General features: G+C 41.8%; 5 protein-coding genes across 5 annotated transcripts; 2 read left to right on the forward strand and 3 right to left on the reverse strand.

The window, feature by feature from the left end:
* The first annotated feature begins 10,496 nt into the window (after positions 1-10,496).
* Positions 10,497-36,649, forward strand: LOC108701719 (TBC1 domain family member 10B). Its single transcript, XM_041577306.1, has 9 exons — positions 10,497-12,526; positions 16,276-16,375; positions 17,092-17,199; positions 17,300-17,406; positions 18,077-18,191; positions 21,602-21,667; positions 22,886-23,075; positions 24,410-24,564; positions 33,651-36,649. Exons 1-9 carry the CDS (start codon positions 10,707-10,709, stop codon positions 34,299-34,301), a joined length of 3,312 nt encoding a protein of 1,103 aa, XP_041433240.1. The 5' UTR covers positions 10,497-10,706; the 3' UTR covers positions 34,302-36,649.
* Positions 36,650-42,273: 5,624 nt separating this feature from the next.
* On the reverse strand, positions 42,274-45,716 carry LOC108701720 (sesquipedalian-1). The gene is made up of 2 exons (XM_018236718.2): positions 45,504-45,716; positions 42,274-43,605 (listed from the first exon to the last, which is right to left on the reverse strand). Exon 2 carries the CDS (start codon positions 43,595-43,597, stop codon positions 43,094-43,096), a length of 504 nt encoding a protein of 167 aa, XP_018092207.1. The 5' UTR covers positions 43,598-43,605; positions 45,504-45,716; the 3' UTR covers positions 42,274-43,093.
* Positions 45,717-48,844: 3,128 nt separating this feature from the next.
* On the forward strand, positions 48,845-68,648 carry cd2bp2.L (CD2 (cytoplasmic tail) binding protein 2 L homeolog). The gene is given in 7 exon segments (NM_001087092.1): positions 48,845-48,947; positions 58,272-58,341; positions 59,942-60,080; positions 62,651-62,808; positions 64,829-65,468; positions 65,545-65,639; positions 68,108-68,648. Coding segments are annotated over 6 exon segments (1,212 nt in total). The 5' UTR covers positions 48,845-48,947; position 58,272; the 3' UTR covers positions 68,219-68,648.
* A 9,224-nt stretch (positions 68,649-77,872) lies between these two features.
* LOC108701721 lies at positions 77,873-81,871 on the reverse strand. Its single transcript, XM_018236719.2, has 4 exons — positions 81,729-81,871; positions 79,907-79,924; positions 78,946-79,107; positions 77,873-78,111 (listed from the first exon to the last, which is right to left on the reverse strand). Exons 1-4 carry the CDS (start codon positions 81,778-81,780, stop codon positions 78,005-78,007), a joined length of 339 nt encoding a protein of 112 aa, XP_018092208.1. The 5' UTR covers positions 81,781-81,871; the 3' UTR covers positions 77,873-78,004.
* Positions 81,872-90,605: 8,734 nt separating this feature from the next.
* On the reverse strand, positions 90,606-116,864 carry LOC108701722 (salivary glue protein Sgs-3-like). Its single transcript, XM_041576121.1, has 15 exons — positions 116,771-116,864; positions 113,256-113,285; positions 111,553-111,582; positions 110,209-110,238; positions 109,664-109,693; positions 108,635-108,664; positions 107,877-107,906; positions 107,407-107,430; positions 105,526-105,555; positions 103,140-103,169; positions 101,718-101,747; positions 101,345-101,368; positions 94,307-94,324; positions 93,190-93,351; positions 90,606-90,838 (listed from the first exon to the last, which is right to left on the reverse strand). The coding sequence occupies exons 1-15, from the start codon at positions 116,817-116,819 to the stop codon at positions 90,732-90,734; spliced, it is 654 nt and encodes a 217-aa protein (XP_041432055.1). The 5' UTR covers positions 116,820-116,864; the 3' UTR covers positions 90,606-90,731.
* Positions 116,865-144,179: the final 27,315 nt, after the last annotated feature.

Raw genomic sequence — 144,179 nt, forward strand, 5'->3', positions numbered from 1 at the left:
TGCTCACAATAAAGGACACACTCATACGAGCCTGTCTATGTAAGGTAAAACACGCCAGCTTATAAATAAAGTATTAATTCCTATTAACAGCAAGTAAGATTTCCTGTCTCAGTGTTATTGATTTAATACAAACCAATGTTTCATGCTGCAAACTGCTAACCAGTAAAAAGGTGCAGGAAAAAGATATTCCCGTGTGGTTTCCTGTTTGTTAAGGCGCAGCCAACTTGTTATTGCTTGTGGCATCATTCATATAGTCCTCATATAGTCTGGTCCGTACATAAACACAACATTCTGACCATATCACTCCTCTAGCCTAGTCACTGCATTGTGCTGAAGCTTACGTTATTGCTAATGGCAGCCCACAAATGATACAGCCCTGCCCAGTCTGATGGCATGTTTGCTCCAAATTTGGGACAAGTTGGCCATGTACAGTTGACTTGTATGGTTGCCGACTTGGCCACTCCAGACTGAATCTGCAGCTTATTATCCCATGTATTGACAAAGACAGCCACCCAGCAGTGGAGCTATACATTCATGGGCCCAGGCCCGGACTGGCATTCTGTGGGTTCTGGCAAATGCCAGAGGGGCTGCTGTAAGGTCCCATACACTACTCAGTGGGCTGGTGGAGGACTATTTGGGCCTCTGTGTACTTGGAATGCCAGGGCCTATTTTAACTCCTGGGCTTAAAGGGGAAGGAAACCTAGTCGGCGCAAACCCCCCACCCCCTCTCCGTTTGTTGCCCACCCTCCCTCCTCCCCCCTGGCCTACCCGTCCCGCTCGGGGAAATGCCCCTAACTTGTTACTTACCCTTCTGCGCAGGTCCAGTCCAGGGAGTTCACCGACGACATCTTCTTCCACGCGATCTTCTTCCTGCTGTGAACGGCGTTTTGGCGCATGCGCAGTAGGATCATTTCGCCGGTACGGATCTACTGCGCAAGCGCCAAAAGTCACACGCATGCGCAGTAGATCGTACAGGCGAAATGATCCTACTGCGCATGCGCCGTTCAAAGCAGGAAGAAGATCGCATGGAAGAAGATGTCGTCGGTGAACTCCCTGGACTGGACCTGCGCAGAAGTGTAAGTAACAAGTTAGGGGCATTTGCCCAGCGGGACGGGTAGGCCAGGGGGGAGGAGGGAGGGTGGGCAACAAACGGGAGGGGGGGTGGGGGGTTTGCGCCGACTAGGTTTCCTTCCCCTTTAAGGGCAAATTTTAAACTGGGTCCCCTTACCCCCATGCAATATCCACTTACCACCACTGCTGCAGTTGCACCCCAATACCTTTCTGGTAGTTACATCACAGACTGAGCAAGGGCTCTGACTGCAGGACTGTTGGTTCAGTCCTCTCCTTATAACGCTGTATACGTCCCCCTATTATATGATTATTGGCTCAGTGTCCAGATGAATAGATCATCTCAATTTGGCCCACTATCAAACTGAACAAAGATCCACTTGTTTGGTGAACTTCTAAAATGAGCGGATCTTTCTTAAAGGGGTAGTTCAGCCTTACATTAACATTTAGTATATTCTAGAGAAGTGATCCCCAACCAGTGGCTCACGAGTAACATGTTGCTCACCAACCCCTTGGATGTTGCTCCAGGTGGTCCCAGAAGCTTTGTGTGCCCCTGCCCTTAAAGGAAAAGTAAAGGCAAAAAAATAAAATCCCATTTTAACTTTCTTTCATGAAAAAGAAACCTATCTCCAATATACTTTAATTAAAACATGTGTACTGTTTTTATAGGAAACCTGACTATATGCAGTGAAATTCTCACTTCATTTACTGCTGTGGATAGGAATTGTCAGATGGTCCCTAACTGCTGAGCAGGGAAACAATCATACTTATGAACAGCAGGGGGAGCCCCCACCTTACTTACCAGCCATGCAGAATTCAAGCAGCTTTGTTTATGACGATCCCTAAGCAGCCCTGACCACACTGAGCATGTGCACAGTCTTAGTCTTGCAAAGATGTTTAACAAAGTTACAAGATGGTGACCCCTGTGGCCAACTTTAAAAGCACAAATCATTTGTTTGATTAGGCTTGCGGTGCAGTAAGTTCATGCTTATGTTTAGTATACAAAATACAACATTTCTAGCCTTATTCTATTTTAGACTTTCCTTGTCCTTTAAGGTTATCAGGTCAAGTGATAAATCAGATCCATGCCTAGTAAATGTAGTAGTAGATCGCATTAATTAGACTTATCCTTGAATTTTTCAAAAGACCTGGTAATCATATGGACTGGGTATCTTGTCGGCGCTATACAAATAAATGATGATGATGATGGGCAGATTTATTCGGTGTGCCGGATGCCCTGGTTCTGTTGCAAGGTGACAGTTACAACACGATGACGTTGCAGGAAGGGAATGTACATCTTGTGGTTGCTCCTTTGCTGTCACCACTTTCATAATAACGTACAGGAGACAAAAACTGCAATATGTAAATATATATCGAAACTAATTGGTAAGACATTTTTATTTCTCTGCAGCTATTGGTAATGTCTGTGATTTAACATCATGGGCCTTCAGTAGGATTCCCAGCCTGAGGCATGAACTGTTATACCCTGACTGCTGCAAAAGATTCTTAAATCCAATGTTATTAGGGTAGAAAAGATGAAACTATAGGAATGATGGCCACTTTTCCCCATAAATATATGGCAACCCTAGTTACTCACACACAGAAGCCTCCAGCTTTACAATAACACACGCTGAGAGCTGTGGGGGTTGTTTCAGGGATATTCTGGGCTTGACTTGCAGGGACAGATTGTGGTGCAAACTAGTGATGCACAGGTGTATCCAACAACCATGGGTCTGGCGGGTTTTGCTCACAAAGGGGGGGTTTCTGTTGAGGGTTTGGCCAGGTGGAAGGTCCAGCTTCTGGTATTGTTAGACATGCCGCCAGCCACCTTCAGACTTTTTTGGAAAAACAGGGTGGGTCCCTAGAAGCAGGTTGCAAAGAATACATTTTGTACATGCCCTGGTGCAACACTCACACCTAGGTATCCACCCCCCGAGATGATTGTATCACAATAAGGGATGCACCGAATCCACTATCTTGGATTTGGCCAAACCCCTGAATCCTTCATGAAAGATTCGGCTAAATACCAAACCGAATCTGCATATGCAAATTAGGCGTGGGAATAGGGTTGTGACCTTTTCTGGAAAAAATACAGACCTTCTTATACATTTATCTTTTTCCCCTATTAATAACATTGAGATCAGCCATCATTTTTACCGGTCAGGCCAGTATAATACCGGCCAGGTGGCAACCCTAGGTGGGAAGGGTAAAACATTTTTACTTCCTTGTTTTGTGGCAATTTGCCACCTTGCCCCTAATTTGCATATGCAAATGAATATGCAAAATAGGAGTGGATTCGGTTCGGCCAGGCAGAAGGATTTGCCGAATCCGAATCCTGCTGAAAAAGGCGAATCCCGAACCATGGTGCTACTGCTTGCATCACTAGTGCAAATCCCCCACATGTATTTACAACCAGCTGTAGACCGATACCTTCTAACAACACACATTTTGTGCAAACACCAACTATTTAGTTGTAATGATCCCAAATTGCAGTCACAAACGGGTGGGACTTTTCAGAAAATGGGCATAGCTTGAGACAGATTGAGGTTTCGGGTTGCCTCCTGGCCGGTCATTTACCGGCCTGGCAGGTAAAAACGATGCTTTATGCCAATTTTATTCCAGAAAAGGTGGCGACACTAATTGAGGTGCGTCTTGGGCAGGTAATCAATCAAATAATCAAATGCTAGGATTCTTTCAACTCCAGCTCTAAGATTCATCAATCAGGCCCCCAACTGGTGACTGCCAGGGAATGCTGGGAGTTGTAGTTGGAAGTCTGTGAGTTGGATATCTGTAGTGGACTGGAAAAGGAGCAGAATGAGGATCAACGGCCGCCACTGCAAATAGCTTTAGAGGTATCAGGCCCAGCAGATTCGCCCAGCAGACTGTTACTTGAGATGCCGAGCAGGGAGCCAGCTGTTTTAGGGGTATTTATATGCACAATGCTGAAGCACTTATGAAATGCTATACAAGGGAAAAGAGAGCCAGAGTACGATAAAATCAGGACTGAGCTTTGGGAATCCAGTGCAGCTACAGGGAGAAACTCTAGCCACAAGTTGCTTTTTGGCATAATGAAAGAAGATTAAATTCTAAGCTGCTTCTCTGCATATCTATCTATCTATCTATCTATCTATATATATATATATATATATATATATATATATATATATATATATATATATATATATATAATGAGTGAATAAAAATCTTTTTGATTGAAAATTCTGGAGTGCTGGTCCTCTTTGAAGATTATATATATATATATATATATATATATATATATATATATATATATATATATATATATACACATTCATTATTCATGTTATTAATGTTACCGCAGGAGTTTATATTCTCTGCAAGGCTGGCTCTGATTCCTAAAACAATGCAGCAGAAATCCAGATGAGATCATTTCCGATGCTCTGCATTAAAACGATGTCTGATGTCTGGATTCTTTCTGCTAATTGGTGCTGGTCACTGTGGGAATACTGGAGGTACCACAAGCTTGCAGGAGGCATTAGAACTAGGGCTCTCCAGCGTCAATAGAAGCACTTCAATGTGATTCAGAACAGGCAGCAGGGTGGATGCCCCAAGCACGGGGATACAGAAGTGCAAGGAGTGGTACCAATTTGAGCCAGTGTTCCCATTTTAGCACAACTACAGTTGAGGTTGTAAATAAGCCACTTTATTTTTCTCACCGTCTGCTGCTCTTTGCTGCCTCCCCAGCCTGCATTCCCTCTAAAGGCAGCTCTGGTCTCCTGGCCTGTGATGCACACTACACACAACATGAGCTAAATCTGCCTGAGGGTATGTACTTTCAGTATCCCGGTGGGACTATCCAACGCTGTATCTGACTCAAGGCACATTAATCTAGGGAGCCACTTGTGCTACCCAAGAGTGTAACAACACAACACCAGGCCCACCCACAAAAAACATCTTTGTAGGGGCACAGCACCCACAACTACCTGCTTGTCTCCCCCTCCCTGTGAATTTTCAGGGATTAGAGTGGCTATAGAGGAAGCAGACCCTGCAGTCCGAGCCTCCTGTCCCATAGACCCCCCCCCCATGATTGCTACTCTATAAAATGAGACATATAGGATAAGTCCCTGTCTATGCTTCAAATGAGGGATGGCCGTGTATTAATGGTCCCTGCCAGACGGTGTCACGGCCCCGCCCCCTTTAGCGGCACAACCCACCCTTTTAACCCCGCCCCCTCCACCTGCGGGTGAAGATTTTTTTAAAAGGTGGCAACCCTACTGGCTCCTCTGCACAGCCTGGGAAAGAAGGCAGCAGGGTGTGGATTAGTACGGTTTTTATAGAAATACTCAATAAATATGCCTGAAACACTATTTTTTATGCACAATCCTTCTATATTTAAAAGAGTATAATGCACAGGCACATTACTATTTTTCACACAAAATGTCTCTTTTAATGCCACTACTACTCATGTGCCCAGAGACTAATACCCTTAATGTGCCCAGAGACTCATACTCCTCATGTGCCCAGAGACTAATACTCCTCATGTGCCCAGAGACTAATACTCCTCATGTGCCCAGAGACTAATACTCCTAATGTGCCCAGAGACTAATACTACTCATGGGCCCAGAGACTCATACTCCTCATGTGCCCAGAAACTAATACTCCTCATGTGCCCAGAGACTAATACCCTTAATGTGCCCAGAGACTCATACTCCTCATGTGCCCAGAGACTAATACTCCTCATGTGCTCAAAGACTAATACTCCTCATGTGCCCAGAGACTAATACTCCTCATGTGCCCAGAGACTAATACTCCAAATGTGCCCAGAGACTAATGCTACTCATGGGCCCAGAGATTCATACTCCTCATGTGCCCAGAGACTAATACTCCTCATGTGCCCAGAGACTAATACTCCAAATGTGCCCAGAGACTAATACTACTCATGGGCCCAGAGATTCATACTCCTCATGTGCCCAGAGACTAATACTCCTCATGTGCCCAGAGACTAATACTCCCCATGTGCCCAGAGACTAATACTACTCATGGGCCCAGAGACAAATACTCCTATGTGCCCAGAGACTCATACTCCTATGTGCCCAGAGACTCATACTCCTCATGTGCCCAGAGACAAATACTCCTATGTGCCCAGAGACTCATACTCCTAATGTTCCTAGAGACTCATACTCCTAATGTGCCCAGGGACTCATACTCCTCATGTGCCCAGAGACTCATACTCCTCATGTGATCAGAGATTAATACTCATATTGTGATCAGAGACTTAGAGGCCCCATTTTAATTGGTAGATCAAGGTGCAAAGAACAATAAATGAGCAAAAAGCCCCATGTTGTGTTGCACTTTGCATGTGACACATGTTTGCGCTCCAGAATGAAGCACAGATACCTTGCAATGATCACAAATACAACACTAACTGTGTTTACCAGCACTGAGGGGTTGACATGAGGGCTTCACATGAGGGGTTGGATAGGGGTGACCTGTTATTTGGTATAAGGTGCAGAGCACAGAAAATCCCATGGGTGCAAGTGCTGAATAAATGGGCCCTAAGGGGTGCAACTGTATTTCATTTAGGACTCTTGCAGTTGCACCCATGAGATTAGTAAATGATACCAGGGTTCCAGAGATTTTGGCCTGCATAACAACTCTGACATATGGATAGATGTACAGATCAATAGTGTTGGCTCTACTGCAGTCTCAGCAGCCTCTTGCATTGCTTCCCACAACCCAGTTTAAAAAAAAGGAGATTTATGAAATGTGCCTAATAAGGGAGTGCAGGAATTTCAGCCCAGGAAGCTATTTATAGGAGAATACTGGGTGCTGTGTAAGCGGAAGAAGAAGAAGCCCTACCCCAACTCTTTAAAGCCAGCCAGGCATTACGTCCACAGGCTGGAAGGCTGATTATTGGTTATTAGCACAAATGCATGCTGCAGACTAAATGGATTTCTACAAATCCGTGCAGCTTTTACTTTATAATTAACACAGAATTGTGCCAACATTTTTAAAATTTCTTTTTAAAGTTTCCTTGTTGTGTCTGCCCTTTAGGGCATGAACCCATTATGTTTTTTCTTTACCGGTTGCCTGTGTGATGCATTCCTCTGTGTGTCGCTGCATGCAACGACGCATTCATCCGTGCCGGTCTCTATTTTGTTTGCCTTCAGCTTTTGTCTCAGTCATCTTGGCTGCAGAGTTGAAGGTATGAATGAGGCCACACAGCAGTGAAACACAACAGGAGGATCAAACTGCTCAGATGTCTATTCGGTGTAGTCAACTGCTTTCTGGTTGCTAGGGACACTGGTTCCGGCAACCAATAGAGTCAGTGACCTAGAAAAAGAAACCCACAAGGACAACAACAAAGAAATGTATGCATATATATATATTTATGTATATTGGTATGTATTAGGACCTCAAATAAGTTGTGATCTCCCAGTGCAGCCCTGTAAAAAGGCACAGCAGGCATTCACAAATAGCTCCCCCTACCTGAAGAGCTGGAGAAGTGCAGGCTAATATTAGAGATTTCTGTGACGTTGGAGCCTCCGCAAAGCAGCAAAGAAAAGTCATGTGGGTGGATCAGCCTTGTTTATAATTAGCTGTAGGCAGAAGAGACAAGATATAAAGGGAGGGCTGTCTTTATACTGTATATATACATATACACACTGCCATTGCCAGGGTCCCCATTACTTACCATGTCCTTTTGTCTGTATTTCAGCTGCTGTGACGTACCATTATATACAGCCCAGAAATACACTGCCCACTATAGTATTTCAGTCCTTGGACAGAACTTTATATCCACAGCATCATGCGTGCTCTTGTCTGGGCTCCAGCTCAAGGAAATATAAACACACATATGAAGTCATTGAAGATTTGATATGGAAAAGTAATCAATGGCAGTTAGGGTGACATGCCCTGCGCATGGTTATATTTATAAAGCTGGATAAGGTACTTCATTTGCAAATAGAATTGTGAATTTTTTCATGTCCCTAATAGCTTTTTAAATATGGCAAAAAATGCAAATTGCGAATACTCTGCGTTCGAGTTACGCGACAACTTTGGTGGCGGTGAAAGTTTGCGCAAAACAGTTTTGCAAATTTAAGTTAGTGTCAACACTATTTTCGCACACGACAACCTCGCACACTGGGCGCACTCACGCAAACACCTGTCTCCTTTGCGAGCCATTTGTGAAAATGTATCCACAATGCAAATTCGCAAAAACTGGAAAGACGGGCACAGCAGTGCAGTATTTTAGCTTTTAGGAAAAAGCATGGGCATTCCAACCATTTGTGAATAAATATGTGCTGCGCAATTTACTTTATAAATGACCCCCACAATGTTTTCATGTTTTATAGCTGCCTATTAATATACACAGGCTGATAATTACCGGTATGAGATCCATTATCCGGAAACCCATTATCCAGAATGCTCTGAATTATGGAAAGGTCTCCCATAGCACCATTATAATTAAATAATCCAAAATTTTAAAAAATGATTTCCTTTTTTCTCTGTAATAAAAAAACAGTACCTTGTACTTGATACAAAACTACAATTTAATTAATCCTTATTGAAAACATAACTAGGTTATTGGGTTTATTTAAGGTTTATATGATTTTCTAGTAGATTTAAGGTAAAAGATCTACTATCCAGATTGGATAACAGGTCTCATACAGACCTGATGTATGTGTGTAAGCAGTGCATTATTGTATTTAACTGTATCTCTTATTATAATTTTTTTTTTTTTTTTTAATTTTAATGTAGTCCACCTTTGTTAAAAATTCTCCATGTGTCTGAGGTAGGGTAGCCACCTAGCTGGTATTTTACCGGCCTGGCCGGTAAAAATGATGGCTGATCCCAATAGGGGAAAAAGATAAATATATAGGAAGGCCGGTCATTTTTTTCCAAAAAAGGCAGCAACCGTAGTCTGAGGAACAGATGTAACCATCCCCAGATCTAAACCTGGGAGTTTTTAGCCATGTCCCTATTTTGGCCAACCTCACTGGCATAGGGTTGCCACCTGGCCGGTAAAAATGATGCTTAATGCCAATGTTATTAAAGTGGACCCGTCACACAAAAATCCGTATAATGTAAGTCCTTTTTTCAAACTAAACATGAAATCCAATTTCTATATTTTATTAAAGCATTCATAGCTGTTGTAAACTCATTTAAAAATCTCAGCTGTCAATCAAATATTGTCTGCCCCTCCTCTATGCTTTAGGCAATTACTTTCACTTTCCATTCAGCACTTACTCTATGTCACTGCTCTCCCCACATTCCCCCAGTTCTATTAACCATTTAATTGTGTAGCCAGGGCATGGGGATGGACATCAGGTCCCCTATTCTGGTGCACAAACAAGATTCTGAGATGACACAAGACTTGTCTTAATAACAGTGTCCACAAAATGGCTCCTGCCTGCTTGCTATAATTATGAATTCCCAGACTGATGGAAACGAGATTCAAATAAATGATATAGTGTAATTAAAGTTCATTTTGCTTGACCAATGTGTTATAATAGGATTTCGAATAATTATTTTGGGTGACGGGTCCCCTTTAATAGGAAAAAACGGCAATAAGTATGTGCGTTAAAGCACAAAATGTGTAACAAACTGTTGGGGCCTAGTGACAAGCTGTATTCATTGCCACAGTGTTTGCCAAGTTGTGTACATGACTAGGAGGCAGAGGGAGGAATGCTGGATCCACCCTGTGTCACTCATAAAATGCTCCTGTGAGCCACACACTGGGGGTCATTTATAAACACTGGACACATTTGCAGTAACCCATAGCAACCAATCAGTGATTAGCTTATTTCACACAGCTGCAGGAAGAACGATGAAATCAAACATCTGATTGGTTGTCATGGGGTTTCCCATCAAGCTGCTGGTTACCAGATGAGAAATGGGTTCCAAATTAGGGTGACAACTAGCATTGCCACTTTTTCTGGAAAAACATACCGGCCTATATATTTATCTTTTTTCCCTATTAATAACATTGGAATCAACCGGCATTTTCAGCAGCCAGATGGCAACCCTAGTGACAACAGAAGCAGCCAATGGCAACATGTCTGTTTTAGTCAATAGGGTTGACATTTAATGCCTCAGTACAAGAATGGCCCACGTGATGCTTCTGAAGCTGTGGTAAAGTTCGCCAAGCACAGACACTTATGTCTGCTCCAGTTGGCGCACTCAGTGCAACGCAGGAGTCAGAAACCCTAGTAATGTGCCACCTGTTTTGCGGAAAATAGCTATCTGCTACATTTTGTTTTCCTGAATAAAGTTATTGAGTAAATAAAAAAAAAAAATCTTGATTCTGATTGGTGGGGGCTCCACCCTTTGTTATCAGGCCTCTATTTCCTTTTCCTCATTCCGGGTCCCGCCCTTCTTCTCACCGCACCTATCTTTTCACTGATTGGAAGGCAAAGCTGCGCCTTTGGCCAATCACAGCGCGCCTGTTATTTTTTTCTCCTTCAGCGGTTCTGTGATTCGTCTATGCTGTTCTCATGGCTCACACCTTGTTCTAATTGCATTGGCTGACTATTCTGCTTGTCTGTTCTCTGATTGGCCAGAGTTGGTTCCCTGTCAATCCGGGCCGGTGCGCGTTTCAGCCACCGGCCTGCACCATATCGTAGAGGGAGGAAAAGCTGGAAACTGGGGGCACCAACATGGAATTGCCCCCTGGACGCGGCTTCTCACCTCCGGGACCGCGGCCCGTACCCCCTCCCCGCAAGAGCTCTATGGACCGCCGGACGCTCAGCCCTGTAAGACGAGAGGCAAAGGGTAGCGCGGCAGGTGACGTCAGTGGTGAGCAGAGGGCATTGTGGGAGCGAGGGAGTGATGTCAATGGTAGCGGTGATTCAGTGACTAGGGGGGAAGTTCCTGGAACCCCTGAGAAAGCTGCCCGTGATGGAAGTGAGAAAGGCCACAGGAAGGATGGGAGTGTCACTCAGAGGGTTGTCATAGTGATGCAGAGCAGGGTCACAACATCAGCAGACAAGCAGGGCAGTGATACAACAACAACACCCCAACATGATACCAGGAGTTGTGATGTCCAGCAGCAGCTTCATGAGGGACAAGGGACCCTGCACCATGAGGCGCAAATCATTGTAACTCAAGCAAAGGACATCACAAGGGGACAGGGCCCCAGCGCCACTAATGTGCCGCCACAACAGGACCCAGAGAGACATGGAGTTCTGCCTCAGAGTCTTCAGCGGGAGAATGTGACACCAGACACTCCGCCGCAACATCAAGTCATTCAGTTCATCCTGGAAACAGAGGGCGACGGCCAGATCACTTGTCACCAGGATCAGGAACATCCGTGGATGCCGCAGAAAGACAGCGCAATAGTACGGCAGGATCGCGAGAGCCAAATTAAAGTGCAACCAAATAGGGAGGGCCGAGTGACTGTGCCACAGGGTGAGGTGTTGGAACAGGGTAGTGGGAGCCATGTTGCATCTCCACCACAACCGAGTGTTATCGGACAAGCACAGCAGCAGAAAGACAATAACCTGACTCCACAACAAGACCGTTCAAATAGTCAGAGTTGTGCGTCACAACCACAAGAGGGCCCAAGCCAAGAGACCGTGGCACAGGCAGTCAGTGCCAACCAAGCAGCGTTGCCGTTGGATAGTGCCAGTCCCGTGGCGCTGCAGCAGGATTCTGCCCTAGAAAAGAAACCGCCAGCAAATCCCGAGAATCGTGTAACCGTACAACACAAGATTGTCATTGAGAGGGAGGTGACGGTTGGGCAGGATGGCAGGGCAGCGGAAACCGACAGGGCAGCTCAGAGGCAAGAGGAATGGCAGCAGTGCGGTGAACTTCCCCCATCTCAGCCGCACAGCATGGCGTCAAGTGAAAAGGCACTACAACCAACCAATGTAATTCTTCCACAGGACACCAATATGCAGCCTGATGTCACACAGGTGCAGGATAGTGTTAGGCAAAGTATTGTTAACAAACCTCAAGAGAGCACCACTCAGAAGGAGGGAACGGTGGTTCAGGATGGGGCCGTGCACAGTGTTGGGACTTCTGTACAAAAGCCCTTGTTGGAAAAGAGCAGTCCAACAGATCAACCTTCCACATCCTCAGGACCTTCTCATTCTTCACCTGGAACAGCCCCAGTGGCTGCCCCTTCCCCTATCCGTGTTAATGACCTCTCAAGCCCTCAAAGGAGCATCTCTTCTAAACCCCCTCTCCCCACCCCAATTAGATCAAATCTGTACCCTGGCTCGCAGCTCCCGGGACATGATCAGGATTCTTCCCTCCGGAGTGAAACGGCCTCTCTGTCCAGCTACAGGATGAAGCCTCCAGCTCCAGACACCCTCAGTTACTTGGACTCTGTTAGCCTGATGTCGGGCACATTGGAGTCGCTCACCCTCATGGACGATGCCAGCTCTTTGGGCTCTGATTCCGAGATCAATGGCATGCCGTACCGCAAGACCGACAAATATGGATTCCTGGGAGGAAATCAGTTCAGCGGCAATGGGTCAGTTTTCCTGTGGTTCAATATATTGCATAGATGTTCTGTTATCAAAGTATTGTGCAGGAATAATGATAGCTATACGTGGGCTGACATTGGTGCCAATTTTGCCCTTGCTGTAGTCATGTCGACCGCTTATTAGCCCGTGTGCGGGACTAAAAAAATGGCGTCCCTTTCCAGTAATCCAACTGGAGCTGTGTCCCATATACAAGAGGATCACACCAGGTTTTGGATGTGGCTCTTTCATGGAAAGTCTTGTGTGATCCAATTGCTGGTCAAGCCATCTATTTCTCACCGTGGCTCATTTACAAACACCGGGCAAATGTGCCCCAGAGTAGGAACCCCATGGCAACCAATCAGAATCTACTGAGTGAATTGCCTTCTGCTCTTTATACTAAACATAGTTTTCTGGTTAAGGAAAACTGCAAGTATATGGAGCATCAGTTAAAGGGGTGGTTCACCTTTAATACAGTTGGGAGATTCTCCAAAAAAGGAAATAGTAGATTTATTTGGACATGAGAGACAAAGGGCCTAACTCGTTTCCTGCCTACTGGGGCACTTACTCATAGGCCCAAATAAATGTTTTTTTTTACTAAGTATCTACTATTTCCTTTTTTTGGAGAATCTCAACTGTATTATGCTGTAAATCCAATTGCACCATGACTGGGATGTGCTGTGAATTCTTCTTTTTATTTACTTAAAGGGATACTGTCATGGGAAAAAAAAAAAATTCAAAATGGATCAGTTAATAGTGCTGCTCCAGCAGAATTCTGCACTGAAATCCATTTCTCAAAAGAGCAAACAGATTTTTTTATATTCAATTTTGAAATCTGACATGGGGCTAGACATTTTGTCAATTACCCAGCTGCCCCATGTCATGTGACTTGTGCCTGCACTTCAGGAGAGAAATACTTTCTGGCAGGCTGCTGTTTTTCCTTCTCAATGTAACTGAATGTGTCTCAGTGGGACATGGGTTTTTACTATTGAGTGTTGTTCTTAGATCTACCAGTCAGCTGTTATCTTGTGTTAGGGAGCTGTTATCTGGTTACCTTCCCATTGTTCTTTTGTTTGGCTGCTGGGGGGGAAAAGGGAGGGGGGAGATATCACTCCAACTTGCAGTACAGCAGTAAAGAGTGATTGAAATTTATCAGAGCACAAGTCACATGACTTGGGGCAGCTGGGAAATTGACAAAATGTCTAGCCCCATGTCAGATTTCAAAATTGAATATAAAAAAATCTGTTTGCTCTTTTGAGAAATGGATTTCAGAGCAGAATTCTGCTGGAGCAGCACTATTAACTGATTCATTTTGAAAAAAAAATTTTTTCCCATGACAGTATCCCTTTAATTCTGTTACTATATTTTCTACCATTTCCTTAAATGGTTCACCTTTAGATTAACTTTTTGTATGCTATAGAATAGACAAGTCTAATCAACTTTTTTTTTTTTTTTTTAATTATTTGCCTTCTTCTGACTCCAGCTTTCAAATGGGGGTAGCTGACCTCATCTAAAAAACAATTGCTGTGTAAGGCTACAAATGTATTGTTATTGCTACTTTTTATTACTCAGGTTTCTATTAAGGCCTCTCCGATTCATATTCCAGTCTCTTATTTAAATCAGCGCGTGGTTGCTAGGGTATTTTGGACACTAGCAACCAGACTGCTGAAATTGCGAACTGGAGAGCTGCTGAATGAAAAGCTAAGTAACTCAATAACCACAAATAATAATAATAAAAAAAAAAGGATTCCAATTCCAATATCACTCTCTACATCATACTAAAAAATATTTTAAAGGTAAACAATCCCTTTAATGGAATTCCAATATACATCAATGAAAGTTTTCAGTGGCTTTACTTGTTTGTATATGATCTTGGTATTGAAAGCAGCATCTGCCTGTCTGTTAATGGAGAAGATAAAGCTTAGTGCACTTGGGGGTGCCGGATATTATAGCTGCACTTCCCTTTTGCAATAAGGTTACTGAAGTGTTTAACAGAACTCGGGGGTTCGGCCGAATCCAAAATAATGGATTCGGTGCATCCCTACTACAGAATGAGGTGATTTAACCCCTGCTGTCCTGTAGAATGCACAAAACAAGAGAATGCAGGTTAAAGCATCGTGCTTTGTAATGCCTTCCTTTATATATAAATGTGCAATTGCTGGACACTGGGTGTATTTTCACGTCTTGGAAATGATTTAATGCATAAGGGCAGAGAAGATATGAAATTCCCTATAAGTGAGGGCGGCTTGAACAAGTGATTCACTTGTCGGGTTAAGGCAAAACAGTAGGAATTCCCCCAGTGTGGTGTAATAAGGTTGTTTACCTGCCTGCCTGCTGTGTGTTTAATTCTTTCTAAATTAGGTCAGGGAGCACTTGGTAAGGCTAATGCCACACGTGTCTTAGACTTCTGTACCAGCCCAAGGCAACCACAGCCCTTTAGCAGTAAAGATCTGTGTCTCCAAAGATGCCCCAGTAGCTCCCCATCTTCTTTTCTGCTGTTTTACTGCACATGCTCTGTGCTGCTGTCACTTACTGAGCTTAGGGACCCACTCACAATATTACAGTACATATAGAATAGAAATGTCACAATATAAGGCTGATTAGTAATTAATACACATAATTACTACATGGCAGCACAGAAACCAGTGCAATTAGCATCAAAATCTAATAATCAGCAAACCTGTAGCATCAGCTTATATTACAGGGGAAGCTCATTTTCTGCTGGATAATTAGTGACGAGCCCTAAGCTTAGCTTCTCAACAGCCAATCAGAGCCCACTGAGCATGTGAGTGTCACAGACACTTTCCAAGATGGTGACCCGATGTGATAAGTTTGAAGTCCTGGATCATTGCTGCTATTGACAAGCTGAACTTTTAAGCTGGTGCAATAAATTTAGTATATAAAATATGGCATTTTTAGCCATATAAATTTTTAGGGTTTAGTTCTCCTTTAAAGGGTAGCGACCCCTTTAAGGAATCAGTGGGTCAAAGCTGTACTAGTGCCGTAACCCATGGAAACAAATTTCTCTTCACCCTGGTAGCCAGACTGTAGTTTGAAAAAGAAAGAAAGGTCTATATAAATACACCAGTAAACCCTCAAAGTAATGCTGCTCTGAGTCCTCTGTCAAAAGAAACACAGCATTTCTTTCCTTCTATTGTGTAGAATCAGACTTCCTGTTTTCAGCATAAACTGCTAGGGCTTGAGCATGCTCAGTTTGTTCCTCCCTCCCTCCCTCCTCCTCTCTCTGATGTAATCCAAGACCAGAGCTATGAGTGAGCAGGGAGAGACTCAGGCAGGAAGTGATGTCACACCAAGCTAATCTGGCAGCTGCTATCCTAAACAAACCGAGAGAGCTTCCAGAGCTGTTTACTCGGGTATGGTAAAGCATTCTGCAGAATAAAGAAATAGCTTGCACTATTGTGGCTAATCTGGAAAAAAAACTGATTCAGTAGCTTTCCTTCTCCTTTAAATGGAAGATGAATAGGAGATGGCCTAAAAAAAAAAAACTAGGAACTGTCAATGATCCTAACAACCAGATTATAATGGTTGTATTCTTTCTGTCACTTTCTGATCTATTGTGCAGTAAAGATTAAATATAACATTCTTTCCCACCCCGTGGGGAAGTATGTGAAATGCTCTGTCCAACTGTATGCTTCCAAATTATCCCAGTAAATATATATATATATATATATATATATATATATATATATATATCTCTTGCCGATCCATAAACTGATTTATTACCCTTGTTGTTTTGCAGGGAGAGCGCTCTATCTGTGGATATCTCCCGACAGAGGGAGCTGAAGTGGCTGGACATGTTTAGCCACTGGGACAAGTGGATGAGCCGTCGGTTCCAGAAGGTCAGAATAAAACAAGACATTTGTTTGTGGCAATCACATCCCTTTAGCAGTAAAGCTCTGTAAAGATGCCCCAGTAGCTCCCCATCTTCTTTTCTGCTGTTTCACGGCACATGCTCTGTGCTGCTGTCACTTACTGAGCTTAGGGGCTCACAGTATACAATATTCCAGTGCAGTCTTCATCAGAATGGATTAATAACAGGCCCTGTAGCATCATCATTTACTATAGTCCCCTATGTTTAGCTTCTCAACAGGAGCCCAAAGCACACTGAGCATGTGCAATGCCACTAACACCAACTGATGGCCTAGCAAGATCCAAGATGGGGGGGATGCAGGGTTTAACAAGCTACCTGGGCCAAACAAGCTACCTGGGCCAAACAAGCTACCTGGGCCAAACAAGCTACCTGGGCCAAACAGGCTACCTGGGCCAAACAGGCTACCTGGGCCAAACAGGCTACCTGGGCCAAACAGGCCCATGTGCACAACTTTGAAGACATGGACCATTGCTTTTATAGGGTTGCTGAACCTCTGGGCTGGTATATTAAGTTCTGTGGGTGATGGGCATATGTATTTAGTTATTTTTGGCAGTTCTGAATGAGCTCATGTCTAAAGGGGGGTTTATTTCCCCTTTAACAAAGATGAGAAGATGAAGGGGCTCAGACTGGTGAAGTTTGTATAAAGGAGAGCTCATTGACTTAGAAGTGTTGCTTTTTCTCCAGGTGAAGCTCCGTTGCAGGAAGGGGATTCCGTCCTCTCTTCGTGCAAAAGCATGGCAGCTTCTGTCTAACAGCGAGGAACTTTTAAGGAAGAATCCAGGAAAATTTGATGTGAGTGACTCTGAGTGAAGGTCTTGGGAGAATGTGGGATACGGGAAAGAGAAATATGGTAGAGCAAACTTTTTTAATAATACATTTGTTGTACCTACAGGAGATGGAGCGGCATCCAGGAGACCCCAAGTGGCTGGATGTGATTGAGAAGGATCTACATAGACAGTTTCCTTTTCATGAGATGTTTGCTGCTCGCGGTGGGCACGGGTGAGTCTGAAAAGAGGGAAATGAAGATTCTGGGAGTTGCTTCCCAGGCTATACTAGTGCTTTATTTTAGAGGAAGGCAAGGGCAAGAATGGAAAACTATACCCCCAAAATGAATATTTAAGCAACAGACGGTTTATATCATATTAAGTGGCATATTAAAGAATCTTACCAAACTGGAATATATTTTTAAGCAAATATTGCCCTTTTACATCTCTTGCCTTGAACCACCATTTTATGATAGTCCGTGTGCTGCCTCAGAGATCACCTGACCAGAAATACTGCAGCTCTAACTGTAACAGGAAGAAGTGACTGTTAATTGGCTCATGTGACCTAACATGTTTGTGTGCACCGTGAATCATACAATCCCAGGGGGTGGCCCTTATTTTTGAAAATGGCAATTTTCTGTTTATGATTACCATAAGGCTCATACTACTAAAAAAGTATTTTATTATGAAAATGGTTTATTTACATAAAGCAGGGTTTTACATATGAGCTGTTTTATGCAATATCTTTTTATAGAGACTTACATTGTTTAAAAGATGTGAAATTGGGTGTGGCTAAGAAAAGAGAATAATGGATGAAATGTCTTTCTCTTGAGTCATTCCAGTATAATATTTTTTTTTTCACTTCTATCCTGTAATCTCTTTCATTCCCATTCTTACGCTCCCAGACAGCAGGATCTGTACCGTATCCTAAAAGCCTACACTGTGTACCGGCCGGAGGAAGGATATTGCCAGGCGCAGGCTCCGGTGGCAGCTGTTCTTCTCATGCACATGCCAGCTGAGGTGATTGTCTCCTTTATCTCTTCCCCACCCATTCCCAACCATTCATATCTGGGACCAGTGTCAGACTGGCCCATCGGGATACCAGGAAAACTGGTGTCAGTGGGCCCTTCTGCTTCTAAACGTTTGGCCTATTTCATGGCTGTTCCTTATTTCTATGACAACAAAGAGGCTGAATGAATAAAATAATAGATTATAGTGTATAAATAAGAGTCTAGGAGAAGAGAGGTTGAGCGAGGAGAGGAATAATAGTAGAGTGGGTCCCTTGTCTCAGGTTTTTTGGTGGGCCCCTGGTATCTCAGTTCGACAATGCCTGGGCCTTCTCTTGCTCCACAAACGTTTGGAAACGGATCCGAACACACTCCAGATTATGCAGTCGAGAATGAACCCCTTTTATCATGCCACCAAAAAAAAAAAATCTATGTTTCGGGGGGGGGGGGGGCGGGGGGTAGTGGCTCCCTCCCTTCTTTAAGGGATACTGTCATGGGAAAAAATTTTTTTCAAAATGAATCAGTTAATAGTGCTGCTCCAGCAGAATTCTGCACTGAAATCCATTTCTCAAAAGAGCAAACAGATTTTTTTATATTCAATTTTGAAATCTGACATGGGGCTAGACATTTTGTCAATTTCCCAGCTGCCCCATGTCATGTGACTTGTGCTCTGATAAACTTCAATCACTCTTTACTGCTGTACTGCAAGTTGGAGTGATTATCACCCCCTCCCTTTTTCCCCCCAGCAGCCAAACAAAAGAACAATGGGAAGGTAACCAGATAACAGCTCCCTAACACAAGATAACAGCTGCCTGGTAGATCTAAGAACAACACTCTAGTAAAAACCCATGTCTCACTGAGACACATTCAGTTACATTGAAAAGGAAAAACAGCAGCCTGCCAGAAAGCATTTCTCTCCTAAAGTGCAGGCACAAGTCACATGACTGGGGCAGCTGGGAAATTGACAAAATGTCTAGCCCCATGTCCGATTTTAAAATTGAATATAAAAAAAATCTGTTTGCTCTTTTGAGAAATGGATTTCAGTGCAGAATTCTGCTGGAGCAGCACTATTAACAATAAGAATTGTATCCTGATGAAGGGAGGGTCCCGAAATGTTGATTTTTTTGGTGGCATAATAAAAGGGTTTCCCTCCCTGACTGCATAATCTGGAGTGTGTGCGGATCCGTTTCCAAATGTTTGTGTTGCTAGGGGACCCTGCCGGGCCAACGGAGGACCAGCACCACAATTGCAGTATTGGTGAATTACAGGTGTGCGGCGGAAAAATGACACTCCACCACTTCTTAGTTCATGTATTTGTGTATTTTGCCTTCCCATTGAAACTAATTGTACAACCTGTTCTGTTATTTTTGGCTAAGGTAACTGCCCACAATACTTCCTCATTCCTCTTTCATTCCTACCAATGAAACTGACATTCTCTTGTTTTTTTACCATCCCCCATCAACACTCATCTACCCTTGCTTTGTGTTTTCTCTTTCTCTGCTCCATCTTGCTACGGTTACGCACGAGCACCCCCTGATTTGTTGTTGGGTTTCAGAGTTGTCCCTTTCTTGTTCCTTCCTGGTTACACACAAACCCATTTTTATTTGTGTAGCATCAACACTGGGCAAATTTGCCCATGGGCAGTAACCCATGGCAACCAATAAAAGTCATTCATTGTTCTACTTGCAGCTGGCTTCAAAAATCTAATCACTGATTGGTTGCTATAGGTAACTGCCCATGGGCAAATTTGCCCAGTGTTGATAAATGAGCCCCGTTGTCCTTTCCTCTTGCCCTGACATTTACATGGGAACCACTTATTTTTATTGATAGTGGCATCGTTTCTCCACCCCCTGCTCATTCTTGTTTTAAAGGAGAACTAAACCCTAAAAATGAATGTGGCTAAAAATACCATATTTTATTTTCTGAACTTATTGCACGAGGCTAAAGTTTCAGCTTGTCAATAGCAGCAATGATCCAGGACTTCACTTGTCACAGGGGGTCACCATCTTGGAAAGTGTCTGTGACACTCACATGCTCAGTGGGCTCTGATTGGCTGTTGAGAAGCTAAGCTTAGGGCTCGTCACTAATTATCCAGCAGAAAATGAGCTTCCCTGGCTGTTATATAAGCTGATGCTACAGGTTTGCTGATTATTAAATTCTGATGCTAATTGCACTGGTTTCTGTGCTGCCATGTAGTAATTATCTGTATTAATTACTAATCAGCCTTATATTGTGACATTTCTATTCTATGTGTACTGTATATTGTGAGTGGGTCCCTAAGCTCAGTAAGTGACAGCAGCACAGAGCATGTGCAGTGAATCAGCAGAAAAGAAGATGGGGAGCTACTGGGGCATCTTTAAAGACACAGATCTTTACTGCTAAAGGGCTGTGGTTGCCTTGGGCTGGTACAGAAGTCTAAGACACGTGTGGCATTAGCCTTACCAAGTGCTCCCTGACCTGATTTAGAAAGAATTAAACACACAGCAGGCAGGCAGGTAAACAACCTTATTACACCACATTGGGGGAATTCCTACTGTTTTGCCTTAACCCAACAAGTGAATCACTCGTTCAAGCCGCCCTCACTTATAGGGAATTTCATATCTTCTCTGCCCTTATGCATTAAATCATTTCCAAGAAGTGAAAATACACCCAGTGTCCAGCAATTGCACATTTATATATAAAGAAAGGCATTACAAAGCACGATGCTTTAACCTGCATTCTCTTGTTTTGTGCATTCTACAGGACAGCAGGGGTTAAGTCATTCATTCTGTGGTAGGGATGCACTGAATACACTATTTTTGATTCGGCCGAACCCCCGAATCCTTCACAAAATAGTCTATTTGCATATGCTAATTGCACTGGTTTCTGTGCTGCCATGTAGTAATTATCTGTATTAATTACTAATCAGCCTTATATTGTGACATTTCTATTCTATGTGTACTGTATATTGTGAGTGGGTCCCTAAGCTCAGTAAGTGACAGCAGCACAGAGCATGTGCAGTGAATCAGCAGAAAAGAAGATGGGGAGCTACTGGGGCATCTTTGGAGACACAGATCTTTACTGCTAAAGGGCTGTGGTTGCCTTGGGCTGGTACAGAAGCACAAAACAAAATGTACAACATCTCTAGCTATTTCTTGAGTTAGGCTTTAGTTTTCCTTTAAGTGTATTACCCATGACTCCTTTTCTTTGTCTAGTGAGTCATACTTTGTCTACTGCTTCTTCAAACTCTTCACCGTATCACCTATTAACCCCTTATCTTTGTCTACTGAGTCATGGTTTCGCCACTGCACCTTTTACTCTAACCTTACGACTCATTAACCCCTTCTCTTTCTATACTGTGTCTCACTTTTCCCCTATTACTCTATACTCCTTAGTCCTTTCATTTTTTGTAAAATATCAAATTTTTTTTGGTTGTTGTTTCAGCAAGCCTTCTGGTGTTTGGTTCAGATCTGTGATAAATACCTACCAGGATATTACAGTGCTGGGTTGGTAAGTGCACTTTCTACCTTGTATCCCACAGTATGCAGCATTTCTCATATCTCGTTCTACTGTTTCTTTCTCATGTTCCACCCTGTACTGCTTTCCCACATTATCGATGATTATTAGTATTCTGCATTATTCTCTTCCATACTCTGCTCTGTATTAAAGGGGTTGTTCACCTTTGAGTTGACTTTTAGTGTGATGTAGAGTGATATTCTGAGACAATTTGCAATTAGTTTTATTATTTTTGAGTTATTTAGCTTTTTATTCAGCAGTTTGCAATTTCAGCAACCTGGTTACTAAGGTCCAAATTGCCCTAGCAACCATGCATTGATATGAATAAGAGACTGGAATATGAATAGGAGAGGCCTGAATAGAAAGATGAGTCATAACAAGTAGCAATTACAATACATTTGCAGCTTTACAGAGCATTTGTTTTTTTTAGATAGGGTCAGTGACCCCCATTTGAAAGCTGGAAACAGTCAGAAGAAAAAGAGAAAAAATTAAAAACGATACTAAATAAATAATGAAGACCAATAGAAAAATTGCTTAGAACCGGCCATTATATAACATACTAAAAGTTAACTTTAAAGGAGAAGCAAAGCTACCAAAGCAGTTTATTGCCAATAGATTAGCCACAATAGTACAAGCTATAACACTATATTTATTCTGTAGAATCCTTTACCATACCTGAGTAAACCACTTTAGATACTCTCTGTTTGTTTAGGATAGCAGCTGTCATATTAGCTTGCTGTGACATCACTTCCTGCCTGAGTCTCTCCCTGCTCACTCATAGCTCTTGACTCAGATTACAGCAGGGAGGGAGAGAGGAGCAAACTGAGCATGCTCAAGCCCTAGCCCTGGAGGTTTAAGCTGAAAACAGGAAGTCTGATACAGAAGCCCATGAGTACACAATAGACAGAATAAAAATGCAGTGTTTCTTTTGTCAGAGGACTCAGAGCAGCATTATTTCGAGGGTTTACTGGTGTATTTAAAAGACCTTTCTGAAAAAGCTTACTTACTTTTAGCCTTTCCTTCTGCTTTAAAGGTGAACCACCCCTTTAACATTCTTCTCTGCTAGTTCCCTGAGCTAGAACTGCAGGAGTCTATGAGCTGTGCACATGTCACAGTCTATGCATATTCTTCATATCCCACACTCTCTATATATCAGTCACGGCCTTCTTATTGGTTCATTACTCAGTCTCTTGTTCCTTCACTGACCTGTAGGAAGCGATCCAATTAGACGGGGAGATTTTCTTTGCCCTCCTGCGTAAGGTGTGTCCCATGGCCTACCGGCACCTGAAGAAGTTCAAGATTGACCCCATCCTTTACATGACCGAGTGGTTTATGTGCATCTTCTCCCGGACCCTGCCGTGGGCATCAGTGCTGCGTGTCTGGGATATGTTTTTCTGTGAAGGTGTGTATGTGTGGGGGGTGAAATAGTATTAGTATACATAGCAAGAAGATTTCTTTTACTGATACATTTTAATGCAGACAATATGTTAAAGGGATACTGTCATGGCAAATCTTTTTTTTTTTTTTTTTTTTTTTTCAAAACGCATCGGTTAATAGTGCTGCTCCAGCAGAATTCTCAAGAGTAATGTCAGATTTCAAAATTAAATATGAAAAAATCTGTTTAGACATATTGTCAATTTCCCAGCTGCCCCCAGTCAAGTGACCTGTGCTCTGATAAACTTCAGTCACTCTTTACTGCTGTACTGCAAGTTAGAGTGATATCACACTTCTCCCTCCCCCCAGCAGCCTAACAACAGAACAATGGGAAGGCAACCAGATAGCAGCTCCCTAATACAAGATAACAGCTCCCTGGTAGATCTAAGAACAGCACTCAATAGTAAAATCCAGGTCCCACTGAGACACATTCAGTTACATTGAGTAGGAGAAACAACAGCCTGCCAGAAAGCAGTTCCATCCTAAAGTGCTGGCTCTTTCTGAAAGCACATGACCAGGCAAAATGACCTGAGATGCACCTACACACCAATATTACAGGTAAAAAAAATACACTTGCTGGTTCAGGAATGAAATTTTATATTGTTGAGTGAATTATTTGCAGTGTAAACAGTGTCATTTAGAAATAAAAACTAGATCATAAAAATCATGACCGAATCCCATTAATGAGGAACCCATTGTAAGTGGTATATTAAGACTATATATATAGATATATATATATATATGGTATAACTAGGGTTGCCACCTTTTCATAAAATTTCCACCGGCCGGTGGTGGGGGTCGGATCAAAAGGGGCGGTCTGTGACACAAAAGGGCTGGCTGTGACATAAAATGAGTGGTTTGTGACTTAAAAGGTGCGGCTGTGACATAAAGGGTACGGGCTGTGACGTAAAGGGGACGGACTGTGACGTAAAGGGGACGGGCTGTGGCGTAAAGGGGACGGGCTGTGACGTAAAGGGGACGGGCTGTGACATAAAAGGGGTGGGGCCATGGTGCGAGATGGGCAGAAGGCGGAGAAATGGTGAGTTTTGAGCGGATTGGGAGTGGGCCAAGGGCTTTTGTTAGGGGTATTACAAATTTAATGGCAGCTACATTGCCGGTAAACTTGTAATGAATTTGTAATTTGTAAATTTTTTACCAGCTAGGCTGGTAAAATGCCGGCCGGGTGGCAACGATAGGTATAACCAGTCGTAGATGGGGGAGGGACAAGTTTAATGTGACTTGAGGGGTGGGACTATCCGAACAAATGTTCTTCCTGTATAACCTGCCTCTGTTCTGTCTCAGGGATTAAAATTGTGTTCCGCGTGGGTCTGGTTTTACTGAAACACACTCTGGGCTCCGTGGACAAGTTGCGCAGTTGCCAGGGGATGTACGAGACCATGGAAAAGCTGCGCAGTCTGCCGCCACAATACATGCAGGAGGATTTCCTGCTTCCTGAGGTAAGTGCTGGGAAATATAGCGGAGTGTTGCTGCTGATTTCACTGCCGATTCATGCCGGCTCATTGCACAAATGAAAGCAATATGAAATGGTGAATCACAAAGAGCATCTTGAGAATTATCCCTGGCATTGAGATTATACACAGGGGCTTCATTATACAGACCTGACTTACTCCTTTTTACCTGCTTTTCCTTTCATAGGGATTGTGATCAATTGCCTTCAGTTGTCAACACTAAGATTTATCAGATTTTTTTTTTTTTATGGTCAAAACTGTCAAATTCGACTAGGGAGTTAGACAAATTAGATCACAGTTTTTTTAAAAATTCGAATTCGATTTTCGAGATTTATCATACGTCGGCCCTTTAAAAGGGTGGTTCTCCTTTAAGTTAACTTTCGGTATGTTAGAGAATGGTTAATTGTAAGCAACTTTTCAATTGCTCTTCATTGTGTATTTTTTTTTTTTATAGATGCCTTCTGCTTCTGGCTCTTTCCAGCTTTCAAATGGGGTCACTGACCCCATCTAAAAACAAACACTCTGTAAGGCTAAGAATCTATGGTTATTGATACTTTGTATTACTCATCTTTCTATTCAGACCTTTCCCTATTCATATTCCAGTCTCTTATTTGAATCAATACATGGTTGCTAGGGTAATTTGGATTCTAGCAACTAGATTGTTGAAATTGCAAACTGGAGAGCTGCTGAAAAAAAAGCTCAATAACAAAAAAATACAAATAATAAAAAATGAAAGCCAATTGCAAATTATCTCAGAATATCGCGCTCTACATCATACTAAAAGTTAACTCAATGGTGAACTACCCCTTTAAGACTGGAATTCGACTATTAAAAATCCACCTAAAATCTGCCCAATTGCTGTTGGTCGATGGGAGACGTCCAGGGATCAATTTGGAGTTGTTTGCAGCCTTCCTAACATTCTAGTTATTTTCGGAGAAAAAACTTGAATTGAGTTTTTCAAATTCAAATTGAATTCGATTCGAGTTTTCTGGTCGATTTAATTCATCTGAGTTTGAAAATTTTGCTTTTTTTAAAATACATTTTGATTCGTTGAATTTATGGGAGTTTATGGGAGTTTTTAAAAACTCACATGAATTCGAGATTCCATACCATTTCCATTACCATTTTCCTTTCTTATAAATTGACATGATTTAGCCTGGATGGTATAGGCCCTATAGGAAACTCACTAAACTGAGATTGCTGGCTTTCCTTAAAGGAGAACTAAAGCTTAACTAAAGAAGTAGGTAGAAATGTTATACATGATGTTTTGTGCTTCTGTACCAGCCCAAGGCAACCACAGCCCTTTAGCAGTAAAGATCTGTGTCTCCAAAGATGCCCCAGTAGCTCCCCATCTTCTTTTCTGCTGATTCACTGCACATGCTCTGTGCTACTGTCACTTACTGAGCTTAGGGACCCACTCACAATATACAGTACACATAGAATAGAAATGTCACAATATAAGGCTGATAGTAATTAATACAGATAATTACTACATGGCAGCACAGAAACCAGTGCAATTAGCATCAGAATTTAATAATCAGCAAACCTGTAGCATCAGCTTATATTACAGCCAGGGAAGCTCATTTTCTGCTGGATAATTAGTGACGAGCCCTAAGCTTAGCTTCTCAACAGCCAATCAGAGCCCACTGAGCATGTGAGTGTCACAGACACTTTCCAAGATGGTGACCCCCTGTGACAAGTTTGAAGTCCTGGATCATTGCTGCTATTGACAAGCTGAAACTTTAGCCTCGTGCAATAAGTTCACTATATAAAATATGGCGTTTGTAGACATATTCATTGGAAGGGTTTAGTTCTCCTTTAAATACTGTACCTGTGTCCTTGTAGTGATGGAGATCTCTTCTACCTCGCTCCACCGATCCCACCCCTTTGCTAGTTTTATTTATCAGTTTGTTGTGGCAACACTTCAGCTGTAGAGAAAAAAACGTGAGGTCAAACCATTTCCATAGAGGGCGTTTCCAGATGGGTGATTTTATGTAGAACCACTTGGCTGTGCCCACGCAACTGTCTCTGTTTGTGTTATGATTGAATGTGGCCTCCGCAGTTGTGCTCTGATTTGGGAGATTTTGGGAGAGTTGCAGGTTTGACCTCTGCTTCTGCCTTTGTCTTCTGCACCCCTCTTGTTCATCAACACGATTTTCCATTAAAGGAAAGAGAGTTAAGGTTCGAATTGTACATTTTAAGTCAAAACTCACAAAGTTGAGCTGGGAATAATCTAAACTCAAATTCGAATTTGAGATTTATCATACCTGGACCCCGGGAACAACTCGAATTCGACTATTCGCCGCCTAAAACCTGGCGAGTTCATGTAGAAGTCGATGGCAGAGGTCCAGTGACCCATTTGAACATGTCAATAGCCTTCCTGACGTTCTAGGTTTTTTCAGAGAAAAAAACTCAATTGGAGTTGAGTCAAATTCGATTTGAGTATTCAGGTCGGTAATATTCGTTTGAGTCATAAGATACTATTCGAATTTCAAGGTCATTCAAGTTCATTTGAGGTAAAAAAAAACTCTTAACATTCCACCTTTGATAAATCAGCCCCTTATGATGTAAACAATGATATTCTGAGACAATTTACAATTGGTTTTCATTTTTTATTATCTGTGGTTTTTTAGTTATTTAGCTTTTTATTCAGCAGCTCTCCAGTTTATAATGTCGGCAATCTGGTTGCTAGGATCCAAATTCCCCTAGCAACCATGCACTGATTTGAATAAGAGACTGGAATATGAATAGGAAAGGCCTGAATAGAAAGATGAGGAATAAAAAGTAGCAATAACAATACATTTGTAGCCTTACAGAGCATTTGATTTTAGATGGGGTCAGTGACCCCCTTTTGAAACCTGGAAAGAGTCAGAAGAAAATGGCAAATAAATAAAAAAACAACATACAAAATAAATAATGAAGACCAACTGATAAGCTGCTCTATAACAGCAGCCCTATAACATACTTAAGGTTAACTTTAAAAGGGCGGTTCACCTTTAAATTAACTCTTGGGGTCAGATTTATCAGGGTTCGAATTGTAAATTTGAATTCGAATTTTCAAGTTGGGTTTTTTAGTTAATGTAAATTAAGGTTTAGTATGATGTAGAGAGGGATATTCTGAGACAATTTGCGATTGGTTTTTATTTTTTATTATTTGTTGTCTTTGAGTTATTTAGCTTTTTATTCAGCGGCTCTCCAGTTTGTAATTTCAGCAATCTGGTTGTTAGGGTCTGAACTGCCCTAGCAACCACACATTGATTTGAATAAGAGACTGGGGTATGAATAGAAGGTCTGGGTAGAAAGATGAGTAATAAAAAGTAGCAATAACAATACACAGCCTTACAGAGCATTTGTTTTTAGATGGGGTCAGTGACCCCCTATCTGGGAGCTGGAAAGAATCAGAAGAAGAAGGCAAAATCATTGTAAAACTATAAAAAAAAGAAAAAATGAAGACCAGTTGAAAAGTTGCTTAGAATCAACCATTCTATAACATACTAAAATGTAACTTAAAGCTCAGCCACTCCTTTAAAGGGGAGTTTTGCTGTTTATATGCAAGAGCAGGGGGTCTCTGGTTACAATATGGAAATTCCTCAGTACAATATGGGCAACAGAAATTCATAGGTATTTAACATCATGATCTTATCCAATCAGAAACACCCTATTGCTCATTGCACCCCAAGATCTAAGTGGCGCCCTTAGTGTTTTTGTATTGAGTCACAACCCACAATAGTTCTATGTTCCTATTAGTCACCGCTCTTCCCTAAATTCCAACACTTAATGGATCTAGAGGAACCAGCTCCCACGTTGAACCGCATTCAAAGCCTCACGGGGAGTGTCAGACCACTTCTTTAAGAGAAACAATGGGAGGAAACCTGTTCAGTTTTAAGACCTGTGGCTTTAAATATACAAACTGAAAGCTGAAGCAAATGCAAAGTGTTCATTGTGATACGGCAGTTGGTTTAAATGAACCAAACAATTGTCACAGATGAATAAATATCATAAGGAAAAGATGAAGCGCTCTCAACCTGTGGTATCTCTGCACAGACTATGAGCAAAATTAGGGGACTGTTCCTGCTGAATTGTGCTTAGTACAGGGGATACATATGCTGCAATAGTTTTATGGGATCTCTCTGTACAGACTATGAGCAAACCTAGGGGGCTGTTCCTGCTGAATTGTGCTTAGTACAGGGAATATCTATGCTGCCATAGTTTTATGGGATCTCTCTGTACAGACTATGAGCAAACTTAGGGACTGTTCCTGCTGAATTGTGCTTAGTACAGGGAATATCTATGCTGCCATAGTTTTATGGGATCTCTCTGTACAGACTATGAGCAAACTTAGGAGACTGTTCCTGCTGAATTGTGCTTAGTACAGGGAATATCTATGCTGCCATAGTTTTATGGGATCTCTCTGTACAGACTATGAGCAAACTTAGGGACTGTTCCTGCTGAATTGTGCTTAGTACAGGGGAATACCTATGCTGCCATAGTTTTATGGGATCTCTCTGTACAGACTATGAGCAAACTTAGGGGACTGTTCCTGCAGAATTGTGCTTAGTACAGGGGAATACCTATGCTGCCATAGTTTTATGGTATCTCTCTGTACAGACTATGAGCAAACGTAGGGACTGTTCCTGCAGAATTGTGCTTAATACAGGGAATACCTATGCTGTCATAGTTTTATGGGATCTCTCTGTACAGACTATGAGCAAACTTAGGGGCTGTTCCTGCTAATACTATATCTGATGTTACGGTTACCAGCCATTTTTTTTATCTAGCCGCACCCCCCAATGATGTCACTTTCTTGCCTCCATCTTGTATAAGGCTCATCACAGCAGGGCTACAGGAGGTATAAAGGTGACTGAATCCAGAGAATAAAGAGTCTTGTACAAATACAAAGGGGAAAATATATTTTGTGGCCCTTGAAAAGCACAAAGTATTTTTCTGCAAATATTTTTACCTTCTTACTGTAAAGAATCCGTGTGTATGGGAGCAACATTTGCTGCTTTGAGAAGCTTTAAAGGAACAGTTCAGTATAAAAATAAAACATGTTTCTAATATAGTTAGTTAGCCAAAAATATAACGTATAAAGGCTGGATTGACTGTTGTGTAATATAATAGCCAGAACACTACTTCCTGCTTTTCAGCTCTCAGTAGTCAGTGACTGTAAGGAGGGCCACATGGGACATAAATGTTGCTTTTGAATCTGAGCTGAATGCTGAGGATCAATTGCAAACTCACTGAACAGTTATGTCCCATGTGGCCCCCCTTATGACTAACTCAGAGTTAGAGAGCTGAAAAGCAGGAAGTAGTGTTCTGGTTATTATGTTACACATCCAGTCACTCCAGCTGTTATACATTACATTTTTGGCTAAATAACTATATTAGAAACATTTTTTATTTTTATACTGAACTGTTCCTTTAGCTTGAGTCATGTATGCTGCTGCAGTCGGTTTCCCAAACTGTACCTGTTACCCACTCACCCCCCTACCTACACCTGCTGCTCTGCAGGGCCCCACTATGTCCTTGCTTTACATCCCAGCCAATCACAGCTCTGCCAGCGAGTAGCACTTCCTGTAAACTGAGCTGTACATGTGTATTGCAAGGCGGCAGGACACAGACAGGGGAAGCTAATCAGTAAGGTGCTGTGCTGGGATTAGGTGCACAAACTGATTTCTTCTGCTTTGTGGTTTGAATAACCAGAAAGCTGCATTTGCAGCCATCCTCTGTGTTATTAAAGGACAAGTAAAGCCTCAGTTACCGGGTTGATGCTTACCCAGTACAGGTATGGGATCTGTTATTCAAAATGCTTGGGATCAGGGTAAGGCGTCTTTCCGTAATTTGGATCTCCATACCTTAAGTCTGCTAGAAAATCATGTAAACATTAAATAAACTCAATAGGCTGGTTTTGCCTCCAATAAGGATTAATTATATCTTAGTTGGGATCAAATACAAGGTGCAGGTATGGGACCTGTTATCCAGAATTCTTCAGACCTGGTTTTTTTTTTCCCGGATATCGGATCTTTCCTAAACTGGATCTCCATATTTTACGTCTACTAGAAAATCATGTAAACATGAAATAAACCCAATAGGCTGGTTTTGCTTCCAATAAGGATTAATTATATCTTAGTTTGGATCAAGTACAAGTTACTGTTTTATTATTATTACACAGGAAAAAAAGAAAATCATTTATAAATATTTTGGATAAAATGGAGTCTATGGGGGACGGCCTTTCCATAATTCGGAGCTGTCTGGATAACTATACCTGTACTAAGGTGCTGGAGGCTGGGGAAAGCTGCCAACGGCCCCGTCTACTTTGTATTCACCCCCTACGCTCTTTACACAGGATATCTGCAACAAACACCAGTATAACCAGTATAACCAGGCGTGACGTGTCCGTAGAACTTTACACCAGTGCTGTCCAATATCTCCCATGTACTCTGCCCATCAGCAAGGGATTATATATGTGCAGTTTATAGGGAAGCAGAGAGCCCTAAAATAACCTTGAAAGTGTTTGTCCTATAGCAAATATAATACTAGGGAGCGATTGCCTTAATCTGCCGCAGTGAAGGGCAAACGTTTGTTGTGTGTGATAACGAATGATTCACTAAATCCGTCGTTTTTATGGTAAGTCAGGCCTTGAGTCACACCTTTTACTATTGCACCAATAAAAAAACAGAAAAAATGGGCTTTGTCCTCGGGTCTCCCCAACCATAAAGGAGTAAATTCCCCTGTGATTTTTATTATTCTGGTGCAGTCAGATATTAAAGGAGTGGTTCACCTTTAAATGAACATTTAGTATATGTAGAGAGTGATACTCTGAGACCATTTGCTATTGGTTTTCATTTTTTTTTATTATTTGTGGGGTTTGAGTTATTTAGCTTTTTATTCTGTAGTTCTCCAGTTTGCAGTTTCAGCCATTTGGTTGCTAGGGTCCTAGCAACCATGCATTGACTTGACTAACAGACTCCGATATGAACAGGAGAGGATCTGAACAGAAAGATGAGGAATAAAAAGTAACAATAAATGTGTAGCCTTACAGAGCATTTGTTTTTAGATGGGGTCAGTGACCCCTATTTGAAAGCAGGAAAGAGTCAGAAGAAGAAGGCAAATAATTAAAACCATTTATACAAAACAAAAAATGAAGGCCAATTAAAAAGTTTTAGACAGCTGTCCACTAAAAGTTGTTTTTCAGCATCTGGAGGGTTTCAGACGGCCCTTTAAAAGGTTTGTTCACCTTTAAATTAACTGTTAGTATGATGGAGAGAGGGATATTCTGAGCTAATTTGCAATTTGGTTTTCGTATTTTATTCTTTATAGTTTTTGAGTTATTTAGCTTTTTATTCAGCAGCTCTCCAGTTTGCAGTTTCAGTAATCTGGTTGCTAGGGTCCAAATTCCCCTAGCAACCATGCACTGAATTGAATAAGAGACTGGAATATGAATAGGAGAGGTCGGAATAGAAAGAGGAGTAATAAAAGGTAACAATAACAATACATTTTTAGCCTTGCAGAACATTTGTTTTTCTATGGGGCAAGTGACCCCCTTTTGAAAGCTGGAAAAAGTCAGAAGAAAAAGGCCAAAAATTAAAAAACTATTAAAAAAAATAAACAATGAAGAGCACCTGAAAAGTTGTTTAGTACTGGCCATTCTATAACATACTAAAAGTTAACTGAAAGGTGAATTTAATTGACATTTTGGGGAAGGGTAGTGTTTTATGTTGTGGGCTGAGGCTGGTGTTCCTCATGTGGGTGCGTAGGTGTGACAGTTGGGTGCGTAGGTGTGACAGTTTGGGTGCATGCTGCTGGGTGTTAAAGTTTACCTTCGCTTCCCTTTCTCTCCTTATTGCTGCACTTCCACACACCGTATCCAGGGCCACTTCCCGTTATGTGGATGTTCATTATGTACGTTGTGTTATTTGTGTGTCTGCTTTCAGCTTGTGGCTCATACTGTGAACCCCGGCCACGACTGTCATTCACAATAGTCCTTGGCAATATCAGTGGCGTAACTAGATCTTACTGGGCCCCACAGCAAATTTCAGGCCCCAAAAATGTCTAGAGATTGCCCTGTTTTACCAATATTTATTGACATTAGGGATGCACCGAATCCACTATTTTGGATTTGGCTGAACCCCCGAATCCTTCGCGAAAGATTTGGCCGAAAAACCGAACTGAATCCGAATTCTAATTTGCATTTGGGAAGGGGAAAACATTTTTTACTTTCCCTCCCCACCCATATTTTGCATATGCAAATTTGGATTCGGTTCAGCAGAATCCGAATCCTGCTGAAAAAGGTAGAATCCTGGCCAAATGCCAAACCGAATCCTGGATACGGTGCATCCCTAATTGAAATTACTCATTAATACCTCCTGGGGCCTCTCTCTCTCTCTCTCTCTCTCTCTCTCTCTCTCTCTCTCTCTCTCTCTCTCTCTCTCTCTCTCTCTCTCTCGAGGAGTACTGATATCATCAGTTATAAACAGTGACTAGTGATGTCATCAGTTATAAACGGTGAGAGTAGTGATGTCATTTCTGTCACATGACTCACTAAAACTTGTGTATTATAAAAAAGTATCCCCTTTTGCAAAATATGAGGATCGTAGAAGTCACCTCGGAGTTTCATGACCTGTATAAAAACACTCAGCCTTCCGCCTCAAGCTTTTATATGGTCATAGAACTCCTCTAAGTTATAATTTACAAGAGGGGGTACTTTATTCACTATATAATACACAAAAGCCATGACTATCTTGTAAATGATATCCTTATAAACTGTGATCAGTGATGTCATCAGTTATAAATGGTGAGTAGTGATGTCATTTTTGTCACATGACTCACTGAAACTTGTGTATCATAATAAATAAAGTAACCCATGTTGCAAAATATGAGGATATTTGAAGTAACATTGGAGTTCCATGACCTGTATAAAAACACTCAACCTTCGGCCTCGTGTTTTTATATGGTTATGAAACTCCTCGGTGACTTACAATATCCTTATTATTTACAAGAGGGGGTACTTTGTTCACTATATATCTCTGTCATTAGATGTTACGGCACTTATTTTCCATCCTCTGTCTCTGTAGATCAGCGGCCTTCCTATCACGGACGTGCTGATTGAGCGAGAAGGCACCACCCAACTGCGGAAGTGGCGTGAGAATCGAGGCGAGTTACAGTACCGCCCCTCTCGCCGGTTACACGGAGCTCGTCAGATCCACGAAGAGAAAGTCAGGCTTAACCCATCCCTCAGCGGCAGCCGTCTGAGCCTCTCCAGCCTCTCCAGCTTCCGTCGCTACTCCCCACCCCCGACTGCTGCTCTGCTTCCCGAGTCCGTGGTGGTATCTGAGGGGCTTCGTCCAGCCCTGCCTTCCCCGACCTCCAACAAAACCCAACTGGTCCCTCCTAAAGAAAGCGGGAAGAAAGTCAAGGTGAAGCAAAGAGAACAAGAGAAGCAGAGAGAGAGGGAAGAGAAGGAGGAGAAGGAACGGGAGCGGAAAAGAGAGAAGGAGGAGAAGCTGAAGGAAAAGGAGAGGGAGAAGCTGCGAGAAAAAGAGGAGAAGCAGAGGGAGAAAGAGCAACGAGTTCAGAAGGAGAAGGTCGAGGGGAAGCAGAAAAAAGAGAGGAAGTTTTCTTTTCGGCGCAAAGACCCATCCACCCCGGCAACGGATGCCCCGAAAAAGACTGGGAAAGGGGCAGCGGACAGTGCAGCAGGGGCAGTTCATGACACATACTTTTGAAGGATTCTTTCCCCCCTACCCTTTGACTTGGGGGGCTTCACCCCTGTATAAGGCAGCAGAGCCTGGCGCTGGAATGCAAACCAAGTCCTTACCATAGAGTCTTACTGAGAGACATCCAGCACTACTCCCAGCTCCCGACATATCCACAGGAGGGGGCTCTCCCTTAGGGGGGCCAGGGCTGTACCAACAATAGGGGGAAGAGGTGTGTGTACTTTCACCACACATGGGAGGAGCTGAGCTAAGACTTGCCCCCCCCAATTATCTGTTAATGTATACAGCCATGCAAATAGGACATAGGGGTGTCCTGCAGGAAACCGCAGAGAAGGAGAGTTGTCCCAAATACATTCGTTTTAATGCTCCTCGTGGTTTTAAAGGGGTAAAGTGGGAAAGCTCCTCCTAGTTGAATGTCCAAGAAGGGCACATGTGTTGGACCAATCTCCTCTGCATATAACACACACACTCAGTGCATATAAACTTATATCTATAACTAATACCCCTCTATGCTCTCTGGTGCAAATTAGGAATCTGGAGATTCTCATAGGATACCACTTCCCACTGGAAGCTTTCCCTGATCCCCCCAATTCATTATATATATATATAAATATATCCTTCTCTTCCTGCACCTCACCCTCTTGCTTGTGCAACCGACTCCCCTCTTCACTCCTTTCTCTCGTGCACTTGCACCCGGCAGCCTGTCCTTGTTTACAATGCGTGTGCAGCCTGTTCCACTTGCCGTCTGTAGGCCTGGGGTAGCCACGTGCTCCGCATGTAACTGGGGTTGACCACCGACTGCTCCGCACGCATTTCAGGTTTTTGTTTGTTTTATTTGTGTATATATATTGGTCACGTGGCTTCTTGTTTTTAAATGACTCCATGTGCCGTAATCCCAAAGCTCTGCACTAACTGTACAGGCTCCAGAGCAGCTCCACTCCTCCTCTTCCCCCCCATTGCAGCACGCAGAGCATCATTTCCATAAGTTAAATGCCATTTAGCAGTGCAGAGCGTTAAGCAGAAAGTGTTCTGCCATGGTTTGTACCTGTGCCCCAGAGGAGAGGCTAAATCTGCACTTTCACTGATTTGCCAAGTAGAGCAGACTTTATTGATGCATCTGGGGAGCGCAGTGGGCGGGGCTTGGTGCCAGTTGCCTCAATGAAGTGCATTTTATCTCTATGCTTTTCCCTGATGCTCTGCTCTGATATGATTACACACTACTCTGCTGCTCAGCTCTCACTTCCCTGTACTTTGCTTCCCTACTCATTTCACTTCTAGGTGGATTTCCTGCTTAAAGCTATTCCGGTTTCTTCATATCCCCAGTCTTCTTCCGTCACACTTCTCTCAGAGGCCCCAAATGTTTATCAGGTAGGGATGCACCGAATCCACTATTTTGGATTCGGCCGAATCCTCCGTGAAAGATTCGGCCGAATACCGAACTGAATCAGAATCATAATTTGCATATGCAAGGATGGGAAGGGGAAAACATGTTTTACTTCCTTGTTTTGTGACAAAAAGTCACTCAATTTGCATATGCAAATTAGGATTTGGATTAGGTTCGGCCATGCAGAAGGATCAGCATAATCCTGCTGAAAAAGGGTGAACCCCAAACGGAATCCTGGATTCATACATCCCTATCATCAGGGCACGTGCCCTCTGCCAAAGTTCCTGGTTTATAGGAGCCAAGGGCCATTAATGAATGGAGTAGAGGTCGGGGCAGCTGTACAGTCACTCTGCTGTCTGACAGTTGCAGGATACACAGCACTGTGTATATCTGAGATACGTTAGTGGAGGCATTTCACCGCTCGCACATTCACCACCGCTCTTGTCTGTTCCTCTCACGTTGCTTCTTACACTCCAAAAACGCTACTCGCGGTGTCTCCCGGTTGTCCACCATTTTAATCCCATCGGCACAGGGGGTGTGGCCTGCATGTTACTCTGTGTCAGTCCTGGAGAACCGCCAGTCAGTTGTAGTTGATGATTTCCCTGTAAGAGTTCTAGACTGTAGCTTCGTTCAGCCGTGGGAACTGTTATGTTGCCCAAGTCCAACCCACTTGGTGCCATTGTATTAGCCCGCGGGCTTGTTCTTACCCTCCTCTGCCCGGACGCAATGCCCAACATGTATGTAAACTGCCCTGCATGTCCTACATATACATTGTACTGTGCATGTAACATACAGACTGCTCTGCAGCCTCTCCAGCACTGATGGATGGAACTGGAATATTTTGTTGTAATATTATGTATTTGTCAGAAAAAAAAACCCCTGGGGTGCAGCGTGGGATTAAGGTGGCGCTCCCTGTCCTGCTGCCACTCTTACCCTTTCTTTACGGCATCATTATAAAAAAAATTAACCCTTACCTGTGTGTCTTGATAATTTGTGTGATTTCATTATATTTTTTTAAAGAGAACGTCATCCCGGGGGCCTGAAAAGATTTGTCTGAGATGCCCACTGAATATGAAATCATTTTTGTAAAATATAAAGTGACAGAGTGGTTCCCTAACCTGTAGAACTCAGTCTACAGCCTTTAAATGGACACAGAACCCCTCAGTGACTTCTAATATCCTTATCATTTACAGTAGGGGGTACATTATCCCTTATAATACATGAGTGATACTCAGAGTTCCCTGTATAACTCAGCCTGCAGCCTTGTTTCTTTATATGGTCACAGAACAACCCCTCAGTGACTTCTAATATCCTTATCATTTACAGTAGGGGGAACATTATCCCTTATAATACATGAGTGATACTCAGAGTTCCCTGTATAACTCAGCCTGCAGCCTTGTGCCTTTATATGGTCACAGAACAACCCCTCAGTGACTTCTAATATCCTTATCATTTACAGTAGGGGTACATTATCCCTTTGAGTATCACTCATGTATTATAAGGGATAATGTACCCCTACTGTAAATGATAAGGATATTAGAAGTCACTGAGGGGTTGTTCTGTGACCATATAAAGGCATAAGGCTGCAGGCTGAGTTATACAGGGAACTCTGAGTATCACTCATGTATTATAAGGGATAATGTACCCCCTACTGTAAATGATAAGGATATTAGAAGTCACTGAGGGGTTCTGTGACCATATAAAGGCACAAGGCTGCAGGCTGAGTTATACAGGGAACTCTGAGTATCACTCATGTATTATGAGTTCCCTGTATAACTCAGCCTGCAGCCTTGTGCCTTTATATGGTCACAGAACCCCTCAGTGACTTCTAATATCCTTATCATTTACAGTAGGGGGTACATTATCCCTTATAATACATGAGTGATACTCAGAGTTCCCTGTATAACTCAGCCTGCAGCCTTATGCCTTTATATGGTCACAGAACAACCCCTCAGTGACTTCTAATATCCTTATCATTTACAGTAGGGGTACATTATCCCTTATAATACATGAGTGATACTCAGAGTTCCCTGTATAACTCAGCTTGCAGCCTTGTGCCTTTATATGGTCACAGAACCCCTCAGTGACTTCTAATATCCTTATCATTTACAGTAGGGGGTACATTATCCCTTATAATACATGAGTGATACTCAGAGTTCCCTGTATAACTCAGCCTGCAGCATTGTGCCTTTATATGGTCACAGAACAACCCCTCAGTGACTTCTAATATCCTTATCATTTACAGTAGGGGTACATTATCCCTTATAATACATGAGTGATACTCAGAGTTCCCTGTATAACTCAGCTTGCAGCCTTGTGCCTTTATATGGTCACAGAACCCCTCAGTGCCTTCTAATATCCTTATCATTTACAGTAGGGGGTACATTATCCCTTATAATACATGAGTGATACTCAGAGTTCCCTGTATAACTCAGCCTGCAGCCTTGTGCCTTTATATAGTCACAGAACAACCCCTCAGTGACTTCTAATATCCTTATCATTTACAGTAGGGGTACATTATCCCTTATAATACATGAGTGATACTCAGAGTTCCCTGTATAACTCAGCCTGCAGCCTTGTGCCTTTATATGGTCACAGAACTCCTCAGTGACTTCTAATATCCTTATCATTTACAGTAGGGGGTACATTATCCCTTATAATACATGAGTGATACTCAGAGTTCCCTGTATAACTCAGCCTGCAGCCTTGTGCCTTTATATGGTCACAGAACAACCCCTCAGTGACTTCTAATATCCTTATCATTTACAGTAGGGGGTACATTATCCCTTATAATACATGAGTGATACTCAGAGTTCCCTGTATAACTCAGCCTGCAGCCTTGTGTCTTTATATGGTCACAGAACCCCTCAGTGCCTTCTAATATCCAGCATGGGGTTACATAATGAAATTAAAGGGTAAAAAGGCAGAGATTTTTAATTCTATGTCTATACTGTATTTCTAGCCCTGTTTACGAATAATTAGCTTGCAGATTTAAGCTAACGCATGCCCCTTAACAAAAAAACACAAATCTGGTGCATGCTTGTGATTGACAGAATTATTTGTGTACATATGGACATCCAGTTCATGGGAGCATTTGCAGAAAGTTCAGACAGCCGGGGTGAGATGTGCCTTAATAAGGACATGTAATGAGCAGCAGAGAGAGTCCCAGACCAGGTTACAGTCCTACTGGTAGTTGTACATAATACTCAGTTGTGTGAGGCTCAGTGCTGGTGCAAATGTAGCTCACAGCTGTTACTGTCATCGTCCAACTACCGGCTGCTGGAATTGACACCTAACATGGGAATGTGAGAGCAAGCTGCAGTCTTTACTAATCTCAGGATGTGTGTCTGGCCACAACATTTCTAGTCTTGCACTCATTGCTGCCCCAAAATACTGTGCTGGGTCGGAGGGTAAAAGGGATCCATTATTGTAAATATAGACTGATCATTCTTCATACAGCGCCTTTCACTGACCTCACAGCAGCAGTTTATTACTGAAAGCACATTATTTTTAGCTTAAAGGAGCAGTTCACCTTCACGTTACAGAGTGGCTAAGAAATGTTTCAATTGGTCTTCATTATTTATTTGTTATAGTTTTTAAATGATTTGCCTTCTTCTTGTGATACTTTCCAGCTTCGAAAAAGGGGTCACTGACCCCATCTAAAAAAAAAACCCAAATGCTCTGTAAGGCTACAACTTATTCCAGTCTCTGATTCAAATCAATGCATGGTTGCTACGGTCATTTGGACCCCAGTAACCACATTGCTGAAATTGCAAACTGGAGAGCTGCTGAATAAAAAGTGAAATAACTCAAACTACAAATTATAAAACCTGAAAAACAATTGCAATAACTCACCTTCCTGTTCAGGGCCTCGCCTATTCACATTCCAGTCTCTTATTCAAAGTAAATGCGTGGTTGCTAGGGTCGTTTGGACCCTAGCAACCAGATGGCTGAAATCACAAACTGGAGAGCTGCTGAATAAAAAGCTAAATAAGTAAAAAAACTACGAATAATAAAAAATGAAAAACAATTGCAAATGGTCTCAGATAGGGATGGGCGAGTTTTTTCGCCATGTTTCGTCGAAATAGACTTGTAAGGCATCATGCATCAAAAAATAAAAGACGCGCGACAGAATTATTGTGACGCCCATAGATTTCAAAGGGCATCAGCGACATTTCGCCACCGGCGAATTTTTAACGAAACGGGTCAAATTCGCCCATCCCTAGTCTCAGATAATCACTCTCTACATCATACTCAAAGTAAATGTTAAGGGGAATAGCTGGCCTGTAGGTACCAAGACTATTGTTTCATACAATATTCCCAGCTGATCCCCATGTACCTTGGTTGCCAAATGAGCAGATCTAGGACTGATTTGGCCACCCGCATGCTGATCACGTTTTCCTTGGTCTGATCATTAGCCCTAGGGCCAACCATCAGATCATCCATTGGGCCTACAGAGACAAGGACCACATCTACATTCCGACTCTCTTCTTGCCCAACAGGATTTATAATGTGCATGATCAATACAATAGAAAGGAGGTTATGCTGTGTATGGCTTGTGTCTTCTTGGCCCATGTGCTGACCATTCACATACCACTGACATCAGCTTGTATATTTAAAAGTAGCCGTAAACTGGTCAAAAAGTTTGGTCACTAGAAAGGCCGTTTTCACAAAGACAAGCAGCTGGAATTTTGGCCAAAAAGTTGTCATGGCAAGAGATCTTATTGTTATTGAGAGATTGTATAAAACTGGCCGTACACATGAAGGTCTGCTCATTTGGCGAGGTCACCAAACAAGTCCATCTTTCCTTGATATTCCCATCTTGAGGTGGGCGATTGATCGAGTCACAACAATGGGAATACAGGAGGTCGGAGCAAGGAACATATCAATGACAGGTGTGCTCCTCTCTCCGCCAGGATTTGTAATCCCGTCTGATGGATATGTGGCCAATTATCGACCAGTTTTCTGTCGAGAAAGCCCGTTGGATGGCCCCATACAGAGGCCGATAAGCTGCCGGCTCGGTCTGTCAGGCAGATGTATGAAAACTATGGGATAGATGCGGGCAAACATTTGATTAATTACCCTGTTTTTATCTTAGGACAATGTCTGTAGGTGTATGGCTGCCTTAAAGGAGAAGGAAAGCTACCAAGGCAGTTTATTGCCAATAGATTAGCCACAACAGTGCAAGCTAGAACGCATTTTCATTCTTTAGAATGCTTTTCCATACATGAGTAAACAGCTCTGCACTGTCTCTGTTTGTTTAGTATAGCAGCTGCCATATTAGCTTGCTGTGACATCACTTCCTGCCTGAGTCTCTCGCTGCTTACTCATAGCTCTGAGCTTAGACTACAGCAGGGAGGGGAGGAGGGGGAGAGGAGCAAACTGAGCATGCTCAAGCCCAAGCCCTGTAGGTTTAAGCTGAAAACAAAGTCTGATACAGAAGCCCATGAGTACACAATAGAAGGAAAGAAATGCTGTGTTTCTATTGACAGAGGACTCAGAGCAGCATTACTTTTAGGGTTTACTGGTGTATTTATATAGACCTTTAGGCCTATAGGCCTCCCCCCGGTTACTGATCCACTCGCACCCAGAGCCACCCACACAGTTACTCTCAAGAGCTGTTGTTGCTTATGCGCATGAGTGCAGCATTGTTCCTGTGGGCATGCACACCAGGTCCATTCACCGGCGCAAGTCCAGTGCCAGGTCCAGACTAGGGGTAGGTAGAAGAGGTAGCTGCCCAGCGCCCCCCAATCATTGTGCCCTAAGCAGCTGCCTCATCTGCCTACCCCTAGTTCCGGCCCTGAGGTGGGGCTTTATGTAGACCAGGGAGCCACATCCAAGGACTCTGCGGAAGTACGTAGTTACGAAACGCGTCAGACCTCGGACGCAGTTTTAATCAGATGTAATAATAAATGGATGGTTTTAAACCTATGTGATGAACTGAGCGATCCTTGGACTCCGGAATGCGCTTGATGATTTGGTGATATTCCCTCCCTTAGGGACGAACTCGGGGCAGCAGCACGCGGGTCACACCACTTCATTCGGTAAGCAAACTGAATCATTCCACTTTTAAATTAAATGAACGGTGGAATGGCCCCTGTGGGCTGAATAATTTGAGATCACAATCGCTGGGTTCGGAACCAAGTGCACCTGAACCACACGGACCGAATGGTGAGTGGCTATAGAGTTTACCGATTTCATTAATTTTGGATTTGTGGAACTGAGATAAACACAAAGAAGATACCCGCTATGAGTGCTGGATATACTGTATGTGTATATAATTGGGGAGCAAAAAAGTTCCTGGGGGTTCCAAATGAGGGCATGGGGATTGGCTATTTGGTAGTCCCTATGTGGACTGGAAACCTACAGAAGGCCTCTGTTATGTTCTGGTTTTTATACAACCAAAACTTGTCTCCAAGCCAAGAATTCAAGAATAAGCATCTGCATCTGGGAGCAACATCCAAGGGATTGGGGAACAACATGTTGGTCACGAGCCACTGGTTGGGAATCACTGCTGTAGACAATATGGGAGAACACAGCAGATTTAAGGGCAAACAGAGCAATAATACCAGGACATTTGCCTTAGAAAACATTACAGAAGAGAAATAAATACATTTTATTCTGGGGGTACAGCTCCGGCAGAAACAGAAGTAGACAACATGGAAATTAAACACGATGGTGTTCCATGACGGCTCTAATGCCATCAATGCTCCCTGAAAAATGTATTTATATAAGAGAATTCCCTGATAATCCCTTGGACTGGCACTCTCAGCACACCTGTACCTGCCCTGTACGACAATGCCCTTTAACAGGGCAAAATATGGGGGGTACTGTTAAATCATATATGGGTGGGGCTTGTCATATCACTTGCCTCAATGGACATTTTCCAGTTACGAATATAAAAAAAACTCCTAATGATGGCTAATGTCCTCTGCTCATGAGCCTGGTCTAGCTGTCTCTGAGTCTGAGCACAACTGTCTTTATGGGGTTCAGATCGGGGTGGCCTGGCTAATCCGTTGCACCGGATGGCTGCTGAAAGTAGGAAGAATTAGGGACAGTGGGTATAGTAGGGCAATAGAGAAAGATAACATCAGTTGGGCATGATGGTCAAAGTATGGCAAGAGTTGTATAAGGTGGTTGCCTTAACTTTATAAAGGTGCTGCCCAACCTGATGCCATTGAGGTATAACTTTTAGCAACCACTGAAAGCTCTGATGGGCCCCCTGCAAATAAATATGGCTGGTTGTCAACATTGAGCTCCTACATTTCCTCTGTAAGATCAGCTTATACATTGTATAAATTCTATGTGCCAATGTTGGTCCTAAGGAGTCCACTAGGGAAGCCCAGCAATGGAGTCCATCCAGTGAAAAGCCTTCTGCCCATATTGGGTTTACCCAGTAAAAAGATGTTTATCACTATTACGACTCAGTGATGTTCTTTGCACGTAGAGGAAGGATCTCCTCTCCCAGCCAATGATGGAGCGCACCAAAATCTGCCTTCCATGTGTTCTCTTGAGGACATTTGGTATTTGGTCCATTGTCTCCTGCATTGAGGATTTGGTATTGACCCCGCACCTCATCCAGGAGGGCCTTTGTATATCCAACATTGGCACTAAATAATGCTTTGACCCAGAGTTCTAAGTCTTTCTGGCACTCTGCTGCCATCTTGTAGACACGGGAGAGCGAGTAGAGGGAGAAGGCATACTCCTGGCGGGAATGTCGAAGAGAGACGGAGCACCTTTCCAACACAATGATGCCCAGCGGCTGTGGGTCTCCTTGCTTCTCATAATAAAAGAGCAGGTTGCCCCAGAGCAAGAACCAACGGCGCTGATAAGATGCATGGTTACGACTCCCTTTCTTCAGAAGATACCCCTGCCGCTCTGGAGAGGAACCGGCCAACACTGAACTAACCTTCAACTTCATGGAGGAACCTGAAAGAGAAGGGTTTAGCCTGTGAGACTTTAGCATCCTTCTTCATCATTTCACCCTACTGTGGGGCAGGCCAGGACTGGCAATCTGGGTTCTGGCAAATGCCAGAGGGGCTGCTGTACGTTTCTATAGAAAGTTACCATATAGTGGGCTGGTAGGGGGCTGTTTGGGCCTCTGTGTGTTTGGAATGACAGGGCCTATTTTGACTCCTAGTCCAGATCTGCTGTGGGGCATCTGTTATGTTTGGGCAGGTGCATTCACTTTATTAACATGCTCTTCTTACAGTCCAGAAGTAATGAACTCTAGTATTGCTCTCCAACTCACAGAGAGTCAGAATCACCAGTAAAGGATGAGAAGACCCTTAAAAGAGAAGGAAAACTACCGAAGCAGTTTATTGCCAATAATTAGCCACAAGAGTGCAAGCTATAACACTATATTTATTCTGCAGAATGCTATACCATACCTGAGTAAACAGCTCTAGAAGCCCTCTCTGTTTGTTTAGGATAGGAGCTGCCATATTAGCTTGGCGTGACATCACTTCCTGCCTGAGTCTCTTCCTTCTCACTCACAGCTCTGAGCTCAGACTACAGCAGGAAGAGGAGGAGGGGGGGTGGAGCAAACTGAGCATGCTCAAGCCCAAGCCCTGGAGGTTTAAGCTGAAAACAGGAAGTCTGATACAGAAGCCCATTAGTACACAATAGAAGGAAAGAAATGCTGTGTTTCTTTTGACTGAGGACTCAGAGCAGCATTACTTTGAGGGTTTATTGGTGTATTTATATAGACCTTTCTGATAAAGCTTACTTAGTTTTAGCCTTTCCTTCTCCTTTAAAGCTGCTAATCCAGTGCTAGAGGATGCTGGGCATTGTAGTTCTGGAAGGGTACAAGGCCAGATTTTTTTAACCCACCTTTCAGACAAGGTGCAGCAAGAAAATTAGCATCATGTGCGTTGCCTTTTAAATCCATAATTGGATGTATCAAAGGAGACAGATCAAGCTTGTGGTGATGTGATGATATAATTAGCACTGCTTTAAAAAGATTCCACCTGATGGGCTGAAACGCACACACCAAATAATTACTGTCTTCTAAATCCACAATAAGTCCATGTACGGATCTTTTAAGCCCCTTAAAAGGGAAATAACCCTAAACCCGGCCTATGGTTCCAATATACATTCACTTTCAATGGTTTTACGTGTTCATGCAATTGCAACTGAAAGCAGCGTCTGTCTGTCTCTTTCCGTCCTATGGCTGTGACTCTTGAGAAACCTTATCCTTCCCTATCTGCTGCATTATGTCCCATACGGCTGGTCTGCATTATGTTATTTGTCATCGAGTCATGGGAATGGGAATGGGGGCGTTAAAAGGAAAGCGACATTTATAAAAAGGGCCGCCGTGGGTCTCTGTGTGTATGTGTGGGATGAAGGGGAAGTGAGACGTAAACTCTGCCATAGAGTCATTCTCACTTCTGTCATATCTGCCCAAAGCTGTCTTGATTTTAATTCCGCCCTGTCGAAGGACATTCTAGTCGCCACAAAAGCAGCCCAGTACAGAAGAGTGGAGGTGACAGGTTATCTGGTGGCTGCAGGGTGTCTTCTTATTGACAACAATGGGAAACCTCCCACGTAGTGACACTCACACACACCCTGCTAGTGTCTCTTTCCCCTTAACTGTCTCTGTATCCCTGATCATATCTCGCTATCACTGTGACACTCTCTCTGCCCCTGTAACTGCCTCTCAGTGGGACTGTCTCTCAGTCGCCGTATTCTCCCTCCATATGCCGTAACTCTAATTGTGCAAGTGGCTCTCTGTGCCTGTCACTACCTGCATCTGCTTCTGGGACGACTTCTCTGTAATCAGCAGATGTCTCACTCACATGAAAGCAGTCTCTGTGTGTCACACTTACTTTCTGTGGCCGGTCTCTTGGGTGCTGTTTCTCCTTGTTCTCCTACTTCCCCTCTTTAGTGTCACTGTTACTGACCTCTCCAGTGGGTGTGTCTCTTACTGACTGTGACTGGCCCTCTCGCTCGGCAGCTCACCTGTGCTGTACAGACCTGCTGGCCGGCTGAGAGAAGCAATGCATTCTGGCCTTTGTAGTTCTGTGCTGCAGGGAGTGCTGCAGGGAGTGCCTCGGGCTTCCATTTAATGTGATCACCTTCAATTATCCCAATTTGGAATACAGTAGAACCACCCCCAGAAAAAAAGGTGTAAAATCACGGAAATGTATTATGCATAATATATATATATATATATATATATATATATATATACACACAATTAAAATGTAAATTAGTGGGCCTTATTTACAGTTGGGAGGGGAAGCTGATTCCCAATCCTGGGTTAATTCACCTTTCAGTAAACTTTTGGAATAATGTAGAGAGTGATATTCTGAGACAATTTGCAATTGGTTTTCATGTTTTATTATGTGTTGTTTTTGAGTTTTTTAGCTTTTTATTCGGCAGCTCTCCAGTTTGCAGTGTCAGCAATGTGGTTGCTAGGGTCCACATTACCCTAGCAACCATGCACTGATATGAATAAGAGACTGGAATATGAGTAGGAGAGGCCTGAATAGAAAGGGGAGTAATAAAAAGTAGCAATGACAATACATTTGTAGCTTTACAGAGCATTTTCTTTTTTGATGGGGTCAGTGACCCCCAATTTGAAAGCTGGAAAGAGTCAGAAGAAAAAGGCAAATAATTCAAAAACTCGTGAGGCAACTTCGGGTGACTTCGGAAAAACGAATTGCCGTGTGTGATTAGCGCCAGCGATTTTTAATTTTAGCCATCGCAGAGTGAGGGAAGGCGATCGAAGGTAAAGCACTGGTTGTGTCATTTGTACATAAATGCCAAATATCTGTGCTGTGTACTATAATAAAGAGTAAATAAAGAGTTATCGTTCAAGAAACACTGGCGCCCAAGTGATTTAATCAACCTGAGGGTTCAAGTTCTGCAACACCGTTCTTCACCAAGTCTACAAGAGAAGAGCAAACAATGATGAAATAGTTCTGGAGAACAGCGCTTGCCTTAAACTATCAGGTTACACAAGATAACATATAAGATAAACAGACAACACAGAGACTACACACTAGTTGCTCTTTTACACTTTTGTGCTTTACACTTCCTGAATAGAGCGACTGCTTCACACTTCTCACACCCATTACTCACATATCCACTCCCAGAGTTGGAAGAAGGACGGAGGTGCCTAGAGAAAGTACTACCAGGCCCAGCTCTGCTCCAAATACATACAAGAATGTTAATTGGCTCCTGACCATAGTGAGGGTGAATGTGATAGATTGTAAGCTCCACTGGGGCAGGAACGGACGTGAATAATGACTAATCTATGTGTTGGTGCTATATAAATGAAGGATAATCATCTTTAAACAGAAGGGTTAACACAGGCACAGTTATTGCATGATAATGACATGCTGTGGCTAAACACAGGATGAGATAAGCGATGAGGCCTGCTGATACTATTGCGCTTTATTTCTGTGTTAGTGGAGTCTGTGCTAGTAAATCAGTAGTTAAGGTCCCTATAGACGCAAAGATTTTTCTTGCCGAACGACCGATTTTAGCGAAGTCCGACCAATCCTTCGAAATTATCGTGCGGTTAGTGGGTGGTACTCCTGACTTGTCTGGGAATGCATCAGACTGCTGATTCCTGTAACCTACTCACCCCCTGGGGCGTTGGTCGGTGACACTGAGAGAGTAGGATTTATCCAACCCCTCTAGTTCCTTAGATAAGCAAGGCAAAGATTTGTTTAGTGCTATGATCAAAAGGCAGAGGGATTTCAATAGTGCTTATCTTCCATGAATGTATAACAAAAGAAGCTGTAAAAGGACACGCCCAGCAGGGTTGAGCTTTTTTTTTGTTAACATAATAAAAAGATCCTGCAGCAGGATCATTATAAACTGTCAATCTGGGCAGCTAAGTGGCAAATGAGATTCAATGTTGATAAAGTCATGCACCTGGGATGTAAAAATATCCACTTCAGATGGGGTTTTTGCCTTCCTCTGGATCTACATTACTAGCAAGACATTCATGAATAATTAGGGATGCACGGATCCAGGATTCGGTTCGGGATTCGGCCAGGATTCGACTTTTTTTAGCAGGATTCGGATTAGGTCGAACTGAATCAGAATTTGCATATGTAAATTAGAGGCGGTAGGGAAATCACGTGACTTTTCGCCACAAAAGAAGAGTTTTTTTCACTTTTTTCCTTTCCTGCCCCTAATTTGCATATGCAAATTAGGATTTGGATTCGGTTTGGTATTCGGCCGAATCTTTCACTAAGGATTCCGCCGAATCCCAATTAGTGGATTCGGTGCATCCCTATGAATAATATCTGCATCACTCTGTGAATAACGAAGGGAACTTGGTGACAGGCAGCGCTCCTACTACGTGGCAACTAGGTGGCAACTAGCCTTCCACAGGAGATGTATCTGCCCTATGGAGCTCATTCTCACGTTACTATTAAAGGGGTGGTTCACCTTTAAGTTAACTTTAAGTATGTTATAGATTGAGCAATTCTATGCAACTTTTCAATTGATCTTCGTTTTTTTTTTTCTCTTCTTCTTCTGACTTTTCCTAGCTTTCAAATGGGGGTCACTGACCCCATCTGAAAAACAAATGCTCTACAATTTCAGAGGTTGAGCTGTTTTACCAGTATTTATTGAAATATTAGGGACTTATGGGGGCCCCTATACCTCTGGGCCCCCCACTCCTAGTAATGGGCAAGTAAATCTGTCCCATTTTTCTTCATGGAAAAATTTGAAAAAGGTGTATTTTCTCATTTATTTTTTTAGACTTTTTTTCACTGTGCACATTGTGCTATTCTTGGGCTAATTTTGAAGTGCCCCTTGGCTAGTTTTGGCTTGGTTTTGTAGCTGACTTTGGCTGACAACCCTGCTCTACAACTTCTGATCCCTTTACCCCCAGCACCTTCACTCCAGTGTAAATACAGGTACAAAGGCATTCAGATTCAGGCTGGATATTGCAGTTCAACAATAGCTGTAGGGGTTAAGGTTGAACATCACTGATTTAGTATTGAACATGTCTAACAATTCTTCAGTTATTAATCATGGTGGCTCAAGTTTAAAGCCTTCTCTAGAGCCTATTGAGAAATACTCTCATTCTAAAACTATTGGAAACACAATCTCACAGTAATACCCAGTACTTATTTAGGCAACCTGCAGCTGAGCAACAGCTGCACAGAGCCGAACAAATGTATTTCGCTTACTTCCGGGTTGCCGTCGTCACTTCCGGGTTGCCGTCGTCACTTCCGGCGCGCCAGCGACATTCATCCGGCTGCGACGAGACGCGTTTCACCGAGTGCTGCAAAATAAAGCGAAAGGTTGGTGTGTATTGAGCGAACTGCGCTAGAATAAAGGGGGTCTGGTGACTCGTGAGTCGCTTCCCGTGGGGCAGTTCAGCCCTGCAGTGGGCGGGGCGTGTTTGTAAGCGGATAAACGATTGAGAGCCTCGCGGTTGGGTGTTTTATAGCAAAGTTTATATCAACAAAGCTGCAGAGGTCTCACTTTCCCCTCATACACACTCACACAGAGCTGGGGCAACACCACTTTAATTCCTCTAAAAAATATCCCCCCAATTTACTGTTTTGATACTTGATTTTCCTTTTTATCTTCTCCTAAATGCCCCTCCTGCTCTGAGCTATTAGAAACCAGTTATAAGTCTCTCTCAGGGTTGCCAGGTCTAATTTTCAAAATCAGCTACAAAACCAGCCCAAAACTAGGGTTGCCACCTTTTCTGGACAAAAATACCGGCCTTCCTATTAGGGATGCACCGAATAAACTCTTTTGGATTCGGCCGACACCCGAATCCTTCACGAAAGATTCGGCCAAATCCGAATTTGCATATGTAAATTAGTGGTGGGAAGGGGAAAACATCTTCTACTTCCTTGTAATTTCCCTCCCAGACACAAATTTGCATATGCAAATTAAGATTCGGTTCGGCCGGGCAGACGGATTCGTCCGAATCCTGCTGAAAAAGGCCGAATCCCGAACCGAATCCTGGATTCGGTGCATCCCTACTTCGTATATATTTATCTTTTTTCCCTATTAATAACATTGGGATCAACCATCATTTTTACCGGCCAGACCTGTAAAATACCGGCCAGGTGGCAACCCTACCCAAAACCAGCCCAAAACTAGCCAAAAGTCACTTCAAAAGTAGCCCAAAAATATCACAATATGTGCAGAGGTAAAAAAAAGTCTAAAAAAATTCATATATGTGAAAATACGCCTTTTTCAAATATTCACTGGTTCATACCTCCCAACATTTTGGAAACAGGAAGAGGGACAAAAAGATTTGCTGCCCGTACCTTGGCGGCATTTTTTGGCCATGCCTGTTTTTGTGACAACACCCCCTAATTACCATGTCCATTTTAAAAAATTTGGCAGGTTATGAAAGTTTGAACACATTTCTGTGGTTTTTATGTGTTATTACAATTTTGCTAATGAAGGTGAATTGCCCTTTAAAGGAACAGTTCAGTGTGAAAATAAAAACTGGGTAAAAAGACAGACTGTGCAAAATAAAAAAAATTATCTAATATGGTTAGTTAGGCAAAAATGTAATGTATAAAGGCTGGAGTGACTGGATGTGTAACATAATAGCCAGAACACCACTTCCTGCTTTTCAGCTCTCTAACTCTGAGTTAGTCAGTGACTATAAGGGGGGCCACATGGGACATAACTGTTCAGTGAGTTTGCAATTGATCCTCAACATTCAGCTCAGATTCATAAGCAACAGATATGACCCATGTGGCCCCCCTCAAGTCTCTGATTGGTTACTGCCAGGTAAACAGGATAATGAATCAGTGTAAACCAAGAGAACTGAAAAGCAGGAAGTAGTGTTCTGGTTATTATGTTAGACATCCAGTCACTCCAGCCTTTATACATTACATTTTTGCCTAACTATATTAGACACATTTTTTATTTACCCAGTTTTTATTTTTACACTGAAAAATTCATTTAAGTTGTGTACGTTCTTATTTTATCTAAAAGCTTTACAAAGGATGTTAAGTATGTATTCTGGGCTCTCTGCCAAGAGACAATTTAGTTAGAAACTTTATATCTTTTTCTGGCTGTTCAGTGAAGCAGATCAAAGAGAAACTCGGGACATATCAGTACATTTCCGGGACTGCGGGTTGAGCTGTCAAAAGCGGGAGTGTCCTGCGAAAAATTAGACGATTGGGAGGTATTGCTGATTTGCAAATTTTTCCATGAAGTAAAATGAGACTATTTCCCGTCACTAGGGGCGTAACTACAGAGGGGGCCCAGGAGGTATAGGTACCCCATAAGGCCCTAATTCATATACAATTTCAATAAATATTGGTAAAACTGGTCAGACTATGAGATTGAAGATTTTTGCCCCAAAATTGGCTAAAATTGAGAAAAGTCACCATAAAACGTGAGAATGCTAAAGAGGGACAGGAGATTGGGGTACAGAATCCAAAATCTGGTATCTCCTGATTTCTACACAACTTGGTCCCATTGCATGCTGGGTATTGTAGTCTTACATTAAACTTGGCAGTCGGCAAATTGTTAAGCAAAAAGAACATTACCCGAAGATGGCGACTTGAGCGGACGTGTCCACCAAGAGCTCCGCACATCAGCTTAGCATTCTGCCGATTATAGCAGTTAACCTCTCCAACTGATACTGACACAAAGTGTGGACAGCTGTTGGCAGCCAAATGGGGAAATCTGGGACCAGATCTAAGTCGGAAAACCGGCTCGACCGCTATTTGCAGCCTTCCCAAGGCCCAGATCAGGCCCCGGAAGAGGAGCCGCCATCACCAGCATCGGACCACGAGGCGCCGGCGGCCTCTGCTCCTGAGCCGTCTAACGCCGAATTACTGGCGGCTATCAGAGGTACGCATGCTTCCACTACTGCGCAGCTGGAGACGATAAAGGTGGATTTATCTTTGCTCCGACAGGATCTCCAAACCCTGAGGGAGCGTACCACGGAGGCGGAGCGCAGGGTGTCTGACATAGAGGACACGATCCGTCCGATGCCTGACGAGATAGCCTCGTTGCGACACCAGGTGCAGGCGCTGAACAGCAGGGCGGAAGATTTGGAAAACCGCCACCGCCGAAACAACGTGAGAATTTTGGGGCTTCCTGAAAGGGCCGAGGGGGCCGCCCCAGAGGCCTTTGCGGAACGCTGGCTGAAGGATGTGTTAGGGGCAGAGGCATTCTCGGCCTTTCTGGTGATTGAGCGCGCCCACCGTATACCAACGCGACCTTTGCCGCCCGGCTCGAACCCCCGGCCCTTCATCATGCGGTTTCTTAATTACCGCGATAGAGACACTGCCTTAACCATGGCGCGGAAGAAAGGCCCGATTTCTTGGGAAGGCGGCTCCATCTCTCTATACCCCGACTACTCGCCAGCAGTGCAGAAGCTGAGGGCCTCCTATCAGGGAGTCAAGAAGCGGCTCAGGGATGTGGGCATGCCCTATTCCATGCTCTACCCCGCGAAGCTAAGGGTGGTAGATGGTGGTGTGACCCATTTTTTTCAGTCGCCACAAGATGCGGACCACTGGATCAACACGCGTGGGCGGCAGGTGGGCCCGCATAACAGCCCGCGCCGTCAGGAATAATCTGCTGACCTGGTCGTGAGTATATTGGCTAATTGGTCGCCTATACTGTGCCTTTTTTTGGTTGGAACCTTTGCTGATGTCCCTTCTTGGCCTGCTCCTATACCCTGCCCCGGTCCTTGTTTGTGCCTACGTGGCGGGCCATATTACTTCTCTGGCTTCTCATGTGGAGGTCCGTCCTGGGCCTCTTTCCTTCCTAAGCGGCGCTATTGCACCACGACTGTAGCCGGCAATGATGGGACGGAACTTGTGATCTAGTGCTGCAATTTTGCTGCAGGGGCTCCAGTTTCTGCACCCATGACTCCCTTTGCCCCCCTGCTGCCACATGGCTCTGCCACCTGGGCATTGGCATCTGCTGGCAAGATTGCTCCCACAATTTTCTACTATAATGTCTGAGCCCCGTTCTGGCTGGAGGTAGATGCTCCTCTACTTTATCTGCATCACCGCTGCATTTATCATGGGAGCAAGAACTCTCTACGGCGGAACCAGATTCCATTTCAGGGCGGGACACGGTTGCAGCTACAGCCCGGGGGTCGGTGGCCAGCGGGCAGGGTCATTATGCTACAGTAATGGCTGGTGGTCGAGACTTTTACTTTTGGGGCCTCTACCTATGACTGTCATTCTCACTTTTTCTGCCACAGGGCACGAGTTGCCTACTGTCCAAGGTTACATTTTGTTTTTCAGGGGTTATTCTGCCTATTAAGGTGCGAGTTCAGAGGTTTTTCATGTGGACTGTGAGTATACTCATCGCATAACCTTGTCACTTCTCCTGTTATATTTGTTTGGGGTTTAGGCCATCTATGTTGTCTGGATGTGCAGGGTGGGATGGGGTAACAACCATTTTGGGGTTGTGTTGGGTTTGTAACATAGTTTTGTCATTCAAGGTACATGGACAGGTAACTCAGGGGCGATCCATGGTAACACGGTATACACGGGCCAAAGGGCCTTTACTTTCTCAACGGCGCATCACTGGTCATCACACAAAATGGAGGGGGGTAACGTGAAACTGCTTTCGTGGAATGTTCGAGGCCTAAACTCTAAATTCAAACGGGCCCTGGTCTTTGATTATGTCAACAGATACAAACCAGATCTTCTCCTTTTGCAGGAGACCCATCTAGTTGGCCAAAAGCTCCTGTCCCTCAGGAAACGATGGGTTGGGCACACGTATCACTCCTCTTATTCCACCCATTCGAGGGGTGTGTCTATTCTGGTCCGTAAGAGTTTACGCTTCGAACACCTCGACTTATCTACTGACCACTACGGGCGCTATATAGTCCTCCATTGTAGGATAGATAATCAGGATATGCTAATAGTCAACTTGTATGTCCCACCCCCCTTTAATAAAGAATTGCTGGACCTGATATTTGCTAAGGCCTCCACGTACCTCCCTTGTCCGGTTTGCTTCATTGGGGATTTCAACACAGTATTAGACCCGCAACTGGATAGGTTTCCTTACACAGCTCAAAGAACTGGGCCCCTGGCACAGTGGGTAGGAGCCTTAGGGCTAGTGGATGCATGGCGGCACGCACACCCGCATGATAGACAGTACTCCTGTCATTCGGCCGGGGCTCATTCCCTGTCCCGGATTGATGTGGCTATTGCCTCCCCGGATTTCCTGCAAGGGATTCGTAACATTGATTTTCTTCCCAGGGGCCTTTCTGATCACGCCCCCCTCCTGCTAGACCTTCATTTCGCCCCCAAGCAAAGACACTCCACCTGGAGGCTTTCTCCCATGTGGCTCGATAATGTAGAAGTGGTGGAAGCTAGTAGTTTGGAGTATGGTCTTTATTGGGATATGAACGCAGGTACCAGCACCCCGAACAAAGTCTGGGAGGCGTCTAAGGCCTCCGCCAGAGGCACGCTAATTTCAGCTATCTCCAGAGTGCGCACTCTAGCCAAGCAAACTATAGTTGAGGCGGAAGGCAAGGTCCAAACGGCTGAGAAAGCTTATTGTGAGACAAATGATGAAGCTACTCACCGTTCGCTGGTTGTAGCACAGCGGGATCTAGAACTAGCACAGGTAGCTGTGACCCGAAAAAAATTACTTTATGCAGCGCAGAGAATCTTTGATCAGGGGGACAGGAATGGTAGGACTCTTGCGTACCTAGCCAAAGCAGCTCAGTTGACTACGCTGATCCCCAGAATTAAGACCCCGGCAGGTAACTATGCTACGGACCCGACTGACATAGCCAACACTTTCTCTGATTACTTTGAGAGACTATACTCCTCACAGGTGCAATACTCAGACCTTGAATTGCAACAATTCCTGCAACACATCCCCTTTCCAAGACTTACCAGGGAGGAAGCTCTTTATTTAGACGGGCCAATTACCCTTGAGGAGGTTACGGAGGCCATTGGTAGTCTCCCCTCTGGGAAAACCCCAGGCTTGGATGGTCTACCAGTCGCTTGGTACCGTCTACTCAGAGACCAACTAGCCCCTCACCTACATGCCACGCTGTTGGGAGCGCCCGCAGCTGGTTCCCTACCCCATTCCTTCTACTCAGCTCTAATAGTTCTTATATTGAAGGAGGGGAAGGACACGGACCTGTGCGACTCGTACCGTCCTATTTCTCTAATAAATACTGATGTTAAAATACTTGCAAAAATACTATCTAGGCGCCTCAATAAAGTCATATCCTCAATTGTACACCCGGATCAAACCGGTTTTATGCCAAATAAGAGTACCTCTATGAACCTACGCAGGCTATTCTCCCACCTACAAACCTCTCATGTAAATCAGGGCTCTAGGCTTGTGGCGGCACTGGATGCCACAAAAGCATTTGACTCGGTTGAGTGGCCGTATCTCTGGAAGGTGTTGGAGGGCTTTGGTATAGGGCAGAACTTTATAGGATGGCTCCAACTACTCTATCATGCTCCAGTCGCACAGGTCCGGGTCAACGATACTCTTTCCAGGACATTCTCCCTCTTTCGAGGGACTAGGCAAGGCTGCCCGCTTTCCCCCCTGTTATTCGCTTTGGCGATAGAGCCTTATGCGTTAATGATTCGGCAGTCGGAGAGGATAGTGGGCTTGCAGTGTGGGAGACTGGAAGAAAAGATTGCATTGTATGCTGACGATCTCCTCCTATTCCTAGCCGACCCACAGGACTCTCTTAGGCACGCTCTTGACTTGGCGGATCGATTTGGTACCTATAGTGGCCTAGCTATAAATAAGAGCAAATCCATCCTCTTTACTTTAGAAGCTGATCAGAGGGAGGGCGATATTCAAGGTCTGTGTTGGGTTTCCCAGTTCAGGTATTTGGGTGTTCAGGTCTCCAAATCTACTCTAGACTATGTGGCCAAGAACATTGACCCGGTGCTGACCAAATTTAAAAGTGTAGCTGCTCAATGGATAAATCTCCCATTAACAGTGTGGGGCAGGGTGAATCTTTTCAAAATGATATATTTGCCGAAATTCCTTTATTTCCTACACAATGCCCCGGTTTGGATTCCCCAACAGGTTTTTCGGCAAATTGACTCAGTTCTTTTCTCCTTTATCTGGGCACATAAACCTCCCAGGGTTAGTAAGGTAACTCTCCTGGCCCCAGTAGACAAAGGAGGCTTGGCCCTCCCCCACCTTAGACTCTACTATCTTGCGAGCCAACTGTCCTTCATCCACAACTGGTTCAACCCTGACCTTGAGAACCCATTGACCGCATTGCATGCCACCCTGGCAGGTTCGTTTGAGGCTATTCGTAACGCTCCATATAGGAGAGTCAAGGACACGCCAGAACTCCCTCCCACACTGAACTGCCCACAAAGGGCTTGGGTGCTTGCCCATAGAATGCTGGCACGGCCAACCCCTTTGCCCTCCCCCGAGCTCCTTTGTGGAGAAATTCTAATTTTTCGCACCTGCGACAACTTCCAGACTTTGTCTATTGGCCCAAGCTAGGAGTGAAGCATCTTTCTGATTTATTGACAGAGGATACCCTCCTGACCCAGACCCAACTCACCACTGCCCTGGGGTGCCGGCACATTGCTTGGCATAGGTACTTTCAACTTCGTCATGCTGTCACTGCGCAGTTTGGCTCCCTGCTTATTCCCACGGCCACGATGCCGCATGAAGACAGATTGTGGGATCCGAACCCCCAGAAACTGGTGTCTAGCCTATATCGAATATTAGTGACTTCCATGGGTAGCCCCTTTGCTAAAGCCAGGGCTAAATGGGACACGCTTATTCCCACTATGGAGGATGATGTGTGGGAGGAGGCAACTAGCGAGCTCTACAGTTTTCTGATTTCTACTAAAGATAAAATGGTGCAATTTAGGATAATACACTGTACTTACATTACGCCACTTAGGCTTAAGGCTATGGGTAGGAGCCCGGATGCTGCCTGTCCCAAATGTGGGCATCTGGATGCTGACTTCTTTCACTTAGTATGGTCTTGCCCCATGATCAACCGCTACTGGGCAAGAGTGGTTTCTCACCTCTCTGAGGTGGTCCTGCTTCCTGGGGTACTGGCACCTGAGGTATGTCTGTTAGGCGTGGTTGAGGCCCTTGCCCCCCTTGTTAAAACCAGATGCCTTCTGCGCGCCCTATTATTCTATGCTAAAAACAGATAGCTATCAAATGGATGAGCCCCCTGTCCCCGACAATCAAGCAATGGCAAAAACTGGTCAATGCTCAGCTTCCAGTCATAAAGCTCACGTACTCTGCTAGGCACTGCCCCCAAAAATTTGATAAGATTTGGGGACCGTGGCTTGAGGCACATGATGAAGTGGCCTTATGATGTAATTCGTTAGGGACGCCATCTGCTTTCTGATCTTGTTCTGCTATATTGTGTTGTCTTACCTGGAGGGAGGTGGGCTTTGGTCCTGTGTAACTGACTGGGAATGTTGTTATTTACGTGCCTGCTCGTTTATTGTTGGGATCTGCTGTTAACCGTGTAGAGTTTTCCTTGCTTTATTGCACTGTAGGGGTCCTGCGTGACCTCGCTGTATTCTGATCGCTGTCTATGTTACCTGACGGATACCTTTATGTTGTTGTTATGTTTTAAATGTGTATAAATAAACACCTTTAAAAAAAAAAAAAAGAACATTACCCAACATGCATTGGGAGACGCAGGCTTGGCACATTAGGGAAACAAAAAACTTTGGCTGGTTTCCAAAGTACAAACCAGCCATAGGCCCAAAAAGTAGCCCAAATCCGTACCTTGGCTAGTTTGTACTTTCAAAACCCGCCTGGGCTTTAAATTAGTAGCCCAATTTGGCTGGAAACCCACCAAGCTGGAAACCCTCGTCTCTCTGAGCGCTCAAAAAATGGCCCTTAAAAAGAAGTGCAAAAATATTTCTATTATCGGCGGTTTATTGTCTGTCAGCTGTCCCCTAAAAGTTGGTTTTCAGCATATGAAGGGTTTCAGGCGGCCCTTTATAGGGGTTGTTCACCTTTAAATTAACTGTTAGTATGATGTAGAGAGAGATATCCAGAGACAATTTGTAATTGGTTTTCATTTTTTATTATTTGTGGTTTTGCAGTTTCAGCAATCTGGTTGCTAGGATCCAAATTACCCTAACAACCATGTATTATTACGAATAAGAGACTGTAATATGAATAGGAGAGGCCTGAATACAAAGACGAGTAATAAAAAGTAGCAATAACAATACATTTGTAGCCTTACAGAGCATTTGTGTTTAGATGGGGTCAATGGGGGTCACTGACCCCATCTAAAAACCGAAAGCTCTGTAAAGGTTACAAATTTATTCTAATTGCTACTATTCAGGCCTCTCCTATTCATATTCCAGCCTCTTATTCATATCAGTGCATGGTTGCTAGGGTAATTCAGACCCTAGCAACCAGGTAGCTGAAATTGGAGAGGAGAGCCGCTGAATAAAAAGCCAAATAGCTTAAAATCCACAAATAATAGAAAATGAAAACCAATTGCAAATTGTCTCAGAATAATAGTCTCTATATCATAATAAAAGTTAAACGGTGAACAATCCCTTTAAATGTTGACTACCCCTTTAAGCACATAGGAATAGTTTATCTTTACTTGTTCCCCTGCTAATAAAGCCGAGTAACCATGTCACTCAGCAGTCTATTAATAGTTCATACTTCCTTTTTTTCAGGATGTCTAAGAGGAAGGTCACTTTTGTGGATGGAGTTGAAGAGGGTGATGATGAGCAGAAAAAAAGAAGGGTAAGAAGTAGACGTGGAGGCTAATATTATAAGGGCCGAGGGAGGCCCAATGAGATGAGCCTCATGTTATTATAATAACGAATCTCCTATCTATCCTGAAGTTAACTTTTAGTGTGTTATAGAATGGCTAATTCTAAGCAACTTTCCAATTGGTCTTCGTTATTTATTTTCTAATAGTTATTTGTCATCTTATTCTAACTCTTTCCAGCTTTCAAATGGGGGTCACTGACCCCATCTAAAAACAGATGCACTGTAAGGCTGCACATTTATTTTTATTGCTCATGTTTCTATTCAGGCCTCTCCTATTCATATTCCAGTCTCTTATTCAAATCAATGCATGGTTGCTAGGGGAATTTGGGCCCTAGAAACCAGATTGCTGAAATTGCAAACTGGAAAGCTGCGGTATAAAAAGCTAAATAACTCAAAAACCACAAATAATAATAAATGAAAACCAATTGCAAATTGTCTCAGCATATCCCTGTCTACATCATACTTAATGTTCATTTAAGGGGGAACAACCCCTTTAATGTATTGACCCCTCTTGCATATCCCCAAAATTCATTGCCTGAGCAGTAAGCAGAACAATGGCAGTGGTGTCTTTCAATTCCCCCATAATGCACCACATCACCTTTTTTTTCTTGTTGCCAGTGATGCTGTGGGTCTGTAGGAGTTACTACAGTTTTGCATCTCTGTTGAGGTTGCCCATTATTTACCAGCTCTTTGTTTTTCCTGGACTTAAAGGGGAAGTAAAATGTAGGGATTCTGTTAAAAGAGTGGTTCGCCTTTAAGTTACCTTTTGGTATGTTATAGAATGGACAATTCTAAGCAACTTTTCAATTGGTTTTCATTATTTTTTTCTATATTTTTTTTAATTATTTGCCTTCTTTTTCTGACTCTTTCCAGCTTTCAAGTGGGGGTCAATGATCCATCTAAAAAAACAAATGTCAGGCTACAGATTTATTGTTATTGCTACTTTTTATTGCTCATCTTTCCATTCTGGGTTTCTACTAGTCCAGTCTCTAGTTCAAATCGGTGCATGGTTGCTGGGATTACTTGGACCCTAGCAACCAGATTGCTGAAATTGCAAACTGGAGAGCCGCTGAATATAAAGCTAAATAACTCAAAAACCACAAATAATAATATAATAAAAACCAATTGCAAAGTGTTTCAGAATATCACTCTCTACATCATACTAAGGGGTATATTTATCAAAGAGTGAATATAGAGAGTCCTCTATAGTGAAATTCCTCCACTCTCTATTCATTTTCTATTTTGAAAGGCGTATTTATCAAAGTATGAACTTTGACTTTCACCCATTGATAAATCCTCTTTTAAAAATCCCATAGAAATGAATGGAGAGTGGCGGAATTTCACTCTAGAGGACTCCAACTTCACTCTTTGATAAATATACCCCTAAAAGTTTAATCAAATGGGAACCACCCCTATAAAATCCCTTAAAATAAGCAGCTCTTCCATATACAGTACATGTATTATTTTGTGACACCCTATAGCAGCTATAGTATCAACGTGTATGAAGATGTCCCTGTATAGATGGTTTACATTTGCAAATGTCTGACGTCGGTTTTACCCCTTTCTGAAGCTCCCGGATGTAGCGGCAGGCCCGGGAAGTCGATTTAAAGGGAAACATTCTCTGGACAGCGATGAGGAAGATGATGACGATGAAACCAGTGATGGACGTTCTGCAAAGTATGACATATTGGCACCAGAGGATGTTGAAGGTGAGAGACTTTACTGTGTGTCTCACGGTCCTTACAGTATATTATGAATAAAGTGTCCCCTGTTGTAAAATATAAGGATATTAAAAGTCACCGAGGAGTTTCATGACCATATAAAAGCACGAGGCCGAAGGGGTCATGGAACTCTGATGTTACTTCTTATATCCTCTTATTTTCCAACAAGGGGTATTCAATTTATTATATTACACGCGTTTTATTGAGTCATGTGACAGAAATGACATCGCTACTCACTGTTTATAACTGATAGGGATGCACTAAATCCAGGATTCGGTTCGGGATTCGGTCAATATTCAACCTTTTTCAGCAGGGTTCCGATTCCCGTCCAAACTGAATCCTAATTTGCATATGTATATTAGGGGCGGGGAGGGAAAATGCATCACTTTTTGTCACATAACAAGGAAGTAAAAAATGTTTTCCCCTTCCCACCCCTAATTTGCATATGGGTGGTTTGGTATTTGGTATTATAAGTTACCGAGGAGTTTCATGACCATATAAAAGTACGAAGGCCGAAGGCCGAGTGTTTTTATACAGGTCATGGAACTCCGAGGTAACTTCTAATATCCTCATATTTTGCAACTGGGGGTACTTTATTTATTATAATACACAAGTTTCAGTGAGTCATGTGACAGAAATGACATCACTACTCACAGTTTATAACTGATGACATCACTAGTCACCATTTATAACTGATGACATCAGAACTCTCCAATTATAAGGACATAGTTTACAGGATATTCATGGCTTTTGTGTATTATATACACTGTCCTATATTACACTGTATACCCAGTGTTCATCCTTCTGTGTAACTGCATAGTATGTACTATTCCTGGCATGTATCATTATCAGGTTTCGTTATCTGCCTCCTGTGGTAATAAAAAAAACCCTTTACCAATGCTCAAAGGAGAACAAAGATCAGGGGAATCTTTAAACGAAGAATGGGAGAAAATTATACACACCCAAAAATAGGGATGCACCGAATCCAGGGTTCGGGATTCGGCCTTTTTCAGCAGGATTCTTCTGCCCGGCCGAACCAAATCCTAATTTGCATATGCAAATTAGGGGCGGCGAGGAAATCACATGACTTTTTTGTAACAAAACAAGGAAGTAAGAAATGGTTTCCCCTTCCCATCCCTAATTTGCTTATGAAAATTAGGATTCGATTTGGTATTCGGCCGAATCTTTCGCAAAGGATCCAGGGGGTTCTGCCGAACCCAAAATAGTGGATTCAGTGCATCCCTACCCAAAAACGACATAAATGATTCCAAACACCCAATACACACCCACGAGGATGTGGGGAGATAGCAGAATGCATATGTGCTGGAAATGTCTCATGATAAACTATGGAAAGAAATATTCAAAACTATAAATGAAACTTTAGCACCGGACCCATGGTGGGCTCTTCTATTACGCAAACCAAACCAGATTACAATTAAAGAACACAAGTTTTGCGTACAATTATGCTTGACCACACAATGCCAAACCAAAACGTGGAAAGGACCCCCCCACCAACAATGCAAAAGATGGAATAAACTGTGGAGGACGATTGAGATAGAGAAACTCACAGCATTAATGAACATTAAAATTAGTACATTTGAAGAAGTATGGAATATATGGAAGGGATGTTGTATACATTGTATTGTTACATACATTGACAGCAGCACAGAGCATGTGCAGTGAATCAGCAGAAAAGAAGATGGGGAGCTACTGGGGCATCTTTGGAGACACAGATCTTTACTGCTAAAGGGCTGTGGTTGCCTTGGGCTGGTACAGAAGCACAAAATATAATGTACAAAATATCTAGCTACTTCTTTAGTTAGGCTTTAGTTCTCCTTTAAGTCAATGGCAGAGGTCCAGGACCAATTTGGAGTTGTTTGCAGCCTTCCTGACATTCAAGATTTTTTCAGAGAAAAAACTTGAATTGTGTTTTTAAAATTTGAATCGAATTAGATTCAAATTCAAATCAAGTTTTCAGTTGGATTAAATTTATCCGAGTTAAAAAAATTAGATTTTTTTCTTTAATACATTTCGATTGTTCGAATTTAGAATTTATGGGACTTTAGGGGATTTTTTAAAAACCTACATGAATTTTAAATTAGACCTCTGATAAATGTGCCTCCCCAAGTCATGTCTGGGTGTCAGCTGCAATAAATACCCTTCAAATCAGGGATGCACCGAATCCAGGATTCGTTTCGGGATTTGGCCTTTTTCAGCAGGATTCGGATTCGTCCGAGTTCTTCTGTCCGGCCGAACCAAATTCAATTCGAGTTTACTGCTCGATTACTTTCATCTGAGTTTAAAAAAAATGTTTTTTTTTAATACATTTCGATTGGTCGAATTTCAAATTTATGAACCTTAATAACAACGACCCTCCGACACCATTAAATCATCTTCCTGAGTTGTTTCAGTCACGCTGGGCTGGGGGCGGCTTTGTTGGACTTGTAGCTGCTTCTATTTCTCGTGCAGCTTCTTTTCACTGTTACCATCACATTACTCTTTTTATAGGAACGTGTCCGTATCACTTTAAGTGAGTATTTGCTTCATTCCCTCTGCAGGACAAGAGAACGCTACTCTGGACTCGGAGGGTGGCGTACCAATTACTCCTTTTAACCTGAAGGAAGAAATGGAGGAGGGGCACTTTGATTCAGAGGGCAACTATTTTTTGCGTAAGGAGGACCAGATTCGGGACCACTGGCTTGATAATATTGACTGGGTAAGTGAGTATGAAGTATTGGACAACATGAAATCACAAAATTTGAGTGCAAATATTGCAGAAACTGGCGTTTCTTGTTCCCTCCTCCTGGAGCACAGGGTTGGCAGTACCATCCAATAATTAAGCTGAACACAGTTAATCACATTAGCTACTTCCCAGCTCAGATTTAAAGGGGTTCAGCTTCAAAGGAACAGTAACATAAAAAATAATTTTAAATTAATAAAAATATAATGTACTGTTGCCTTGCACACGTAAAACTGGTGTGTTTGCTTCAGAAACACTACTATAGTTTATATAAATAAGCTGCTGTGTAGCCATGGGGGCAGCCATTCAAGCACAGGATACAGAGTAGATAACAGATAAGTACTACTATAGTTTATATAAACAAGCTGCTGTGTATCCATGGGGGCAGCCATTCAAGCACAGCATACACAGTAGATAACAGATAATTACTACTATAGTTTATATAAACAAGCTGCTGTGTAGCCATGGGGGCAGCCATTCAAGCACAGGATACACAGTAGATAACAGATACGTACTACTATAGTTTATATAAAGAAGCTGCTGTGTAGCCATGGGGGCAGCCATTCAAGCACAGGATACACAGTAGATAATAGATAAGTACTACTATAGTTTATATAAACAAGCTGCTGTGTAGCAGCAGATAAGCTCTGTAGAACATAATGGTGTTATCTGTTATCCACTATTTAATCTGTACCATATAGACTTTTTTTCAATTTCCACCATTGCTACACAGCAGCTTATTTATATAAACTATAGTAGTGTTTCTGCAGGGCAACACTACATGATATTTTCATTACTTTAAAACACTTGAATTTTTTGGTGTAACTGATCCTTTAAGTTAAACATTTTTTTTATTACTCATCTTTCTATTCAGACCTCGCCTGCTCATATTCCAGTCTCTTATTCAAATCAATGCATGTTTGCTAGGGGAATATGGATCCTAACAACCAGATTTCTGACTTTGGAGAGCTGCTGAATAAAAAGCTAAATAACTGAAAAACTACAAAAAATAAAAAATGAAAACCAATTGCAAATTGTCTCAGAATATCCCTCTCTACATCGTACTAACAAGTAATTTAAAGGTGAACTACCCCTTTAATCACATTGGCTACTTCCCAGCTCAGATTAAGGGTCAGGGCACACTGGCAGATTCGGGGAGATCAGACGCCCGGCGACAAATCTCCCCAAACTGCCTCCCCTGCCTTCCCATCGGCTAAAATGTAAATGGCCGGCGGGATGGCATTTGGAGTTATTCATTTTCCGTAATGGCCCGAAGTTGCCTCACGAGGAAACTTTGGAAAGCCGAAGCGATCTAAGTGCCATCCTGCTGGCGATTTACATTTTAGCCAGCGGGGAGGCATTTCAGGGAGATTAGTCGGGCCGAAGAAGAGGCGCCGGGCGACTAAATCTCCCCCAATCTGCCTGGGTGCCCTGACCCTTAAAGCTATCGCTTATCTTCTGACACCCCAAGTATCCCAAGTATCTGTGTGTGTGTCATCAGCACTTTCTGATTGGCCAGGAACAGAGGATAAAAAGGGGATTCTGGGGATGAGAAGAGATCACTGTATATCACGAGTGCCCATACTTTACTAGTGTGAGGTCTACTATTAGTGATGTCCCATTATGATCTACATCCATAGTATTATTGTTAGCATTCTGTTCCATAGAAAATATTACTTAAATATTGAGAATAAAAATGTATAGTGTTATATTTAATCATCTATTTCTCAAGTAACTTTATCATAATAAATATCTGAATGAAAAGCATGAAACCGGAGGATGATATAGACAAGCTGTTTGTTAACAGTCTCTTGAGATCTACTGATCACCAACTAAAAGTCTAGTGGTAGATCCCGCTATACCTTTTGGGCACCCCTGATGTATATTATAGGGGAAAAAGAAGCATTTTATTTGCAAAATTAAACCCGCAAGCACAGATCCTAAATATATACACCTTTGCCTGTAACCATCAATAACCTTTGTCCTCTTGCCCTAGGTCCGTATTAAGGAGCCCACTGCACCCGCAGTTTCCACAGATGATTACTCTGATTCCGAGGAGGGAAGGGCACCACTGAGTAAGAAGGTGCTACTAGAGGGAATCTTGCAGTTGCTCCAGCCTGGGGAGACTGTGGCTAAAGGAATCCAACGTCTTGGAGGGACACGAGGCAAAAAGACTGCTGGGGGCCAGAGAGCAAGACAGAGGCAGAACCCAGCAGTCAGAAGAAAGAATAGAGGGACTAAGTTAGAAGAAGACAGAGAGCAGGAATATAATGCAGATTCGAAAATGGACGAGGGAGAAACGGATTCAAGGCAAGAGAGCAACGATGAACAAAATAAGGAACTGGAAAGCCGGGTTGGAAGTGAACAGGGTCAGGAGTCCCTAAAGGAGAGAGCACAAGATAATGGGAAACCAGAAACTGCTCAGAGTAGGGAGGGAACAAACAAGTCAGAAGATAGGCCAGAACCCCTGGAGCTGCTCATATCTCTAGCAGATCAGATGGTGGCCCTTGGAGTGTATGAGATCTATCAGGACACGTACGAGAAGTTGGCATACAGACTCAAGACCATGGCTCCACCTGCTGAGCTGGACATGTTTGCTGATGAGGTGGAAGAGCAAACCCTGGAGAAGGCAGCAGGTAAGGATCAGGATCTTGTGTTGTACCTGAGCAGTACTCTAGCACTGGGGCATCATTCTATTGCTTTTCTTTTCAGATTCACAGTTATCGGATGAAGTTATGTGGGAGTACAAATGGGAGAACAAAGACGGAGTGGAACTGTATGGGCCCTTTTCCAGCACACAGATGCAGGTTAGTGGTTTATCTGTAGGGAAGGTAGGGCATTAAAGGGGTTGTTCACCTTCCAACACTTGTTGGTTTCAAAGAGTTCACCAGAAATAACGGCTTTTTCCATTTACTTTCTATTTTCTATGTGTGACCGTTTTTCTAATATTGAAGTTTAAAGTGTAATTTTTTACCTTCTAAAGCTGCTCCTGGAGGGAGGGTCGCCGACCCTGTAAACTGTTCTAAATTGATACATTTAGTTGATACATTTCTTATCTTTGTCCCTGCTGAGCAGAATCTCTGGGTTTCATTACAGGCAGCTGTTAGAATTGATACAATAGTTGCTTATACTCCAGAGATGCTGCTGAGAAATGGATCAACTAAATGTTGTAAAATTGTAACAGTTCAGAATCTGCACCTGAATTACTGAGCTGCCAGACTCAAACACCAGAGACAGGGACATTAGAGGGATTCTGTCATGATTTTTGTGGTGCAGTTTTTATTTCTAAATGACACTGTTTACACTGCAAATAATTCACTCTACAAAAATTTAATTCCTGGACCAGCAAGTGTATTTTTTTAGTTGTAATATTGGTGTGTAGGTGCATCGCAGGTCATTTTGCCTGGTCATGTGATTTCAGAAAGAGCCAGCACTTTAGGACGGAACTGCTTTCTGGCAGGCTGTTGTTTCTCCTACTCAATGTAACTGGATGTGTCTCAGTGGGACCTGGATTTTACTATTTACTACTACCAAGCAGCTGTTATCTTGTGTTAGGGAGCTGCTATCTGGTTACCTTCCCATTGTTCTGTTGTTAGGCTGCTGGGTGGTAGAAGCAGTGGGGTGATATCACTCCAACTTGCAGTAAAGAGTGACTGATGTTTATCAGCGCACAAGTCACATGACCGGGGGCACCTGGGAAACTGACAATATGTCTAGTCCCATGTCAGATTTCAAAATTAAATATAAGAAAATGTATTTTTTTCCCATGACAGTATCCCTTTAAAATTAGGTTTTGCAAAAATGGTAAAAAAATAAAAAATGCAAAGTAATTGAAAAAAGGCGATATTTCTGGTGAACAATCTGAAAACAATTGAAATGAAAAAGGTGTTTGGAAGGTGAACAACCCCTTTAAAGGAGCATCACAGACTTAAGGTGGCCATAGACGTAACAATTACGATCTTTCTTGGAAAAGATGCTTCCAGGAAAGATCGTTTGTTTCAATACACACGTGTAGAGCTGAATTGTCAGATACAAAGCACTGCGTATCTTGACAGCACTATATAAATAAATGATGATGATGATATACAGATAGAAACAATAGAATTCTACCTGGATCTGACGATTCAGCTCTAACAATGGCCGATGTTCAATTGCCTTCAAAGGCTCCCAATCAAAGTTTTCCGCCTGGGCCAATTGAGAAGCCGATAGTATATACAAGTCTTCTGCTGATATCAGTCGGCTCATCTCCTGCCATACGCACAGAATAGTGTACGGAAATACGTTTCATAGGATATTATCGGTACATCTATGGCCACCACGAAGGAGAATTCAACCCGTAATAAAAAAAAAAAAACCTCCCCCACAGCTTACCTGCCCCCCCGGGCAAAAGCCCTATTTTTTACTCACCCTTCCGTACAGATTCTGGCCTTGGAGTTCACGGCAGCCATCTTCTCTTTTTCGCCGCATACGCAGTTGGAGTAAATTTCCGGTCCCGAACCACTGCGCATGCGCCGAAAGTCACGAAAATTACAGAAAATTCAGAAATCTTAATTTTCTGTAATTTTCGGGACTTTCGGTGGATGCGCATGCGCAAAATCAGAATTTTTTGGTAATGCGCAAAAGGTCACGAAAATTACCGAAAATTCCGAATTTTCGTGACTTTCGACGCATTCGCAGTTGTTCGGGACCGAAAATGCCGTCAATACGCGAAGATTACTGGAGAAGAAGAAGATGGCTGCCGTGAACTTCGAGGCCAGAATCTGCACGGAGGGGGGAGTAAAAAATTAGGGGCATTTGCCTGGGGGGGCAGGCAGGCTGGGGGGAGGAGGGAGGGGGTCTACCCAGGGTAGGGGGGAGGGTTTTTTGGTTGAATTCTCCTTTAAGTCACAGACTTAATCCTCCTGTTCAGTGGCGGAACTACCGGGGGAGCAGGGGGTGCGAGCGGGCCAGGGCCCGCACCCACTCAGGGCCCCCCGGCGGTCCGTGCACCACTGAGAAATGCGGGCTAATGCGGCGGTACGGGGGGGCGGGGCCCGGCTGCGTGTCACGCACCAGGGCCCGCCCCCCTCAACAAACGCTACTGCTCCTGTTTAAACCGTATTTGATCTAATATGTCCACCCCCTAAAGTTCTCCATCTTGGAAACTGACCCTAGTGGGGTAGGTGAATGTTGAGAGTAGAGGCTGCACTGGGTGGGGAATGATGTATGATCTCTGGGTAACCATGTTGGTGCTGTATAAATGAAAAGTATAACATTCTGTGCTTCTCTGTTGCAGGAATGGGTGGATCAGGGCTATTTTGCCGGGGGAGTTTATTGCCGGCGAGTGAGCGGCTCCGAGGGTCAGTTCTACAACTCGCAGAGGATAGACTTTGAGCTGTACGTGTGAGGAGTCCCACTTCCTTCCTGTTCCACTGTCACGGACTCTGTTGGACTAGACCATTGTGTGCGCTGCAGCGGGTATGTCTCCAAGTGCTGTTTGTGAGTGGGAATAACGTTCCGGAGCTTACACTCATGCTAATCTGCTCTGTGCGTGTGAGTGATCCTTATACAGAATTACTGCAGGGTTTCAGCTGTTTGTAATAAAATATATTTTATTTCTCTGAGCTGTTTGAGACTGAGCAATGTATTTACCCACAGGAGGCAGGATTGTGAGATCGATAAGACCTTTTGATTCCTACTTAATGGGGAAATACATCTATGTTTTCTACTATCCCATTGTATTTGCCTTATAGGCATTGTAAGAACTGAATGTATCGTTATTTCTCTCCTGCTTTAAAGGAACAGTAACACCAAAAAATTAAAGTGTTTTAAAGTAACGAAAATATTGTGTAGTGTTGCCCTGCACTGGTAAAACTGCTGTGTTTGCTTCAGAAACACTACTATAGTTTATATAAACAAGCTGCTGTGTAGCCATGGGGGCAGCCATTCAAGCACAGGATACACAGTAGATAACAGATAAGTACTACTATAGTTTATATAAACAAGCTGCTGTGTAGCCATGGGGGCAGCCATTCAAGCACAGAATACACAGTAGATAACAGATAAGTACTACTATAGTTTATACAAACAAGTTGCTGTGTAGCCATGGGGGCAGCCATTCAAGCACAGGATACACAGTAGATAACAGATAAGTACTACTATAGTTTATATAGACAAGCTGCTGTGTAGCCATGGGGGCAGCCATTCAAGCACAGGACACACAGTAGATAACAGATAAGTACTACTGTAGTTTATAGTGGGCAGCCATTTTTATTTTTTAATTTCAGATTTTGTCCTGTTGAGTGCAAGAAATAACAAAACCAACAGATCTTTCCTCATTAAAACAATAGGCAAAGTAACTGTTCCTTTACATTGACCCTAGTTCTCTCACAGCCTATACAGATATCATTAAACTATGGCGGCATAGGTATTCCCCTGTACTAAGCACAATTCAGCAGGAACAGACCCCTAAGTTTGCTCATAGTCTGTACAGAGAGATCCCATAAAACTATGGCAGCATAGGTATCCCCCTGTACTAAGCACAATTCAGCAGGAACAGCCCCCTAAGTTTGCTCATAGTCTGTACAGAGAGATCCCATAAAACTATGGCAGCATAGGTATTCCCTGTACTAAGCACAATTCTGCAGGAACAGCCCCCTAAGTTTGCTCATAGTCTGTACAGAGAGATACCATAAAACTATGGTGGCATAGGTATTCCCCTGTACTAAGCACAATTCAGCAGGAACAGTCCCTAAGTTTGCTCATAGTCTGTACAGAGAGATACCATAAAACTATGGTGGCATAGGTATTCCCCTGTACTAAGCACATTCTGCAGGAACAGTCCCTAAGTTTGCTCATACTGTACAGAGAAATCTCAGAAGTCTATATCAGCATTGATTGTATTTACTAATGCTGTGTTAAGAACCCTGGCTTATTTTCTGTCCTTCAGAAGATGGGAGAGTGACATTTATATAGGGGTTGTGCTTCGTTAATCAAATAACATATCCCTTTAATCCTATGTTTTCCAAGTCTACTTCTATTTTAGTGATAAATATTTTTTTTTCTTATTGTTTTATACCAGCCGGTCTTTTTATTCCGTCCCAGCAACTCATCTCATTGGCTGTTGTGTATTCTAAACATTTCCTTGGAATTCAGCTCTGCATCTCCCTTGTGTTTCTTCCTTTATGTGGGAATATTTCTAGTTACTTGGTGAAAGGAGGAAAGGGGAACCAATGTGAATATGGTGTAGTAACAGCGCCCCCTGGGGGTCCAGTCTTCCTTGAGTTCTTACAGAGGTGCAGAACCTGTGTCTTGGCTTCTCTCTCTCTCCCGACATGATCAGTCAGGGACAGGAGTTTGTTCTGAACAACAATCTGACTGTGGGTTCATTGTAGTTACACTGATTTCTGCAGCTCTTCACAGCAGGTTGGTGATGCATTGGCCACTAGAGGGAGCATTTCTGCAATTGAACTTATACAACCTGACTTTTCCTAAATTCCTCCCCTTACGATAGGAAAGAGGGACGGCCGAGGAACACGATGCAGAAATGATCCAAGTTAATGTACCTGGCTCCATGCAGAAGGGGAAATCTGATTCTCTTGTCTAATGCATGTGAGCCCAGGTTTCATCCCAGACAGACGTAGGAGACACACAAATGACATGTTAAATCAAGGAGAGGGTCATTTATTCCTCATTTAGTGTGTGGGATGTTGTGTATAAATACCTTGCTTGTGTGCTGAGTGACACATGTAATAAATCATATATTTTATGAAGTGCTCCTGTTATGCATATTGGTATTCAATATCTGAGGAGTTTGCCCTTTCCCTTCATTCCCTGTCTGTCTCTAATGTACAAGTACTCTGGCCTGTCTCTAATGTACAAGTACTCTGGTCTGTCTCTAATGTACAAGTACACTGGTCTGTCTCTAATGTACAAGTACACTGGTCTGTCTCTAATGTACAAGTACTCTGGTCTGTCTCTAATGTACAAGTACACTGGTCTGTCTCTAATGTACAAGTACAATGGCCTGTCTCTAATGTACAAGTACACTGGCCTGTCTCTAATGTACAAGTACACTGGTCTGTCTCTAATGTACAAGTACACTGGTCTGTCTCTAATGTACAAGTACACTGGTCTGTCTCTAATGTACAAGTACACTGGTCTGTCTCTAATGTACAAGTACACTGGTCTGTCTCTAATGTACAAGTACACTGGCCTGTCTCTAATGTACAAGTACACTGGCCTGTCTCTAATGTACAAGTACTCTGGTCTATCTCTAATGTACAAGTACACTGGTCTGTCTCTAATGTACAAGTACACTGGTCTGTCTCTAATGTACAAGTACACTGGCCTGTCTCTAATGTACAAGTACACTGGTCTGTCTCTAATGTACAAGTACACTGGTCTGTCTCTCTAATGTACAAGTACACTGGCCTGTCTCTAATGTACAAGTACACTGGTCTGTCTCTAATGTACAAGTACACTGGTCTGTCTCTAATGTACAAGTACACTGGCCTGTCTCTAATGTACAAGTACACTGGCCTGTCTCTAATGTACAAGTACACTGGCCTGTCTCTCATGTACAAGTACACTGGCCTGTCTCTCATGTACAAGTACACTGGTCTGTCTCTAATGTACAAGCACACTGGCCTGTCTCTAATGTACAAGTACACTGGTCTGTCTCTAATGTACAAGTACACTGGTCTGTCTCTAATGTACAAGTAGACTGGTCTGTCTCTAATGTACAAGTACACTGGTCTGTCTCTAATGTACAAGTACACTGGTCTGTCTCTAATGTACAAGTACACTGGCCTGTCTCTAATGTACAAGTACACTGGCCTGTCTCTAATGTACAAGTACACTGGCCTGTCTCTCATGTACAAGTACACTGGCCTGTCTCTAATGTACAAGTACACTGGTCTGTCTCTAATGTACAAGCACACTGGCCTGTCTCTAATGTACAAGTACACTGGTCTGTCTCTAATGTACAAGCACACTGGCCTGTCTCTAATGTACAAGTACACTGGCCTGTCTCTAATGTACAAGTACAATGGCCTGTCTCTCATGTACAAGTACACTGGCCTGTCTCTCATGTACAAGTACACTGGCCTGTCTCTCATGTACAAGTACACTGGCCTGTCTCTCATGTACAAGTACACTGGCCTGTCTCTAATGTACAAGTACACTGGTCTGTCTCTAATGTACAAGCACACTGGCCTGTCTCTAATGTACAAGTACACTGGCCTGTCTCTCATGTACAAGTACACTGGCCTGTCTCTAATGTACAAGTACACTGGTCTGTCTCTAATGTACAAGCACACTGGCCTGTCTCTAATGTACAAGCACACTGGTCTGTCTCTAATGTACAAGTACACTGGTCTGTCTCTAATGTACAAGTACACTGGCCTGTCTCTCATGTACAAGCACACTGGCCTGTCTCTCATGTACAAGCACACTGGCCTGTCTCTCATGTACAAGCACACTGGTCTGTCTCTAATGTACAAGTACACTGGTCTGTCTCTAATGTACAAGTACACTGGCCTGTCTCTAATGTACAAGCACACTGGCCTGTCTCTAATGTACAAGCACACTGGCCTGTCTCTCATGTACAAGTACACTGGCCTGTCTCTCATGTACAAGTACACTGGCCTGTCTCTCATGTACAAGCACACTGGCCTGTCTCTCATGTACAAGTACACTGGTCTGTCTCTAATGTACAAGTACACTGGTCTGTCTCTAATGTACAAGTACACTGGCCTGTCTCTCATGTACAAGTACACTGGCCTGTCTCTCATGTACAAGCACACTGGCCTGTCTCTCATGTACAAGCACACTGGCCTGTCTCTCATGTACAAGTACACTGGCCTGTCTCTCATGTACAAGTACACTGGCCTGTCTCTCATGTACAAGCACACTGGCCTGTCTCTCATGTACAAGCACACTGGCCTGTCTCTCATGTACAAGCACACTGGCCTGTCTCTCATGTACAAGCACACTGGTCTGTCTCTCATGTACAAGTACACTGGCCTGTCTCTAATGTACAAGCACACTGGCCTGTCTCTAATGTACAAGCACACTGGTCTGTCTCTAATGTACAAGCACACTGGCCTGTCTCTCATGTACAAGCACACTGGCCTGTCTCTCATGTACAAGCACACTGGCCTGTCTCTCATGTACAAGCACACTGGCCTGTCTCTCATGTACAAGCACACTGGCCTGTCTCTCATGTACAAGTACACTGGCCTGTCTCTCATGTACAAGCACACTGGCCTGTCTCTCATGTACAAGCACACTGGCCTGTCTCTCATGTACAAGCACACTGGCCTGTCTCTCATGTACAAGTACACTGGTCTGTCTCTAATGTACAAGTACACTGGCCTGTCTCTAATGTACAAGTACACTGGCCTGTCTCTAATGTACAAGCACACTGGTCTGTCTCTCATGTACAAGCGCACTGGCCTGTCTCTCATGTACAAGCGCACTGGCCTGTCTCTCATGTACAACTGCACTGGTCTGTCTCTCATGTACAAGTGCACTGGTCTGTCTCTAATGTACAAGTTCACTGGTCTGTCTCTAATGTACAACTACACTGGTCTGTCTCTAATGTACAACTACACGGGTCTGTCTCTAATGTACAAGTACACGGGCCTGTCTCTCATGTATACGACGGCCTGTCCCTGATTTCCCCATACAGGAGGCCTCTATATTGTATCAGTGTTCATGGCCGTAACCCGTAACCCAATAAAAAATACAACAACTTAGAAACAAAAATGATTCGCTCTATTGTGGGTTAAGCCATTACTACTCAGAAACAGCCAGTGACAAACCCCGAGAGATAATCACCTACAGGCTCAAAGCATTTTCCGTGAACAAATATGAAGAGGCAAATTCAACCACCAAACTGAAAATAGTGCAAATCACTTCATCTGACCCCAAATGCACCATGTGACGCATGTCCTGGCTGGTCTGTTGTACACAGGGGTCCCCTCTACTCCAGAAGTCTTCAGGCCATTTTGTTATAGGCCGGATGGACCTGTTTCAGTCAGTTTTTAGTTTTCCTCAGAATCGCGACTCCTGCCCATCCCCCCAGTCCTTACCTGAGGGCACAAACCTATTTCTCTCGCTGCTTTGAAGTGTGGGGGAGAGAGCAGGTCTGTGTTCCCTGATGTACCAGATACACAGAGGCCTAATAAATAGTCTATGGCATCTTACTGCAGCCCCTCTGGTATTTGCCTCAGCTGCACCATTTCATCTTCTGTTTAACTGCCACCTGTGTGATTGTCTGCCTTCCCAGAGCAAGAGCGGGAAACCAAAATGCTAAACATGTGACACATTTCATTCATCTGTACTTTGGGCCTCCGACTAATCTCTTCCTACACGGGGCACCCCAGAGATCTTTCTCTACACAAGGTCTGATCCAGGTGCTCTCGGCCTCTCTCTCTCGCTTGGAAACTCTGACTGGCAGCCATTTTGAGGGATAATCCGCTATCATGGAACAGTATATCTATAGTGATAATTCTACATTGAGAAAGCCATTAGGACGACTAGCGAAACGTCTTCAAGGAAAAAGAAAATCCATTAAAGGAACAGTTCAGTGTGAAAATAAAAACTGGGTAAATAGATAGGCTGTGCAAAATAAAAAATGTTTCTAATATATTTAGTTAGCCAAAAATGTAATATATAAAGGCTGGAGTGACTGGATGTGTAATAAAACAGCCAGAATCCAACTTCCTGCTTTTCAGCTCTATAACTCTGAGTTAGTCAGTGACTTGAAGGGGGGCCACATGGTACATTTCTGTTCAGTGAGTTTGCAATTGATCCTCAGCATTCAGCTCAGATTCAAAAGCAACAGAAATGACCCATGTGGCCCCCCCTCAAGTCTCTGATTGGTTACTGCCTGGTAGCCGGGGCAACCAGTCAGTGTAAACCAAGAGAGCTGAAAAGCAGGAAGTAGTGATCTGACTGACTTGTTATACATGAAATCACTCCAGCCTTTATACATTACATTTTTGGCTAACTAACTATATTAGAAACATTTTTTATATTGCACAGCCTATCTATTTACCCAGTTTTTATTTTTACACTGAACAATTCCTTTAACTCTAGTTAAACATCAATAAAACCCAGAGAAAGGTCACTTTAAATAGCAACATTTGCTATGCAGCCGACATCGATATTCGAAGACGTTTTGCAACCGCTTTTCAAGAATAAGTAAACCTGTAAAATGAAATGAATGTGTGTTTCTATTTTCTATATTTCTGCTGGGTATTTTACTTTTGCATTTACACAAATTGTTTATGAACAAATTGTGAATTTGGTATCTCCAGTATCACTCATAAACACCCCAATCTCAAAACATTACACACAAAATCATTATTATAAAAGGAATAACATGCTTGTGTTGTTTTATTTTACTGAAAGGCCAAGCACAGTCTTGTCCCACGGACTTGTGGAATGTAGAACTCTGTAAACGTGGAATGTCATCTCCAGTATTTCCCTATGGTTTTCTATGGAGATCCGACTTACCACCTCACTCATGGCCTTTTCACATGAACATCTTCAAGAATTCCCAAGGGCTGAACCATTTTTCTAGAACTCCTTTCCACAGTGCTGTAACTAGATGTTACTGAGCCCCCAACATATATAGAGGTTTTCCTGTTTTACCAATATATGTTGAAATTGCTCATTAATTAGGACCTCATGGGGCCCCTATACCTCCTGGGCCCCACTGCAGCCACTGGGTCTGCTTCCTCTGTAGTTACGCCCCTGCTTTTTCAGCTTCCATTAAAAGTTCTCAGCCTGACATGGTGCATGTTTTCAGGCTGAACCAATTATTATTTTTATCACACCTCCCAACTGTCCCCTTTTCGCAGGGCAGTCCCTATTTTGACAGCTCAGCCCGCAGTCCAGGTTTCTTACTGAAATGTCCCAACTTTCTCTTTGATCTCCTGCTCTGATGCCAGAAAAAGATACAAAGTTTCTCAAACTCAATTAAAATAAGTTTTTTTTTGGCAGAAAGCCCAGAACTCTCAGCAGCTGCACTTGGATAATTTTGTAACAATTAAAGATAAGCAAAGATACAATTGTAACTATTTAAGATAAGCATGTTTCTTGGGAGAGCTGAGACACACAACTTAAAGGGCAGTTCACTTTCATTAGCAAAACACTTAAAACATTGCAATAAAACGCCCAGAAATGTGTTCAAACTTTCAAAAAAACATTTATAAACATTTTTTGTAAAATAGACATGATAATTAGGGGGTATGGCCATAAAATAGGTGTGGTCTAAAATTTTTCACTGCACCACAATTTTTTTGTCCCTCTTTCCATTTTTTTTAATTGTTTGGAGGTTTTTATTATGTAGGGGATCAGAGAAATCATTCCCCTGTTTTTCTGTCTGTAACATCATCCAGCCCGTTTACAGACTGGAGAGTTATCTGATTGGCTGGGTGCCCCAGTGCATACTTTGGAGAGAGGGAGTGTCTGACTTTGAAGCTATTTGTACAGGGTCTCCAACAGAGCTTAACAGGGGTTGTGTGCTGCAAGATCCGGCCAAAACCAGTTTGTGTGAGACTGTCCAGTGTAGAGAAGCCACTTCAACTCTGGAAGTACAGAGAGAGACCATCCTGTTCCCTGCCAAGCTGCTAGAGACTCAGAAGGAGAAAGATGCCTCTGGTGAGATTGATCCTGCTGCAGAGCTGCCTTTAATCTCCAGTGTGACTGCCTCTAAGAGCACCCCGGTGAATGAGACACCCAAGGGAGGATGCTGGCAAGGATTAAAGCATGGGGCCCCAATTTGAGGACAGGTCTTGTGCATTTACCTGCTACATGGGAGCGGCTGCTAAGTTCTATAGCAATAATACCGTGTCACTGTGATTGCTCCCATATTAGAAAAATAAAAAATTTGCAGGTTACTTGGTGCAAACTAGTAGACTGAATTGGTCATGATAGGGTAATAGGGTGGCTGATTTTAGGGTATAATCGCTATACATTCACCATAAATCTGTTGTGGAGGTCTGCTCACAAATTAGTGGCACCAGTCTTTCTGAGCAATATCTGTTAGGCAGGTTTTGGTTCAGTCTGCTCCTGAAGGCAATGCAATATATTGCAATAAGGAATACGCTGTCAGCTCAGTAGAGAGGAATTCAGTATCAGGCAAGGTTGGCTCAGATTTGGTAACTCACAGTAGCCGGTATCAGATGTAGGTTTCATTATACAAACTGCAGAAGAACCATTTCTGCAAAACTGCCGATTGGTTGCTATAGTTTAGACACACTTGTATTTAGTAGTTTATCTGTATCCACCTCTCTAATTAGCTGTCCTAAGCATGCTTTTGATTGGTTTGTTTTTATTCAAATACCACTATATGTACAGAAGATCTTTAGCCCATGACTATGTGCCCACAAGGCACGAAATGTGTAAGGCTGATTTTTTGTTAAATAAATGACTTTTTAACTGCATCAAGTATTGGAGTGACGTCTGGTTTGTGCCAGTCCACTATTAAATACATGTGTGCCAATTGCATCCCCAAGCTGAAGGTCTGGGGCTTGAGCACCTGGACCCCCCTATTAATATTGCTAAGTTAACCTTGTTATCTACTATAATCAACACTGGATGCCCTTTTTGAAATTCATCTATAGCAGGGGTCCCCAACCTTTTTAACCTGTGAGCCATTCAAATATAAAATGAGTTGCAGAGCAACATAAGCATGAAAAACATTCCTGGGGTGCCAAATAAGAGCTGTGATTGGCTAAAGGTAGCCCCTATGTGGACTGGCAGCCTACAGGAGACTCCGTTTTGCAGCACATCTGGTTTTTATACAACTAAAACTTGTCTCTAAGCCTGGAATTCAAAAATAATCACCTGCTTTGAGGCCACTCTAAGCAACTGCCAATGGGTTGGTGAGTAACATGTTACTTATGAGCCACTGGTTGGGAATCACTGGTCTATTGGTTAATAAATCTGGGGCAAATCTGCTTATTGATAAATAACCCAAGCCTATGCTATTGGGTAAATGCACCGCCCTCAGTTTGTTTCTAATGTACAGGCACAATCACATAAGTTTGGTTTTAGTTGGCGCTTTTATTGCAAAGTGTAACTGAGGGGAAATCATTGTTACGGTGCCCTCTGCCATCTTCTCCATGTCCTGCATTCATGGGCCAATCAGATCAAACCAAATATGGCTGCTCCCCCTTTAAGCGTTGCACAGGTTCTTGTTGCAGCAACTTGTGATCTTGCCAAGGCGGGTGTCACTCTGTCTTTTCTTGCAATCGGCGGCAGTTGTGCATCTCCGCTCCCACACTAAGAGGAGAGAGCAGAGCATTGGTTTATACCCATAACTGTGTATCCAGAAACCCGTTATCCAGAAAGCTCTGAATTACAGAAAGGCCGTCTCACATAAGCTCCATTTTATCTATATAACTGAAATTTTTAATAACGATTACCTTTTTCTCTAGTAGTAATAAATCAGTAGCTTGTACTTGATCCCAACTAAGATATAATTAATCCTTATTGGAGGCAAAACCAGCCGATTGGTTTTAATTGATTTTTTTGTACCCTTAAGGTAGTAGAAATAGAAGTAGAAATAGCTAGAAATGTACATTATGTTTGGTGCTTCTGTACCAGCCCAAGGCAACCACAGCCATTTAGCAGTAAAGATCTGTGTCTCCAAAGATGCCCCAGTAGCTCCCCATCTTCTTTTCTGCTGATTCACTGCACATGCTCTGTGCTGCTGTCACTTACTGAGCTTAGGGACCCACTCACAATATACAGTACCCATAGAATAGAAATGTCACAATATAAGGCTGATTAGTAATTAATACAGATAATTACTACATGGCACCACAGAAACCAGTGCAATTAGCATCAGAATTTAATAATCAGCAAACCTGTAGCATCAGCTTATATTACAGCCAGGGAAGCTCATTTTCTGCTGGATAATTAGTGACGAGCCCTAAGCTTAGCTTCTCAACAGCCAATCAGAGCCCACTGAGCATGTGAGTGTCACAGACACTTTCCAAGATGGTGACCCCCTGTGACAAGTTTGAAGTCCTGGATCATTGCTGCTATTGACAAGCCTCGTGCAATAGGTTCAGTATATAAAATATGGCATTTTTTTTTATTGGGGTCACTTACCAAGAACGTTCATGGTTGGGTCAAACTCATTTTCACGATCTGGGGAGCCATCATAGCCTACAATTTTTCTGGAAATCTTTATACATGTGTCCTCGGCAGATTCACAGGGAGCACTGAGCTTTTTCTTACAGGTTCTGATATTGCAGTCATAGCACTCTAAACCTGTGTGGAGGAGACAGCATTTCACTCAGCTGACAGTAGCAATGAGGTGACAGTAAGGCAAGAACAGTAGAATACGTTATTGACAGTAGGACACGAAGGCACCGGTAAGACGTGATGGTGACAGTAGGGCAAGATGGTGATACAAGATGTTGAAAGTAGGATAAGATGGAGACAGTTATACAGATAGCTAGAATCTCAGCTGCCATAAAGCAGGACAGGACTGCTGCTTACAATGGGGATCAGATAGGATCTGTGCAGCCACTGGGACAGAATGCTCTGTTATACAGATAGCTAGAATCTCAGCTGCCATAAAGCAGGACAGGACTGCTGCTTACAATGGGGATCAGATAGGATCTGTGCAGCCACTGGGACAGAATGCTCTGTTATACAGATATCTAGAATCTCAGCTGCCATAAAGCAGGACAGGACTGCTGCTTACAATGGGAATTGGATAGGATCTGTGCAGCCACTGGGACAGAATGCTCTGTTATACAGATAGCTAGAATCTCAGCTGCCATAAAGCAGGACAGGACTGTTGCTTCTAATGGGGATCAGATAAGATCTGTGCAGCCACTGGGACAGAATGCTCTGTTATACAGATATCTAGAATCTCAGCTGCCATAAAGCAGGACAGGACTGCTGCTTACAATGGGGATCAGATAGGATCTGTACAGCCACTGGGACAGAATGTTCTGTTATACAGATAGCTAGAATCTCAGCTGCCATAAAGCAAAGCACGGAAGAGCCCTAGAGGGTTTGCTTGTTATTTCCTCCCCATAACAGTATACTTGGCACTTACCTTGTGTCGGCTTGGTCCCTACAGAGAAAAAAAAAAAGAGTGAATGAAAAGAAAGATAAAAAAAAAGTGTCTCAGCCATTATTTGTCTACAGTTTCATGGAAATGTTACTATTGTAGGGTTAACCTTGGTTCCACAAACTACAGCTCCCGGGATAGCCTTTGATTAAGAATGTCATAGAATGCTAGAGTTTGTAGTCTAGCAACATAGAGGGACCCAAGGTTTACACACCAGGCTTTAGGAATCTGCAATCTCTATTCTGAATGGCTAAGCCCCCCCTTTAACTTGCATCCATTTTCATAACACCTTGGTGTAGTGTTAGAGCTCCTTGCCACTGCTGAACTCTAACACCCCATAACACTGAAAACAATTCAGCTCAAAGCAGTCAAAGACATTCTGATAAATTTACACATCAATCTTTGATAAAACAAATCCTAAATAGTATTAAAGAACAAGGAAAGGCTTAAAAGGGTTGTTCACTTTTGAGTATGATGTAAAATGTATAGTACAGTATAATGTAGAGAGTTATATTCTGAGACAATTTGCAATTGGTTTTCATTTTTTATTATTTGTGGTTTTTGAGTTATTTAGTTTTTTATTCAGCAGCTCTCCAGTTTGTAATTTCAGCAATCTGGTTGCTAGGGTCCAAAGTACCCTAGCAACCATGCACTGATTTGAATAAGAGACTGGAATGTGAATAGGAGAGGTGCTGAATAGAAAGAGGAGTAATAAAAAGTAGCAATAACAATAAAGTTGTAGCTTTACAGAGCATTTGTTTTTTTAGATGGGGTCAGTGAAATTTAAAGCTGGATAGATCCAGAAGAAGAAGGCAAATAATTAAAAAAAACTACAAAAAATTTAAAAGTTGGCCATTCTATGACATACTAAAAGTTAATCAAAAGGTGAACCTTCCCTTTAATTTGTGGGGGTGTGCCCATTGGTCAGGAGCCTCCCCACTGTTTACTGTCACTGAATTTGTACCCCAGGCTGTTGCTTCTTTTTGTTCCCTCTGGGAGCAACATCCAAGGGGTCGGTGAGTGACATGTTGCTCAAGAGCCACTGGTTGGGGATCATTGTTCTTAACAGTGCTGCTTCCCAGAGGTCTTTTGGGTTGCCTGGGACCTCACCCATGCACAGTGTAGTAATGTTTAACATTTTAATAGATTGTACAGAGGTGGATAAAGATGGTGGCCTTTCTCTATTAGGAGTATACAGAGGTGGATAAAGATGGTGGCCTTTCTCTGTTAGGAGTATACAGAGGTGGATAAAGATGGTGGCCTTTCTCTGTTAGGAGTATACAGAGGTGGATAAAGATGGTGGCCTTTCTCTGTTAGGAGTATACAGAGGTGGATAAAGATGGTGGCCTTTCTCTGTTAGGAGTATACAGAGGTGGATAAAGATGGTGGCCTTTCTCTGTTAGAGTATACAGAGGTGGATAAAGATGGTAGCCTTTCTCTGTTAGGAGTATACAGAGGTGGATAAAGATGGTGGCCTTTCTCTGTTAGGAGTATACAGAGGTGGATAAAGATGGTAGCCTTTCTCTGTTAGGAGTATACAGAGGTGGATAAAGATGGTGGCCTTTCTCTGTTAGGAGTATACAGAGGTGGATAAAGATGGTGGCCTTTCTCTGTTAGGAGTATAACTTGGGCTGGTGCATTTTTCAATCAAGATGAGCACTGACCCAGAGATCAAGGTCAGTGATAAACAGGCACCTTCCCCAGGGATTTACAATCTTGGGATTCCATCCTTGTCAATACCCCCTTACTATGTCCCCCTAGTTTCTGCTTCTAGTTATGTAATTCCATGCTCAGCCCCATCACTTACCCTCAAGCAGGACTGCCATGAACACAACAAGGAGAGCAAGTAACAGCTTCATCTTCAGCCTTCTCAGATTCTGCACCAACTACTCCTTCTGTCCCCTTTATATCTCAGCAGCACCTTCCCACCCTCATTTAAATGCCGCAAACTCTGCCTCACCCATAACACAAAAACAAGAAATACAGCAATGGCCGGGTCATTATCTCTGCCCCCAGGGACAGGCAGTAACACACACAAAAGGCAGGATTGCCAATTCCACTGTAACACAACGCCCCAAATAATCACAATACACTTGCTGCACAGACTGGGATAGGCAGAAGTACTGTACATGCCTAGGGCACAATGGTGTGGGAAATGTAAATACAGCTGTGCTTGAAAGTTTGTGAACCCTTTAGGACTGTCTATATTTTCATATGAATGTGACCTAACATCATCTGATGTTCAAACAAGTCCAAGAAAACCTAATTAAACAAAAATGATTATATTTGGTCATGTATTTATTTGGAGAAAAGAGGTCCAATGACAATAAGTAAGTGAATCCTTCGGATTATCATATTATTTGAAGGTGAAATCAGAGTCTTGTATAATGGGATGAGAGTGAGTGTGAGTGATAGACCCTGTAAAGCCTGGTCACACATACAATACATACGTGGATGCAGTGCCATAACTTCAGTGTGCCAGGCCCCCCTGCAAAGAAATCTTTGGAGGGCTCGGCGCACTGCACTTCCCAAGCTGCACTCCCCTTTTTTCCAGAGAAAACAACCCCCCAACATTGATGGTGTCCCCTCATAATTTAAGTCTTCCATCTCTCTAACAAGTTTAGTTGCACTTAGTCTCTGCACTCTCTCCAGCTCATTTATATCCCTCTTAAGGACTGGAGTCCAAAACTGCACTGCATACTCCAGATGAGGCCTCACCAGGGACCTATAAAGAGGCAGAATTATGTTTTCATCCCTTGAGTTATTTCCAAGACAGAATGTGCATCATGGCTTGAACAAAGGAGGTGTCTGAGGACCTCAGAAAAAGAGTTGTTGATGCCCATAAAGCTGGAGAAGGTTACAAGACTCTCTCTAAATAGTTTGGACTCCACCAATCTACAGTGAGATAGATTGTGTATGAATGGAGGAAATTCAAGTCTGTTGTTACCCGACCTAGAAGGGGTCGACCATCAAAGACAACTACAACTGCAAGGCTTCTAATAGTCCAATAGGTTACAAAGGAACTCAGGGAAACTTCTAAGCAACTCAAGACCTGTCTCATATTGGCCAATGTTGATGTTGAGTCCACCATCAGGAGAGAACTGAAGAGCAATGGTGTGTATGGCAGGGTAGCAAGTAGAAATCCACTGCTCCCCCCCACCCAAAAAAAATATTGTCTCTATAACACGCCTTTTTACCTTCTGTTCTCTTGATTCCCGGTCTGATTTTTGGGTTCTCAACATCTCTCTATTGTACAAGCACTCTGGCCTGTCTCTAATGTACAAGTACACTGGCCTGTCTCTAATGTACAATTACACTGGCCTGTCTCTAATGTACAAGTACACTGGTCTGTCTCTAATGTACAAGTACACTGGCCTGTCTCTAATGTACAAGTACACTGGCCTGTCTCTAATGTACAAGTACACTGGCCTGTCTCTAATATACAAGTACACTGACCTGTTTCTAATGTACAAGTACACTGGCCTGTCTCTAATGTACAAGTACACTGGTCTGTCTCTAATGTACATGTACACTGGCCTGTCTCTAATGTACAAGTACACTGGCCTGTCTCTAATGTACAAGTACACTGGTCTGTCTCTAATGTACAAGTACACTGGCCTGTCTCTAATGTACAAGTACACTGGCCTGTCTCTAATGTACAAGTACACTGGCCTGTCTCTAATGTACAAGTACACTGGCCTGTCTCTAATGTACAAGTACACTGGCCTGTCTCTAATGTACAAGTACACTGGCCTGTCTCTAATGTACAAGTACACTGGTCTGTCTCTAATGTACAAGTACACTGGCCTGTCTCTAATGTACAAGTACACTGGCCTGTCTCTAATGTACAAGTACACTGGTCTGTCTCTAATGTACAAGTACAATGGCCTGTCTCTAATGTACAAGTACACTGGTCTGTCTCTAATGTACAAGTACACTGGCCTGTCTCTTATGTACAAGTACACTGGCCTGTCTCTAATGAACAAGTACAATGGCCTGTCTCTAATGTACAAGTACACTGGCCTGTCTCTAATGTACAAGTACAATGGCCTGTCTCTAATGTACAAGTACACTGGTATGTCTCTAATGTACAAGTACACTGGCCTGTCTCTAATGTACAAGTGCACTGGTCTGTCTCTAATGTACAAGTACACTGGTCTGTCTCTAATGTACAAGTACACTGGCCTGTCTCTAATGTACAAGTACACTGGCCTGTCTCTAATGTAAAAGTACACTGGTCTGTCTCTAATGTACAAGTACACTGGTCTGTCTCTAATGTACAAGTACACTGGTCTGTCTCTAATGTACAAGTACACTGGCCTGTCTCTAATGTACAAGTACACTGGTCTGTCTCTAATGTACAAGTACACTGGTCTGTCTCTAATGTACAAGTACACTGGTCTGTCTCTAATGTACAAGTACACTGGTCTGTCTCTAATGTACAAGTACACTGGCCTGTCTCTAATGTACAAGTACACTGGTCTGTCTCTAATGTACAAGTACACTGGTCTGTCTCTAATGTACAAGTACACTGGTCTGTCTCTAATGTACAAGTACACTGGCCTGTCTCTAATGTACAAGTACACTGGTCTGTCTCTAATGTACAAGTACACTGGTCTGTCTCTAATGTACAAGTACAATGGCCTGTCTCTAATGTACAACTACACTGGTCTGTCTCTAATGTACAAGTACACTGGTCTGTCTCTAATGTACAAGTACAATGGCCTGTCTCTAATGTACAACTACACTGGTCTGTCTCTAATGTACAAGTACACTGGTCTGTCTCTAATGTACAAGTACACTGGCCTGTCTCTAATGTACAAGTGCACTGGTCTGTCTCTAATGTACAAGTACACTGGTCTGTCTCTAATGTACAAGTACACTGGTCTGTCTCTAATGTACAAGTACACTGGCCTGTCTCTAATGTACAAGTACACTGGTCTGTCTCTAATGCACAAGTACACTGGTCTGTCTCTAATGTACAAGTACACTGGTCTGTCTATAATGTACAAGTACACTGGTCTGTCTCTAATGTACAAGTACACTGGCCTGTCTCTAATGTACAAGTACACTGGCCTGTCTCTAATGTACAAGTACACTGGCCTGTCTCTAATGTACAAGTACACTGGCCTGTCTCTAATGTACAAGTACACTGGCCTGTCCCAAGGCAACCATAGAGCTTTAGATGTAACTGTAGGCAGCTCCTCACTAACATTTTCTATAGCCAGCTTGGGTTTCAACTTGCCACCTCCCACCTTAATCCACTCACCCTTCTGCTCCAGAAGCAACTGCACTCAGCATCCCTGGGACTGTAATTTCTGCCCCCTGTACAGGGTTGGACTGGCCTGTCAGGGTATCAGGAAATCTCCCGTGTTATAGGGAAATTCCCATTGACACCATAAAGCCATATAACACCTGTACCATTTATGAGGTTAAATGGGGCTCAGCTACACTGGGTCAGGGACTGATGTGTAATCTCTGTAAAGCACTGAAGAATATGCCAATTCTATATAAATATTAACTAATACTGTATTAATCTGATGTCTCCCTTATTAGAGAAATCAACAAATTTCCAGGGTATTTAATGCCACTTAATGGGCTTAATTGACCATAACACATGGGCTTAAAGGAGAAGGAAAGATAACAAAGCAGTTTATTGCCAATAGATTAGCCACAATAGTGCAAGTTGCAACACTATATTTATTCTGCAGAATGCTTTACCATACCTGAGTAATCAGCTTTTTTGTTAAGGATAGCAGCTGCCATATTAGCTTGGTTGACATCACTTCCTGCCTGAGTCTCTCCCTGCCCTCTCATAGCTCTGTCTCAAATTATAGCAGGGAGGGGGGAAAAGGGAGGGGCGAATCAAACTGAGCATGCTCAAGCCCTAGCCCTGGAGATTTCAGCTGAAAACAGGAAGTCAGATACAGAAGCCCATGAGTACATAATAGAAGGAAAGAAATGTGGTGTTTATTTTGACAAAGAACAGCATTATTTTCAAGTTTAATGGTGTATTTATATAGACCTTTCTGATAAAGCTTACTTAATTTTAGCCTTTCCTTCTCCTTTAATTGTAAGGGTGACTGGTTTTAGGGTGTAAAATAGGTTACAGGAGTTACAATCACTATAAATTGTACCATATATCTGTTGTGGGGGTCTGCTCACAAAGAAGCGGCACCAGTCTTGTGCCTAGTGTTGCCACCCAGCTGGTAAATTTGTAATACCCTTAAAAAAATCCCTTGGCCCTCCACTGGAAACTTACCTTTTCTCCATCTTCTTCCCATCGTGCAATGTGGCTCCACCCCTTTTTGCATCATGGCCCATCCCCTTTATGTCATGGCCTGCCCCTTTTGTTCCAGCCCCCACCAGTGGCCGGTAAAAATATTCTGAAAAGCTTCCAACCCTACTTGTGCCTTTGAGAACCCACCAAGCATCATTGCCTTTGTGAGCAATATCTATTCGGCAGGTGTTGGTTCAGTCTTCTCCTGAATGATCATCAGAAGACCACGGTATGAGGCAGCCCATATAGCTCAGCCGTGGGCAAATTGGCAAATTTCTGACATCATCACCGGACAAACAGACCTGTGAGTCATTCAAATATAAAATGAGTTGGGGAGCAACACAAGCATGAAAAACATTCCTGGGTGGTGCCAAATAAGGGCTGTGATTGACTATTGGTAGCCCTTATGTGGACTGGTAGCCTACAGGAGACTCTGTTTGGCAGCACTTCTGGTTTTTATGCAACCAAAACTTGTTTCCAAGCCTGGAATTAAAAAATAATCACCTGCTTTGAGGCCACTTTAAGCAACTGCCAAGGGGTTGGTGAGTAACATGTTACTTATGAGACACTGGTTGGAGATCACTGGTCTATAGGTTAATAAATCTGGGGCAAATCTGCTCATTGTTACATAACCCCAATCAAGCCCGGACTGGCCATCTGTGAGTCCGGGAAATTGCCCGAAGAGCCTCTCTTCTTATAGGGTAAATGGGCTGCACGGGTCCTCTCTGTTCTGTAAACGGCTGCTGGAGGTGATTGGATCATCTTTGCTGGCCCAATCCGTTATCGAGTATGGTCCTCCCTCCCAACCTTATACTCACTATCTAACCAATTAAAAAGAAGCAAGGCATGCTGAAGGGGTATGGGAATTAGGCAGCGAGGGAAGCAGTGGGAAGCTGGCTGCACGTATGGAGGCAGAGTTTGTCTCAGGCTGGACCAGGCAGATGAAGTCAGGAATTGAAGCTTTTATGTAGCAGTTTTCAGTTCAGCTGAGCTGCTTCCAGCGTAGGGCTCTAGTAACAGAGTTCCCCTGGCTGAGGCAGCTGAGAAAGGGGGTACAGAGCAATCAATGTGCAGCTTGACAAGGTGAAAAATGTCCCTGCATTTTCTCTTAGCAAAAGATTTAGCCTTGGGCAAAATTCTTTACAATTTTATGGTACTGGTGATTATTTCTACATTAATTGCTGTGTTTTTAAAAGCCTGGATTGCACATTCGCAGCCCTTTAGCCTGTGGTGTTGAACTTTAAGATTTCAGCAAAATTGTAAGGCCTGTAGGGCCACAGTCCTTATTCAAATAGTGGAGCTATATTGTGCTTCTATTTACTACACTGTATATAATGTTGACTATTGGCTATGTGGCCCTGTATGAAGGAAGATGGTGAAGGAATTATAGTTTAAAAAATGCAGTAGACAGTCACCATTCCTTTCTATTTTAGATCATTCCAAGCTCTTTCCGTTTTTGGAGAACTTTGAACTGTGCCCTTTTACTTTATGGTGAACCTTGTCAGCCATTGTGAGAACTAGCACAGATAGAATAAACTAAATTCCTGCAATAAATAATATAGACCTTGCACTCCCTTTGTTAAATGTCAGCTGAGTTAGTTTTATTGCAAGTGTCTAAGGACTATGGGACAAGTAGCATTTTTAATACTCAGGGTGCTGTCAAGAAGCCCTACAGCGGTGAACCCACCATTAATTGCTTGGAAATAACTTCTCAGTGAAAAACAGTTGCTTCACCTGCAGTGACAAACATTTTGATCTCCACATTTTTGCCAAGAGCCAGTGGAGTAACTAGAGCCCTAGTACAAAAATTTACAACTGGGCCCCCCTAAAAGGGTTGTTCACCTTTGAGTTAACTTTTAGTACTATGTAGAGAGGGATATTCTGAGGCAATTTGCAATTGGTTTTCATTTTCTACTATTTGTTGTTTTTGAGTTATTTAACTTTTTATTCAGCAGCTCTCCAGTTTGGAATTTCAGCAGTCTGGTTGCTAGGGTCCAAATTCCCTTAGCAACCATGCACTGATTTGAAGAAGAGACTGGAATATGAATAGAAGAGGCCTGAATAGATAAATGAGTCATTAAAAAGTAGCAATAATAGTAAATTTGTAGCCTTACAGAGCATTTGTTTTTTAGATGGGGTCAGTGACTCCAATTTGAAAACTGGAAAGATGTAGACGAGGAAGGAAAATAATTCAAAAACAATAACAAGAAATAATGAAAACCAATTGAAAAGTTGCTTAGAATTGGCCATTATATAACATACTAAAAGTTAACTTAAAAGTTACGTGCAAAAAGGGCATGTAAAATTGAGGTTTCACTGTATTATATAGTGAATAAAGTAGCCCCTCTTGTAAAATATAAGGATATTATAAGTTATCGAGGAGTTTCATGACCATATAAATACACGAGGCCGAAAGCCGAGTGCTTTTGTACAGGTCATGGAACTCCAAGGTAAATTCTAATATCCTCATATTTTACAACTGGGGGTACTTTATTCATTATAATTAGGGTTGCCACCTGTCCGGTTTTGACCCGGACAGCCCGTTATTTTGAGGGGCTGCCCGTGCGGGATTCCCTTGATTGACACGGCGACCGGCCAATCGCTGATCGCGCGTCATAGCCCCGCCCACTGACACCACGGGCCCGTACACTGACATCATAGCCCCGCCCACTGGCGTCACATACACACCCACTGACGTCACGGACCGCCCCCCGCCCAGTCTCAGCCAGACATAAATGTGGCAACCCTAATTATAATACACAAATTTCAGTGAGTCAATGTGACAGAAATGACATCAGAACTCACAGTTCACTATATATATATAAATTCACTATATATATAAATTCACTATATATATATATAAATAATTAAAGACACAAGGCTTCAGGCTGAGTACCACTCATGTATTATAAAATATACTATTCAGGCCTGGTCAAGCACTAGAGAGGGAAAAATTCCTTCCTGACTATAAATGGCAATGGGACCAGTCCCGGGATCAACTTGTACTATGAGCTATCTCCCATAATCCTGAATTCCCTCTGAAAAGACATCAAACCCCTTCTTGAAGCTTATAGTATGCATGTATGCATAGCATACCTTGTTATTCAACGGACTCTTCTCCATTCTATTCTCTCCTTGTTCAATTTTCAACTTTTCCTCTTTACTTGTTCCCTTGATTTAAAGGACTACTTCTCCTTTTTTTGCAAGTTTTCCACCTAGCCAGCTTTAATAATTTAACATTTTTTCTTCATATTTTGTTCTTGTTCCCATCCCTCAATGGTTCTTCTCTGTTCCCCCTCCTCTACACTTTTTCTCTTCTGCTGTCCACAACTATTCCATTTTCTTTTTTGTATGCAACAATGTATCTACCCCTCTTTCTGTACTTGCCTTTTTTTAATATACCTCCTTCTCTCCACTTCTTCCTCAGTAGTCACTTTCCCACATGAAATTTTTGATAATGTTCTCTTTATGCAGTCACAATCTGCAATAATGGCAACAACACTCAGACACACACAGGCACACATAAACTCAGGCACACTCAGACTTAGCCACACATACACTCAGGCACAAATGGACTCAGGTACACACAGACTCATGCACACATACACAGACACACAGGCACACACAGACTCAGGCACACATACACACAGGCAAGACTCAGGCACACATACACACAGGCATGCACAGACTGAGACACACACAGACTCAGGCACACTAATCAACTGCAATGTATACAGCAATTGTACTAGTTATATTGTATGGCTTAGTTCTGACAATCTGTAATCACTATCTCTCTCCCCAGTAATACCGACAGTGTGACCCTTAGTGTCACAGCATATCTGGCTCTGCAGTTGCATATAATGGCCCCCCACACGATATGATGAAATCTCTAGACCAGTGTGAGAGCTTACAGTTGCAGCAGCTGTACCAGGGAGGGAGAGTGAAGGAGCCGATGAAGGCACCGCCCCTGCTGTGACATTATCAGCTGCAGCCCTGGCTTTTCTCCGTACAGCTGAGACTGCAGAAACAGCTCACATCTTAGCTCAACCTGGGCCCCGTCAGGGACACGGTCCCTGGTGCAGTCGCACCTTCTGCACCACTGGTAGTTACGCCACTGCCAAGAGCTGTACAGCAGTTACATATTTGCTATACGCTTAAGTGAGCAAGTGTGTAGCACAGCAGATTAGGAGTACTTCACTGTGCACCATACACTTTACAGTGCAAAGTCTTTATGTATAGGGTTTATTGCCAGGCAGATGTTTGCATGTGGGCTGCTTCACAGTTTTTGCCAGGGCTGCTTTTAACTCCTAGTCCGGCACTGACCCCAATCCAAGCCCATGCTATTGTGTAAATGCACCGCCCTCAATTTGTTTCTAATGTACCGGAACAATCACACAAGTCTGATTTTCGTTGGCGCTTTTATTGCAAAGTGTAACTGAGGGGAAATCATTGTATTGGTGCCCTCTACCATCTTCCCCATGTCCTGCATTCATGGGCCAATCAGATCAAACCAAATATGGCTGCTCCCCTTTAAGCGTTGCACAGGTTCTTGTTGCAGCAACTTGTCATCTTGCCAAGGCGGGTGTCACTCTGTCTTTTCTTGCAATCGGCGGCAGTTGTGCATTTCCGCTCCCACACTAAGAGGAGAGAGCAGAGCATTGGTTTATACAAATAAATCTGTATCCAGAAACCTGTTATCCAGAAAGCTCTGAATTACAGGAAGGCCATCTCACATAGACTCCATTTTATCCATATGATTGACATTTTTTAAAATGATTTCCTTTTCTGTGTAATAATAAAACAGTAGCTTGTACTTGACCCCAACTAAGATATAATTAATTCTTATTGGAAGCAAAGCCAGCCTATTGGGTTTATTTAATGTTTACATGATTTTCTAGTAGACTTAAGGTATAAAGATCCAAATTAAAGAAAGATCCCTTATCTGGAAAACCCCAGAATTCTGGATAACAGGTCCCATACCTGTACCATATAGGCAATGGGGCGCATGTATCAACAGTAGATGCAGAAAAGTATCAATACATGCAGTACATTTTTCTTTTAAATAGGTATGGGATCCGTCACCTGGAAAGCCATTATCTAGAAAGCTCCGAATTACAGAAAGGCCTTATCCCATAAACTCTACTTTATCCAAATAATCCAAGTTTTTAAAAATAATTTTCTTTTTCTCTGTAATAATAGAACAGTAGCTTGTACTTGAGCTTGTACTTGATCCCAACTAAGATATAATTAATCCTTATTGGAAGCAAAACCAGCCTGTTGGGTTTATTTAATGTTTACATGATTTTCTAGTAGACCTAAGGTAATTACGGAAAGATCCATTATCCGGAAAACCCCAGGTCCCGAGCATTCTGAATAACAGGTCCCATTCCTGTACTTAAATTGTACGAAAAAATAAATAAAACCCTACTTCCGATTCCTAGTTTAAAAAAAAAAAAAAAAATCATCACAAAATGAATACTCCTGAGCACCAATGCAATTGACCTCGCATTTTCTAGATTTCGAAACCTTAGCAATTTCCACACGCCTCATAGAGGGCAATTTAAATTAAAAAAAAAAAGGCGCCACCTTTTGGATCTCATGACTGTGACGTGGGAGGCAGAACTGGCCAGCAGGTGATGCTAATATCTTGAAATCAATTTTTTTTTAAAAAAAGTGAATTGCTAAGTGCATTTATAAGGCACTTTCGTAAATAATGTGCAATTGGAGATGTTGATTTTTTTAATGTAGCTTTGACGTCTGAAGTAGAAAATATTTTAAAAAAAACGAAGACCTACTGAAAATTGCTTAGAATTAAAGGAGCGGTTCAGCTTGAAGTTAACTTTTAGTATGTTACAGGATGGGCATTTCTAAGCAACTCTTCAACTGAACTTCATCATTTATTTTTAAAAGTTTTTGTATCATTTGCATTTTTCTTCTGACTCTTTCCAGCTTTCAAATAGGGGTCACTGACCCCATCTAAAAAACAAATGCTCTGTAAGGCTACAAATGTATTGTTATTGCTACTTTTTATTACTCATCTTTCAATCCAGGCCTCTCCTATTCATATTCCAGTCTCTTATTCTAATCAATGCATGGTTGCTAGGGGAATTTGGACCCTAGCAAGAAGACTGCTGAAATTGCAAATTGTAGAGCTCATGAATAAAAAGCTAAATAACTCAAAGACCACAAATAAAAAATGAAAACCAACTGCAAATTGTCTCAGTAAATCACTCTCTATATCATACTAAAAGTAAATGGAAAGGTGAGCAACCCCTTTAAGGATGTTGTTAAAGGGGTTGTTCACCTTTGAGATAACTTTTAGTATAATATAGAGAGGGATATTCTGAGACAATTTGTAATTGGTTTTCATTTTTTATTATTTAAGGGTTTTGAGTTATTTAGCTTTTTATTCAGCAGCTCTACAATTTGCAGTTTTAGCAATCTGGTAACTAAGGGTCCAAATTACCCTAGCAACCATGCATTGATTTGAATAAGAGACTGGAATATGAATAGGAGAGGTCTGAATAGAAGGATCAGTAATAAAAAGTAACAATAACAATACATTTGTAGCCTTACAGAGCGTTTGCTTTTTTAGAAGGGAGTAAGCGACGCCCATTTGAAAGCTGAAAAGAGTCAGACGAAAAAGGCAAATAACTATAAAACTATAAAAAATAAATAATGAAAAACAATTGAAAAGTTGCTTAGAATTGGCCGTTCTATAACATATTAAAAGTTACTTTAAAGGTGAGCCACCCCTTTAAGTCACTGTATGGAGTCACAGCTGTGACATGACAGTTGTACAGTATTTGTGTTTGGAACCACATAAAGGGGAGTATTAGAAAGATATGGAGACATCTGGGCAATTAGAGACTGGGGCGTATCCAGAAAACGACTGCCAATTGGCCACACAAGAACATCTAGACATATATGGGGTCATACAATACAGAGTGCACATGAGGGAGAGAGATTTTAGGTTGGGGTCACTTACCAAGAACGTTCATGGTTGGGTTAAACTCATTTTCACGATCTGGGGTGCCATCATAGCCTACAATTTTTCTGGAAATCCTCATACACGTGTCCTCGGTAGATTTACAGGGAGCACTGTGCTTTTTCTTACAGGTTCTGATATTGCAGTCGTAGCACTCTAAACCTGTGTGGAGGAGACAGCTTTCACTCAGCTGACAGTAGCAATGAGGTGACAGTAAGGCAAGAACAGTAGAATACGTTAAAAGCATAAGACATGATGGTGACAGTAGGGCAAGACGGTGATACACAATGTCAAAAGTAGGATAAGATGGAGACAGGAGGGCAACATGGAGACCGTAAGACAAGGATGGAGACAGTAGGGAAGATGGTGAAAGCAGGGATCAATGGTGATAATAGGACCAGATGACAAATATAACTATATATATATAATATTTGCCCAACCTGTCAGCTGTTGTTGAAAGGCAAAGCCCAGCGCTACATGACATCCCTGTACAATGATTTAAATGTTATGGGATTAGATCTGTCTAAACTCCGCTGAATTAGGGTGATGGCACAAAGGGAGACTTGTCTCCTGTGGTTAAATGTTCACTACCGTGGGCAACAGAGCTCCTGAAATTGAGACTTACAATTGCAGAAAATACAGGACTATTGCTTACAATGGGGATTAGATAGGATCTGTGCAGCCACTGGGACAGAATGCTCTGTTATACAGATAGCTAGAATCTCAGCTGCCATAAAGCAGGACAGGACTGCTGCTTACAATGGGGATTAGATAGGATCTGTGCAGCCACTGGGACAGAATGCTCTGTTATACAGATAGCTAGAAACTCAGCTGCCATAAAGCAGGACAGAACTGCTGCTTACAATAGGCATCAGATAGGATCTGTACAGCCACTGGGACAGAATGTTCTGTTATACAGATAGCTAGAATCTCAGCCATAAAGCAGGGCAGGACTGCTGCTTACAATGGGGATCAGATAGGATCTGTACAGCCACTGGGACAGAATGCTCTGTTATACAGATAGCTAGAATCTCAGCCATAAAGCAGGGCAATGAAGACCCCTAGAGGGTTTGATTGGCTGTTATGTTCTCCCCATAACAGTATACTTGGCACTTACCTCGTCTCGTCTTAGTCACTACGGAGGAAAAAAATAAGCAAATGAAAAGAGAGATAAAAAAAGCATCTCAGCCATTATTTGTCTACAGTTTCATGGACATTTTACTATTTTTACACACTGGGCTTTCCTGAACTCTAACACCCCATAAAACTGAATACAATTCAACTCAAAGCAGTCAAAAACATTCTGATAAATTTATACATCAATCCATGTTGAAAAAAATCCTAAAAAGTATTAAAGAACAAGGAAAGGCTAAATTTTGGGGGTGTGCCTGTTGGTCAAGAGCCTCCCTACTGATTACTGTCACTGAATTTGTACCCCAGTGCTTCTTTTTGCTGAAAAATGCACCATTCCAGGATATATACATAACCAGGGGTCCCCAGACTTTTTACTGGTGAGCCACGTTTAAATGTAAAATTGTAAAAGTGTAATTTTTATGGTGTATTTTTTTATTTCTAAATGACACTGTTTACATTGCAAATAATTCACTCTACAATATAAAATTTCATTCCTGAACCAGCAAGTGTATTTAGTTGTAATATTGGTGTGTAGGTGCATCTCAGGTCATTTTGCCTGGTCATGTGATTTCAGAAAGAGCCAGCACTATTTCTGGCAGGCTGTTGTTTCTCCTACGCAATGTAAATGAAGGTGTCATCATACTGAATGGAGAAGTCTGGTAAGTTTTTGGAAAATCTGGTATCCCTGGATTTGATTTTTAAAAACAACGTAGAGTCACAGTGGGACCTGGATTTTACTATTGAGTGTTGTTCTTAGATCTACCACGCAGCTGTTATCTTGTGTTAGGGAGCTGTTATCTGGTTACCTTCCCATTGTTCTTTTGTTAGGCTGTTGGGGGGGAAAGGGAGGGAGGGGGTGATATCACTCCAACTTGCAGTACAGCAGTAAGGCTAAGGTCACACTGGGCGATAAGTCACCCTCGATTTTTAAAAGAAAGTCGCGGCGACAAGGCGATCACCTTTGTGCAGAAGGAAAGTTTAGAGCGACTCTTACCAGGAAGAGATTATCATCCCATAGTGCTGTGCGCTACGTCCATACGCTGTTTGTCTGTACTGGTGCGGCCTCTCGTAGCGTTGTTACGTAGCATCTTGACGTCAGCGCGAAAATTTCCATATTATTGCCGCTACTATTCTTTGTGTGTGTTTGTTTGTGGGAGATTTCTGTGCTTTATGTACATGCTATTTCTCAGCTATCGCTCCAAAGGGTCTCTGCGCTTTTAAAGCTACAGGCGATCTCAAATCGCACTGTGTACATATTAGCTCGCGATTTGCATGAATCTTGATGTGTCGACAAAACAAACGACTTGTCGCCAGGACTTGCTTTTAAAAATCGCGGGCGATTTATTGCCCAGTGTGACCTTAGCCTAAAGAGTGACTGAGAGCACAAGTCGCACAACTGGGGGTACCTGGAAAACTGACAATATGTCTAGCCCCATGTCAGATTTCAAAATTAAATATAAAAAAAATCAGTTTGCTCTATTGAGAAACGGATTTCAGTGCAGAATTCTGCTGGAGCAGCACTATTAACTGATGTGTTTTGAACAAAAACTTTTTTTTCCCATGACAGTATCCCTTTAACAGTGCTGCTTCCCAGAGGTCTTTTGGGTTGCCTGGGACCTCACCCATGCACAGTGTAGTAAGGTTTTACATTTTAATATATTGTACAGAGGTGGATAAAGATGGTGGCCTTTCTCTGTTAGGAGTATACAGAGGTGGATAAAGATGGTGGCCTTTCTCTGTTAGGAGTATACAGAGGTGGATAAAGATGGTGGCCATTCTCTGTTAGGAGTATACAGAGGTGGATAAAGATGGTGGCCATTCTCTGTTAGGAGTATACAGAGGTGGATAAAGATGGTGGCCTTTCTCTGTTAGGAGTATACAGAGGTGGATAAAGATGGTGGCCATTCTCTGTTAGGAGTATAACTTGGGCTGGTGCATTTTTCAATCTAGAGGAGCACTGACCCAAGAAACAAACAGGAACCTTCCCCAGTGATTTACACCCTTGGGATTCCATCCTTGTCAATACCCCCTTACTACGTCACCTAGTTTCTACTTATGGCCATGTAATTCCATGCTATGTCTTAGCAACACCTTCCCACCCTCATTAATATGCCCCAGACCCTGCCTCACCCATAACACAAAAACAGGCTATTTTCTCTGCCAGCAGGGACAGGCAGTGACATGTACAAAAGGCAGGATTAGACTGGGTTTAGGCAGAAGAAGTACAGGCCTAGAGCACAATGTTGGGGGAGGGGGAACTGAAGATACAGTCGTGCTTGATTGTCCATATTTTCATATGAATGTGACCTAAATCATAATCAGATTTTCAAACAAGTCCTAGAAAACCTAGTTAAACAAAAAATATTATATTTGGTCATGTATTTATTTAAAAAGAAATGATTCAATGATATATCTGCGAGTGGCAGAATTAAGTGAATCCTTAGGATTATTATATTATAATAAGTCTGGTGTTCTCAGTTAATGGGATGAGCGTGAGTGATAGACCCTGTTTTAAAGAATGGGGATGCAGTAAAGCCTGGTCACACATACAATACATATGTGGATGCAGTGTCGTAACTACAGTGTGTCAGTTCCAACTGTAAAATAATCTTTGGAGGGCCCAGTGCACTGCACTTCCCAAGCTGCCCTCCCGTCTCCACCGAACTCCACCAGAACCTTGCCTCAGGCAGCATAGAGTGGCCAGTTACAAGGGGCAGCAAAAAGACACCTTTGGTAACTTTAAGAGCCTAATTTCCATTTTTTAAGACGGAAATTTGGCTCTGCTAGCCCAGCTAGCTCAATAAGAAAAAAGTTGTTGATGCCCATAAAGCTGGAGAAGGTTACAAGACTGTCTCTAAAGAGTTTGGACTCCACCAATCAACAGTGAGATAGATTGTGTATAAATGAAGGAAATTCAAGACCATTGTTACACAACCTAGAAGGGGTCAACCATCAAAGACAACTGCAAGGTGTCTAACAGTCAGAGAGGTTACAAAGCAACTGAAGGCCTGTCTCACATTGGCCAATGTTGATGTTGAGTCCACCATCAGGAGAGAACTGAAGAGCAATGGTGTGTATGGCAGGGTAGCAAGGAGAAAGCCACTGCTCTGACCATCTACAGTTTGCTTAAGATCATGTGGATGAACAAAAATGATATTGGAAGAATGTTTTGTGGACAGATGAAGCCAAAATAAAACTAAGTTTGCTTCATCTACTTTTAGGACTTGTTTGAAAATCAGATGATGATTTGGTGGCAAATTTATATGACCTTTCCCATTGGTGTCACTATAAAATGTCTCTATAACATGTCTCTATAACAGGGATCCCCAACCTTTCAAATCCATGAGCAACATTCAGAAGAAAAAGGAGTTGGGGAGCAACACTAGCAAGAGAAATGTTCTTGGGGTGCCAAATAACTGCTCTGATTGGCCACTTGGTAGCCCCTATGTGGATTGTCAACCTAGATTGAGGTTCTGTTTGGCAGTGCACCTGTTTTTTATACAACCAAAACTTGCTTCCAAGCCAGGAATTCAAAAATAAGCTCCTGCTTTGAGGCCACTGGAGCAACATCCAATGGGTTGGGGAGCAACATGTTGCTCACGAGCTACTGTTTGGGGATCACTGCTCTATAACATGTCTCTATAACATGGCCTCTTTACCCGTTGTTCTATTGGTTCCCTGTCTGATCTTTGTGTTTCCAACTTCTCTCAAATGTAGAAGCATGCCGGCCTGTCTCAAATGTACAAGTATACTGGTCTGTCTCTAATGTACAAGTACACTGGTCTGTCTCTAATGTACAAGTACACTGGCCTGTCTCTAATGTACAAGTATACTGGCCTGTCTCTAATGTACAAGTACACTGGTCTGTCTCTAATGTACAAGTAGACTGGTCTGTCTCTAATGTACAAGTACACTGGTCTGTCTCTAATGTACAAGTACACTGGCCTGTCTCTAATGTACAAGTACACTGGTCTGTCTCTAATGTACAAGTACACTGGCCTGTCTCTAATGTACAAGTACACTGGCCTGTCTCTCATGTACAAGTACATTGGTCTGTCTCTAATGTACAAGTAGACTGGTCTGTCTCTAATGTACAAGTACACTGGTCTGTCTCTAATGTACAAGTACACTGGCCTGTCTCTAATGTACAAGTACACTGGTCTGTCTCTAATGTACAAGTACACTGGCCTGTCTCTAATGTACAAGTACACTGGCCTGTCTCTCATGTACAAGTACATTGGTCTGTCTCTAATGTACAAGTAGACTGGTCTGTCTCTAATGTACAAGTACACTGGTCTGTCTCTAATGTACAAGTACACTGGCCTGTCTCTAATGTACAAGTACACTGGCCTGTCTCTAATGTACAAGTACACTGGCCTGTCTCTCATGTACAAGTACATTGGACTGTCTCTAATGTACAAGTAGACTGGTCTTTCTCTAATGTACAAGTAGACTGGTCTCTCTAATGTACAAGTACACTGGCCTGTCTCTAATGTACAAGTACACTGGTCTGTCTCTAATGTACAAGTACACTGGTCTGTCTCTAATGTACAAGTAGACTGGTCTTTCTCTAATGTACAAGTAGACTGGTCTCTCTAATGTACAAGTACACTGGTCTGTCTCTAATGTACAAGTACACTGGCCTGTCTCTAATGTACAAGTACACTGGTCTGTCTCTAATGTACAAGTACACTGGCCTGTCTCTAATGTACAAGTACACTGGCCTGTCTCTCATGTACAAGTACATTGGTCTGTCTCTAATGTACAAGTAGACTGGTCTGTCTCTAATGTATAAGTACACTGGTCTGTCTCTAATGTACAAGTACACTGGCCTGTCTCTAATGTACAAGTACACTGGTCTGTCTCTAATGTACAAGTACACTGGTCTGTCTCTAATGTACAAGTACACTGGCCTGTCTCTAATGTACAAGTACACTGGCCTGTCTCTAATGTACAAGTACACTGGTCTGTCTCTAATGTACAAGTATACTGGCCTGTCTCTAATGTACAAGTACACTGGTCTGTCTCTAATGTACAAGTACACTGGCCTGTCTCTAATGTACATGTACACTGGTCTGTCTCTAATGTACAAGTAGACTGGTCTGTCTCTAATGTACAAGTACACTGGTCTGTCTCTAATGTACAAGTACACTGGCCTGTCTCTAATGTACATGTACACTGGTCTGTCTCTAATGTACAAGTACACTGGCCTGTCTCTAATGTACAAGTACACTGGCCTGTCTCTCATGTACAAGTACATTGGTCTGTCTCTAATGTACAAGTACACTGGCCTGTCTCTAATGTACAAGTACACTGGTCTGTCTCTCATGTACAAGTACACTGGCCTGTCTCTCATGTACAAGTACACTGGCCTGTCTCCCATGTACAAGTACACTGGCCTGTCTCTCATGTACAAGTACACTGGCCTGTCTCTAATGTACAAGTACACTGGCCTGTCTCTAATGTACAAGTACACTGGTCTGTCTCTCATGTACAAGTACACTGGCCTGTCTCTCATGTACAAGTACACTGGCCTGTCTCTAATGTACAAGTAAACTGGCCTGTCTCTAATGTACAAGTACACTGGTCTGTCTCTCATGTACAAGTACACTGGCCTGTCTCTAATGTACAAGTACACTGGTCTGTCTCTAATGTACAAGTACACTGGCCTGTCTCTAATGTACAAGTACACTGGCCTGTCTCTCATGTACAAGTACATTGGTCTGTCTCTAATGTACAAGTAGACTGGTCTTTCTCTAATGTACAAGTAGACTGGTCTCTCTAATGTACAAGTACACTGGCCTGTCTCTAATGTACAAGTACACTGGTCTGTCTCTAATGTACAAGTACACTGGTCTGTCTCTAATGTACAAGTAGACTGTCTGTCTCTAATGTACAAGTACACTGGTCTGTCTCTAATGTACAAGTACACTGGCCTGTCTCTCATGTACAAGTACATTGGTCTGTCTCTAATGTACAAGTAGACTGGTCTGTCTCTAATGTACAAGTAGACTGGTCTGTCTCTAATGTACAAGTACACTGGCCTGTCTCTAATGTACAAGTACACTGGTCTGTCTCTAATGTACAAGTACACTGGCCTGTCTCTAATGTACAAGTAGGCTGGTCTTTCTCTAATGTACAAGTAGACTGGTCTCTCTAATGTACAAGTACACTGGCCTGTCTCTAATGTACAAGTACACTGGTCTGTCTCTAATGTACAAGTAGACTGTCTGTCTCTAATGTACAAGTACACTGGTCTGTCTCTAATGTACAAGTAGGCTGGTCTTTCTCTAATGTACAAGTAGACTGGTCTCTCTAATGTACAAGTACACTGGCCTGTCTCTAATGTACAAGTACACTGGTCTGTCTCTAATGTACAAGTAGACTGTCTGTCTCTAATGTACAAGTACACTGGTCTGTCTCTAATGTACAAGTAGACTGGTCTGTCTCTAATGTACAAGTACACTGGCCTGTCTCTAATGTACAAGTACACTGGTCTGTCTCTAATGTACAAGTACACTGGCCTGTCTCTAATGTACAAGTACACTGGTCTGTCTCTAATGTACAAGTACACTGGTCTGTCTCTAATGTACAAGTAGACTGTCTCTCTAATGTACAAGTACACTGGCCTGTCTCTAATGTACAAGTACACTGGTCTGTCTCTAATGTACAAGTACACTGGCCTGTCTCTAATGTACAAGTACACTGGTCTGTCTCTAATGTACAAGTACACTGGTCTGTCTCTAATGTACAAGTAGACTGTCTCTCTAATGTACAAGTACACTGGCCTGTCTCTAATGTACAAGTACACTGGCCTGTCTCTAATGTATAAGTACACTGGCCTGTCTCTAATGTACAAGTACACTGGTCTGTCTCTAATGTACAAGTACACTGGTCTGTCTCTAATGTACAAGTACACTGGCCTGTCTCTAATGTACAAGTACACTGGTCTGTCTCTATCTCCCCATACAGGGGGCCTATCTATAATATCAGTGTACAAGACCATGATTTTGCTGCTTACCTGGACGTTTTGTTGTTGTTCGACCTAAAATGAAATAAAAGCAAAATAGTGAATTCCTTTTTATTGTTGGACTGTGACGTCTCATATTCTGCTCTCTCACTAATATTTTCTATAGCCATATTGGGTTTCAACTTGCCACCCCACCCTAATCCGCCCACCCCAGTCCTTTCTCTGCCGCCCCCGAGTGGCATCAACAATGGCCCCCAACCAGAAGGCTGATATAGTTTTAGACAAATGGTGACAACCCTACTTGTCAGTAAACCAGCAGTTACACAGGAGAAAAGCTTGAGCTGGATGGACTTGAGTCTTTTGCCATCTTCATGTATATGGTCTCTCTGATCTCTATCTCTAGTTCTATCACAGATTTACTCACCAGCAGGTGCTGCAGGCACTGGACCAATAACTAGGAGTTAAAAAAACGAAGAAAGATGAGGCTGAATTTCTAACTGCCTTTAAATGAAACCAGTAACCTCATATAAGGCTAATAGAACACAAGGTGAAAGGTTGATATGCCCCTCCCCCCAACAAATTTACCTGAAAGTCCCATCACACTTTCTAAAAGGGAACCTATGCTTAAAAATGAATTGATGTAAAACTTGTGTGCTCCTGTGCTGAGCACTTATTCCAATGTATGATTTATATTTTTAGCAGTTTCTGAGATATTCACAGTTTTAAACTGCTTATACCAGGCTTCAGCAGCTCTCTCCGGAAGTCAGGTGACTATACAAGAAGTGCCTTGGAAATTATGATCACATTGAGTCAAAAGGCTGGTATTAGCAGTCTAAAGCTGCTGATATCTCAGAAAGCACTAAAAGTAGAAAATGAATGTAAATGGCAAAAGTGCTCAGAGGAGCACCCTGAATAAAGTTACATGTATTCATTTTTTAGGTTTAGCTTCCCTTTAACAGATGATAATTCAGAAACGACAAGAAAGGACTTGATAAAGGGCACTTGCCCGAAAGATGTTGGGGCAAATTCACTAAGATTCGTAGTTGTGCCAGGCGTAACTTCGCCGCACTTTGCCGCACTTCGCCACACTTCGCCACACTTCGCCAGGCGTAGTTTCGCCAGCGCTCCGCAAATTCACTAAAAAAGTTACACTCAGGGGTAGCGTAAGGTTGCGAAGTTGGGCTAGCGTTGATTCGCTAAGCGAAGCGAAGTTACGCTAGCGATGGTTAATTTGCATACGGCGCCAAATTCAAATTTCAATGGAGGAATATGTACAATCACTACAAATGCCTGGGAAACCTTCAAAACATCAAATAAATTTTTTTTTTTGCCTTACACATGTGCCCCCTGTATAGTTAAGTTGCCATGAGTCAGGAAATGTAGGGGGGAAGGAGGGGAGCCCCAAAAAATTTTTCAATCTTTTTCAGCCTATCACCCATAATATAGAAAAAATCTAGCATAAAAGGTAGCGTTCACTACAATGCGCGCATTAGTGAATTTGCGTAGTTACGTCCGTTGCGCAAATTCGCCAGGCGTAACACTAGCGAATTTACACCAGCGTTCGTTAGCGAATTTGCGAAGTAACGAAAATGACCAACGCTAGTGAATTGACGCTAGCGTTAGGCGCTTCGGCGCATAGTGAATTTGCCCCGTTGTGTCTAATACAGAACACTTAGCAGCAAGCTCTGCACTGATTGCTTTCTCTCAGTCATTCTGACTAATTAAGAAAGGACTTTGACTGCATCAGGTGATCAGGGGAGGGTCATTTTAATTGACAAAACATTGTAACCCCCCCATGTGACATTGCCTTAAAGGTAGGAAACATCTCTCTCTGTGCCATACTCACTAGGAGGTCTGATAGTTACTGCGTTTCCTCCTGTCAGAAAAAAAGATAGGTTAGGGCAGTTTATGAAGTGAGGGGGCTTTTGCATCTTTTCCCTTGAGTTGCCATTTTCTAATGTTCTGTCACTGATCACCTGACAGGAAATAATACAGGTTCTAACTGTAACAGGAAGAAGTGTGGGAGTAAAAGACCTTCCTCTGTCTTTTCATGGCAATGTTTCGATATGGGATTATCCATTATAACAATTCATGTTTTTTTAGTTAATGCTTTTATTTAAATGAAATGGTGTTTTACATATGGTATGTTTAATGTGATATATTTTATTTATATCTGCAATGATCAGGGGTATAGTTACCCTTTAACTCATAGGCCAGGGCCAGATGGGGCAGAAATCATTGTACTGAAATCCGCAGGCCAGTTTCATCCCTTCACCGTAAAATCCTTTTCTCTTGGTCGATTTTGGTGAAGAAACAGAGAGACTTTGCATTTCGAGTAGAAATCTGCCAAGTGTGCTCGTGCCGGAGCTGACTCAAGGTTTCCAGACACAAAATAGAGAGAAGAGATTTCTGCTAGTGGTGAGGGGGTAAAATTGGCCTGTGGATTTCCGCACGATGATTTCTGCCTCGTCTGGCAATAGACATATAACTGCCAGAACCTTTCTTATCTTTCTGTTCACAAAATATCTCTCAGTGCCTCCTTTGATATGTGTGTGCTCAGTGTCTCCTCTAATCTCTGTCTACCTGGTGCCTCCTCTGATATGTGTGTACTTGGTTCCTTCCTTTGATATGTGTGTACTTGGTTCCTTCCTTTTATATGTGTGTTCTCTGTGCCTCCTCTGATATGTGTGTACTTGGTTCCTTCTTTTGATATGTGTGTACTTAGTTCCTTCCTCTGATATGTGTGTACTTAGTTCCTTCCTCTGATATGTGTGTACTTAGTTCCTTCCTCTGATATGTGTGTACTTAGTTCCTTCCTCTGATATGTGTGTACCCGGTGCCTCCTCTGATATGTGTGTACTTAGTGATTTCCTCTGATATGTGTGTACTTGGTGTTTTTCTCTGATATGTTTGTACTCGGTGCCTCCTCTGATATGTGTGTACTTAGTTCCTTCCTTTGATATGTGTGTACTTGGTTCCTTCCTTTGATATGTGTGTACTCTGTGCCTCCTCTGATACAGTATGTGTGTACTTAGTTCCTTCCTCTGATATGTATGTACTCGGGGCCTCCTCTGATACAGTATGTGTGTACTTAGTGATTTCCTCTGATATGTGTGTACTTGGTGTTTTTCTCTGATATGTTTGTACTCGGTGCCTCCTCTAATATGTGTGTACTTAGTGCTTACCTCTGATAGGTGTGTACTCGGTACCTCCTCTGATATGTGTGTACTTGGTGCTTTCCTCTGATATGTGTGTACTTGATTCCTTCCTCTGATATGTGTGTACTTAGTTCCTTCCTCTGATATGTGTGTACTTAGTTCCTTCCTCTGATATGTGTGTATTTAGTTCCTTCCTCTGATATATGTGTACTTAGTGCTTTCCTCATATATGTGTGTATTTGGTTCCTTCCTCTGATATGTGTGTACTTGGTTCCTTCCTTTGATATGTGTGTACTTGGTGCCTTTCTCTGATATGTGTGTACTCGGTGCCTCCTCTGATATGTGTGTACTTGGTTCCTTACTCTGATATGTTTGTACTCGGGGCCTCCTCTTATATGTGTGTACTTAGTGATTTCCTCTGATATGTGTGTACTTGGTGTTTTGCTCTGATATGTTTGTACTCTGTGCCTCCTCTGATATGTGTGTACTTGGTGCTTTCCTCTGATATCTGTGTGTGTGTACTTGGTGCTTTCCTCTGATATGTGTGTACTTGGAGCAAAACAATTTACCTAATTTCCCCTAGGTCTCTCCTGGTGATAGTTGCCCGGTGCTGGCTGGAGGGGTCGGCGCCTCTCCCAGAAATATCAGCAAAGAAGATTAGCCAAACAACACAGGCTGGTGTAGCGGGGATCTCCCCTGCACGTTTATTTCGTCAAGTGATGTAACGTTTCGGGGGCGTGCCCCTTCATCAGACATGCAGAAAAACTGTTCACAATGCATTTTGCTTAACTTATTCACTCATATTTTGAATCATTGTGTTAATTATGCAAATCACCAAGGGTTTTTAAACACTGTTTGAAAGTGAATCTGCATGTCTGATGAAGGGGCACGCCCCCGAAACGTTACATCACTTGACGAAATAAACGTGCAGGGGAGATCCCCGCTACACCAGCCTGTGTTGTTTGGCTAATCTTCTTTGCTGATATGTTTGTACTTGGAGCCTACGATCTCCCTGTACACAGGACTCCTTACTAATTTGATATCTCAGTACTTTGACTTAAGTGTGTCACTCACCTGCACGTTTAGTAGTTGTGGGATTAGGGCCTATGAGATAAAAAGGGAAAGGTGAGAGTGGATTTCTGTTTTCCAGTGATGGGTTTTTTATCTCTCTTTGTAGCTCCTCTCCCTGTATTGTGACACTCTCACCTATTATGTCTTAAGTACTCTCTAATTTGTTGGTACACAGGGCCTCCCTATGATCTTTCTACATACACTGCCTCCCTCTGGTCTCTCAGTATCCAGTGCCTCCATCTGATATATCTCTGTACACATGACCTCCATCTGATATCTCTTTGTACACATGGCCTCTACCTGATATCTCTCTGTACACAGGGCTTCCCTCTGATCTCTCTCTGTACTCATGGCTTCCCTATGATCTTTCTACACACAGGGCCTTTCTCTGGTCTCTCTGTACATAGGAACTCCCTCTGATCTCTCTCTCTGTTCACAGGGCCTCTATTTGGTATCTCTTTGTACATAGGGCCTCTATCGGATATCTCTCTGTACACAAGGCCTCCGTCTGATATCTCTCTGTACACTGGCCTCCATCTGACATATCTCTGTACACGGGGCCTGCATCTGATATCCCTCTGTACACATGACCTCTATAGGATCTTTCTATACACAGGGCTTCCCTCTGACATCTCTCTGTACACAGGACCTCCATCTGATAACTCTCTGCACACAAGGCCTCCCTTTCATGTACAAGTACACTGTCCTGTCTCTAATGTACAAGTACACTGGTCTGTCTCTAATGTACAAGTACACGGGTCTGTCTATAATGTACAAGTACACTGGCCTGTCTCTAATGTACAAGTACACTGGTCTGTCTCTAATGTACAATCACTCTAGCCTGTCTCTAATGTACAATCACTCTGGCCTGTCTCTAATGTACAATCACTTTGGCCTGTCTCTAATGTACAAGTATGCTGGTCTGTCTCTAATGTACAAGTACACTGGTCTGTCTCTAATGTACAAGTATACTGGCCTGTCTCTCATGTACAAGTACACTGGTCTGTCTCTAATGTACAAATACACTGGCTTGTCTCTAATGTACAAGTACACTGGCCTGTCTCTAATGTACAAGTGCACTGGCCTGTCTCTAATGTACAAGTACACTGGCCTGTCTCTAATGTACAAGTACACTGGTCTGTCTCTAATGTACAAGTACACTGGCCTGTCTCTAATGTACAAGTACACTGGTCTGTCTCTAATGTACAAGTACACTGGCCTGTCTCTAATGTACAAGTACACTGGCATGTCTCTAATGTACAAGTACACTGGCATGTCTCTAATGTACAAGTACACTGGCCTGTCTCTAATGTACAAGTACACTGGCATGTTTCTAATGTACAAGTACACTGGTCTGTCTCTAATGTACAAATACACTGGCCTGTCTCTAATGTACAAGTACACTGTCCTGTATCTAATGTACAAGTACACTGGCCTGTCTCTAATGTACAAGTACACGGGTCTGTCTCTAATGTACAAGTACACGGGTCTGTCTCTAATGGACAAGTACACTGGCCTGTCTCTAATGTACAAGTACACTGGTCTGTCTCTAATGTACAAGTACACGGGTCTGTCTCTAATGTACAAGCACACAGGTCTGTCTCTAATGTATAAGTACACAGGTCTGTCTCTAATGGACAAGTACACTGGTCTGTCTCTAATGTACAAGTACACGGGTCTGTCTCTAATGTACAAGTACACTGGTCTGTCTCTAATGTACAAATACACGGGTCTGTCTCTAATGGACAAGTACACGGGTCTGTCTCTAATGCACAATCACTCTGGCCTGTCTCTAATGTACAAGTACACTGGTCTGTCTCTATCTCCCCATACAGGGGGCCTATCTATAATTTCAGTGTTCAAGACCATGAATTTGCTGCTTACCAGGACGTTTTGTTGTTATTCGACCTAAAATGAAATAAAAGCAAAATAGTGAATTCCTTTTTATTGTTGGACTGTGACGTAACTGTCTCATATTCTGCTCTCTCATGGGTTATGTGATTATGGAAACACCCGCTGACTAATTCCTGAGTTATATTCACTTGGCCCAGGGCAACCATAGAGCTTTAGATGTAACTGTAGGGAGCTCCTCACTAACATTTTCTATACCCAGCTTGGGTTTCAACTTGCCACCCCCACCCCAGTCCTTTCTCTGCCCCCCCCAAGTGGCATCAACAATGGCCCCCAACCAGAAGGCTGATATAGTTTTAGACAAATGGTGACAACCCTACTTGTCAGTAAACCAGCAGTTACACAGGAGAAAAGCTTGAGCTGGATGGACTTGAGTCTTTTGCCATCTTCATGTATATGGTCTCTCTGATCTCTATCTCTAGTTCTATCACAGATTTACTCACCAGCAGGTGCTGTAGGCACTGGACCAATAACTAGGAATTAAAACAAAGAAAGATGAGGCTGAATTTCTAACTGCCTTTAAATGAAACCAGTAACCTCTTATAAGGCTAATAGAACACAAGGTGAAAGCTTGATATGCCCCTCCCCCCAACAAATGTACCTGAAAGTCCCATAACACTTTCTAAAAGGGAACCTATGCTTAAAAATGAATTGATGTAAAACTCATGTGCTCCTGTGCTGAGCACTTATTCCAATGTATGAGATATTCACAGTTTTAACTGCTAAAACCAGGCTTCAGCAGCTCTCTCCGGAAGTCAGGTGACTATACAGGAAGTGCCTTGGAAATTAGGGTCACATTGAGTCAAAAGGCTGGTATTAGCAGTCTAAAGCTGCTGATATCTCAGAAAGCACTAAAAGTAGAAAATGAATGTAAATGGCAAAAGTGCTCAGAGGAGCACCCTGAGTAAAGTTACATGTATTCATTTTTTAGGTTTAGCTTCCCTTTAACGGATGATAATTCAGAAACGACAAGAAAGGACTTGATAAAGGGCACTTGCCCGAAACATGTTGTGTCTAATAAAGAACACTTAGCAGCAAGCTCTGCACTGATTGCTTTCTCTCAGTCATTCTGACTAATTAAGAAAGGACTTTGACTGCATCAGGTGATCAGGGGAGGGTCATTTTAATTGACAAAACATTGTAACCCCCACCATGTGACATTGCCTTAAAGGTAGGAAACATCTCTCTGTGCCATACTCACTAGGAGGTCTGATAGTTACTGCGTTTCCTCCTGTCAGAAAAAAAGATAGGTTAGGGCAGTTTATGAAGTGAGGGGGCTTTTGCATCTTTTCCCTTGAGTTGCCATTTTCTAATGTTCTGTCACTGATCACCTGACAGGAAATAATACAGGTTCTAACTGTAACAGGAAGAAGTGTGGGAGTAAAAGACCTTCCTCTGACTTTTCATGGCAATGTTTCGATATGGGATTATCCATTATAACAATTCATGTTTTTTTTAGTAAATGCTTTTATTTAAATGAAATGGTGTTTTACATATAGGATGTTTAATGTGATATATACCCATCTGCAATGATCAGGGGTATAGTTACCCTTTAACTCATAGGCCAGGGCCAGATGGGGCAGAAATCATTGTACTGAAATCCGCAGGCCAGTTTCATCCCTTCACCGTAAAATCCTTTTCTCTTGGTGGATTTTGGTGATTTCTGCTAGTGGTGAGGGGGTAAAATTGGCCTGTGAATTTCCGCACGATGATTTCTACCTGGTCTGGCAATAGACATATAACTGCCAGAACCTTTCTTATCTTTCTGTACACAAAATATCTCTCAGTGCCTCCTTTGATATGTGTGTGCTCAGTGTCTCCTCTAATCTCTGTCTACCTGGTGCCTCCTCTGATATGTGTGTACTTGGTTCCTTCCTTTGATATGTACAGTATGTACTCGGTGCCTCCTCTGATATGTGTGTACTTGGTTCCTTCCTTTGATATGTACAGTATGTACTCGGGGCCTCCTCTGATATGTGTGTACTTAGTGATTTCCTCTTATATGTGTGTACTTGGTGTTTTTCTCTGATATGTGTGTACTCTGTGCCTCCTCTGATATGTGTGTACTTAGTTCCTTCCTCTGATATGTGTGTACTCGGGGCCTCCTCTGATATGTGTGTACTTGGTGCTTTCCTCTGATATGTGTGTACTTGGAGCCTACGATCTCCCTGTACACAGGACTCCTTACTAATTTGATATCTCAGTACTTTGACTTAAGTGTGTCACTCACCTGCACGTTTAGTAGTTGTGGGATTCGGGCCTATGATTTAAAAGGAGAAAGGTGAGAGTGGATTTCGGTTTTCCAGTGATCTCTCTCTCTCTCTCTCTCTCTCTCTCTCTCTCTCTCTCTCTCTCTCTCTCTCTCTCTCTCTCTCTCTCTCTCTCTCTGTAGACAGGTTCACACACTCCTCTCCCTCTCCCTCTCCCTCTCCCTATTCCTGTATTGTGGCACTCTCACCTATTGTCTCCATCTGAAATATTTCTGTACTCAGGGCCTTCCTCTGTTCTCTCTGTACACAGGGCCTCCGTCTGATATAACTCTGTACTCCGGGCCTCCATCTAATATCACTCTGCACTCAGGGCCTCCATCTGATATTTCTTTGTACTCAGGGCCTTCCTCTGTTCTCTCTGTACTCAGGGCCTCAAACTGATATTTCTCTGTATACAGCTTTTATGCTAATCTCTCAGAACACTTGTCTTTTCTAAGATCTCGCTGTACACAGGACTCCTTTCTAATTTGATATCTCACTACTTTGACTTCAGTGTGTCACTCACCTGCACTTTTAGTGGTTGTGGGATTCAAGTCTATGAGATAAAAAAGGAAACATTAGAGTGAATTTGTCTTCCAGTGCTAGTTGTTCTCATGTTCTGCTCTCTTTGTTAGACAGGGTCTCACTGCACATGTCTGTGAAGACTCTCATTCATCCAGATCGTGGTATATCTATTGTAAATATATACCTTTTCTCTTGACATTGTTTGGCTAGTCATCCGACTGGATTTCTCAATTTACAATGACCTGTACAAAAATAATTCTGTGGTTAAATGCCTGGAATCTTGTTCCAATCAGCATAATCTGTTTAGTAAAACCAACATGGGGTGAGAGACTTCATGGCAAGGTGTGTATTGTATTAGCATGACTGGAGCTATGAGGTGTCTGTGCTGGTGGGGATTGTGTTTGCTCTGTGTTATAGAGCAGATATGATCATCACCAACACAGAGGCTCAGGCAAAAGAGTTGAAACATCTCAGAGGGGCCCTTAAAGCCAGACTGGGCCTTTGTTTAAACCAATAAAAGGAGAAAGAACAACATCAAAACTACCAGTGAAGGTGGAAAGCAGGACAGAAGAACGAACTGGGTCCTCCCAAACTTAGAAGGATCTTTAATAAACACCACATCCCAGTCTGGCCACTGGGTATCTCTCCAAAGGGGTTGTGCACCTTTAAATTAACTGTTAGTATGATGTAGAGAGGGATACTCTGGGGAAATTTGCAATTGGTTTTCATTTTTTATTATTTGTGGTTTTTGAGTTATTTAGCTTTTTCTTCAGCAGCTCTCCTGTTTGCAATTTCAGCTATCTGGTTGCTAGGGTCCAAAAAAAAGAAGCCTCAATAGAAAGATGAGTGATACAAAGTAGTAGTAACAATATATTTAGTAGCCTTACAGAGCATTTATTGTTTAAATGGGCCCAGTGACCCCCATTTGAAAGCTGGAGAGAGTCAGAAGAAGAAGGCAAATATTTCAAAAACTATAAAAAAATAAATAATGAAGACCAATTAAAAAGTTGCTTAGAAGTGGCCTTTCTACAACATACTAAAAGTTAACTTGAAGGTGACCCACCCCTATAACAACAACTCATAACTCTAATCATGCTGATACAATCAACTCCTTACCCTCCGTGAAGTCTCTGACCCCCCCCCCCCCATTCTGGGTATTCTAAACAGATTATGCTCATTCTCGGGTATTTAACCACAGAAAGATTTTTGTACCGGTCATTCTGAATTTAGATAGTCAGTCGCATGACTAGCTGAAAAGATACAGCACATCCAGTTGATTTGACTTATTACTAAAAGTGATGGGCAAATTTGTCCCATTTCAATTTGCGAAATTCGATTTGCTTACCAGAGCGCTTTGTAATTGCAGGTTTTGTATCTATGAGATAAAAAGAAAAAGTTGAAAGTCAGTTTCTGTGCTCTATACACAATGATACACTCTGACACACACTGACACACAATGATACACTCTGATACACTCTGATACACACTGAGACACACTGACACACAATGATACACTCTGATACACACTGACACACACTGACACACACTGATACACACTGATACACACTGACACACACTGACACACACTGACACACACTGATACACACTGATACACCCTGATACACACTGACACACACTGACACACACTGACACACACTGATACACACTGATACACACTGATACACACTGATACACAATGACACACACTGACACACACTGACACACACTGACACACAATGATACACTCTGATACACACTGACACACAATGATACACTCTGATACACACTGACACACACTGATACACACTGATATACACTGATACACCCTGATACACACTAACACACACTGACACACACTGACACACAATGATACACTCTGATACACACTGACACACAATGATACACTCTGATACACACTGACACACACTGATACACACTGATACACCCTGATACACACTAACACACACTGACACACACTGATACACACTGATACACAATGACACACACTGACACACAATAATACACACTGACACACAATGATACACACTGACACACAATGATACACACTGACACACTCTGATACACACTGACACACGATACACACTGACACACAATGATACACACTGACACATTCTGATACACACTGACACACACTGATACACATTGACACACAATGATACACACTGACACACTCTGATACACTCTGATACACACTGACACACACTGATACACATTGACACACAATGATACACTCTGATACACACTGTCACACAATGATACACACTGACACACTGACACACAATGATACACACTGACACACTCTGATACACACTGACACACACTGACACACAATGATACAAACTGACACACTGACACACAATGATACACTCTGATACACACTGACACACAATGATATACACTGATACACACTGACACACAATGATACACACTGACACACACTGACACACACTGACACACACTGATACACACTGACACACAATGATACACACTGACACACACTGACACACACTGACACACAATGATACACTCTGATACACACTGACACACAATGATACACTCTGATACACACTGACACACAATGATACACTCTGATACACACTGACACACAATGATACACTCTGATACACACTGACACACAATGATACACACTGATATACTCTGATGCCTTTTTCAGCAGGATTCGGATTATACCAAACCCTTCTGCCCAGCCAAACCGAATCTGATTCCTAATTTGCACATGCAAATTGGGGGCAGGGAGAGAAATTGAGTGACTTTTTATGACAAAACAAGGAAGTGAAAAATGTTTTCCCCTTCTCACCCCTAATTTGCATATGCAAATAAGGGTTTAGTCGGATTAATCTTTCACAAAGGATTCAGGGGTTCGGCTGAATGTAAAATAGTAGACTCGGTGCATCCCTAGTTGGAACAATATGGGTCAATCTTGAAGGAGGATCCACCACTCCATGTGACATTAACACCAGACCTATCACTGCAACTTTTGTACATTTGCTTAACTTTGTTGCTCACCGGGGCTTTTTGTCGTTTCAGGGTTTGTACCTATGAGATAAAAAGAGAAAGGTGAGAGTGAATCTCTGCCTAGATTTTGTCATTTAGCCTCATATTCGACTCTCTCTGTACCCCGGACTGGACTCTTTATGTAGATAGGGCATCTGTCTGATCAGTCTATCCACAGGGCCTCTCTATTATACTCCCCAATGTTCCCAGTTTAGGTAGGACAGCTTGGTATGGTCTGAATTCTCCCTCCAAAACAGCGGCGAAACTGTAGAGGAAGCAGACCCCGCAGTCGCAGGAGGGCCCGGGAACATGGGGGCCTGGGATGTGGGGTCTGTTCCTTTATAGCTAATAAAACCCCCCTCCTCCTCAGCCGCTCTCTTACCTGTGGGGAGGAAGGGGGACGCAAGTCAGATGGTAGTAGGCGGAGTCAGGGAAGGGTGGAGGTGGGAAGTGGGCGGGAGGATGGGGATCAGAGTGTGCCGCCCCCTCTGAAGATTTTTTTGGCGCACTCTAGTTACGCCATTGCTCCATACATATGGTCTATTTATATACGCACACATCCCAAACTGTTTACCCAGATTCTCTATGTTATTTCCCCCCACTAATTTGTGCCTGTATGTAGCCACCCACCCACTTAGACTGTAAGCTCTACAGGGCAGGGACCTCTTTCCTACTGTGTCTCTTACCACATAGCACTATATAAGCTCTGTGTACTGTGTATATTTATTCTATTTATTGTCTTACTTGTCTTCCCTGTGTGTACTTTTATATATTGTACTTTTATATATTGTACTTTTACATATTGTACTTTTACTTATTGTACTTTTATATATTGTACTTTTATATATTGTACTTTTATGCATTATACTTTTATATATTGTACTTTTATATATTATACTTTAATGCATTGTACTTTTATATATTGTATTTTTATATATTGTACTTTTATATATTTTACTTTTATATGTTGTACTTTTATATGTTGTACTTTTATATATTGTACTTTTATATATTATACTTTTATGCATTGTACTTTTATATATTGTACTTTTATGCACTGTACTTTTATATATTGTACTTTTATATATTGTACTTTAATGCATTGTACTTTTATATATTGTACTTTTATATATTGTACTTTTATGCACTGTACTTTTATATATTGTACTTTTATATATTGTACTTTTACATATTGTACTTTTACTTATTGTACTTTTATATATTGTACTTTTATGCATTATACTTTTATATATTGTACTTTTATATATTATACTTTAATGCATTGTACTTTTATATATTGTATTTTTATATATTGTACTTTTATGCATTGTACTTTTATATATTGTACTTTTATATATTGTACTTTTATATATTGTACTTTTATATGTTGTACTTTTATATGTTGTACTTTTATATATTGTACTTTTATGCACTGTACTTTTATATATTGTACTTTTATATATTGTACTTTAATGCATTGTACTTTTATATATTGTACTTTTATATATTGTACTTTTATATATTGTACTTTAATGCATTGTACTTTTATGCATTGTACTTTTATATATTGTACTTTTATGCACTGTACTTTTATATATTGTACTTTTATATATTGTACTTTAATGCATTGTACTTTTATATATTGTACTTTTATATATTGTACTTTAATGCATTGTACTTTTATATATTGTACTTTTATATATTGTACTTTTATGCACTGTACTTTTATATATTGTACTTTTATATATTGTACTTTAATGCATTGTACTTTTATATATTGTACTTTTATATATTGTACTTTTATGCACTGTACTTTTATATATTGTACTTTTATATATTGTACTTTTACATATTGTACTTTTACTTATTGTACTTTTATATATTGTACTTTTATGCATTATACTTTTATATATTGTACTTTTATATATTATACTTTAATGCATTGTACTTTTATATATTGTATTTTTATATATTGTACTTTTATGCATTGTACTTTTATATATTGTACTTTTATATATTGTACTTTTATATATTGTACTTTTATATGTTGTACTTTTATATGTTGTACTTTTATATATTGTACTTTTATGCACTGTACTTTTATATATTGTACTTTTATATATTGTACTTTAATGCATTGTACTTTTATATATTGTACTTTTATATATTGTACTTTTATATATTGTACTTTAATGCATTGTACTTTTATGCATTGTACTTTTATGCATTGTACTTTTATATATTGTACTTTTATATATTATACTTTTATATATTGTACTTTTATATATTGTACTTTTATATATTATACTTTTATGCATTGTACTTTTATGCATTGTACTTTTATATATTGTACTTTTATATGTTGTACTTTTATATGTTGTACTTTTATATATTGTACTTTTATGCACTGTACTTTTATATATTGTACTTTTATATATTGTACTTTTATGCACTGTACTTTTATATATTGTACTTTTATATATTGTACTTTTATGCATTGTACTTTTATGCACTGTACTTTTATATATTGTACTTTTATATGTTGTACTTTTATATATTGTACTTTTATGCACTGTACTTTTATATATTGTACTTTTATATATTGTACTTTTATGCATTGTACTTTTATGCACTGTACTTTTATATATTGTACTTTTATATGTTGTACTTTTATATATTGTACTTTTATGCACTGTACTTTTATATATTGTACTTTTATATATTGTACTTTTATGCATTGTACTTTTATATATTGTACTTTTATATATTGTACTTTTATGCACTGTACTTTTATATATTGTACTTTTATATGTTGTACTTTTATATATTGTACTTTTATGCACTGTACTTTTATATATTGTACTTTTATATATTGTACTTTTATGCATTGTACTTTTATATATTGTACTTTTATATATTGTACTTTTATGCACTGTACTGCTCTGCGGCTCCTTAACGGCTCTTTACAGATAAAGTTATACATACATACATTTTGTGTCTCTCATTGATTTTTTGTTATATAGGCACCAAAGGCCTATGCTAATGGCAGCAGCTTTAGGTGGGTGGCTTTCCATAGCCAGCCACAAATCTGGTAGCAGATCTGTGATAGCTGGGTGTTCCCTGCTGGTAAAAAATGTTCTTCTTACTGCAAGGGGGGTGTTATAAAACAGGTAAAGTTTTATTTTGGGCTAGTAACCCAAAGCAACCAATCAGCAAATAGCCTTGATCTATAAGTGACAGTAAAACAAATGAAAGCAAAAGCATGATAAGTTTCTTATGTGTCACAACCCTTGAGTACGGGAGTAAAACTGGTATCTCTGCGTAACCCATCTGGGTTTTTACTGTCTTAATAATGATGGAATAAAAACATTTTTTTACTGGCTTGTAAAATAGTAGCTGGATGGCAACCTAAGTCTGGGGGTTCTTTGGAGAAGAAGTTGTAACCCTAATTGCCGCTATATACAAGTACCCATGCCATACTGATTTTGTCAACCCATGTACTCCCCTCATCCTCCCCTATTGCTCACCTTGCAGCTGGAGGGTCACGATCACAAGGCAGAGAAGTATGAGCTTCATCTTGATCTTTGTCTCAATCCGTCTGCTGACTGATGCTCCTCTCAGTCATTTTATAGCTGCCTCTCCCATCCCAGCTTCCAAAACTGACCCACACCCCACTCCACCCCAAGCCTGGAAAGAAAAATATTATGTAAGATACCAAATGGTAGGTAGGAATTTCATTGAGAAATAAATATATGAATTAAGATGTTTAATGACCATGTTAACCAGGGATCCCCAACATTTTAAAAGCACGAGCCACATTCAAATGTTGGGGTTGGGGAGTTGGGGAGCAACACAAGCATGATAAAAGTCCATTGGGTGCCAATTATGGGCTGGGATTGACTACTGGTAGCCCCTTTGTGGACGGACAGCCTAAACTTGGTTTTATACAACCGAAACTTGCTTTCAGTTCTCGAATTCAAAAATAAACACCTGCTTGTAGGCCACTGGGACATCCAAGGGGTTGGTGAGAGCCACTGGTTTGGAATCACTGCCATAGACTATTTATTGGGCCTGTGGATAACTGCATGGGTCTTTGTGTACCTGAATCTTAGCCCAGGTGGGATGTTAGCCCCTGTAGAAACATGTGTACAAGTTCCTGTTTGACAGCTAGTGGAATATGTAGACACATCATCGGTGTGTTCCTCTGTGGAGCAAAAGATTCGCTGTGCAAATACAAAGTTGGTCTTTGTTATTTATCTATTTATTTTATAGTTTTTGAGTTAGGCTACAAATGTATTGTTATTGCTACTTTATATTACTCATCTTTCTATTCAGGTTGTCTCCTATTCATATTCCAGTCTCTTATTCAAATCAGTGCATGGTTATGTGGGTCATAGCAACACAATTGCTGAGAGCTGCTGAATAAAAAGCTAAATAACTCAAAAACTACACATAATAAAAAATCAAACCCTAATGCAAATTGTCTCTGAAGATCACTCTCTATATCGTACTAAAAGTTAATTTAAAGGTGAACAACCCCTTTAGATCAAACATCATGCTCTATTCTGGAGAATCGGATGACTAACAAAACATCTTCAAGAAGAAAAAATACAGCAAGTCCAGTTGATTTTATTTATTACTATAGATATACCATGACCTGGATGAAGGATAACCTATACAGACATAGGCCTTCTACTGATAGCTTCACCCTCCTCCCCTGGTCCCGGTGCAGTTCTTACAATTGTTTTGGAACACAACTGTGCACCCCTACAACCAATTTGTCAGCGCTTGTTTTGCTTGACTGCTGCATTAGCACTCATATTCTAGTATCAACTCATGGATATTGTGGTTGTCCCCATTTAGGAAGGAAACTATGGATCCCAACAAGGACAGTGCTTACAGGGAAGTAGCAGGTGAAATAATTAAGGAGGTGCTTGTGGAGTACAGGCAGCCAGTTGGGCACAACTATCACCCTGGTATTCACAGAAGCATATCATCTGAGTGTCTAATCCTTCCACCAGATCCTTGTCTTTCCCTACTCTTCTCATGTTGGCTGTTCTGCATCTACATCCAACTCTTCCAGAATATGAGAAATGGTGCAGAGGGGTTGACACAGATTGTCATCATTGTCTGGGGCACCAAAGCTCATTGGCCTAGCTTGACTGCAGCATTAGCACTCATAATCTAGCATCTACTTGTGGTTGTCCCCATTTAGGAAGGACAGTTCTGAACTATGGATCCCAACAAGGACAGTGCTTGCAGGGAAGTGGCTTTAGCTTTGGGCAAATAGGCAAATAGGGGGCATAACTGGATGTTATTGATTAACTCGTTAGTGAGACCTTTGTCTTTTCATCTTCCAGTCTACAATTCAATCAACTGTCAACTAGGGTAGACAGAGGAGCCCTCTGCCTAGGGTCCTGCAATGGCATCGGTCACATGGTGGCATACAGGTGAAATAACTAAGGAGGTGCTTGTGGAGTGCACACAGTACAGGCAGCCAGTTGGGCACAACTGTCACCCTGAAGTATACCATCTGAGTGGCTAATCCTTACACCTGCACCTTGTCTTTCCCCACCCTTCTCATGTTGGCTGTTCTGCATCTACATCTAACTCAGAGGTCACAGATTCTCATCCTTGTCTTGGGCACCAAAATCATTGGCATAACTCTGCCAGTTGCTAAGGTACTTGGAACCCTATCACCACCCTACCATGGTTGGCGGTATACTGAAAGGTAATTTTTTGGCGAGCTTCACTTATAACACTGGCTTTTTTTTAATTCATCCTCTCATATTCTGGTTTTATTTATCTTTGTATTTCAAAATCACATAGCAGGCTATTCCAAACAAAATATAATGATCAAAGGAATGACACCCTTGTTGTATATAAAAGATACTATGGTAACCAAGCACAGTATTGTCACACTGACTCATGGAATGTAAAATTTACAGTCCTAGAACCAGGCCTTCTATTTGGGTTATGTTTATTCAAGAGGAGGAAAAGGGCATAGTATGGAACAGATTTTACGTGGCAAGTAGGTGGCAATTTATTATACATACGACAGACCTGAGTTAGCGTGTAATTTAAGAGTGACAAATGCCTCCTTAAAGGGATACTGTCATGGAAAAACATGCTTTTTTTTCAAAACTTCTGCACTGAAATCAGTTTCTCAAAAGAGCAAACTGATTTTTTTTATATTTAATTTTGAAGTCTGGCATGGAACTAGACATATTGTCACTTTCCCAGGCGCCCCCAGTCACGTGACTTGTGCTCTGATAAACTTCAGTCACTCTTTACTGCTGTACTGCAAGTTGGAGTGATATCACTACCCTCCTTTCCCCTCCAGCAGCCAATCAGCAGAACAATGCAAAGGTAACCAGATAGCAGCTCCCTTACACAATACACAACACAAGTATTGGGAGACTTGATTTTATAGTGCACCGTTGTCCTCTTCTCATGATGCCCAATGATTCTTCCAGGTCATCACTAGAAGTCCTAGAAGTCATCAAGGAACTTGGGCGGTCTGATTTGAGCATTCTGGTTGAGTACGTCAGATACCTTGTCCCCAGAACCAGAGTTTTAAACTGCCTAGCGCGCTGCATCTGTTTCAAGCCCCTCTAGCCATTCTAGAACTAGTTCATTATAGACGGAGTGGCAATTTTCTGTTTGGTAGCAACTTGTTGGGTGTGTGATAGACACAGCTGCTCATTTTTGCTCAAGGATCATGGGGGCTCTGCAAACTGCTTTGGATGCTTATTTAATAATGTTCCACTGTCCTGCAATGAGTTTAATTGGATTTGGGTTCACTCAGGGGCCCACAAACTGGTGATCTAACAGTAACATCAGAAATTGTATGAAAACCCATCCAGTGTGTAGCCAGTGTGACCATGCTTCTACATTCCCCATAGGACCCCAATAATATAGTTACCGCCCGGTCCATTGCATGCATGAATGACAAGAGGGTGCTTTGCAATTACAGACTGTGAAATAAAACATGTTTTATGATGTTGGGTCACATTGGTTGCAATGCGTGGGTTTGGTAATCAAGCATAATTATAGTATGGGAAGAGTTGGGACATGTTTGCTATCGGATTGCCTTTAGGAACACAGCACAATGTCCCCACTCTCGTCTCGTCTAGCAGGGTTGGGCCCTTTTTCCCTTGAACAAAGGCTTTGGGTTCTGGAGTCGTGCCACTGAATAACAGCTGATAGAATTACATGTTCTGCAGAAAAGAATATAATAGATTTTATGTTGCTCTGCACTATGCCTTGTATAGAAAACAATTGAATAAAGTGCTATGAAATCAGTGCTAGCAGTGCCTCTAGCTCTTTGGGACTTTCCCATTGTATGTACAAATAGCAAGATCATTGTTAAAACCACAGGATAGACCGCACCTCCATAGAAAAATCCGACTTTATGAATGGCTGTTAAAATACATAGGGGCAAATTCACTAACCTATGAAATTGTGCCAGTGACAGCTTCGCTGACATCGCAACACTTCGCCAGCCGTAGATTCACCAGGACAATGCTAATTCTTTTTCAGCCTATCACCCTGTAAAAAGTAAAAGTCGCCAGCGTTTTTTGTGACTTAGAAAAATTTTCAACTTTTTTTTTAGGAATTCCTATCTACTCTATTGCACTTCGCCTGGTCTAAGGTGGCGAAGGCAAGTCTGGCGCAAAAGGGTACCGTTCAGTAAAATACGCATCTTAGTGAATTTGTGTAGTTACGTCCATTTTCCAGAGCGAAAATTCGCCTGGCGTTAGAGTGCGAAGTTGCGCTAGAGTCTATCTCCTTCGCTAGCGAATTTACGCCAGCATTAGTCACTTCGCCCTTTAGTAAATTTGCCCCATAGTGTCAAGTAGTTGCATCATCACCTGACGCATTTCGGACTCATCTAGTCCTTAGTCATAGGCTCAATCATTGTTACCCATAATATGTTTTGTATGTCCCTGGAGATGCTGACTACTGAGAATGGAAGTGTACTTGCCAAAAAAAATGAACTTGCAGTTTGCCCCAGTTGAACCCACTAACAACTCTAAGCTACCTGAACTTCCAGTCAGTCTCCTTTTTTGGGGTCCCAGCAATTGTTGGTAATAAATATATGACTATATGCAAAATTAAATTCTTCCCAAGAATTCATGCAGTTGAGCAAAGAGACGTGCTGCTGCAATTGTGCCCAATGCAGCAAAACAAATGCAACTAAGCATGTGAGTGGATGCAAAGTTGCAGCTGACATTATCAAAGTGGTTGTTGCTTCCATTTCAGGACTGTGGCTTCATAATGGCATCAACATGGGATTCTTTTGCCTTAAGTCTCCTTTGCCAGTTGGCAAAACCTGCTGTGGACAGGGTCAGACTAGGCTGGTAGGACACTGGGAAAAAACCCAGTGGGCCCCACCAACCCAGACCCACTCCTGGGTGCTGGGGGTCGTGTGAGTGGGGGGGTTGTGGGAAGCCCCCTAAAGAGGCATTCCGGGTGGAATTATTTCCAAATTCAGAGTGGCAGTAGCTTCTGGGTTCTCCAAGACCAATGAGGACTGATGACTGGATCCTAAGAGCAGAAAAAGAAACAAATACAGACAAAGGACTGATGGGCTCACATGGGTGCACACGGAAGTAATTTATCAAGTATTTTTTCTCCCTACACACCCTTAAAATGTAGTGTTCTGTATAACAATCCCAGCTGAAGGAAGAAAGACAACTGGAAACGCCTGTTTCTGATCATGCTCAGACTGACATAAATGCACCAGATGCCTGGGGCCAGGGCTGAATACTTCTACTAAAGGGATGTTCTTATGAGAACCGTGGGACTGGTGAGTCTTTCATACGGTGTTGGTGAAAAGTAAACCTGCTTGATTACAAAAACATGTGGGTCCTGTTCGCTATATACTTGAAGGAACTTGAAGTAACTTACCTGTTTGGTAACCATGTTGTTTGTAGCCCTACCCAACCACTCTAATAACTAATTGCTTATGTTGTATGGCAGATCTTCTCTCATAAATATTTGTAATACAATTTACTGTATATTATGTGCTTAGCTCCACCACCCACATAGCTAATAATATGAAAACATTGTGGTATTAGTCATTTAGAAATAGTTACAGGAATTTGTGGAACAGCAAATATATCAACATAACTCACCATAGGACAGGAGGTAAGTAGGGAAGGGGTTGCAAGGGGGTTACTAGTTGTTTTCTCCCACCTGCCTCTCATGAATACATCACTGCCTAACAGAGAAATAGGCGGTTTCCACAAATCTCACCCTCACTCAGGATGGCACTAGTAGTTTCAGCCTAGTGCTTGAGGGAGAATGGGCTACAGTGGTCTGCCAAGGCAGGGATCTGATTCAGTCATGTCTGGAAAGAGGAATAAATACAGTCAAGAAATGTAGTGGTACATAGATGAGCTGGTACATAGAATAGTTGGTACATAGAAGAGTTGGTACATAGAAGAGCTGGTAAATAGAATAGTTGGTATATAGAAGAGTGGGCACATAGAAGAGTTAGTACATAGAAGAGCTGGTACATAGAAATGTTGGTACATAGAAGAGTTGGCACATATATGAGCTGGTACATAGAAGAGTTGATACATAGAAGAGTTGGTACATAGAAGAGCTGGTACATAGAAGAGCTGGTACATAGAAGAGCTGGTACATATAAGAGTTGGTGCATAGAAGAGTTGGTACATAGAAGAGTTGGTACATAGAAAAACTGGTACATAGAAGAGCTGGTACATAGAAGAGTTGGTATATAGAAGAGTTGGCAAACAGAAGAGTTGGCACATAGAAGAGTTGGCACATAGAAGAGCTGGTACATAAAAGAGTTGGTACATAAAAGAGTTGTTACATAAAAGAGTTGTTACATAGAGGAGTTGGTACATAGAAGAGATGGTACATAGACGAGTTGGCAAACAGAAGAGTTGGCACAGAAGAGTTGGTACATAGAAGATTTGGCACATAGAAGAGTTGGTACATAAAAGAGTTGGTACATAGGTACATAGAAGAGTTGGCACATAGAAGAGTTGGCAAATAGAAGAGTTGGTACATAGAATAGTTGGTACATAGAAGAGTTAGTACATAGAAGAGCTGGTACATAGAAATGTTGGTACATAGAAGAGTTGGCACATATATGAGCTGGTACATAGAAGAGTTGATACATAGAAGAGTTGGTACATAGAAGAGTTGGTACATAGAAGAGCTGGTACATAGAAGAGCTGGTACATAGAAGAGCTGGTACATATAAGAGTTGGTGCATAGAAGAGTTGGTACATAGAAGAGTTGGTACATAGAAAAACTGGTACATAGAAGAGCTGGTACATAGAAGAGTTGGTATATAGAAGAGTTGGCAAACAGAAGAGTTGGTATATAGAAGAGTTGGCAAACAGAAGAGTTGGCACATAGAAGAGTTGGCACATAGAAGAGCTGGTACATAAAAGAGTTGGTACATAAAAGAGTTGTTACATAAAAGAGTTGTTACATAGAGGAGTTGGTACATAGAAGAGATGGTACATAGAAGAGTTGGCAAACAGAAGAGTTGGCACAGAAGAGTTGGTACATAGAAGATTTGGCACATAGAAGAGTTGGTACATAAAAGAGTTGGTACATAGGTGCATAGAAGAGTTGGCACATAGAAGAGTTGGCAAATAGAAGAGTTGGTACATAGAATAGTTGGTACATAGAAGAGTTGGTACATAGAAGAGTTGGCAAACAGAAGAGTTGGCACATAGAAGAGTTGGCAAACAGAAGAGTTGGCACATAGAAGAGCTGGTACATAGAAGAGTTGGTACATAAAAGAGTTGGTACATAAAAGAGTTGTTACATAAAAGAGTTGTTACATAGAAGAGTTGTTACATAGAAGAGTCGGTACATAGAAGAGTTGGTACATAGAAGAGTTGGTACATAGAAGAGTTGCTATGCCCACTGAAAGAACATTCATTTCATTTATTGCCATTCAATAAATAATCATCCTGACGTAGCTCCAGTTTGCAACACATTTCTACATAAAAGCCTCATAATGATTATGAAGGTGCTCTTTGTACTTGAATTAATTGCCTTACAATTCACCTCCAGTACCGATGCTTGGTATGTATTTGAGAGGATGTATTGCAAATACTGCAATGAGGCAGAGTCCTGCAAAAACTATACAGTAAGTCTGGCAAACTATCAGCTCCCTGTTGATCAAAAAGATGCGAAAGAGACGAACAAAAAGAGAAGGGAAATTGCTCTGGCCAGACACTTCTTTGAAAAAGGTCACAGAGTTGCTCAATTAAGATGGCAGATACTTGAGAAGATTACTTTAAATAATCAGCAGGATAATAGAAAACTACTATTACTAAGGGAGTGCCACTGGATCTGGGTATTACAAACAAAGGTCCCACGGGGACTTAATGAGGAATTCAATCTAGTTTGTTATCTTTGCGAATACTTTAAAATGCTTAAAAATGTTAATATGTTGACTTTCCTCTCTACTTTGCAGATATGAGAATTGAATTGATATATTGCAAGGGCAAGGTAAAGCAATCTACTTTATGTAAAAATTTAGGGGATATACTGTAGATGAGGGCAAGGTAGTGTTTCAAGCCTGGGCAGAGTGATACATTGTTTTTAAGGTTAATTAAAAGAAATGTTTTAATGTTTATAATGAAAAATGTTTTTTAACTTTTTTCACAGGAAACTTTTTCAATTTTTTCGTTTTTTTCAATTGATTGATATTGGACTATGTTCTGGACTTTTTTTTATATATACCTATGATGATTTCACTGCAGAATTTTGATGCATTAATGTATACACACAAATTGCATTAATCAATTGATAAGTTAGCAATTAAGCGTTTGGGAAGTAATGAATATGCATTAGAAAATGTTTAAATGGTTCACTATGTGGTGTGATTTGCTTTCTGACGAAGGGGGCACACCCCCGAAATGTTATGTTGCATTAAACACGCAGGGCTTGGCCCGCTTGCATGGAGTCCCGAGTGCCGGTTTTTCTTTTCTAAGTTCCCTGAAACAACCTTGTCAGCCATTTAGCACATGCAAGCTAGAAGCAGTGGGGGGAAGCAAGACAAATCTGTGTATGGTTGTAGACATGTCACGACCGGCACCTAATACCAGAACAAGTGCCAAGGACCCTGGTCTCGGCTCGGCTTCACCAGTAGTGTGACCACCGTTGGGCTTCGGGAGGAGCCCTCAGCTTACTTGGGTGCCACCTGGACTTAACGAGGGGTGCAAGGCGAGATGTTCTGGCTGGCAAAGGGGCACGGCTGTTAGCAAAGTCTTTTGGGCCGAAGGTCACGGAACAAAAGGATTAGGCAGAAGGATGGTCAGACAGGCTGGGTCGAGGCAGGCGGATATCAGAATCGTCAGGCAGGCAAGGGTCAAACCGGGTTGTCAATCAAGGGGTTAAGCTGGAAGAGTTGTCATAGGCAGGCAAGGGTCAGGATACAGAATGCTGAGTAGTCAGGGAACAGGCAGGAGTCAAAACCAGATAATCAAGACAAACAGGTACAGGATCAGATGCACAAGGCTCAGGAACCACTAGAAACCAAGTTCTATCATGGGCACTGGCTGGGGGTCAGAATGGGCCTTAAATACAGACAAAGTTCGAGCCAAAACGTGCGCCGGCACAATCATGCCAGTGCGCCTGTACCTGTAAGAGGCACACAGGCGCGCCACGCGCGCCCTAAGAATCCAAGATGGCGCCGGCTCCGGCGCCTAAGAACCATGCGGCGGGCTACCCCGCCGCACAGGTAATTTTATTACAAGACATTAACTACAGGGTTCCCTTCTCCACTCAGCCCCTTGCACCAGATTTCTAATTCTGCACTGGGGGGAAGAGCAAAGATACAGAGCTGGAATCACTCATGTCCTCCTGTCTAACCCTTCATTGGTGATCCCATGCTTAAAGAGCTACAAAATGGCGGTGTGAGTAGGTCGATTTATGTAAAGGTATAAATAGTGATTATACAAGCATACATAATGTTCCTTTTGTGCTAAAGGTAAACACTATGAACCTCATAAAATATTATGACGTCTCATAGAAACAACAACAATCCTAAAATAGACTTAGTCATCTTTACATAAAGGGAGTAGTTATCATTCTTTGTCATGGCAAATGCTACCGTTTGGGTCACACAATTGAATTGGAAGGTCTCGATAGAAACACTCAATAGTTCTGTACAAACATAAGCGGTTGGACAGGGATTCCTGGGTGATATTATGGAGCGACCGTTCCAAACGATTATGATGAGATAGGGCAGCGTAGGTACCAGTTAGTCAGATGTCTTCAAATAAGTGGATCAATAAATGAATAACACTGATTTTAAACATTACGGGGCAGATGCATCAAGGGTCGAATATCGAGGGTTAATTAACCCTCGATATTTGACTGGGGAATGAAAATCCTTCGACTTCGAATATAGAAGTCGAAGGATTTTGCGCAAATACTTCAATCGAACGATCGAAGGAATAATCGTTCAATCGAACGATTAAATCCTTCGAATCGAACGATTCGAAGGATTTTAATCCAACGATCAAAGGATTATCCTTCGACCAAAAAAAGTTAGCCAAGCCTATGGGGACCTTCCCCATAGGCTAACATTGAGTTCGGTAGCTTTTAGGTGGCGAACTAGGGGGTCGAAGTTTTTTCTTAAAGAGACAGTACTTCGACTATCGAATGGTCGAATAGTCGAACGATTTTTAGTTCGAATCCTTCGATTCGAAGACGAAGTCGTAGTCGAAGGTCGAAGTAGCCCATTCGATGGTCGAAGTAGCCAAAAAAAAAAAAAAAACAGATGTTTAATCATGACTTCAGGGTCCAAAGATCTGTATTGGTGAGTAATCAATCAGAGAAAGATGAACATAGCTGATTTTTGAGGAATACACAGGGCACAACCCTAATGAATATTACCATAGCCATGGCCTTAAAAGACCAGTAACAGCAAAAAATGCTTTTTTAAAAAAAAAAATTGTTAGTGTGCTACGAAAAAAAGACACCAACGCATATTAAACTTTAAATCACAAATTCTTTATTAAGAAATAACTTACCAAAACTCTGCTTGCGCTCCTCTTCAGAAAAGGCGATTGGCAATCCATCGTTCAGTGCTCCATTTCGCCTCCCTGCCTTCCTTATAGGAGATAGCCAGGGAGTAGAAATTGATGGATTAGCGATTTTAAAGTTTAATATGTGTTGGTGTCTTTTTTTTTCGTAGCAAACAAACAAATTTTTTTTATTACATTTTTGCTGTTACTGGTCCTTTAAGGAATTTGGGCTAACAAGATTCATTTATAAAATCCATTAGTTAAAAGATACGTAAACCTTAAAAAAACTGAATGTAAACTTGCTCTTTTGCAATTTGCATGATTTCTTTTGTTCAGCTTCAGAGCTATTTAAGTTTATATATACAGTATATCAAAAATAAAATTAATTCTGTAACAACAGCACCACCTTCTGGTCAGTTCCTCTGACTGTACAGCTAGAGACATTATATGGTCAGGAGGAAAATAGAGAACTTTTCTAATGTTGCTCTGCTCAGGAAGAATATGGGAAGGGGCATCTTAGTTTTCTGATTTCTTTGCTGAGCACGGCAACATGAGAACACCTCTCTGTTTTCCTTCTGAAGGTATTTCTGTCTGGCGGTACAGTCTGAGGAACTGACCAGAAGGTGGTGCTGTTATTACAAAATTAATTTAAAAAAAACATAAATAACTCTGAAACTGAAAAAAATGACTAATCAATGCAAATTGATTGCATGGTGCAACACTGATAATCTACAGCAGATGTAAGTGCGCCTTTGTTCTTTTCTCTCTCTCTCTCTCTCTCTCTCTCTCTCTCTCTCTCTCTCTCTCTATATATATATATAGAGAGAGAGCAATGGATGCCGGTACTACTCGTATAGTAGGTATATCATGCCTGGGTGCAATAGCCAGAAAATACGGTACAATGTAGATAGAGCACTTACTGGACTTAATGCAAAAATTCTGGTGCTTATTGGAGCAAATAGCTAACGTTTCGTCTAGTACTCTTAGCCTTTATCAATTTGATAAAGAGTACTAGCCGAAACGTTAGCTTTTTGCTCCTATAAACACCAGAATTTTTGCATTAAGTCCTGTGAGTGCGATCCTCTCTCAATATATATATATATATATATATATATATATATATATATATATATATATATATATATATATATATATATATATATATATATATAGATATATATAGATATATATATATACAGTGGCGGACTGGGACACCAAAAACCTTTGATCAGGGGCCCACCAATTAATCTTAGACCGGGGACCCACTCTTAGTACTATTGTTCTTCCTCTCCTCACTCAACCTCTATTCTCCTAGTCTTTTTTCTTTACAAACTATACTCTATGTTTCCAACTATTTAGCCTTTGTTCTCATACAAATAGGGAATTGCCATGAAATAGGCTAAATACTTAGCAGCATGAGGGCCCACTGACACCTGGGCCCACCGGGACTTTTCCTGGTATCCCGGTGGGCCAGTCCGACACTGTTATATATATATATATATATATATATATATATATATATATATATATATTATATATATATATATATATATATATATATATATATATATATATATATATATATATATATATATAAATATACTGTATATATTGCAACCACAAATGCATTAACCAAACTGTACCTTGCTGTTCTCTTGGGGGCAAAGTTTGGGTTATGTTTGGCTTATTGTAAGAACACAAAAAAAATGATAAATGACAGCATGCACTTATGAATATATTTATTCATATTAAATCGATTAAACGTTATGCGAATGATGACAATAGTGTCAATCAGTTGCAAGAGTTTTTGTAAATGTTATGTATTAAGAAATTCCAAACCTAAAGGGGATTTAAAAAAAAAAAAAAATATATATATATATATATATACACACATGATTTCGGGCAATGGCACATATGGAGGTTAGTCGCCTACTATAAATCTCCTCTGCCGCAGGCAACTAATCTGCAAATGCTTTGTGTGCTCTTTGTTCCTGCAGTTGGAGTTGGAAGCATTAAAGTTAACTTTAGGTATATTGTAGAATGGCTAATTCTAAGCTACTTTTGAATTGGCCTTCATTTTTAAAGTTTTTGAATAATTTGCCTTCTTCTTCTGACTCTTTCCAGCTTCCATATGGGGGTCACTTTCCCAATCTAAAAATAAAATCCTCTATAAGGCTACAAATGTATTGTTATTGCTAATTGTTATTACTCGTCTTTCTATTCAGGCCTCTCCTATTCATATTCCAGTCTCTTATTCAAATCACTGCAATGGTTGCTAGGGTAATTTGGACCCTAGCAACCTGATAGCTGAACTTGCAAACTGGAGAGCTGCAAGTACCTGGGGTGTCAGTAACCACTGCCTTCCACTCTATAAAAGTAACTCAAACTCATTTAAGCTGACATATATAGGACACCGTTCTTCCATCAGTTTGTACTTTTTATCCCGCAGGACTGAAAATACAGTAACTGATGCAGAGTTTTCTCTAGGTTGAAATCGGTGATTCAACTGTAAAAGTAACTTTAGCAGGTTACAGAATGTCCCATTAGCAACTTTGCAATTGGTCTTTATTATTTCTTATTTTTTCTTTTTAAAATGATATTCCTTTTTTTTCTACCTCTTTCCAGCTTTCAAATTGGTGTCACTGACCCCAGCAGCCAAGAAACTATTGCTCTGTGAGGCTACAGGTTTATTATTTTATTTTTATTTCTTATCTACCCAGTCAGTCCCTCACCTATTCATAATCCAGTCTCTCGTTCAAATGACTGCTTGGTTGCTCGGGAAATTAAGACCCTGGCTTCCAGATAGTTCTAAAATACCAAACTGGAGAGCTGCTGGTCATAAAGCTAAATAACTGAAAAATTAAAAAAATGAAGACCAACTGCAAAACGTCTATGAATATCACTACATTATGCTAAAAGTTAATTTAAAGATGAAGTATAAGAACCCATACAAACCATACAGCTTTCAGACTTCGACACACTTTCAGATTTTTGTTTGCAGAAGACCAATAAATGCAAATGCTGATTGGTTGCTATGGGTTACTAGACCTGTGGCAAACGATGTCCATTGTTACATGATCCTCGGCTCCAAAACTATAGTTTAAATATGTTCCCTCAATGTGTTCCTAGTGTACAGACTCAAACACGTAAGTTTGGTTTCAGCTGGTGCTTTTATTATAAAATGTGATTAAGGATAAACCATTGTGTCAATGCCCTCTCCCATCTTGTCCTGCCTCCTGCGTCTTCAGGCCAATCAGGTTTAGCCAGACGAGGTTGCTCCTCCTTAAGCGTTGCACAGATCAGTGTTGCAGCAGGTAATAGTAGTTATTTTGTTCCTCCTATTGTTTCTACATTGTTCAGCAGTCATACAGCGACGCTCCGACACCGGAAGAAGAAGGAAGAGTATTGGGTCATACCATGTTGGCAGTAGGTAAGAAGGGACATATTTGTGATGCAATAGAGAGAGAAAGAGTCTCAACAAGAGACTTGGCACAGATGGGGCTAAATGAGAGGTGCATGAAATCCCCTCCACTAACCAAGGATCACATTGATTCTAATCTCATCTTCAACCAAACAATCAGGCTCTTCTATCTCCTACAGTCGACTCATCACTAGAGAACCTTGCCCATATCTGTGATCCATTTCTCAAGTGTCCCTTTTTCCATCCAGGGAGGTACAGGGAATACTTGCACAATGGATCAGACGAGGCAGCAGAGTTTCTTAGAAGAATGTATGTTGGCTTGGCTTGATGTTTATGGACAACTGCCACTGGCCTGGGCCACAAAGTTAGTATTCTGAGCGTTAGTTTCCCTTTAAAAATAACCTGAATATGTTTAGTTGATGAGAGGGACTATCTAGGCAAGTGCATTGTGTCTGTGAACACAGTTGGGATCATTTATCAACACTGGTCAAATTTGCCCATGGGCAGTAACCCATAGCAACCAAATCATTGCATTCATTGTTCCACCTGCAACTTGCTTTAAAAAACTAATCACTGATTGGTTGCTATGGGTTACTGCCCATGGGCAAATTTGCCCAGTGTTGATAAATGACCCCAACTGTTTAGGGTTGCCACCTTCTGTGCGGGGAACTCCGGGCAGGGGGCGGGGCTGTTAACGTTGGGGGCGTGCTACAACATCAGGGGTGGGGCTGTCGCCAATCGTCAATCATAGGAAATCCTGCACGATTTTCCTAATTTGGAAAATGGTGCAGGCAGTTCAGGCGGCAACCCTACTCTTGCTACAGGCTGCTCCAGATAAGACCCAGACCATAAAGGGTGTTTCTCCTTAAAGTTAACTTTTAGTATGTTATAGAATGGCCCGTTCTAAGCAACTTTTCAATTGGTCATCATTTTTTTTCTTTTTTTATAGTTTTTAAATGATTTCCTTTCTTCTTCTTCTGCTTCAGCTTTCAAACAGGGGTCACTGACCCCATCTGTAAAACAAATACTTTGTAAGGCTACAAATATATTGTTATTGTTACTTTTTATTACTCATCTTTCTATCCCGGCTTCTCCTATTCATATTCCAGTCTCTTATTCAAATTAGTGCATGGTTGCTAGGGTATTTTGGACCCTAGCAGCTAGATTGCTGAAATTGCAAACTGGAGAGCTACTGAATACAAAGTGAAATAACTACACAAAAACCCCACAAATAATTAAAAATGAAAACCAATTGCAAATTGTCTCAGAATATCACTTTCTACATCATACTAACAGTTAATTTAAAGGTGAACAACCCCTTTAAGAAGCCTATAAGGCCAATTTGTTGCAAATTACAGTAGTTCACCTAAATCAGGGGTGTCTTGTCCAGCATTGTCCACAAAGATTTCATTAGACCGACCTTCTGGTGACTTCCCATCGGTCAGATTTTAAATAAAATAGCTTGGGACATGGGCATCGTTTGTTTTATTTCAATACAACAAGGTTTCAGTGTAAGTGTAAATAGTGACAGTGTAATAAATGAGGTGGCAGAAATAGATATGATAATGTGACAGTGACCATCACATGGGCAAAATATGGAAACCCCTGATCTAAAGTTTAGTGATACCCTGATGCTTGGATCCTTTGCAGCAATGCCATATTTCAGGGATTTTAGCGGAGAGATTCTCTTCTTTTTTTTTATACTGTGTGCTCCACCTAGTGGCAGAATGCAGAATCTCTATACTGTATATATAGAATCACCTATTAGTGTGATGGGATAGAAAACACAGAATAAAATGATTGGGGAACATAGGGGCCACAGACAAGGATACACATTGTTCACATTTGAGATGAAGAATTTGGAGCACAGGAATTTAGGACAGGGACACTTACCATACACATCCATGGTTGGGCTGTACTCATTGTCAGGATCAGGATCGCTGGTGTCGGACATTTTTATGGAAGTCGCAGAACATGTGTCTTCCTGAGGTTTGCAGATAATACTGAACTTTTTCTTACAGCTTCTGTGGGGACCACAGGAATAGCACTCTAGGCCTATGTGAGGGATAAAAGGTTGGAGGAGGTGTGTAAAACCGAACTGATTCAGCTGCGGCAAAAACACAAAATGAGCTGATCTTTTCATGGGTCCAACCAATATAGACTGTTATGGGCAAAGAGGCAACTTTCAACGTAACATCGTGACAGTAGGAAAAATGGAGACTGAAGTACAAGATAGAGAAGGTAGGGTAAGATGGAGACAGTAGGACAGAAAGGAGACAGTAGAGAAAGATGGAGACAGTAAGATATAATGGAGGCAGCAGGGCAAAATGAAGATAATAAGACAATATAGAGACAGAAGGGCAAAATGGAGACAGTACGATAGAATGTAGATAGTAGGGTAAGATGGAGATAATGGGATAGAATGGAGATAATAGGATGGAATTTAAGATTGTAGGGTAAGATGGAGACTATACAATAAAATGGAGACAGTAGCATAACATGAAGACAATAGGGTCGATTTGAGACTGTAGAGTAGACAAAAAGATAGCTAGAATCTCAGCTGCCATAAAGCAGGACAGGACTGCTGCTTACAATGGGGATCAGATACAGTAGAATATGTGGCACTGGGAAAGAATGCTCTGTTCTACAGATAGCTATAATATCAGCCATAAAGCTGGGCAGGACTGCTGATAGAATGTAGATAGTACAGTAATATAGAGACAGTTATGATACAATGGAGACAGTAGGACAAGATGGAGACAATAAGACAGTATAGTGACAGTAGGGTAAGATGGAAATAGTAAAATAGAATGGAGACTGTAGGGCAAGATGCAGATAAGAGAGAATAAAGATGGCAGTGCAATACTTTATATCACTGTTGTTGAAATGCAACTACAGTATCAGAACTCCCCAGCAACACAATCAATAATATGCCTGTGTATTTATTTAAATGTTATGGGGAGGTAGTAGCTCTCTTTACTCACATGCATTAGAAATTCTGTTCATGCTGTTGAAATTTACCTTTCAATAGGGTTTATGCAGTGCATGTACAGATAATATTTGCCCCAGCTGTAGAGCCTTACAGCAACTGTTATAATGATTGGAAGAATCTCAGCCATAAAGCAGGACAGGACTGCTGCTTACAATGGGGATCAGATAGGATCTGTGCAGCCACTGGGACAGAATGCTCTGTTATACAGATAGCTATAATATCAGCTGCCATAAAGCAGGACAGGACTGCTGCTTACAATGGGGATCAGATACAGTAGAATATGTGGCACTGGGAAAGAATGCTCTGTTCTACAGATAGCTATAATATCAGCCATAAAGCTTGGCAGGACTGCTGCTTACAATGGGGATCAGATAGGATCTGTGCAGCCACTGGGACAGAATGCTCTGTTATACAGATAGCTAGAATCTCAGCTGCCATAAAGCAGGACAGGACTGCTGCTTACAATGGGGATAAGATCTGTGCAGCCACTGGGACAGAATGTTCTGTTATACAGATAGCTAGAATCTCAGCTGCCATAAAGCAGGACAGGACTGCTGCTTACAATGTGGATCAGATAGGATCTGTGCAGCCACTGGGACAGAATGTTCTGTTATACAGATAGCTAGAATCTCAGCTGCCATAAAGCAGGACAGGACTGCTGCTTACAATGGGGATAAGATCTGTGCAGCCACTGGGACAGAATGTTCTGTTATACAGATAGCTAGAATCTCAGCTGCCATAAAGCAGGACAGGACTGCTGCTTACAATGGGGATCAGATATGATCTGTGCAGCCACTGGGACAGAATGCTCTGTTATACAGATAGCTAGAATCTCAGTATAAAGTAGACAACTGCAGAAGAAAAAGGCCAATAAATCAGAAATGACAAAAAAACCCTAGTAAAGGCAAAATGCATATTTTCTGTGAGTACAGCAGAGTAACAGATATTTAAAAGCACTAAAGTATTCACAAAATGTATATAAATCTATGTTACTCTTCTTGTTTTAGAGTTTTAAAGAAAACCTCAAGGGAGAATTCACATCATCAATATACCCACACTTACCTTCTGAAGCTGTAGGCTTGGTCCCTGCGGAATAAAAAAAGGCCCCAATTAGAAAGGGATTTAAGGGACAAACATCTCACCCTGTTATTTGTCTTTCATTACCTACAATTTCATGGAAATAACACTACTGAAGAATTAACTTTGCCTCCACAGACCACAGTTACCAGCATGCTTTAGCACTTGATTAAATACGTGGAAGAATGCTGGGAGTTGTAGTTTAGAACCATCTAAGGGCCCAAGGTTTAGGCTCAGGTCATAAGGATTTAATACATTTTTTTTTCTCGAATCGCTAAGCCCCCCTCCCCATTAACTTGAATTCCGTGGGCTGGTGCGTCTCTTCTCAGGGCCGCCATCTTTGACTCCTTCCCAATGGCCCTTTGCAGTAGAGCAACTTTTAGAATTGTGAGTATACAGCACATGTAAGATCTTTCTGTTGAGTGCAATGATATCTCACGATACTGCGCACCCCCTAATGCAGACATTTGAAAATGCTTAAATGGGTTGTGCACCTTTAAATTAACTGTTAGTAAGATTTAGAGCGTGATATTCTGAAACAATTTGAAATTGGTTTTCATTTTTTTATTATTTGTGGTTTTTGAGTTATTTATCTTTTTATTCAGCAGTTCTCCAGTTTGTAATTTCAGTAATCTGGTTGCTAGGGTCCACATTACCCTAGCAACCATGCACTGATTTGAATAAGAGACTGGAATATGAATAGGAGAGGGGCTGAATAGAAAGATGAGAAGTAGCAATAACAATAAATGTGTAACCTTACAGAGCATTTGTTTTTAGACGGGGTCAGTGACTCCCATTTGAAAGCTGGAAAGAGTCAGAAGAAAAAGAATGAAAAAAATATAACATTTAAACATTTAACTTTTAATTCAATTTAACATAATAAATAAGGAAGACCAAAAGTTGCTTAGAATTGGCCATTCTATAACATACTAAAAGTTAACTGAAAGGTGAACCTTTAAAAAAAGGCAATTCTGCCCTGAAATACCACTAACTTTCTAAGAAGCCTTATCCCCTCTGGGATCTGGGGTTCAGGCTCTCCTGCCCAAATTGGGATAATTGGGGGCAGGGTATGGAGCTTTAATTTAGGCTGTGTAATTCAAATGTAACTGAAAATAACTGGAAACATTTCTGGTAATATGGTATACAGTAGAACCCTGTCTCTAATGTACAAGTACACTGGTCTGTCTCTAATGTACAAGTTCACTGGTCTGTCTCTAATGTACAAGTTCACTAGTCTGTCTCTAATGTACAAGTACACTGGCCTGTCTCTAATGTACAAGTTCACTGGTCTGTCTCTAATGTACAAGTACACTGGTCTGTCTCTAATGTACAAGTTCACTGGTCTGTCTCTAATGTACAAGTACACTGGCCTGTCTCTAATGTACAAGTACACTGGCCTGTCTCTAATGTACAAGTACACTGGCCTGTCTCTAATGTACAAGTACACTGGCCTGTCTCTAATGTACAAGTACACGGGTCTGTCTCTAATGTACAAGTACACAGGTCTGTCTCTAATGTACAAGTACACTGGTCTGTCTCTAATGTACAAGTACACTGGCCTGTCTCTCATGTACAAGTACACTGGTCTGTCTCTAATGTACAAGTACAGTGGTCTGTCTCTAATGTACAAGTACACTGGCCTGTCTCTCATGTACAAGTACACTGGTCTGTCTCTAATGTACAAGTACACTGGCCTGTCTCTAATGTACAAGTACACTGGCCTGTCTCTAATATATAAGTACACTGTTCTGTCTCTAATGTACAAGTACACTGGTCTGTCTCTAATGTACAAGTACACTGGCCTGTCTCTAATATATAAGTACACTGGTCTGTCTCTAATGTACAAGTACACTTGTCTCTCTCTAATGTACAAGTACACTGGCCTGTCTCTAATGTACAAGTTCACTGGTCTGTCTCTAATGTACAAGTACACTGGCCTGTCTCTAATGTACAAGTACACTGGTCTGTCTATAATGTACAAGTACACTGGTCTGTCTCTAATGTACAAGTACACGGGCCTGTCTCTAATGTACAAGTACACGGGCCTGTCTCTAATGTACAAGTACACTGGTCTGTCTCTAATGTACAAGTACACTGGTCTGTCTCTAATGTACAAGTACACGGGCCTGTCTCTAATGTACAAGTACACGGGCCTGTCTCTAATGTACAAGTACACTGGTCTGGCTCTAATGTACAAGTACACTGGTCTGTCTCTAATGTACAAGTACACTGGCCTGTCTCTAATGTACAAGTACACTGGTCTGTCTCTAATGTACAAGTACACTGGTCTGTCTCTAATGTACAAGTACACTGGTCTGTCTCTAATGTACAAGTACACTGGCCTGTCTCTAATATATAAGTACACTGACCTGTCTCTAATGTACAAGTACACTGGCCTGTCTCTAATATATAAGTACACTGGTCTGTCTCTAATGTACAAGTACACTGGTCTGTCTCTAATGTACAAGTACACTGGTCTGTCTCTAATGTACAAGTACACTGGTCTGTCTCTAATGTACAAGTAGACTGGTCTGTCTCTGATCTCCCATGTGGGGGACTTTTGTTGATCACCAGGACATTTTCCATACCTCCCAACATTTTGTAAACAGAAAGAGGGACAAAAAGATTTGCCGCGCAGAGCACGGTGACATTTTTTGAGCAGTGCATTTTTGTGGAGCCCTAATTACCAAGTCCATTTTACAAAATTTGGCAGGTTATGAAAATTTGAACAAATTTCTGTGGTTTTTATGTGTTATTACAGTTTTGCTAATGAGGGTGAATTGCCCTTTAAGCTGTGAGTCTTAGTTCTCCCAAGAGACCTCCTTATCTAAAACTGTTACTAAAGTATCTAAGTAGCAGTTCTGGGCTCTCTGGCAAAAACCAATTAAATTAGAAACTTGTATCTATTTCTGGCTATCCAGTGCAGGAGAGCAAAGAGAAAGTTGGGACATTTCAGTACAAATCCGGGACTGCGGGTTGAGCTGTCAAAAGCGAGACTGTCCCCCTCAAAACAGTACAGCTAAGAGGTATGATTTTGTAGTTGCTTTACCTATTATTAAATAGAAGTAAAATAGTGAGTTTTTGTTGTTGGATTGTAACATGACTGCCTCATATTCAGTTCTATCAGTAGTTAGGCAAATACAATGCCCACTAAGCAATATTCACCCCTGAGGGCTACAGCATCTGAGTCAGAGCAATTACTATAGATGCCTGTGAGGTATTTAGACTTTGCAGTCAATAATGCCAGGCCAAGTACTATTACCTGTTAGTCAGCGGTTAAGCAAGTTATACAGTCAAACTGATTTGCTAATTGAGATGGAGAATCACTGCTACTGTCTCCTGCCCACTCCTTACCTGAGAGATCAGAACTTTATTTCTCACTGCATTGCAGGGTGGGGTGAGGGGAACAAGTGTGTCGCACAAGCAGTAAACATGGCGGCTTCCAGGCCTCTGTCTAACTGGAATGAGTTTCTGCCCTCCCAGAGCAAAACTGGGAGACCAAAATGTGTGACTTACATGTTCAACGTGTGCCACATCACAGACTAGTATGTCTATATATTAGGCCTCCATCCAGTGTTGAACTGGGACACCAGGGGCCCATCCAAACACCTTAGACCAGGGGCCCACCCAAAAACCTAATGGTGGCAATACACAATGTTACTAAATGAGCGGATCTCTCCCCCTGATATGCCCACCTTGAGGTGGGCGATATCGGACTGATCCAATCATAGGCCCTAGGGCCCACGGATCGGATCATAATGCAAGGAGTACGGGATGTCGGATCACAGGGCCGCATCAATGAACAGATATGGTCCACTATCCAATGGGATTTTTAGCCCTGCCGGATTGACATCTGGCAGACTTTCGGCAAGATATCGTTCAGGGAAGCCTGTCAGATGGCCCCATACATGGCCAATCAGCTGCTGACTCAGTCGTTTGGCAGCTTTTATCAGCCCATGTATGGCCACCTTTAGACCAGCGGCCCACCCAAAAACCTTAGGGGCCATCTTTAGACCAGGGGCCCACTGGGGTCTTCCTCTCCTCACTCAACCTCTATTCTCCTAGTCTCTTTTCTTTACATACTACAATCTATTACTCAATTTATTTAGCCTATTTGTTCTTATAGAAATAGGTAATGGCCATGAAATAGTCACCTCGGGCCACTGGGAGTTTTCCTGGTATCCTGGTGGGCCAGTAAGACACTGCCTTCATCTATTCTCTCCCAACACAGGGCACCTCAGATCTTTCTTTACACAGGGGCTCCCACTGATCTATGTACACACGTGGCTTCTCCATACTCAAGGCCTCACTGATCTCTATGGGCAGTGGCCTAGTTATGTCTGTATGGACTCAACGCCAGGTACTGGGATAGAAAATTGGATGGAAAAATAAGAGAAAGATGAGGGTGAATGTGTAACGTCTCCTAACCTCAAAGTGAATAGACTAGCCTGTGGCACTCTGATTCACATAAGGGTAATAGAACAGAGGGTGAATGTGTGATAATCCCACCCCACCAACCCCATTCAATGTTCCCTCTAAACCCTTCTTGGCTACATGCACAATAGAAATTACTTTGTGCAAACATGTTATACATATATACACATACAAATGTGTGCTCTGACTATAATCCATGCAATATGTTGTGTTTTCACACAGTTCTTTGTGAGCACCACCATTTGTTTTGTGCGCTGGTCTCAAAATTTGTGTAGGAGCGCACAGCTTAGAAGGGACGTTGCCCCGATTTACTTTCATTGCCAATTGCCTGGCAGCCCCACATACTTTCTAAAAGGGGCTATAGACCCCAAAAATAATTTGATATAAACATACTTAGAGTGCTCAAATGAGCACTTTTGCAATTTACAATTTCTTTGTTTAATCGTGGTTGAGATTATCGCAGTTTAAGGCTGCTAATACCCGGCTCAACAGCTCCTTCTGAATGTCCATAGTCACAACCCCAGGGTTAAGTGACGTTATAGGAGGAGCATACACAGCTTACTGTTCAGCCAAAAGCCTGTTGTTGGCAGTCTAAAACTGTCTTACTTCTCTAAACATCTTAAAAATGTAGTTTTAAGGAGTTTTGATCATGTTTAACAGACGATGGTCATTAAGAAACTCTGAAATCCTGCCATTTTGAGTGATAATTGACTATCAAGAATGTATATTGACTCTTGCAAGTGATTATCATTTAGAACAGATGGGAGGGGCAACAAAACGCTTGACCCATGTGACGTTGAACACATTTCTGAGAGTTTTAGTGCAATGTTTTACGTGTTATACCAGATTGAGTTGACCTTTAAGATGCTAGTCTCAGTTTTCCCAGGAGACCTGATTATCTTAAATAGTTACAATTATATTTTTGCTTACATCTTAAATTGTTACAAAAGCATCTAAATGCTGCTGCTGAGTGTTCTGGACTGTATGCCAAACAGGCTTTTATTTTAATTAAGTCTCAGAAAATTTGTATCTTTTTCTTTCATCAGTGCAGGAGATCAGGTAAGAAAACAGGAGACTGCAGGCTGAGCTGTCAAAATCGGGACTGTCCTGGAGAAAATGGGACAGTTGGGAGGTATGCAGTTCTATTAGGGGTGAGGCGACTGCAACTCAGAAACGCTCACTGAGCAACATTCACCCCGGAGGGCTACAGTGTCTGGGTCAGAGCAATTTCCATTGGGGGCTGTGAAGAGGCAAATGCAACCACCAAACTGAAAATGGGACAAAATGCTTAAATCTGTCCCATGTGCCATAACCCTTAGAGATGCAGGAGCTCTTCCATGAGATTTCCTATAGCCAACGATGATCTGTTTGTACATGGTGTCCCTCTACTTCTGAGGTATCTAGACTTTGTAGTCAATAATGTCAGGTCAAGTAGCATTACCTGTTAGTTAACTAGCAGTTAGACAGAGGTTGAACTGGCTGGACATGTCTTTTTTCAACCTTATTTTCTATTCAGATGGCAGTTTCTAGTTCTCTACAGAATCACCCCACCCCTTACCTGAGAGCACTAAACTATATTTCTAATTGCTTTGGGTGGGGGTGAGGAGGACAGTAAATATGGCAGCATCCAGGCCTCTGTGGCATCATTTAAGCTTCTGTTTAATTTATATGATTTCCTGCCCTCCCAGAGCATGATTGGGAGATCAAAATGTGTGACCTTTCTTGCACACTTCCATTCAGTGCAGTAAGGCTGTGAGTTTGTTCTCACATTTGTTCTGTTCCTCAGTTTTGAATTTCCAGCACAACTGCACAACTAATAGACATGCACAGAAATTTAATTGCACATCTTGACTGGTCAGACTATGTTTTTGAGGTCTTGTTTACTTAGGGGCCCATTTACTTAGCTCGAGTGAAGGAATAGAAGAAAAAATACTTCGAATTTCAAATGGTCGAATATGGCTACTTCGACCATCGAATAGGCTACTTCGACCTTCGACTACGACTTCGAATCGAAAGATTCGAACTAAAAATCGTTCAACTATTCGATAGTCGAAGTACTGTCTCTTTAAAAGATACTTCGACCCCCTTCTTCGCCACCTAATACCTACCGAGGCCAATGTTAGCCTATGGGGAAGGTCCCCATAGGCTTCCTAACAATTTTCTGATGAAGGAAAATCCTTCGATGATGGATTAAAATCCTTTGAATCGTTCGATTCGAAGGATTTAATCGGTCGATCGAACGATTATTCCTTTGATCGTTCGATCGTAGGAATATCACTAAATCCTTCGACTTCGATATTCGAAGTCGAAGGATTTACATTTGGCAGTCGAATATCGAGGGTTAATTAACCCTCGATATTCGACCCTATGTAAATCTGCCCCTTAGTATCTTTTACAGAGCCTGGATGGAAATGTGTAACCTTTAAGCCTTGACTTAAAAGGGGACCCGTCACCCAAAGAAATTATTCAAAAACCTATTTTATCACATTAGTCAAGCAAAATGAACTTTAATTACACTATATAAATTATTTGAATCTTGTTTCCTTCAGTCTGGGAATTCATAATTATAGCAAACAGGCAGGAGCCATTTTGTGGACACTGTTATTAAGACAAGCCTTGTATCATCTCAGAATCTTGTTTGTGCACCAGAACGGGGGACCCAATGTTCATCCCCATGCACTGATTAAACGGTGAAGAGAACAGGGGAATGTGTGGACTGCAGTGATATCTAGGAAGTGCTAAATGGAAAGTGAAAGTAATTGCCTGCCCTGCCTTTATGCTTAAGGCATAGAGGAGGGGCAGACAATATTTGATTGACAGCTGAGATTTTTAAATGAGTTTAAAACAGCTATGAATGCTTTTATAAAAAATATTTAATATATTCATGTTTAATTTGAAAAGGACTTTTATTAAACAGATTTTTGTGTCTGGGTGACAGGTCCACTTTAAGGTGGCCAAAGATGCACAGATAATATTGTACAAAACAAATTTTCATGCAATATTTGGTGCATGTAGGGTGGGAAAAGAGCCAACAGATATCGGCAGAAGACTTGGATATCGGTCAGCTCGTTGATCGGACTGGACGGAAAATTTGGATTGGGTGCCTTTGAAGGTACCCAAACATTGGTCATTGTTAGTGCTAAATCATCAGATACAGGTAGAATTCTATTGTATCTTCCTGTATATCTGATGATTCAGCTCTACATGTGTGTTTTGAAACAATCTTTCTTGGAAACATCTTTTCCAAGAAAGATTGTAATTGTTACGTCTGCGCCCACCTTTAGATATATCCAGGTTTTTTTAAATTATATTAAAAAAACTATAATTTTTGTCCTTTTCCTTCTAAAGCTTTCTTAATTCAGTGACTCAATCAATTTGCTTAATGATTTTGGTAAGAGCTAAAAACCTGCATTTAAATTTTGGGTTTTAGACAGGATATCTGATCACCATGACCAGTAGAATAAAAGGGAAAAAGCTAGCATTAGGCAGGACACAGCAGTGGTTGCCATTGGAGGAAAAGCCGGTGATGCAAAGAACATATGGAAATAAAAATGAAGATATGTAGAGGGTCAGTAATGAGGAGTAAACAGCTTTAGAAAGTTATATTTTGAATAATGGGGACTTAATGGGGACTAAAGTGAAGAGGTATAAATTATCTACCTGCATAAACATAAAACACATTTATGTTAAGATGCACAAAACATATAAGTACATACAAATAGATAAAAAAAATATTCTCAACTTGTCCTTTTCAATGAATATCGCAAATTAACTAATTACCAGGATATATTCTGCCACTAAGAAGTGAAAAGGTACACCAAATCCAGAGCATTTTGATGAAAGTATTAAACAAAAGTTTTTAGAAGTGTCTCCTGTGGTTGGCTTTCTGGCACAGGCTCAATCCTGGAGTGTCAACTTTACAAGAAATCTCAAATTGTATTAAATATGGAGTGGGGATGAGTGCTAATACTAATAAGAATAGCTATAAATAGTGATAGGCCAATACATTTGCCAGAAACAAATTTGCTACGAATTCCTGTGTTTTGTCACAAGTAGAATTGCCTCTCACATAAAAATTATTCAGGGACCCATTGACTTTAATAACTTTGGACCAAATAGTAGTGCGTATAAAAATTGTCTGGGTTTTCATCCAGTAAGCCAATAAAGTTTTTACAGCGACAATTCAATAAAGTTGAGTTTTCGGAGAGTCAATATGCCGATTCACATTGACGCTCAATTTTGTCACAATGTTTTTTCGCTCCAACTTTTTCTAGAAGAATTGTTGATAAATGAGTTAAATTCTTGAATGGGAGTTTGGTCAACTTTGTTTTAATAAAATAAAAAAAAGATTTATTTGTGTTTTAGTAAATAACCCCATAATGGGCTTATTTATAAAAAAAAATCCAATTTGTGAAGTTTTAGAGATTTTGTCTACTTCGAATAAACTCACAATCTAAAAAAACATGAATGTTTGCCTATTTATTAAAAAATCCGAATAGAAACAACTTAATTGAATAGAATTGTTTGAAAAAACTGGAATACCTAGAATTAAAAAAAAGTCGTTTGAATTTTCTGAGGACAACTCCCATTGACTTCTACATGAAGATGCCTAAGTTTTACATTCAAGTTTTTTGTGCTCAATAAATACCAAACAATCGAGTTTTTGAAAATATAACTTGAATTTGTGGAATTGAATAGTGGCAAAAATTCAAATTAGAACATTGAGAAATCACCCCCTAGTAGTGAACTTTAGTTTCCCTTACTTGTATATAGTAAATGATAATATTTTTCTCCTTTCACATTCAGATAGGTGCAGGGAATGACAATGCAGTATATGTTTTTGATAGAGAAGCAAAGGGTTTTGTTTTCCATGTATGCAAGAAATGCTTCTCTACTGTATTTTATAATGAAATTTCCTTTCAAAGCAGATGGTGATGAATTGCTTTATTTGTTCAATATGAAGATGGTTTGAGTTCATT

Source organism: Xenopus laevis, chromosome 9_10L, assembly GCF_017654675.1.
Source record: "Xenopus laevis strain J_2021 chromosome 9_10L, Xenopus_laevis_v10.1, whole genome shotgun sequence".
Lineage (NCBI taxonomy): Eukaryota > Metazoa > Chordata > Amphibia > Anura > Pipidae > Xenopus > Xenopus laevis.

Excerpts from the sequence above, each read along its gene's own strand:
- LOC108701719 (XM_041577306.1), top strand. The coding sequence starts at position 10,707 with ATGGAATTGCCCCCTGGACGCGGCTTCTCACCTCCGGGACCGCGGCCC. Across the intron at positions 21,668-22,885 it reads GATATTACAGTGCTGGGTTG|GAAGCGATCCAATTAGACGG; the intron begins GTAAGTGCACTT and ends ACTGACCTGTAG. Across the intron at positions 24,565-33,650 it reads AGGATTTCCTGCTTCCTGAG|ATCAGCGGCCTTCCTATCAC; the intron begins GTAAGTGCTGGG and ends CTGTCTCTGTAG.
- LOC108701720 (XM_018236718.2), bottom strand. The coding sequence starts at position 43,597 with ATGAAGTTGAAGGTTAGTTCAGTGTTGGCCGGTTCCTCTCCAGAGCGG.
- LOC108701721 (XM_018236719.2), bottom strand. The coding sequence starts at position 81,780 with ATGAAGCTGTTACTTGCTCTCCTTGTTGTGTTCATGGCAGTCCTGCTT. Across the intron at positions 78,112-78,945 it reads CCCAACCATGAACGTTCTTG|TGTGGGAGCGGAGATGCACA; the intron begins GTAAGTGACCCC and ends CTCTCCTCTTAG.
- LOC108701722 (XM_041576121.1), bottom strand. The coding sequence starts at position 116,819 with ATGAAGCTCATACTTCTCTGCCTTGTGATCGTGACCCTCCAGCTGCAA. Across the intron at positions 101,369-101,717 it reads AGTGCCTGCAGCACCTGCTG|GTCGAACAACAACAAAACGT; the intron begins GTGAGTAAATCT and ends ATTTCATTTTAG. Across the intron at positions 90,839-93,189 it reads CCCAACCATGAACGTTCTTG|TGTGGGAGCGGAAATGCACA; the intron begins GTAAGTGACCCC and ends CTCTCCTCTTAG.